Here is a 126523-nt window from a genome sequence, read left to right as displayed (position 1 = left end):
ACTATATTATCTCATTTTTATCTCATTTGGTTAAGGGATCTTCCTCACTAGGAATGAAATCACAAGTTGAGTGGGAAAAAAAAAGAAAATCACCTATTATAGTAAGGAGGGCTCAACAAAGAAAATTCTCAACTTTTCACTGGGAGATAGGATGATAACAATCACAAGATTTAGAATTGGAAAGAACCTTAGAAATCATCTACTCCAACCCTCTGGTTTTACAGAAGTGGGCGGCCTTACAATACCCTAATCTTTCCACACCTTGGCCTCTCAGGCCATCTCCCCTGCAATTATCTGTTCTCTTTTCTCCCCATCTTGACCCCTTGGTGAACCAGTTCAACTCTACATTGTCCTGTCTTGAATCCCTAGGACTCTTATATTGCCAACCATGTCCAGTCAAACTTCAGTCTTGGCTCGCTCCCACCATCTGTCACTTTTGTGCCTACACACATGCTCCTGAACGAAGATGGAGAAAAGCACGCAATCATTTTGACTGGCTTCGCCACAGATTTGTAATACAATACCAACTAGGTTCTTGCTGCTGTTAGGCAATACCTGCCTTAGCAATTCAACATCCCACTTCTCCAAACCTTTTCATCCCTCCTCAAACTTCCTGTGACTCCCTTATCCCCCCACTATCAGCTGAGAACCTTATCTGATATATTACCCAAAAAAATGGAGGCCTTTCACTTTAAGCTGCCCCTTCTCTTCCTCATCTGTCACTCAGATGCCATCTGCCGCCATCACTTCTTTCATCCCTGACTCACACGGTGAAATAGCCTTACTCTTTTCCAGCGCTAACACTCTTCTTGTTCTAGTGATCCCATTCCATCCACTCTCTTCCAACAGGTTGCCTCCCCTGTCATCCCCACTCTGTCACTTATTTTCAATCTCTCTCTGCCTACTGGCACATTCCCCACCCCCTGGAAACATGCCCATGTCTCCCCCATCCTGAAGAAATCTCACTTGATCCTCCATTACTACTAACAATATCCCTTTGTAGCGAAACTCCTTGAAAAGGCCATCTACAATAGGTGCCTTCACTTTCCTCTCAGTCTCTTAATCCCTTACAATCCATCTTCCAATCTTATCACTGCACCTGAACTGCTCTCCATAGTTACTAATGATCTCTTAGTAGACAAATGGCCTTTTCTCAGTCCTGTATAGCCCTTTTGTAGCCCTCACTGTAGCTTCTGACACTGATAGCTCTCTCTTCCTTGTTACTTACTCCCTTCTCTCTAGGTTTTTGAGAGACCACTCTTCTCCTGGTTTTTGTCCTACCTACCTGACCTCTCCTCTCTCCTTTGCTGGATCCTCCTTTAGATCATGCCTGCTAACTGTAGATATCCCACAAGGTTCTGTCCTGGGCCCTCTTCATCCTCTATACTGTTGTTGTTTGTCCTTTGTTCCCAGAGAGGACCAGGGACATCAGGAAGGCTGTATCTTGACTTGCAAGGGAATTGGATTTAAGTGAGACAGGGCTGTGCAAAGTCATCAGCCTCAGTCTCTCCTCCAGAGTCATCAGAATCCAAGACAGGTCAGGATGATTGGTGATGGCCCCGAATACAGTGGGAAACCTTGACCTTTTTAAGCTAAGGTTTTTCCCAGGTCTCAGTTTGTCTGAGGCAACACCCATTCATTGATTAAAAGGCTAGGTAAAAAATGAGGCAAAAGATGGCCTAGTTTTCCTTCACAAAAGAATCCTCCTCTATACTGCTTCACTTGGTGATCTCTTCAGCTCCAATGGATTTAATTACCATTTCTATGCTCACACATTCTCTGTTGATCTCCAACCTCACATGTCTTAACTGCCTTTCAGATATCTCAATCTGGATGTCCAGTAGACCTCTTAACTCAACATATCCCAAATTGGACTCGTCTTTCCCCCTAAACCCTCCTCCTCTCCTACCTTCCCTATTACTGTAGAGGGCAACACTATTCTCCCAGCCCCTCAGGTTCACAACGTAGGAGTCATCCTGGATTCCTCACTATCCCTCAACACCACCCCCACCCCATATCCAAGCTGTTGCCAATACCCATGGATTTCACTTTCGCAATATCTCCCAAATACACTCCCTTCTCTCCTTTGTCACTGCCCCCACACTGGTGCAGGCCCTCATCATCTCATGCCTGGACTACTGCTGGTGGGTCTGCCAACATCAAGTCTCTCCCCACTCCAAACCATCCTCCATTTGACCATTAAAGTGATTGTCCTCAAGTGCTGGTCCAGTCATGTCACCCTTTACTCAAGAAACTCATGTGGCTTCCCATCACCTCCAGAATCAAATACAAAATGTTCTGTTTGACATTCAAAGCCCTTTACAGACCAGCCCCTGGTCTACCTTTCCAGTCTTTCTATTCCCTTGATGTGTACTCTCTGATCCAGTAACACTGACCTCCTGACTATTCCACAAAAAGGGCACTCCATTTCTTTGATCCATGCATTTTCTCTGGCTCTCTTCCATGCCTGGAATGCCTTCCCCCCCTCCTCCAACTACCAACCTCCTTAGCTTCCTTGAAGTCTCAACTAAAATCCCTTCTTTTACTGGAAGTCTTCCCCAACCCCTCTTAATTCTGATGCCTTCCCCCTGTTAATTACCTCCTACTTATTCTGTACATAACTTTCTCTGCATATATTTATTTGCATGTTGTCTCCCCCATGAGACTGTGAGCTTCTTGACATTAGGAACTTTTTGCCTTTTTTTGAATCCCCAGCACTTAGCACAATGTAGGTGCTTAATAAATATTTATCGATTATTTGATTGGATTACTCATAGTACTGGTGCCTACCAAGTCTGGGAACAGTTTTGTAATTCTCATTGAATAACGAGAATTACTTTCCCAAATTTCCCATTTTACTTTCCCAAAAGATTGGACCATTTCACTTCCATTAGTAATATAACAGATAATTGTTTCAGCACAACCATGTAAATACTGGAATTTTCATTTTTATTTATCATTGCCAATTTAATGGGTATCAGGTAAAATGTCAGAATTGTTTTAATTTTCATTTAATTCACTATTAGTAGTTTTTAATGTTTTCATGACTTTTATGACATCCATTCTGAGGGCTTCATGTTCATATACTGCTACCACTTATTGGAGAATAGTTCTTACTCATACATTTACTATTTCCTTTTACAATTTGTAAGCAAATTTTCTATGTTAGCTTTTCATTAGAAATATACGATGCAAAAAAATTTTTTTTGTTTGTTTCTTCTGAGGCACAGTGGATAGAGCACTTAGCCTGGAGTCAGGAAGAGTTAAGGTCAAATCCTGACTCAGATGCTAGCTCAGTGACCTTGAGCAAGTCACTGAATCTCTGCCTCATTTTTTAACTATAAAATGGGGATAACAGCACCTCTAAGTAGCACCTCCTAAAGTCCTTGTTGAGTATCAAACGAGATAAAGCTCTCTGCATGATGCCTGATACATAGTACATGCTACATAAATTCTGGATATTTATTATTATTCTTACCTCCTTTTTCTGGTATCTTAAAAAAAAACAGCTTCATTGTATAGTATTCACTTTTGAGATTTTTTTTTTTCACATTTGTACTTTCACTTCTGTTCTACCTTATCAACTCACTATTCCACTCTCCACAGTAGCTCTTCCTAACCTTTTCATCTCTTCTCAAACCTCCCATGGTTCCCTTTCTTCCCACCCTCAGACCCATATTTTAGAGAGAAAAGGCCATTTGCCCTGAGCTCCCTCTTCTCCCCTTTCTCATATGACTCAGATGTCTTCTGCCACTATCTCCACCTTTACCTTGGTCTGACATGAAGAGGTGGCCCAACTCCTCGCCTAAGCAAATCCCCCTACCTACAAAAGGAATACCATTCCATCCTGTTTCTTTCAATAAACTGCCCTGTCATTCTTATTCGCTCACATCTTCAGGCTCTCCCTGTCCGTGACTCCTCTACTGCTTACAAACGTGCCCATGACTCCCCCCCCCCCCCGCCAAAAAATAAACACCCCTCCCCGGATCTTTCCATCCATTTTATCACCCTAGATAACTTCTGCCCTTTTTGGCCCGATTCTCTGAGAAGGCTATCTACAATGGGTGCCTTCACTTCCTCCCATTCTCTTAACTCCCTACAATCCAACTTCCAACCTCATCATTCCATTGAAACTGATCTCTCCAAAGTTACCCTTTTATCTCGTAATTGCCAAATTCAGTGGCTTTTTTTCCATTCTTGTTCTTGAACTCTCTGCGGTTTTTTCAAAGACACTGTTGATAGTTTGACATTTTTGCTTTGACACTCTTGCTTTTCTCTCCAGGATTCTAAGCCACCACTCTCCACTGGTTCTCTTCATACCCATTTCTCATCCAGGTCATACCCACTAACAAAACTCACTGTAAGTGCCCCACAGGGATCTGTCCTCTTCTATTCTCCCTCAATATACTTTATCTGGTGATCTTATCAGCTCTCTTGGATTTAATTACCATCTCTGTAAGCTGATGATTCTCCAATCTACCTATCTAGTCCAAATGTCTCTCCCCAGATTCTCCAACTCCCTTTCAGACATCTTTAACTGGATGTCCAGTAGACATCTTAAACACAAGTCCAAAAACTGAACTCATTCTTTCTCCTTATGCCCTCCCCACTTCCAAACTACCCCAAGCTTACAGGTCAACATCTCTCACTCCCCTCATCCAACGTTGCCAAAACCTACTGACTTACCTTTTCAACACCCCTCACATACAGCTCCTTTTCTCTGTTACTGTCACCACTGTGATGCAGGTCCTTATCACCTCCTGGTTAGACTACTGGACTAGCCTGCTGGCAGCTCCAAGACAAATTCCTACCCCATCCAGCAGGTTGTTGTTTTCATTGAAAAGCAATTTTCCCCGGAGGCGCTACAAAGTTTATGGGGAAAAAAATTTAAATATAAGTGATTCATTCTGAAGGCATTTTCTTTAGGGGGCACAAGTCACACTGAGCTCAGCAGCTGTTACAGTATGACAGGAGAAAAAGGCATCATTTAAAAAAAAGGTTTTTATTGATATATTCTGTTTCACATATCAACACGGGCATCCCAGTTATACCTTCCCATTTGAGTGCTGTCCTATATGACAAATAGTATCTTTTTAGATAGAAAAAAAGTCCCAGCACAACTGGTTGATACTGAAAAGATCTGAAAGATATGATCAATGTGTAACACGTGTGGCCCTCCCCCTCCAGAATGGGTAGGTTGGGGATGTCTTCTCATCTCTCTTCATTCAAGTCTTGCTTGATACTTAATCGCTGTGTATATTGTTTTCATGGCTCTGCTTACTTCATTCTGTATCAGTTCACACAGATCATTCTATGTTCATCACACATCATTTCTTACAGCAAATAACATTCCGTTACAATCATGTACCACAGAACAAATAGAGGGAAAATAAATGGAAGTAGTGTCAGATTTTATACTCTTAGACTCAAAGATCACTGCAGACAGCGACTACAGGCATGAAATTAAAAGGCGCTTGCTCCTTAGGAGGAAAGCTATGGCAAATCTAAACAGCATACTAAAAAGCAGAGACATCACCTTGATGACAAAGATCCATACGGTCAAAGCTAAGGTTTTTCCAGTAGCAAAGTATGGCTGTGAGAGTTGGACTATAAGGAAAGCCAAGTGCCACAGAATCAATGCTTTCAAATTGTGATGCTGGAGAAGACTTTTGACAGCAAGATCAAATCAATAATCAATACTTAAGAGAAATTAATTCAGGCTATTCACCGGAAGGTCAAATACTAAAGCTAAAGTTTTGGTCGCATGAGAAAATAAGACTCATTGGAAAAGATTCTGATGCTGGGAAAAACTGAAGACAAAAGAAGAGGACAGCAGAGTACGAGACAGATAGAACAGCATCATGAAAACAATCAACATTAACTTGGACAGATAGTGGAGGATGTAAGGGCTTGGCATGCTGTGGTCCATGAGGTCATGAAGAGCCAGACACAACTGAATGACTAAACAACAAACCACCATCTGTTTAGCCATTGTACAACTGATGGCCCATCAATTGATTTTGTTTCCAAATCTTAGCCGTCCCACAAAATGCTGCTATAAATATATTGGAGTTTATTTTTCCTTACTGATGGCTTCCTCGGGAGTATAACTCAGCAACACTCTCTAGTTCAAAGTGAATGGATATTTTAGTCACTTTATTTGCCTAATTCCAAAAATTATTATACTATTCCACAGCTCCACCACCAATTTATTAGCGGGCTGATTATTCCACAATCCACTGTTGCATTTTTTTTTTGGTCATTTCTGACAATTTGTAGAGTGTGAGGTGAAACCTCGAGATTGTTTTGATTTGCATTTCTCTTATTACTTCCTTAAATGAACTGTACTTTCCTAACAACTAGTAGCACCCCAGCAAGGGTCAACTTCCCCACTGTTGTTGGACATTTATTGAGAACCACTATTCTACTACTCCCTTCATCTTATACATAACTGAGGTCCTGAAATGGCTGGACACAACAGCGTATAACAATGCTATTTCTCTTCATGTATTCCATGATTTAGCCAAACTGGCCTTCATGATCTAACACCTTACTAAGTTACTAGCCATCTCTCAAATATGAAAGACATTTCCTCCTACCTTTTGGAATCTCCACTTTCCTTCAAGGTACAAACACCACCTCCCTCAGGTGGCTTTGTCTCCCCACCTGCAAACAAACTTTTATTTATCTTCTATCCACTTCTATGTGTACCTATTGTTCCCCACCCCCAATAGGATGGAAATTCATTGAACACAGCTATCTCATTTCTATTTTTGTATCTGCAGCACCTGTCAGACTTATAATAGGTACTTAATAAATTCTTGATTTACAGGTGCTTTGCACAAGTAGTAAGTACTTGAGTTAGGATCCCCCTTCTTCTACTTTTGGTTCCAATCTCTTCCACAACGCGACTTCTTTTGTACAGGTTCTTCAGATACTATGGCTCCAGAAAAAAAAAATCAAGTAAGTTCTAGTTTAATAAGTTTATTAAGAGGCAATGATTTTGGTCCATTGTCATAACAAGTTCAAACATATACAACATAAAGTCTCAAGACATTTCAGAGTTCCTATTACAGTAGTGTAAATACTTATTAGTTATCATTTCCTGATCAGTGCCAGATCAATGAGTTATACATAGTGTCTTTTCTATGAACTTACAGAGTATAAGCAGAGAAGTATATACAATACCATTAGCTTATGCTGCTGTTTCTTTTGGATATTAGTATTTTGTGAACCTTACTTTTATAACGGCTTGATAGCAAACATAACCTGTGGAAATGTAGTAGTTAATCACAGTAAAATAAATCCGATTTAACTGGGAGTAATTCTTCAACAATAAAAGCTAAAACAATGAATATTTTACAATAATCAGAAATGTTTTGTGAGGCTGAATCACATCTAATCTCACAGTGTTTTACGAAAACTTCTTCACAAACAACAATCTCAGGTAGGCTATGGTAAGGAAGATGATGGTCATGCAGGCTAAGGCAACATGGTTCTGCCATAAGCCCCAAGGAGACAGGTCAATGCCTTGGTTTCTCAGATAGTCTTCTCCAGAGCACCTGAAACCCAAAATCAACAGGAAAAGGCTTTAAGTCACTCTGGCAGCAATACCTTTGGCTTCATTACTGCTTAACATGCAGAACGAGGTCAGTGAAGTCAATATCCAATTCAAATAAAACCTGAGGAAATGCCTGTTGTCACCCAAATAATAAAACTCCAATGATTGTGTGTTTATAACCTAGTCTTCAACCAGGAAACTGAAGAACACAATGTTTTATTTGCGATAAATTAAGATTTTTTAAAAATCAAGTTCCCCTTGATCTAGTGGAATTATACACTAAGAAAGTTAAAAAACTTAACCGAGGATGAAAATTAGCCCATTTTTTTTTCAAGACCAGGTCTCCCTATATTACCTAAGCTGTTTGAACAGTAGCCACTCATAGGCCTGAAATCACAGTGGATAGGCACAGAATACCGGACCTACTCCAGCGTTGGCTGGTTCCCCATCCATCCACCCCATTTTCAGGGGCTCATCATATTGAAGCTAAACGTAGTGAGAAGACCTGATTGGCTCCACCCATTATAGCTCAGAATACCTGAGTTCAAGAGATCCAATAGCTTTAGCCCCTCCAGTAACATGGATCACAGGCATGTGTCACCATGCCTGATCAATGCAAACATTTTCAAAGATAATTACAAATATAGTCTTTTCTCCCCATACTTCCCTTAGTTTCTCTTCCATTATTAAATTTTTACAAATGTCTTAAAGATCGTACTTTCTAGAAAGCTGGCCACATCAATATGTCCACATTAGAAGGGTTAATCTCTAATGCCCCTTCTAGCTCTAAATATTTTTCCCTTCACATTTCATTGACCTTTTAAAATGTTTTTATTTTGATATTTTATCGGTATATTTGGATTTTACATCCCGTTCATTTGCAGATATATAATATTGCTCTTCTCTACACAGCAAGCTATCCCTGTAATAAAGAAACTCAAGTCACAACGTACACATAAAGACTTACAAGGGTTCATGTTCAATATGTGATGATAATTTAAAATAAAACCTCATACTAACACAGTGGTTTGTCATTGGTAAAATTTTACACCTATTTCCTTATTTAATCCTTACAATTAACCTTGAAGGATTATCTGAATCTTATGGACAAGGAAACAAGACTCAGAAATCCATAAGTGAACAGCATCCCAATCCCACAGCACATTTCAAACCTACATCTTCGGCATCAACTACATTATCATCTCCTGTAGTAAGTCTTCTCAGATTCCCCCTAGCTGCTCTTGGACCCCAACCAATCACTTTATCTTTATCGTGTACATACTTATATGTATGCGCATAGGCAGCTAGATGGCACAGTGTATAGAGCACTGGGAAGCACACAGGAGCACACAGGAAGACCTGAGTTACACACTTACTAGCTGTGGGACCCTTGCCAAGTCAATCAACCTCCGTCTGCCTCAGTTTCCTCACTGGAAAAATGGAAATAACGACAGCCCCTACCTTGCAGGGTTTGGTGAGAGGATCAAATAAGGTAATAATTGTAAAGCACTTAGTAAAGTGGAAGGCACATAGTAAGTACTATTGAAATATTAGCTATTATTATATCATCTCCATGCTCTTAGGGACTCTTTCTCTTTTGTTTAGCAAAAGTAGGTGCTTAAAAAAATGCATCCTGAAAGATCAACCAGTTCATCTAACAGTACACTAGGTTAGCAGCATCAGCAAGCAATTTTTCACTCAACATCCCGTTGTGGCTATGGCCCTCTCTTCTGATCAGTGAATTAACTGCTAGAAAGGGAGTATCTTGGATATGCCTATGTGTCCTTTACATAACTAAAATGCTACAGGTAATCAATAAACATCACGTGTTGCAAGTTATTTAATCAAATACAAAGTCCTTAAAAAGTTAAACCTCACTAAAAAAAGGAAATTTTTTTTTACTAAGAAAACTCAGATGAGATTTAGACTTTGGAAAAGGGAGCTATAATGGCAATTTGCACACAAACTTACACTGCATATTCACAAGTACTGTTCGAAACGGTTGTGTTCAGGTTAGGACAAAAGTTTAGGCCGAGAAATTCATTATGTTGCAGAGCCTATGACATTAGAAAAAGAAATGGTTAAAACAGTCTTAAGATTCAATATTTTCAAATTATTATCTTCATATTTTCCATATTTTTAACCATGAGTATTAATTTTTTTCTTTTAACGCTCATTTAAAAATTGTTATATATTTTTGTTATACTTTAAGTTCCAAGCTGTTTCCCTCCCTTCTCCCAACCTTACACTAGAGAAGGCCACTATTTCTCTATCTCGCACGCGCCCACACACACACACATGCATATACACATATATAAAACCATACTATGCATACTTCCGTTCTATCTCTAGGAGTGGATAGCATCTTCCTTTATAGGCCTTTTGTAGCTAATTTGAATATTTATAATACTGAGACTAGCTTGGTTGTTCAGCTATTCTTCAAACAATATTGTTGTTACTGTGTCTAATGTTCTATTGGATCTGCTCATCTCACTCATATTATTTCACACAAGTTATTCCATGTTTTTTCTAAAATCAACTACAGCACAGTAGTATTCCATCACGATCATATACCATAGTTTGTTTAGTCATTCCCTAATTGATTTGTATCCCCTCAATTTCCAGTTTTTTGCCACCACAAAGTGAGCTGCTATAAATATCTTAGGACACGTAATTCTTTTTCTTTTCCCTTGAACATACTGGGAAACAGACCTAACAGTGGCGTGGTTGGGTCAAAGGGTTATAAAGTTTTATAACTCTTTTGGGAATAATTCCAGATTGCTCTGCAAAATATCAGGACAGTGCACAGTTCCACCAACCACGTATTAGTGTTCCAATCTTTCCACATCCCCTCCAATATTTGTCATTTTCCCCTTTCATTATTTTAGCCAAGCTGAGAGATGTGAGATGATATCTCAAGGTTGTTTTAATTTACATCTCTCTAATCAATAGTGATCTAGAACACGTTTTCATGACTACATATAACCTTGATTACTTCATCCAAAAACTGCCTGTTCATATCTTTTGATCAATTATTGATTGGGGAATGACCTATATTCTTGTAAATTTGACAAAGTTCTCTATATATTTGAGACATAAGACCTTTATCTGAGAAACCAACTAAAAATTCCCAATTTTCTGCTTTCCTTCTAATTTTGGCTCTTTTGGTTTTATTTATACAAAATCTTTTTGATTTAATATAATCAAAATTATCCATTTATATCTCACAATTCTATCTCCTATTTATTCATAAATTCTTCTCCTATCCATGAGCCTGATCAGTAATATGTTCCATGTTCTAATTTATTTGTAACAACTCCCTTTATACTTAAGCCATGTATTCATTTTGACATTATCTTGGTAAATGGTCTAAGATATTGGTCTATTCCCAGTTTCTGTCATAATGCTTTTTAGTTTTCCCAACAATATTTTTTTTTTACCAAATAGTAAATTTGTATCCCCAAAACTTAAATCTTTGTATCTGTCAAACACAAGATTAATCGTTTTGCACTGTGTATTGTACATTACTCTGTACCACTGATCCATGTTTCTATTTTTCAGCCAGTGCCAGATAGTTTTGATAATTACTACCTTATAATAGTTTAAGATATAGTACAGCTAGACTTCTTTCCTTTACATTTTTTTCATCAATTCCTTTGACACTCTTGACCTTTTGTTCTTCCAAATGAATTTTATTATTTTTCCCTAGCTCAGTAAAATTTTTTTTTTTGGTAATTTAAATGGGATGGCATTGAACAAGTAGATTAATTTAGGTGGAATTGTCATTTTTATTATATTAGTTCTGCCCATCTATGAACAATTAATATTTCTCCAATTATTTAAATCTGATTTTATTTGTATGAATAGTATTTTATAATTATGTTCATGTAGTTCCTGGGTTTGTCTTGGCAGGTATATTCCAGATAGTTCATGTTCTCCATAATTATTTTAATTTTGAAATCTTACTATCTCTTCTTGCAGATTTTGTTGGTGATATATAGAAATGATGATGATTTTTGTGGGTTTTATATCCCCCTACTCTGCTAAAATTATTTGCCTCTAATAGGCTTTTTAGAATTTCTAGGATTTTCCAAATAGACCATCTCTTCTGCAAAAAGGCAGTTTTATTACCTCACTGACCATTCTGATTCTTTCCATTTTTTTTATTTTACTGCTATTGCTAGCATTTCTAATACAATATTGAACATTATTGGTGATAATGGGCATCCTCATTTCATTCTTAATCTTATTAGGCAGGCTTTTATTTTATCTCCATTACAAACAATGCTTGCTGATGGTTTAAGGTAGATGCTTCTTATCATTTTAAGGAAAAAAAATCCACTTATACCTATGCTTTCAAGGGTTTTTAATAGGAATGAGTGTTGTATTTTGTCAAAAGCTTTTTTTTTTTGCATCTACTGATATAATCATACAATTTTTGTTACTTTTGTTCCTGATATAATCAATTATCTTAATAGTTTTCCTCACATTAAATCGTCCTTGCATGCCTGGTATAAATCCCACTTGGTCCCAATGTATAATTTTTGCGATATATTATTGTATTTATCCTAGCTAGTATTTTATTTAGGCTCTTTGCATTCATATTCATTAATGAAATTGGTCTATAATTTTCTTTGTTTAGTACCATATTTGTTTCATAAAAGAAGTTGGTAGGATCCCTTCTTTGCCTATTATTTCAAATAATTTATTTAATGTTGGAATTAGTTGATCTTTAAATGTTTGGTAGAATTCATTTGTAAATCCATCTCGGCCTTATACTTTTTTCTTAGGAAGGTCATTCATGGCCTGTTCAATTTCTTTTTCTAAAAAAAGGTTCATCTATATATCCTATTTCCTCTACTGTTAATCTGGGCAGTTTATATTTTTAAGTATTCTTCCATTTGACTTAAATTTACCCAATTTTTCTGCTGCCACTCTTATCTGCAAGTAATATTGCTCCTCAGGGCCCCTACTTCCTTGTGACTTTGCCCATAAAATGTGCCTTGGACGTGACTATAGGCAATGGAGTTGCCAAAAATCATCCAGTCCTGCATCCAATACTAGCACAGGGTAAAAATGGAAATTCAAAGAATCCACCAATCACCTCCTGAAAGAGATCCCACAACGAAAGCTCCCAGGAATATTATAGTCAATTCCAGAGCTCCCAGGTCAAGGAGAAAATAGTATACGCAGCCAGAAAGAAACAGTTCAAATATCATGGTGCCACAGTCAGGAAGACACAAGATTTTGCAGCTTCTACATTAAAGATCAGAGGGCTTGGAATATGATATTCTGGAAGGCAAAGGAGCTAGGATTACGATCAAGAATCACCTATCCAGGAAAATTGAGTATAATTACTCAGGGGATAAATTATATTTAATTAAATAAATGAATTTCAAGCATTCCTGATGAAAAGACCAGAGCAAAATAGAAATTTTGACATTCAAATATAAGTTTTGATAGAAGCACAAAAAGTTAAACATGAAAGAGAAATTAAAAAAAGACTTAATAAGGCTAAACTGTTTACATTCCTATATAGAAAGGTGATACATATAATTCTTAAGAACCTTACCATTTTTAGGGCAGTTAGAAGGAGCCTACATAGACAAAAGGGCACAGAAGTGACTCAATTATGTTGGGATGATTTAAAAAAAATGAAGCGAGAAAGAGGGATGTACTAGGGGAAGGTGGAAGGAGGGAAAAAATGGGGAAAATTACACAAAAGAGGAGCACAGAGAAGATCTTTTATGGTGGAGGGGAAAATGTGGGGGGTGGGAGAAGGTGGACATTTGAACCTTGCTCTCCTCTAAATTAGTTCAATAATGGAAAAATATATGTACATACTCAATTGGGTATAGAAATCTATCTTTCCCAACAGAGAAGAGGAGGGGAAGGTGATAAGAGAAAGGAGGGGTAATAAAAGGAAGGGTAGATAAAGGACGGCAGTGGTCAGAAGCAACATAAACTTTAGAGGAGGGACAGGACAAAAAGAAAGACAGAAGGATACAATGAAGAAAATAGGATGCAGGGAAATGCAGAGTTAGCAATCACAACTGTGAATGGATTAAATTCACTCATAAAACAGAAGCAGATAGCAGAAGGGATCAGAAACCAGAATCCAATAATATGTTTTTTCCAAGAAACACACTTGAAATAGAAAGATACACATAGACCTAAAATAAAGGGCTGGAGCAGAATCTGTTATGCTTTAGCTGAAATAAGAAAGGCAGAGGTAGGGATCATGATTTCAGACAAAGCAAAAGGAAAAATAGTTCTAATCAAAAGATATGAGCAAGGAAACTACACCTTGCTAAAAGGCACCAGAGACAATGAGGCAGTAACAATATTAAACATATATATGCCAAACAGTGTAACATTCAAATTCTTAAAGGAAAAGTTAAATTAATTCCAGGAGGAAAAATACAGTAAAACTGTACTAGTGGAGGACTTCAACTTGCCCCTCTCAGAGCTAGATAAATCTAATAACCATAAAATAAACAAGAACTATGCTAAAGAGATGAACAGAATTTTAGAAAAGTAAGAAATGATAGACTTCTGGAGAAAACTGAATGAGAATAAAAAGGAGTATACCTTTTTACTCAGCTGTACACAGCACCTTCACAAAAATTGACCATTAAAATATAAATGCTTCACAAACACAGAAAAGCAGAAATATTAAGTGAACCCCTTTAAGACCACAATGCAATAAAATTACATTCAATAAAGTATACTTTTGCATTGTATTTTTCTCTTTGTGTGTTTTCTTTTATAGCATGGCTAATATGGAAATGTTTTACATGACTTCTTATCTATAATTGACATCTTATTGCCTGTCTTCTCAATGAGTGGGGGAAGGTTGGAAGGGAAGGAGAAAATTTGGAATTCAAATTTTAAAAATCTAATGCTAAAAATATTTTTAAATGTATTAGGGAAACATTTAATGAAAGAAATTAAAAAACAGATTTTATAAAATGTTCTCCTGGTTCTACTCGTTTCACTTTGCATCAGTTCCTCTAAGTCTCCCAAGGTTTTTCTGAAACCATTCTCCTCATCATTTCTCATGGCACAGTAGTATTCTATCACAATCACATATCACAACTTGTTCAGCCATTCCCAAATTGATGGGCATCCCCTCAATTTCCAATTCTTTACCACCACAAAAAAGTTGCTATAAATATTTTTGTAATATAGGTCTTTTTCCTTTTTCTTTGATCCATGAATACTGATTTTAAAATACACTGGGCTTCCCAGTCTTTGTAGGTTTGAAAAGCAACAAGTCAACCTTTTCCACCCTGACAATCTGCAGGATCAAGGTCCATCAGGCAAAGCACCATTGACTATGGGACTCTTTTGTGTTAAACTCCTCACTTTCTTAACACAAATCTCATAAAAATGTAAATAAAGAGTCTGATTCCATAGAGAACAGAAGGTGATTTTTATCTGTTGTCAACATGACTTCCTAGTTTCAGATTTCCTATAATCGGGTCAGGATCTCAGTTATAACACAGAACAAAGGAAATACTTACTGTATAACCGTATCGAGGAATGCTGAAGTACTTGAGCCATGAAAGCCAGGACACAACGGTTGGGAGATTTACTAACAACCCTGCAAATATCTACAAAAAGAATAGTCGCAGCTTTTAGGCAAATGTCACAGGCAACAGATTTCAGAAACTTAGCTGTCTTTTTCTAGGGAACGGGTCCCATCTCCTCTTTATCAGGTCATGTCCTAATATTTGCAGTTAAAGACTAATGATGGGGCAGCCAGGTGGCACAGCGGCTAGAACACCAGCTGTAGAGTCAGGAGGACCTAGTCCTAATTCGACCTCAGATACTTACTAGCTGTGAGACTCTGGGCAAGCCACTTAACCCTGATTGGTTCAAAAAAAGAGGAAGACAAATAATACTTGTTCCCAGCTATTCTAATCAATCCATTATGCATCTTAGTATTTCCACGCAATTGAACTGCTCAGATAAACCCTGCCTGCATGAAATAAGCTGAATTTCTGTCCTTTTAAAGGTCATTTGTAAAGGCACTGGAAGGCACTTGGAATATCTTGGAATCTAGGCAACATTTTTCAAGCCCTGCATCCTGGTGTCAGAGGCAACTCTCTAAGGCAGAACACCATTGATTATATCTATTCTTTACAGTAAAAAGTCGGAGATGGGAGGAGTGAAGGGAATGGCCTACTCTAAAATCGGCCCTGAAGGAGCCAATCTTCCCCTTCTCTCTATGCTACTGTTCAAGAATCAGGTTCTGGGGCAGCTCGGTGGCGCAGTGAGTGGAGCACCGGCCCTGGAGTTAGGAGAACCTGAGTTCAAATCTTGCTCAGACACTTGACACACTTACTAGCTGTGTGACTTTGGGCAAGTCACTTAACCCCAATTGCCCTGCCTTACCCACTCCAAAAAAAAAAAAAAAAGAAAAAAGAAGAATCAGCTTTTATGTAACTGAAGAAACAACAGAAAAAAAAACAGTCATGAAATAAAGGTTCTCACTCACCATCATGAAAACAAATGCGATGGTTGTGATGATATTGGCCACAGAAACCACACTCTGCCCTGCAGCAAGTGCCAGAACCATAGAACTGGCGGTATAGGCCACCATCAACAGAGTGAACATCATGATGAAGAAGGCCCCCACTTCCGGTTTCAGTCCTTAGCATGGGAAAAAATAAAACAAGATGACAATCCAGTATTTGCAACATTGTGTTTTTGAGACAGGATATTATAAAATATTAAGCTAAAATACGATAAAATATAATAACATGATATTATATGTTATGTTATGTTATGTTATATTACATTATATTAAAAAGAGACTCCTATCCTTGTCTTCATTCTCAGATAAGAACTTTATAATTGACACATTTACCAGCTAAGTGACTAAAGGTACATCATTTAATCAATCTAAGCCTCACTTTTCTTATCTGTAAAATAGGAACAATGATCTCTATAGTATCTCATCTCACAAGAATGTTATAAGGATCAAAAAGTTACATAAATGCCCATTTTTACTGTTATGGAAGATCATTTAATAGGATCCCCTTACTTTACAGCTGAAGACACTGAGGGCCCATGGGTTTCACTAATTTGTCCAGATTATATATGATTTAGTAAAAAAAAAAAAAGCCAGAGATGGAAATCACATCTCATAGTTCTAATCCATCAACAAGCATTTATTAAGTGCCTACTTGGGCCATCTCCAGTCATCCTGATCTATATCTTGCCACTGGACCCAGATGGCTCTGGAGGAGGAAAGTGAGGCTGGTGACTTTGCACAGCCCTCCCTCACCTAAATCCAATTCACTTGCAGGTCACGGCATCAATTTCCTGATGTCATGGTCCTCTTCCAGAATGAAGGCCAAACAATAACAACCCTACCTACTCTGTGCAAAGGCCAGGGATAGAAAGCAGAAATCTATTTTTCTTCTGGCTTTTGCCTCTTCTTTCAGAGAACTTACATTCCATATCATTTGTGCCTTGGCATATTTGTCAATTGCTGACTTTTTATCAAATACAACATGCTATCTTGGTAATATATCTTTTCGTGTTTATCTTCTCTTACTCATATCAAGTACATGTATAAGCACCAGAAAGTTGTCTTTCTTTATATCTTCCCACATGCTCTACCAAAAAATTCAAGGACTGACTAACAAAACGTTCCTCTAGTAAACTATTCCCATCCCTGAAAGTGAGTTGCCAGAGATCAAAGTCTTACCGGCAAAATAAAAACTCCTAGGATGAACATGGAATTGGGAAAGTGATTATGAAGCATCTCCCAACTGTTTCCCTAAATACCTCGTGACTTTTTTTTGCTCCACCCACAGCAAGGTTTAGTCCCAATTTCCTAGTACCCCGGGAACTGGGAAAGGCCTAGAATGCAGGCCTGGGATATCCAAAAAGTCTAAATGTGGCCATCCAAACTATTAAGGGCTAAAACCACTACGTGGTAACCAATTTTAAAACACAATATCCTTATCAATCAGCAAGTATTTATTAAATGCCTTTGTTCAGTCATTTTTAGTTGTGTTCAATTCTTTGTGACCCCATTTGGGGTTTTCTTGGCAAAGATACTGTAGTGGGGTTTGCCATTTCCTTCTCCAGCTCACTTTACAGATGAGGAAACTGAGGTAAACAGGGTTAAGGGCCTTGCCCAGGATCAAACAACTTCACAAGTGTCAGAGGCCAGATTTGAACTCAGGAAAATTAGTCTTCCTGACTCCAGATCCATCCAGTGTGCGCCACAAAGCGGATGACTAGGTACAATGAAAGGCCTAGAATTTGGCTGGTTTATAGATTTTGGGAGAGTAGATAATGATGATTAAGATGCTTTATCACCCATACCTAGGAAAATGTCTTGCATATAGTATATACTTAATATATGCTTGCTTTTATTTGTTCTGTTTAACTGAAAAAGAACATAAACTGACGTGTTCTTCATTAAATGACTATTAATTATGTTTTTAACATCTACTAGACTATGATAACTCAAGTCTCTAAGAGCGAAAACCTAGTAATAAGGTCACATTAATTCACATTAATTATCTGATAGACAACTAATCTAAACAAGTAGGACTTTAATGGTTTCCTTAAAAATCAAATATAAAAATTTAATCTTTCTCATTTTATCAGTTCAATATGCTAAGCATTAGCTCAGACAGTCTCATAAATAAGCTCTCGTTATTAGAGGAAAAAAAATTGTCCAAACATTAAGAAGAGTATCTTGGCCCTTGCTGAGAGATGCCAAATGGCAAAGTAGGTCTGCTTAAAAAGTGACTTTCTATCTTGAGGATCCAAGTTTAATACTGATAGTATATAAATATAATTTCAATCAATCAACAAGTAATAGCCTACTACTATAGGCTAAGCACCGTGCTAATTAGGGGAGAAGTAACAGGGAGAGATCAGCTGTTTCTTCTAAAACTCAATTGCTTAGATAAGCCTTGTTTTCAGGTTACTTACCTAACATAAAATAAGTTATACAAGTGAATATGACGCTCGGCAACATTCTCATGGGGAGTAAATCAGCTAACAACTTTGAAAAGAAATATGAAGAAACTCTATAGTATCCACTGACGTACTCATGTCTAAAAAAACCCAAAAACAAAATAAAACAAATATTACAGATATATACTACAATGGAGAGCTTAACAATTTAGAGTTTTAAGAGCTCAATCAAATAACTTGTCAGACTTTAAATAACAAATTAGAAGACTTAATATTCAAAATGACAAACTATTTTATTGTTTCCATCCAAGAAGAAATTTTAGAAAGGAGAGCCAAAAGAACAATATATACAATGGCAATTGTGCAAACGATGACAACGCCAGAAGGCAAAAAAAAAGTAACAATGTTGGTATCAAATTATTCATGTCAAAGCACAGATCCTTCCTTTCTGCTAATAAATAAATCCAAGAAGTAGGATCCCTCTATCTGGTGTTTTTGCTTAATTATTTTGGAGTAAGCACTTGCAGAGGCAAGTGTGAGTGTTGCTGGAATATCCAGGTTGTGTCAAAACAAAATGTATCAATTAAAAAAGGAAAAAAAAATATCCTTATGTACTAAAGAAAAAAGAGTCAGATAGCCTAGGGGCATTGTGACAGTGATAAAAAGAGCAAAGGATCTGGATTCAAGAGACGAGGATTCATCTCCTGGTTCCATTACTTATCTACTGTGTGACTGTGAACAATTACCTTAAATTATGGCCCACTATTTGCTCAAATATGGGGATTGGTTCAGATGACTAATTGCTTTCAAACTCTAAATCCACAGAATGAAAAATAACTCATTTTGAGTTTACCCCTTAGGGGTAAAAAATAACTTTCTAAATAGGAAAAAAAAATTTTCTAAACTACTAAGGGCTAAAACCATTGCATAGTTACTAATTTTAAAACACAATATTAATTAGCAAGTACTTATTAAATGCCTACTATGTGCCAGGTACTGGGCTAGGTATTAGGGATAAAAAGATAAATGAACAAAATAATTCCTACTCACAGGAAGTTTATATTCTAATGAAGGAGACAAATGCATAGACAAGTGTACACAGTAGAAACATAAAGTGAATAAATACAAAGATAAAGAAAGTATTAAAAACAAAAGTAGTTTGGAAAGAGAGGACCAGAAAGGTTTCACAAAGAAAATGGTGGCCCAGTCGTGTCTTAAAGAAAGAGAACTATAGTGGAGGGAAGGAATTTTATGAAGTGGAAAAAAGTAGGTGTCTATAGTTTTCTGAATGGCTCAATAAGTGATGAATGTAATGGGAGAGAAATGTGTCATAAGACACGATGATGATGAAGAATTTAAAGACTCAAATGAATTCAGGCTGAGTGAAGTAAGAAGAATCAGGAGGACATCATGCACAACCCACTACCCCAGTGTAAACTGAAAGAATAATGATGTGAAATTGAACTCTAGGGAATGATAAGGACCAAACAGAGCCCAAAAACAGAGGTCAGAAAAGTGGCTCATGCCCTTCACTGCAGAGATGGGGGAGGAGGTGACTAAAACTCTGGGTCTGGGGTTTTGTGGTGGCTGGTTTTGCTGAACTTGCTTCTTTTTCTTCCTCTTTCAATCTGTTATAAGGAGTGTCTTGAAAGGGAAGACACATATTCAGAAATTAATATAACATAAACACAAAAGGCATCAAGAAAAATATGATTTAGGAATAATTATGGTTGCTATACATTCCTTATTTTTTATGCTGCCCATCAGATATATTGAAGAAAGTTTAATTTAATAATAATTTGTCTGGAATTAGGATTTTATAAGATAAACGGATAAGACAAACCAGCAATAAAACCAAAACTTTTAAAGAAAAATGGCAGATGATGGCTGCTGATAGCTAAAGGGAGTTGGTCACTGAAACCTGCTGCTTTGTAGGAAATGATGATGATGCCTTCCCTCAGGGCCATGCTGCATCCAGCAGGAGATGGGAAGCACAAGGCCCATGGTCAGAGGAACATGGCTTCTCTTCCCAATGAGCCATCAGGGACTGTCCCATTTTTCTTTTTGTACCCCCAACACTAATCACAATAATAAGGACTTATTTTTTTTAAAAATATAAGCTTTTTCATTTATCCATTATGGAAAATAATAGCAAATAACCATAATAATAACAGCAAATCACTAAATAACAGAATATGCATTTGGGAAATCATCGCTGATTATTATTCAGAAAGTGCTTACTCACATAAATAGCTTTTTTTCCACAACCAAAAGTTCGACTACAGCGACGCTGCCGAAACACTGATTGTTGGTCAGGAAAAAGAGCACCCCGGCTCTGTGAAAGAAGAAATTGTTCAAAATTCACCTGTGGCCAACCACATGCCCTACATTAAAATGGTATGATTCTGTATGTAAATAACAAAAACAATATATTATTTCTAGCAATTAATAATCACCTCCTTCTTCAATTTATTTGTGCAGCATCAAAAAGTCTTATTACACAGTATGTTATATTATGTTAATAATCAAAGCTTTAGTGAGAGCCTAACGTCACTGGGGCTATTTATGCTGTAGAAGCCAGACTGTCCCTCTCCTATGGTGTTTTTATTCTCAGTGGAATTATAACACCCAGCAGCCCCAATCTTGAACTGACTGAAGCGGGCATTGATCATGGTTAACATTTCATTTATATGGTATCTGGGAGATACTTCATAAGATCAGATTTTCCAGATAATAAAACATACCCATTTGTATGACAAGTTATTTTTTATTTTCAAACATTCTGAATGGAAATCTTGCTAAAATGTACTACACATTTCCCCAACCTTTGTAAACAGAGTATGCTCTTCTTTCTTGATTGCTCCAACACAATTATCCTCCCATGTGGTTTCCAAAATGACCAGGGTGAAAAATTAAGAACCATCAAAGCTTTGCTAACACCAAAAGGGAAAACAGATGTCTGTGCACCACTTGGAAAAAAAAGGTGGCAATAAGAAGTGCTAGTGCCAGAAAATAATGTTTTATTTGTGTCATATGGCAAAAAAAAGCTTAAAAAGGGTAGTGGCTACAATTCTTCAACAGTTCCAATTCGGAGAAGAAACACTCAACATTGTTTTGAGTAATATGTGTAGAATACTGTACTACTCGCTTTTTTACAACATAAAACTTAAAATGCAATTTTGCATTTTTACATTAGCCCTAAATAGACTGGCTAAGAACCCAATAATAGTAGTTATCATCCAATATAACAACCAGAAAAGGTGAGAAAAAGAAAAATCCATTCATACAAGAGTAATCAACAAAAGAAGAAGAAAAGATGAAAACTGACAACCAGTTCTAATGATAATTCTGTTTATTGGCTCAGCTTCCTCTTCAACTCAGGGATGGCATTTAGCCCTTTATACTCCTGAAAATCATTACTGTCCCTTCACAGAGATTCTGGGGCTGGGTTACTTACCTGTTCTGAATTCCAGTGGAATCATCTTTGAGCCCAAAGAAAATGGCACCTACAACCAATCCAAGCAAAGTCGTGATAATTACCTTTGTAAGGAAAGAGGGGTGGGAAAGAAAGAGGAAAGAATTGTTGTAATTAGAAAGTAAAAACAAAAACCTGATATATTTAAGAGTTGAAGTTTAAAAAATTACAGAAACATTTTGTTACTAACTTGCAATAAAATCATTATAAAACAAGAGAAAAATGTTAGGTCCTCTCCAAACGGATGCACATGGCATACTTAGAATCTGAGAGTGAACTGTTTTACCTTTTGAATTCAAAAGGTGGGACGTATTCTAACAAGAAGCTTAGTAACAGGAAGCCTACCTCAGAGGTAGGAAGACTTGTGTCTAAGCCCTGTTTCTGACACATACAGACTGAGTGGAATGCTGAAATAGTGAAGGCCCCCTCAGTATGGTATTGAATAGAATACTGAAATAGTGAAGCCCCCCCTCAGCATGGGAAAAGACCTTACCTCTCCTACCATTCAACCCCCCCCCACCCTGCACCCCTCCTATTTTTAGAAACTGCTCTGCTGAGAAAGTAGAGATAAGAAATTACATCAGTAGACAGACACCTGCAAGGTCCTGTTTATCTAACTTTTACTCCCTTTTCCATAGTCTCACGCCTGTTCTCTGTTCTCTTTTGCTGGGAAAAGATTCCGAGTTTAGAATGTGAGCTCCAAATCCAGTCAATGGGAAGAGGAGCCAGTAGGGGTGGGGAAATGCTTCGTTAGTGTCTATATAACTTGCTTTGAGCTGTATGCCGCCACCACCCCCCCCCCCACACACAAGTGCTGGCATCATCTTGGGCCACACTGAGGTGTGTCCCTTCTCATGAGAAAGCAATAAATTCCTCTTTGCCCTTTCTCAAGAACTGTCTATTTTTAATGTGAGTAGTGGTCTCTGACCCACACACTGGCTATGTGGGCATGCTGGCTAAGTTTTCTGCCCAGATACATCCCAGCATCACGGGCAGTTTTCTCAGGCTATAAATTGCACTGGTGGAGGTAGCATCCTCACCAAGGGTTTGCTGCACCAATAATATTAGAGGTCTAGACACCCTCAAAATCGATTCTAAAATATTTTTAAATGTTGTTTAATGTCTACAAAAAGGAGAAAGTAGATGTTTCTATTAAAAAAAACTAGTTCCTGTCAATCAACCACCAAGCACTTATTAAGAACTGATTATATGCCAGGCATTGAGCCAGAGGAAAACAAATACGAAATTGAGACATTTGAAGAGGCTACATTCTATTGGGAGATGATATATAAATATGCTAGTATACACAGAAGAAATATAGTGTTAGTTGAATACAGGAGAGGAAGGCAATAGTATTTAAAATGCCTGACACCCTAGCGAAATATAAGCCAAGACAAATTCAGTTAGAAGCTTCACGAAATAAAGCCAAAAAACAAAGTTTTCATTAAAACAAAAACGGACACCAAACATAGCACCCCAGTAAGATTTTTAAAGGTGTGAACCATTCCTCATTTTTGAAGTATAGACCAAACAACACTCATAAGGGACATATATATGTGTATGTGCATATGTATGTATATATGTATGTATATACATATATACATATACACAATGTATATGCACACATGTATGTATATATACATATATAAACATTAAATAAAACCCTATTGATGGGTTCTTTTGGATTGGGTCTGCAGTTTCACTGGTATAGGGGATTCTCAATAACGAAAAGCCCTGTATCTGTACAAATCATCACTTGCTCTGCAACTTAGAACTTGAGAGAGCTTTCTGGGACACAGAGAGATTAAATTCCATTCCCAAGGTCACAGAGCTTTTGTGGCAGAATCTGAACTCAAGGTTTGATTTTTTTTAAACTCCAAGACAGGCTATTCTACTGTGCCATGCTGTCTTAGAACCAGAGGATAATACAGGGTGGCCCAACTTTAAAGTGCACTAAGACTTTTGGTACATCTTGGGTGGGGGGGAGGGGGAGTGGTGAGAAGGGTAAAGAGAATGGGAGGCACTTGAGTGATTTTGAATAATGAAAAGAGAAAAAGGTTATGTGACTAGTAGTTTCTCTTTGTATTTTGAAACTGGTGGTTGAGGCTAATTAGAAGGTGACCTTACTTATGATACCCGTGTAAAAACAGGATTTCCTCACTATTCTTAGCATGTAAAATAAGAAAGTGCCCCTAAAAATGTTTACAAGGGATTCTGTACCACAAGGACACCGGTATTAGCTGGAGACCTGCCTGTGCCACCCAGGGGGGGTCGGTGCCTTGCCCTACACTGTCCCTGCCATGACATCACTCAACCAGCCTTCCCCTACAGGTCAGGAAGGCTCCATGCTACCATCTCTGTCTCTCTGTAGATTCCTTCCTGGCAATCTGCATTGGCAGAAGATGGTCAGACTTGGGCTCTTTCCCAGTACCTCCCCCATCCATCTCTTTCAAGCTCTCTGTTTCTCTGCAGACAAATACAAGCCCTTATAAAGTATTCTGTCAGATAAAACAATGTGCTTGGAAAGGGTACTTTTATGAAAAATGGTCTCAGGGACATAAAAACAGCTTCAGTTCATCATAGGTGATACAGGAAAGCAGCACAGCGTGGAGAAACAGCAGTAACTCTGGGTCAGACCACAGTTCAAGCTCCAGCCTTACCACTTACTAGACGACTATGGACAAGTCACGCCTAACTTTTCTAAATCCAGTTTCCTCAATTGAAAAATGGGAATGAGAATCGTGTTGACTACCAACTCATGAGCAAAGTACTTTGTCAAATGTAAAACATTATGTAAATTTAAGTGACACTGATGAATGACAGAATAAATGGGAGAAAATTCTGCTTTTTGTAGCTTTGTATAGCTTTCTGTAATGCTTTTCTACAATCCAGGAACCCTAAGAACAATGATAGAAATTTCAGTATAGTATATTAATATAAAGTGAAGGATCTGAAAACAAATCTTACTGCTCAATGCTCCCAAAAAATCCTTTCCTTGGAGTATAATCATGATATGCCGACTTCTTTAAGGTACAAAATCCATAAATACTACTGAAGGCTGTGGTAAAGGCTATATCATGATGGGGATGTGGGGAAGGGTCATGCTGAAATCACTCTGGGAAGCAAATGACTACGCAGTGAAAGAAGGAACTTTAATAAGAAACTCAGAAAAACGCTACGTCCTAACTTTTGCTAATGAGGGAATATGAGGCTGGAGGATCGCTTGACTTGGGAGCTCTGAGATGCAAAACAGCTAAAGCTGACTTAGCATCCTTACTGAGTCTGGCATCAACGTGGGGAGCCCAGGGGAGCATGGGAAGGAGCAGGGGGGTAAACCAACAGGCTGTCTATGAAGGAATAAAGTAAGCTAGGCTGTAAATGGAGGTCAGAGCTTCTGCACCGATCAGCAGCAGGATTAGGCCCACAAGTGTTCTATTTGGCCTGGGCAAGACAAGGAGACCCAGTTTCAAGAAAAGAAAAAAGCTAACTGCTACGTCCATTAATCTGGCAAGTTGTAGAACCTTCCAGAGTGAAAGCTGTCACAATTAATCAACAAGCATTTAATCACCTATGTGTTAATCAATCCACAAGCATCTAATCACCTATTATGTGCTGATCAATCAACAAGCACTTGATCACCTACTATGTGCTAATCAATCAACAAGCATTTAATCACCTATGTGTTAATCAATCCACAAGCATCTAATCACCTATTATGTGCTAATCAATCAACAAGCACTTGATCACCTACTATGTGCCCTATGCTAGATTCTATGGAGAAAAAAAAATCTTTTCACTTCAAGGCACTTACATGTCACAAAGCCAAGCTCTCCTAAAACAGTTACAAGACGTAAGTAATAAGAGCAAGCATATACAAATGGTTTGTTTCTCTCTGGACTCAACATTTTCCTCCAACATCTTCAGAAATGAAAACCAATATATTTCTAGAGGGAGCTATGAAGCAGGAAAAAATAATGAATTTTGAGGTAAAATTATTCCTCTTGTCTTTGTTTCATGAGAAGGCAGGGAGAGGTGAAGAAATGTAGGCCAAGTCTAGAACTCTGATTTCAATGGCATAGAGAATTCTCATTGATCATATTCCTTCTCTGCAGTACTTCTGAATGGATGGCTGAGCTAGCTCTCTGTTGATATCTTGGGATACTGAGCATTGTGTTGACAGGCTGGGGACCTATAGGCTTTTAGTGTTCCTAAAGTAGTCCAGTCTCCCCAGTCTTGGGTTTGGGCCTGAGCAAGAGTCGACTGCTACTAGACTGCCCCCATCAGCCAGTAAGAAAGCTCTGTTGGCTCAGAGCAGCATAGGTGACATTTCGGTCTGGAATTTCCACCCTAAATCATTCCTCTACAGGGTTGGTTACATGTTGAAAGTGAGACTCTATTTTGTGCCTGAGGTCTGAGCCATACTGCTGCTGCTATTGCTGGCTCTTGGACTTCCTCCTTTCTCCATACATCACCCAGGGTCTTCTTACTTGGGACTGGCACTATGGTGGGCAGGTCCTCTTTTCACTCTACCCCGGATCTGTGACCCCGATCTGGATAGTGGGGGGCAAAACTACCAGTCTGAACCTGTCTACATTACAATGGCCCAGTATAGGCCTGGAGGTGCCCTGGTTTGGGTCTGGGACCTTCTTTCCCCCTTAGGTACTATCTCTTCCTTGGGCACTGGAATGCTCCATACGCACCCTACCTGACCTTTCTCTAGTGTCACAGATATCCCTGTGTTAGTCTTCCTAAGCCAACACGGGCTGAACAAATAATTCACTGTTTTCTCTTAAAGACCTTTTTATGGATTTCTCCATGAGGATTCAGTTTGGTGCATTCTCTAGATCTGTTTGGAGAAGTTTGTTTGAAAAGATGCAGCAACTTTACCTGAGCTATGGAAGCTTGAGGGCTGCGCAGCAAATTTTTGAACGACCGTTTGGACACCCATCTGACTTGATGACAGAAGGAGGTAACATAAGCTGTTTTCCTGAAAGGAGTCACCTTGATCTTTTGAATCCCTGCAGAGAATGTATCTAGTTCTGCTTTAGTGTCCTTGAAGCAGGTGGAGTTAATATAATTCTCTGCCAATTGATCTATGATAGGCCTATGATGCTGTGCGTGTTCTGCATTATTCTGAGCTTTGGATTAAAGAGAAAAACCAGAGTTGAATTATTAAAAGGACAACTGACCAAAATAATTTCTATCCTGATTTTTAAAAACGTTGTTAATTTATTATTTATTTTATAATTTAAAATTATTTATAATTTATTAATTCACAAAAAATAATTTAACTGGACTTTCTCCCAAATATATTTATGAGTTTAGGCAATCACACATTTGAAAAAAAGTTAGCAACATTACTTTGATAGCTACAGTTATTATATTATAACTCCAAAACTGAAGTTTTGTGACTATATTTTAGATGTTTTAACAAATCATTTGTTTATTCTCTTTTGGTGATGGATTCAAATCCTCATTTTAATATTTGATCCTTGATATTAATTGTGTGGAAACTCATAAAATCCTTACACTCAGGTTAAACAACATCAATAAAGCTGTCACCAAAACTAATGTTCCATGGGCACAATGTACGCAGTAAACATCTTATTTATCAGCCAGCTGGAATGCTGATCATTGAAATTTAGACAACAAAATTAAATGTTCACTGCTTAGTTCATACTCTCATATCAAAGCTTTATATCCACAACTCTATGTTGTCAGTTTCTTAATTTTAGCCAATTAGTATGGATATGAAACTATGAATCCAATTAATTCACAAATAGTTTTCCATTTATTTACCTTCACCACGGCCTTCCTCTCTGTTTAACAGCACAGCAGAAGAGTCTCCATTAATGACATCCAGGAAGAAATCTGCCGGGTTATTATAGGGCTCACAATGGTAGCCTACAAAGAGAATCCAAACATGGCCACTCAGTAACTAGTAGTGATCCACAGAGATGAAGAAAGCACTCAGTCAAGAGTCATAAAGAGTCCAAAACTCTTACCTTTCTCTTTTTACTTATTTTTCCTTCCTTCCACCCTGATAATCCCATTTTAATCAATATTGGCCAAGCAATTATATGCCATGCTTTCCTATACACTGAAGGAGAATTATGACTACGCTGGGGCCTAGGTATTTCTTCCCTCTTATTCCCATTAAATGAGAATGGAAACACCCAGTGAAGTGGGTGTCCTATACCTGCTTCATTTATTCCTGACACCTCCACTCAAATCTGGCAAGACTCACCTCTGGGAGTAAAAGGAAGAAACAGGAAAAAAAGTAAGGAAATAGATCATGAAGAAACTACTGATGGAATAGAAATAGTAAGCAGAACCACCCTACACCCTGCTCTGCCCTGAGCAGACCTACCAAGTCATAGATTGTTGTTGCAGACATCAGTGTATACAATGTACATACATACATACATACATATATACATACACATGCATACAGATACATAAATATCCACTTACATAGAATCAGCACTTAACCCTTGTGATGTTCTTTCCTGCAACTTAGACAAAGACACAGATTGCCCTTTTTCCATTCTACGTAATCCATCTCAATGTAAACCCTGATTTTCTTCTCCTTCAATGCTGCCCACTACATGGGAAAAACCAACTTGAAATTAACATCAGTGGGGAAGAAAAGTAACAGAAAAGCACAAAGTATGGGGGTCTACATCTTTCTAGGGGTAGCCTTATTTGTCAAGGTCTTTTTGTTGTTCTTATTCAGTTGTGTCCAACTCTTTGTGACCCCATTTGGGGTTTTCTTGGCAAAGATACGGGAGTGGTTTGCCATTCCCTTCTCGAGATCATTTTCCAGAGGAGAAAACCGAGGCAAACAAGATAACATGACTTGCCCATGGTCACACAACTAGTAAGTGTCTGAGGCCAGATTTGAACTCAGGTCTTCCTGATTCCAGGCCCAGTGTTCTATCCACTGCTCCACCTTGCTGCCCTTTGTCAAGGTCTGCTTCAAGACAATTCGTTAATTCAAACATCTATGAAGGGCCTATCATGAGAAGTTGGGAATGCAAAGACAAGAACTGGGGTCTCAAGGGGATTCCCCCCCGCCAAGGTGATACCACACACACTAAGATAATAATCATACAAAGTAGGGAATTAATGAGGAAAAGGAGAAAAAAATGCTCTTAGAACATCTAGGAAAGGAGAAAATACTACTGGGGAGAGAATTAAGAGAAGGCAGGATCTCTTTCGGTTTTGCCATTTTGGGGGAAAATAGGTGCTGAATAAATGCTTGTTGATTAACTGATTCGCAGTTAATATAACACGAGGTGAGCCTTAAAGGAAGAAAAGGAAGCTGAAAGGTAGAGATCTAGAGGTCATTCCAGGTGGGAGGACAATTTACATGAAAATCTCCTGGGAGGATGTGTGTGCAACAGCCAGGAACACAGTTTAGCTGAACTGCTGATCTAAAAACAAAGTAACATAAAGAAAGATTTTAGAACCAGACTGTGGAGAACCTTCATCCAGGTTGAAGAGCTTGAACTTTATCTTGGAGGCAATAGAGAGTCACTAAAGATTCTTGGACAGGGAAATTATTATATCAATCAATCAACTTCTCCCAGAAGAGAGGGAAGAGGAGGGGTCAGAATGGGAGGTGGAAGGTGTTGTTGGGAGGGGTTGATACAAAGAAGGTAATAAAGCTGAGGAACTTAGTCTGGTACAAAGTTCCTTCAGTAGCCTGGTAATAATTATGGCTTTGCAGAGGTCCCCTCCTTTATGGTTATCTCCAAGTTAATTCATTCAGTATTCAACTGAATCAATGGCAATCTGTTAACTGCTACTAAGGGATATATATATTTAACTCCTACAAATTCAGCTATTGGGGGAGGAGAGGAAGAGAGAAAGAAGAAAGAGAGAGGAGGAGAAGGGGAGAGGGAGGGAGGGAGAGGGGGAGAGAGAGAGCGCACAATTTAAATAGTACCAACAATTCCACCTGCCATTTCTACTCTATCTCTACTCATACACTGGAGTGAGCATAAAATTGGCACGAGATGGGGGGCCAGAGCTAAGATGGCTGCGTGCAAACAGTGTCTTACCAGAGCTCTCTCACAAGTTCTGTCCAATACCTCTAAAAAAGTGAATCTGAGCAGATCTGAGAGAGTCAGAAGCCACTAGTAGACTGAGTGGGGCAAACTTCCAAGCCAGTAAAGTCCAACGGGTTGATGGGATGGATCTGTAGGCTGGGAGAGTGCCTGGTGTGTGGAGTGGCATCAGACAGCACCAAAGTGGAAGCAGCTGTGGAAACCAACCAGCGATCCAGGCTGGGAGAAAGCTGGGCACATGAAACCAGTGGAGAACCTCATGCCTCCCAACACAGGATGGGAGGCTGCAGCAGCACAGCACCTGTGGCCATGAGACATCTCCTGACGCTTGCAGCCCAAAGGTTTGAAACCTGCCTTCTTGAGCTTCCAGGAGACAAAATGGCCAGGTAAAACAGCTCTCATCCATCCCTCCCTCACTGACCCAGAGAATTCCTCGGGGAAAAAATGCTGGAATAGAGGAGACAGAAGTGGGGCTTCAATAGCTAAATACTGGGAACTTCTGAGTACCAGACGGGCAGAGCCAGTAAGGGTCAACACCAGGAACCCAGACATGCCTTTGCACAGCCAGAGAAGTGGCAGACACCAGCACGGACAACTGCTGAGACCACTGGTGCTGGAAAACACCCCTATGGGAAGAGTAGACTTCTGGTAGCCATATGACCCCTCCCCCACACCTCAGGAAATGGAAGGCCATAATACACAAAGCCAGTAACTAGGCTCACAATTCCCAGAACAAGAAACCTGGGACAGAGATCCCTGAATCCCAAAAGCAGAAACCCATTGTAAAGCCAGGAAAAAGCTAACCAACGTGAAGAAGAACATGAAAAAACCAAGGATCACAGATTCTTTTTATGGAGACAGGGAAGATCAAAACACCAATTCAGAAGAGGACAGCATTGACACTATACCCACATCTGATACCTCAAAAGTGGATGTGAACTGGTCTCAAGCCCAAAAAGCATTACTGGAAGAGCTAAAGGAGGATTTTAAAAACCAAATTAGGGAGATAAAAGAAAAAATGGAAAAAAAAAATCACGGATGAGATCAAATCTTTAAGAAGTAAAATTGGTGAAATGGCTAAGGAGTATCAGAATCTAAATAGAGAAAATGACATCCTGAAAGGTAAAATCACCCAACTGGAAAAGTAGACTCAAAAGCAAAATGAAGACAGCAACTCATTAAAAATTAGAACTGAGGAAGTAGAAGCTAATGACTCTATGAGGCATCAAGAAGTAGTCAAACAAAATGTCAAGAATGAAAAAATAGAAGAAAATGTGGAATATCTGATTGGAAAAACAACTGACCTGGAAAACAGCTCCAGGAGAGACAGTTTAAGAATTATTGGTCTACCGGAAAGCCACAATAAAAAAAAAAAAAGAGCCTGGACAGTATCTTCAAAGAAATTATCAAACATAACTGCCCAGAGGTCCCAGAACCAGAGGGGAAAATAATGATTGAAAGAATCCACCGATCATGCTCTGAAAGAGATCCCAAGCTGAAAACTCCAAGAAATATTATAGCCAAATTTCAGAATTACAAAGTCAAGAAGAAAATACTGCAAGCAGCCAAAAAGAAACAATTCAAATATCATGGAACTACAGTCAGGATCATGCAGGATCTTTCAGCTTCTACATTAAATGACAGGAGAAACTGGAACATGATATTCTGAAGGGCAAAGGAGCTGGGACTACAACCAAAGATCAACTACCCAGAAAAATTGAGCATAATTTTTCAGGCAAGGAAATGGACATTCAATGAAATAAGGGAATTCCAGACCTTCCTGATGAAAAGGCCAGAACTCAATGGAAAATTTGATCTTCAAATACAAAACTCAAGAGAGACATAAAAAGGTAAACAGGGGAAAAAAACCCCACAAACTTTGTTAACCAATAAGGGCAAACTGTTTACATCCTTATATAGGATTATATTGTTTTATATATGTTACATATATGTATGTGTGTATGTACATATACATATATATGCGCCAATCTTGAGAACACTACAGTTATTATGACAATTGAAAGGGATACACATAGACTGTGGGTATCAGTATAAAATAACTGATATAAGGATAAAAAACATAATTAAGAGATGTAAAGGGAGAGTTCTGGGAGAAGTGGTAAGGAGGTAGTAGAAAATGGTAAATTACATCAAATGAAGATGCACAAAAACACATTATAGTAGAGGGAAAGACGGGAGGGAGAAGAGTAGTATATGAGCTTTACTCTCATCAGATTTGGTTCAAGAAGAAAAAAAAAATATACTCTGAAAAGTATAGAAATCAAACTTGTCCTACAGGCAGTAGGCGGAGAAAGGCAAGGGCGGGGGGGGGTGGTCAGAAGGGAGGGAAGAAGTAGCAAGGGGAAAAGAGTAAGATAAAGGAGGGAAATCAAGAGGGAGGGTAAATTGAGGAAGGTGGTAGTCAAAAGCAAAACTCTTGAGGAGCGGAAGAGGGGAGGGAGAAATAAAAGCATAAATGGGAGAGTAAACAGGATAGAGAAAAAGGCACAGCTTGTAATCATAACTGTGAATGTGAATGGGATAAACTCTCCCATAAAACGGAGGTAGAGAGCAGAAAGGATTAAAAACCATAATCCTACAATATATTGTTTACAAGAAACACATCTGAAAAAGGGGGATACAGGCAGAGTAAAAGTAAAATGATGGAATAGAATATATTGTGCTTTAGCTAAAGTGAAAAAAGCAGGAGGTGCAATCCTAATCTCAGACAAAGCAAAAACTAAGACAGATCTAAGTAAAAGAGATAAGGAAGGACACTATATCCTGCTAAAAGGCACCAACCACAGACAATGAAGTAATATCATTATTTAACATATATGCACCAAGTGGTATAGCATGCAGATTCTTAAGAGGAGAAGTTAAGGGAATTACAGGAAGAAATAGACAATAAAACTATACTAGTGGGGGCCCTCAACCTTCCCCTCTCTGAACGTGATAAATCTAACCTCAAAATAAACAGGAAAGAAGAAGGTGAATAGAACTTTAGAAGAGGCAGATATGATACACCTCTGGAGAAAACTGAATGGGGATAAAAAGGAATATATTTTTTTCTCAGCAGTACATGACACATACTCAAAAATTAACTGAAAAATTAATTACTAGGGCATAAAAACCTCACAATCCAGTGTAGAAAGGCTGAAATATTCAATGCATCCTTCTCAGATCATGACACAATAAAATTTTTTTGTAATAAAGGACTCTGGAAAGATAAACTAAAAATTAATTGGAAACTAAATAATTTAATTCTAAAGAATGAGTGGGACAAAGAACAAATCATAGAAACAACTAATTGCTTCATTCAAGAGAATGACAATAATGAGACAACATATCAAAACTTATGGGATGCAGCAAAAGCAGTTCTTAGGGGAAGTTTTATATCTCTAAATGCTTACATGAATAAAATAGATAAAAAGGAGATCAATGAAATGGGCATGCAACTGAAAAAACTAGAACAAGAACAAACTGAAAATTCCCAATTAGATACCAAATTAGAAATACTGAAAAATCAAAGGAGAGATTAATAAAACTGAAATCAAGAAAACTATTGAATAAATAAAACTAAGAGCTGGTTTTATGAAAAAAACCAATAAAATTGATAAACCCTTAGTAAATTTGATTAAAAAAAACAAAACCAAATTACCAGTATCCAAAATGAAAAGGGTGACTTCACCTCAAATGAAGAGGAAATTAAAACAATAATTAGGAATTATTTTGCCCAATTGTATGCCCGTAAATTTGATAACCTTAGGGAAATGGATGAATATTTACAAAAATACAAATTGCCCAGGTTAAGAGAAGAGGAAGTAAATTACCTAAATAACCCCATCTCAGAAAAAGAAATGGAGCAAGCCATCAATTAACTCCCTTGGAAAAAATCTCCATGGCCAGATGGTTTTACATGTGAATTCTAGTCAACATTTAAAGAACAATTAATTACCATACTTGATAGATTATTTGGGAAAACAGGCGAAGGAGTCCTACCAAATTCTTTTTATGAAACAAATATGGTACTAATACCTAAACCAGGAAGAGTTAAAACAGAGAAAGAAAATCATAGACCAATTTCCCTAAAGAATATTGATGCAAACATTTTAAATAAAATATTAGCAAAAAGACTGCAGCAACTTATTAGGAGAATAATATACTACGATCAGGTAGGATTAATTCCAGGAATGGAAAGCTGGTTCAATATTAGGAAAACTATCAGCATAATTGACCATATCAATAACAAAACTAGTAGAAACCATATGATTATCAGCATAATTGATCATATCTATAACAAAACTAGCAGAAACAATATGATTATCTCAATAGATGCAGAAAGCTTTTGACAAAATGCAACACCCATTCCTATTAAAAACACTATAAAGTATAGGAATAAATGCAGCCTTCCTTAAAATTATAAGTAGCATCTACCTAAAACCATCAGCAAGCATTATATGTAATGGGGATAAGCTAGATGCATTCCCAATAAGATCCAGGGTGAAACAAAGATGTCATTATCACCCCTATTATCCAATTTGGTACTAGAAATGTTAGCTGTAGCAATAAGAGAAGAAAAAGAAATTGACAGAATTAGAATAGGCAAAGAAGAAACTAAATTATCACTTTTTATAGATGATATGATGATTTACTTAGAGAATCCTAGAGATTCAAGTAAAAAAGTGCTTGAAATAATAAACAACTTTAGCAAAGTTGTAGGATATAAAATAAACCCACATAAATCCTCGGCATTCCTACATATTACTAACAAAGCCCAAGAGCAAGAGATAGAAAGACAAATTCCATTTAAAGTTACTGTAGACACTATTAAATATTTTGGAGTCTACCTGCCAAGCCAAACACAGGGCCTATATGAACATGATTACGAAACACTTCTCACACAAATAAAGTCAGATATGATTAAATGGAATAACATCAGTTGCTTGTGGTTAGGCCGAGCTAATATAATAAAAATGACAATTTAACCTAAATTAATTTATTCAGTGCCATACCAAACTACCAAAAACTTATTTTACAGAGCTGGTTAAAATAACAACAAAATTCATCTGGAAAAACAAAAAGTCCAGAATATCAAGGGAATTAATGAAAAGAAATGCTAGGGAAGGTGACCTAGCCATACCTGATATCAAACTGTACTATAAAGCAGCAGTCCTCAAAACTACCTGGTACCAGCTAAGAAACAGAGTAGTGGTTCAGTGGAATAGGTTAGGTACACAAGACGCAGTAGTTAATGACTATAGCAATCTACTCTTTGATAAACCCAAAGAGTCCAGTTTCTGGGCTAAGAATTCACTATTTCATAAAAACTGCTGGGATAAGTGGAAAATAGTATGGCAGAAACTGGGCATAGACCCATATCTCACATCATATACCAAAATAAAATCAAAATGGGTACATGATTTAGGAATAAAGGCTGATACTGTAAGCAATTTGGGAGAGCAAGGAATAGTCTACCTGTCAGATTTATGGGAAATGGAAGAATTCATGATCCAACAAGAGATAAACAGTATTATAAAATGCAAAATGGATAATTCTGATTATGCCAAACTGAAAAGTTTTCGTATAAACAAAGCCAACGCAACAAAGATTAGGAGGGAAGCAGAAAATGGGAGAAAATCTTTACAACCAATGTCTCTGATAAAGGCCTCATCTCTAAAATATACAGGGAACCGAGCCAAATTTATAGGAATACAAGTCATTCCCCAACTGAGAAATGGTCAAAGGATATGAACAGGCAGTTTTCAGAGGAAGAAATTAAAGATATCTATAAACATATGAAAAAATGCTCGAAATCACTATTGATTAGTGAGATGCAAACCAAAACAACTCTTAAGTACCACATCTCTCCTGTCAGATTGACTAACATGACAAAACAGGAAAATGATAAATGCTAGAGAGGATGTGGGAAACTGTAATATTAATACATTGTTGGTGGAGTTGTGAACAGATCCAGCCATTTTGGAGAACAATTTGGAACTATGCCCAAAGGGCTATAAAAATGCGCATACCCTTTGAGCCAGCAATACCACTTCTAGGGCTGTATCCCAAAGAGATCACACAAGTGGGAAAGGGACCTGTATGTACAAAAATATTTATAAGTGCTCTTTTTGTAGTGGCGAAGAATTGGAAATCAAAGGGATGCCCATCAATTGGGGAATGGCTGAACAAGTTGTGGTATATCAACATAATGGAATACTATCGTGCTATAAGAAATAGGGAAGATACGGATGTCATAATAACCTGGAAAAACCTACATGATCTGATGCTAAGTGAGAGAAGCAGAACCAGGAGAACATTGTACACAACCACAGACATATTGATTCTGTGATGACTAACTTTGATAGACTTGCCTCTCCTCAGCAATACAAGCCTCAAAGACAGCTCCAATGGACTCATGATGGAAAAAGCAAGCTACATCCAGAGAAAGAACTATGGAGTCTGAATGCAGATTGTGGCAAACTGTTTGTTCTCTTTTTCTTTTTTGGTTTTGTTTCTTCTCTCTTATGACTCATTTCATTGTTCATAAATCTTCTTTGCAACTTGACTATTGTGTAAATAAGTTTAATGCGAAGGTTTATGCAGAATCTATATCGGACTGCATGCTGTCTTGGGGGGAGGGGGGAGAAGGGAAGAAAATTTGAAACTCAAGAACATGTAAAACTAAATGTTGTAAACTAAAAATAAAAAATGTAATTTAAAAAAACTGGCATGAGATGGAAAATGGGAATCTGCTGCTCCCTCAGCCAGTCTCAGTTCCTGCAAACTTCTCACTGTGTAAGCTTCTCAGCAGTATGAATCTCGAGTTTCCTCTTCATCCTAGCCACAGTATATGTAGTCATTCCGCTTAGTTCAGTAGAGTCAAAGAGAGGGATACTCTTTGTTGCCTTTTCTAGCATTCCAGTTTAGTTAAAAAGTCCCTACTATGTTACCTTTGACTTCTTTGGGTCCCTTTTTTTTGTGGCCAAGGAAGAACAAATAGTTCTGTGATAGTGTGATCACCCTCTAATATAATCACACTTATGTGTGAAACCCTTTCAAGAATATTTTTCACTTTATCAGTTTTTCTGACAAGTCTTTGTTTCTATTTTCTTTGATCTGAGTAGAAGTATTAGCTCGCTTCTCTCATCAATAACTTAATTGGGTACAGTGAAAAATAAAATTGATGTTCAATTAAACATGTTTAGCTATTGCCGTAGCAATAGTTATGTAGCCTTCCTTCTTTTAAACAGAACCGAACACCCCTGAAATTGTAAGTTTAAAGATACCATACTGTACTTTATCAATGATTTAGGGGACTTTATAATTTCTTGAAATATGATGTCTAGAGTTTTATTTTTTATCATGACTTTCAGGTAGTCCACAATTCTTAAATAATCTCTCCTCGATCTATCCTCCAAATCAGTTCTTTTTCCAATGAGATATTTCACATTTTCTTCTATCTTTTTCATTCTGTTTTGTTTCTTGATGTTTCAGGGGATCATTAGCTTCTACTTGGATAATTCTAATTTTTAAGGTATTATTTTCTTCAGTGAGCTTTTCTTCTTCCTTTTGGCTAATTCTGCTTCTTAAGGAGTTATTTTCATCAGCGAAGTTTTGTAACTTTTATCATTCGGCCAATTCTGTTCTTTAAAGTATTGTTTTCTTCAGAATTTTTTAAATCTCTTTTAATAAGCTATTGTCTTTTCATAGTTGTCTTTAATCACTTTCATTTCTTTTCCCAATTTTTCCTCTACCACTCTTAATTGATTTTTAAATAGTTTTCTTTTAGCTCTTGTAGGAATTCTTGTTGGATTTATGTCCAATTTGTATTTTTTTTCCTAGAGGCTTTGCTTGTAGCTGTTTTGATATTGTTACTTCCTACTGAGTTTGGGTATCAATCTTTCCTGTCACTATAGTAGCCTTTTTATGGTTAGGTTTGTTATTATTGTTGTTTCTCACTTTTCCAGCCTATTCTTGACTTTGGACCTTCATGTTAAAGTTGGTCTCTGTTCCTGATATGGGAGGGGGAAGAGGCACTGTCCCAAGCTTCAGGCTTTTTTGTACTGCTGTTTTCAAAGCTAGTTCTGGGGGCTGGAGGTTTTTGGTATCTCTAAGGTGGTGTGATCTGTGTACAAGTGTGGTCACTGATCTCCTGGTCTGTATTCTGCTCCTTATCCATGAAAAGCCCCTGATCCTTTATAACAGCAAGCACTACTGCTCCTCAGGGATCCTGCTCCTTTGTGACCTAAAACATTCCTCTTCCCCTTGGAATGCAACTCAGAAGTGAGTGTGATCCATGGAGATGATAAACAGCTCCAGGTACCACACCCAGTGCTAACACTGGAATCTCCTTCTGACCTATCCTCTGAATATCTCTGGACTGAGAGCTCCAGAAACTGTGGCTGCTGCTGTCGCAGCCACCTCCAAAGCCTACAGCTGGTGTTGCTGCCACATGCACCATGGGCCAGCCCCCACCCCAGTATCACAGACTTCTTCCAACTTCCTAAGTTGTCTCAGGCCGGAAAAATATCTCGCCATGAGGTCTGTTTGCTGTGCTGCTCCTGGATTCAACTTGAGGTGTTATTTTAAAGTTGTTTAAAGGGGAATGTGAAGACAGCTTGGCTGTGGTGCTTCTGCCACCTTGGCTCTGATTTAAGAGACTCCCAAGGGTTAATTCTGACTCTGTGATTATTGTCTTATGCAGTAACTATGGAATACAGAACACGATTCTACCGTATATTCATAGAAAGCGCTGGTATGACTGGAAGGGAAGGTACAATAATGATTTTATCTCCTTCATTACTCCTATACAGGATGAATCTGGGTTAATTATAGTAACTAAAGAACAAAGAATAGTGGATAAAGAAGACAGAAATTTAATAGTAGTAATATTCTACCTAGATAAATGGGTTTCAAACAAACCCATAGTGATTATGTATCACAGATGGATGATAATCTGGGCTTTTTTGTTTGCTTTGGTTACTACTCACTACTCAGTTTTTTCTTTTAGGATCCTGAGGATTTGAACCATATCATATGAGACTTATAGCTGGAAGTCACCTTAATCCTCTAGAGCCTAATTCTTTTCATGAGTGCATGAAAAAAGTCTACTGTACCAAAAGAAGCAAAGTACTCCAAGGCTTCCTGAGCAGGACCATGGTAAATCAATCTTCCAGAAGCCAGTAAGGTCAGACTATCAAACAACTTGAAGATGGAATAGCGAGGCTGATGTATAGAGAAGATGATTGTTCTTCCCTGCTTAGACATCCTAAATTGAAGATAGAAAATGGAATCAGTGAACCCATGGAGAATGCGCTCCCTCCCGCAAAGGGGACACTGCTCTGAGTTTCTCCTCTGGTTCATTGGAGTTTTATCTCTTTCACACCATTTCTGCTCTTCATTTTGAAGCATATCTAATTAAGAAATAACACAATAAAGTGGTGTCCACCTGCTTGTTTCCAATTTTTTTTAATACCTAGATCAAGTAGCAAAATCAGTCATTAGAATGCCGTATGCCCACAATCTTTAATGACTGAAGTTTACTTTTGAAGTTTACAGGATATATTTTATTTATATCTATATATGTGTGTGTGTGTATGTGTGCGCGCGCGCGTATATATATATACACATACACACACACACACACACACATATAGATATAAATATAGGGACAGCTTCTGAATCCTGGAATGTACTTATTTTTTACTTTCTTATCATTACTAGAGAAAAAAATTCTGCTCAACTTCCTCCTAGGCAAAAGGATCAAAGGAAAGGCTAAATCAGTGTACAAGAAATTTATATTAAATTTCTGTACCATCAAGGAAGGCTAAAACCAATTATTTCAAGCCCAGACACAAAATTCATCTAGTATTTTGTAGCATTTTACTATTTTATGACTAGTTATTTAAAATAATGCCAATCACATCCCTAGAATAAACCCTATATACAACCAGTTCTCACTTAAAGTAAGTGGATCATTCTGCAGATTTCTTCCCTTCCCTCAGGGAGCTCCACACAGCCCCACCCCCTCCATGGCTCTGGAGCAGCACCTACCGAGGGAGTTTAATTTGCATAATGCAATTTATGTAAAGCAAGAACTGCTGGTAATAGAAAAATTTTGATAGTATCTCTACCTAAACTATTTTATTCAATTAGATTAACATAACAAGTATTTATTAATGTGCCAAGCAATGTGCAAAGGGGTTTTAACAACAAAAACAAAACTCTGCCTACAAGGACCTGATGTTCAACATGGGGGGAATATCATGTACACATATAAATACACAATTTGAGGGAGAGAGTGACAACAACTGTGGGAATTAGCAAAGGCTTCTTGGAGCAGCAGTACGTTAGTGGACCTAGTGGATCCTTACCTCTTCAGCAGTAAGAGAACAGCATTTGCCGTGCTGGCATCTAAGCCAGTTGTGGGCTCATCCAGAAACAAGATAGATGGATCACAAATAAGTTCCATTCCAATACTGGTCCTTTTTCTTTCTCCTCCAGAAACACCACGAACAAACGGAGTTCCCACCTAGAGCAGTAAATTCCACAAAAAGGTAAGTTTTGTACTAAATCATTAATTATCGGCAACAAATTTAAACACTGAAGACATGGTCTAGATTTGATAAAATTCCCATCTCAAAGAAAGATAAAGATATGAGAAAGAGAAAAGGAAAACCCCTACTGCTTACCATATTCATAAGAAGTACCTTGAGGAGGAAGCTAAAAAAAGCATAACCTTAACAGATCAGAAAAGATTGGTCTACCACACTTATTCTTACCTTTTTTTAAATCATCTCAGATGGCCACCACCTTCTCTAGAAAGCCTTCCTGGCTTCAATTAGCATTTTCAATCTCTGTTTCAACCTTTCTCCTCAACACATTTCATCCTAAGATATTTCAGTTAATCATGTTCATGTGACTGGTCTAGATTAGAGGTCTCCAGAGGTATGTGATCAAGCAAATGGAAAATGGGTTAGGATCCCACCCTCCCCATGAGAGCCAATCATGGGGCCTGTCCACTGTGTAGACTTCCAATCTCTTCTTACCTGCGGGGGGGAGGGCAGGGAGAAAAAAGGGAGTTGGCTCCTCAGGGCAGCTAATTGCTTAACTAGGCATGCACAGCTGCTACAGGTACCATTAGGAAAATTCTCCCCCATCCCCTGCCCCTCAGATAACCCCATGGCTGCAAATACCCCTTTAGTAGATGGGTTCTGTACTTAAGGCTATAACTGATGACCAAGAACTCTGCCCTTGCCTCTTTTCATTTTGGGTGGGATAGAGTTTCTCAGGATGAGTAGACACGAATGCATTATGATCTATAACCAAAGATCTCATTCTTCCTGACAAACTCATCTTCTCTATCTTCTAGCCACCCAGGCTCACAACCTGACCATCATCCCCCTACGGCTCACTCTTCCTTACCCCATATCCAGTTGGCTGTCAAATCTTGTCATTTCTACTCCTGCAATCACTTCCATCAGTCTCCTCTCTCTCTTCACACAGCCTGATATTTCAGGCCCTCATCACTTCTGGTCTCCTTGATTCAATTCTCCCCCCTTATCAACTCTTCTTCCACACAGCTGCCAAAGTGATTTCCCTAAAGTTCAGAACTGAACAAGTCATGTTCTTATTCAATAAAATTCAATGGTTCTCTCCTGACTCTAGGTTCAAACACTACTTTTTATCTCATCCTTTTAAAATGTCTATTTTTATTTAAGTTTATAAAGTACATGACTATTAGTATAATAGTATTGTATAAAGTACAAGACTATTAGTAGTAGATATCCATAACCTATAAATAAATGTTCATTCATTTTTCAGTTATGCCCAACTTTTTGTGACCCCCATTTGGGGCTTTCTTGGCAAAAATACTAGAATGGTTTGCCATTTCCTTCTCCAGCTCATTTTACAGATGAGGAAACTGAGGCAGAGTGAAGTGAGTTACCCAGAGTCACATGGCTAGTGTCTGAGGCCAGATTTGAACTCAGGAAGACTCATCTCCCTGACTCCAGGCCCAATACTCTATCCACTGCACCGTAAGTATACACCATGTTGGCATGTGTTCTCAAAAATTTTCTACAGATAGGAGTAGGAAACCAAAACTTTTAGAGACCACTAGCCTAGACCAAGACACTGTAAATTTCTTAAGGAGATGGATTATGCCTCCGTATGCTTTACTCTGTACCAACCACATACCTCTAAGCATGAGATACTTTTTGAGTGACTTACAGAGAGGAATGCAAGAATGTATATAAGATGTAGATGTATATACTACAATGTAGATAAGAAAGGGAGAAAGGAATTGAGATAGTGAGACTGACCTGAAACAAAGGGAAGTTCACAGGAAAAAAAAAACAAAAGTAATAGTCACAAAGACATTCTTAGACATAAGTTTAAGACATCTGATGTAAAAGACAACAGAGTCAGGAAGCCACCCACGAAGTAGTATCTCAATAAAAATAAATAAAAATCTATTCTTCACTAACTTTGACTATGGTGATATCATGGATACTTGAGATACACAAAAATCTCATTTTTACCTATCATTTTAATCTCTTCAAAAAAAAAACCTTTCTTACTACTAACTGTAATTGACCTGTTACATGGAGATTTTGCAAGAGTGATGTATATTCACATGAATCATCTACTAAGAAGTAATCAGAGTCAAAAGGAGAAGGCATTGGCAACAGCCAACAACCACTACAACAAATAATTGTAATGATGACAGCTTATATTGCATATGGCTTTACGGTTTACAAAGTGTAGTGCCTGGATAATATACAAATTACATAGGAAAGGGCTGACTGGATTTAATCTTTTGAATGTCAGGAGATATTCCACCAGAGACCAAATAAAGACAATATGATAGCTTTCTTGTCCATTCATCTATCCCCTAGGGCAGTGGTTCAGGATCACCCCCAATGCAGTTTAGCAATCTTTTCCATTTATCATATCACATAAGAGGCCTTCAGGAAGAAGACGACATTAATAACAGGGAGTAAGAAAAATTGACTGGATGATGAGAAAAACAACGTATTTTTTAAATGATGTGGGATCTGTGAACTTCAGTTCCATGACAAAAGGGAGGCCTCTAGACCTTGGTCCACCCTTCCCTCCACAAAAGAAATAAATATACAGTAAGAATAAATACTTTAGCTATTGCCCCTCTCATACCTTCAATGTTGAATACTTATTGATAAAAAAAAAACAAAAACAATGCAGTGTAATGGGAAGAACACTTTTTTTTCAGTAAGGGGGACTGGCAAATCCTAGTCTTAGACACATCAAGCTATGAGGCCCTTGGCAAGTCCCTTGACCTCTGCCTCAGTTTCCTCTCAGGGCTGTTGTGAGGATCAAATGAGATATTTGTGAAACACTTAGCACTGTGGCTAGCACACTGTAAGTGCTATATAAATGTTAGCTATAATTATCATTATTTAGCCTTTCTGTATTCTAGTTTTCTTATTTGAAAAATCGGGATACATTTGTTCTACCTACATGACAAGGCGGATATGAGGAAAAGACTTTGTGAACCTTAAAGTATTATGTAAATGTGACTTATATTGACTTATTATTATGGCAATGCAGGTTAATGAAAATTCAAATATTTAATATTATATAATATTATACTATATATCATTATTTAATATTATGTATTATGTAATTTAATATTGTATAATATCTAGCCAAAACTAGATCAAAAGAATGTAACTCTATAGATCACGTAACATTCGGTATTGATTGGTCTCAAACCATCAGCTTTTAAGCATTACCTTGGACTCAGCTACTTTCTCCAAACCTAGTTCCTTGAGAACCCTGTTAACTCGTTCATTCTTTTCTTTATTCCTCACGCTCATAGGCAGTCGAAGCGCCGCTGAGAACTGTAAATTTTCTCTTACTGTGAGAGTGCCCATCACGACATCATCCTTATGAGAAAAAGTGGTATTTAAAATCAGTATCAGAGTTTTACTTCCCTCAACTCAAACTTTACCACACCCCAAAATATGTTTAACATGTATATTAGAAACTATAAACACCTACAGTACAATACTGCTAAACAAGACACTGTACCCTGTACTTGTGGTCAGTGTAGCTCATGTAGTATAGAATATACTCCAGTACCACCACTTTTTATTAAGCCTTTTAACTTACTCCCAAAATAAGTAATTTATCTAAGAGAAAAAAGCAAACATGGTATTCCTTATCTGACTGTTCAGTAGATTGGTGATTATGATGCAGGTCCAAGGAAGACAAAAATATAACCAAGTCCTCCTGTTTAGACCCTCTTTCCTTTTCCCTTTATTCCATTTCACTTGGTGATCCTTCTCATCAGCTCCTCTGGATTCAACTGTCATCCCTAAGCAGAAGACTTTCAAATCTACACATCCAGACATATCCTCTCCCAAATTCCCAACTGCCTATTAGACATCTTAGAATCGATGTCCTGTTCACAGCTTATGCTAACCATGTCCAAAACTGAAATAATTTTCCCCCAAAGCCCTTCCCTCTTCCTATCCTGATCTATTTGGCCAGCAATATGCCCTCCCAACCTCCAGACTCATATCTCCAACTGCCTATCAGACACCTCAAACTAGATGTACTGCTGACATTTTAAACACCATATGTCTAAAACTGAAATCTTTCTTCCAAACTCTCCCCTCTTATTTATTGTTGAGGGTACCACTCCCACCTTCCCAATCACCCAGGCTCACAAGATGGGCCTCATCCTCAACTTTTCACTATTTCTCACCCCACATACCCAAGCAGTTATCAAGTCCTGCCATTTTAACTTTAGTAACTTCTGTCATATACACCCCCTTATCTCCTGACACTGCAAAAACCCTGGTATAGGCCTTCCTCACCTCTCCATTGGTCTACTACCTGCTGGCTGGCCTCTTTGCCTCAATCCTCTCCCCACAACTGTCCATCCTCTACTCAGCTACTGAATTGATCTTCCTAAAACATAGGTCTAACCATATCAACCCTTATCTCAATAAATTCCAGTGGTCCCATATTACCTCTAGGATCACATCTGGCTTTTAAGGGTCCCTTCCTAGTCTTCCTCCCACTTCCTCCCCTCCACCTACTCTGCAGTCCAGGGACAGGAGCTTCCTTGGTATATTTAAGAAGTCTTTCCGAGGCATCCTCATCTTAGGACCTTGTCTCAAAGATTATTTCAATTTTACCCTTATCTACCTTGCCTGTTTTTCCCCCCATTAAACTATGAGCTATTTGAGGACAGGAACTCTTTTTTGTCTGTCTTTGGGTCCCCATCACAGGACCTAGCACAAAGTAGGGGCCTCCACCCATTCTGAATCCAGCTGCTCCTCACACCTGACACTCCCTCTCCCAACTGTTCAGTGACTTTTTTTTGGCCTACAGTGCTTGGTCACACAAGAAAAGTTCAAGATTGGTCATGTTTTGCTCTCCTTACGTAACCAGTTCATCCTTTTTGTGAGTCAAATACTGCTCTGACAATATCCTTCACATCACTTCTCTTGTGTGAGTCCTCATTTGTAAATACATTAGACCCCACTCATGCTCCCAAACTCTCAACTGCCTTTTGACTGATCCTTACCACTTATTCCTCCAAAATTGTGGTTATCTCATGAATTATCACTATATGACAGTGCCACAAGAATACAGGCAACAAAAAGCTGGGCCATTGCTTAAGGAAGAACCTTTTAGTCACTAAAAAAAAAGTACAATTCTCTAAATTCAATGTAACAAGTACTTATTAAGCATCTACCAAGTGTTACCAACCATGCCAGGTACTAAAATTACAAAGATAAAAATTAAATCATCCCTGCCTTTAAGGAGCTTACAGTCTAGTGGGGATAAAAAGAACCAACAGATAAGTATATACAAAATCTATACACAATAAATACAGAGAAATTAGGGTTCAAGGAACAGAGTACTAACAACTAGATTAACCAATCGATAACCAATCAGTAAATCATCATCAGTTGTTTACTATACGCTAGGCACTGTTCTAGCCTCTGGGAATAGAAGTACAAAGAGTGAAACAATCCATACTCTTACGTAGAGGAGACAACAAGCATATGTACGTATGTACATACATACACACACACACACGTATACACCTATCAATATCTGGTTGTTTTAGTTGTGTATGACTCTTCATGACCCCATTTGGGGTTTTCTTGGAAAAGATACTGGAGTGGTTTGCAATATCCTTTTCCAGCTCGTTTTACAAATGAGGAAAATGAGGTAAACAGGGTTAGGTGACTTGCCCAGGGTCATACAGCTAGTAAGTGTCTGAGGCCACATTTGAACTCAGGAGAATGAGTCTTCAAGACTCCAAGCCCTGGGCGGAGCCAAGATGGCAGCTGGAAAGCAGTGAGCTCCCTGCCAAGTCCTTCCAAAAACCTATAAAAAATGGCTCTGAACCAATTCTAGAATGGCAGAACCCACAAAACAGCAGAGGGAAGCAGGGCTCCAGCCCAGGACAGCCTGGATGGTCTCTGGGTGAGGTCTATCCCACATGGAGCTGGGAGCGGGGCAGAGCCCAGCGTGAGCTGCTCGGACCAACCAGACCAGGAGCCGGACGGCAGGGGGGGGCCCTAGCGCCCTGAATCAGTGAGCTGCGGCAGTTACGAGACTTCTCAACCCACAAACACCAAAGATGTCTGAGAAGGTTAGTGGGAAAAGCTGCTGGAGGGGAAGGAGTTCGAGTTCGGCTTCCAGCCCCCGGGGCAGCAGAGGTGGGGCAGCTACAGCTACTGTTGCTTCCGGTCCCAGGCCCACCTGGTGGGAGGAATTAAGTGGCGGATCAGAGCAGGAGTGCACAGCCTGCTGAAGATCTAAGCCCAGTCCGGGTTGGGGGTTCTTGGGGAAGGAGCAGTGCTGGTGTGGCAGAGCTGGCGCATCCCCCCCCCCCCCCCAAATGTGGAACATAGAACTCTTTAGTCTACAAGCAGTCATACCCCACTGAAAAACTCGAAGGGTCAAGTTAGTTGGTTGGGAATATGGCCAGGCAGCAAAAACACACCCAGATTCAGTCTCAGACTTTGGATTCTTTCTTTGGAGACAAAGAAGACCAAATCATACAGCCTAAAGAAGTCAACAAAGTGCAAGAGCCTACACCAAAAGCCTCCAAGAAAGACATGAACTGGTCCCAGGTTATGGAAGAGCCCAAAAAGGATTTGGAAAAGCAAGTTAGAGAAGTAGAGGAAAAACTGGGAAGAGAAATGAGAAGGATGCGAGAAAACCATGAAAAACAAGTCAATGACTTGCTAAAGGAGACCCAAAAAAATACTGAAAAATACACTGAAGAAAACAACACCTTAAAAAATAGACTGACTCAAACGGCAAAAGAGCTCCAAAAAGCCAATGAGGAAAAGAATGCCTAGAAAGGCAGAATTAGCCAAATGGAAAAGGAGGTCCAACGGACCACTGAAGAAAATACTACCTTAAAAATGAGACTGGAGCAAGTGGAAGCTAGTGACTTTATGAGAAATCAAGATATTATAAAACAGAACCAAAGGAATGAAAAAATGGAAGACAATGTGAAATATCTCCTTGGAAAAACCACTGACCTGGAAAATAGATCCAGGAGAGAGAATTGAAAAATTATTGGACTACCTGAAAGCCATGATCAAAAAAAGAGCCTAGATATCATCTTTCAAGAAATTATCAAGGAAAACTGCCCTGATATTCTAGAGCCACAGGGCAAAATAGAAATTGAAAGAATCCATCGATGGTCTCCTCAAATAGATCCCAAAAAGAAATCTCCTAGGAATATTGTCGCCAAATTCCAGAGCTCCCAGATCAAGGAGAAAATACTGCAAGCAGCCAGAAAGAAACAATTTGAATATTGGGGAAACATAATCAAGATAACCCAAGATCTGGCAGCTTCTACATTAAGAGATCAAAGGGCTTGGAATACAATATTCTGGAGGTCAATGGAGCTAGGATTAAAACCAAGAATCACCTACCCAGCAAAACTGAGTATCATGCTCCAAGGCAAAATATGGATTTTCAATAAAATAGAGGACTTTCAAGCTTTCTCAGTGAAAAGACCAGAGCTGAATAGAAAATTTGACTTTCAAACACAAGAATCAAGAGAAGCATGAAAAGGTAAACAAGAAAGAGAATCATAAGGGACTTACTAAATTTGAACTGTTTTGTTTACATTCCTACATAGAAAGATGATGTGTATAATTCATGAGACCTCAATATCATAGTAGCTGAAAGGAATATGCATATATATGTTTATGTGTGTGTATATATATATATATATATATATATATATATAAGTGAATGTGCATGTATGTATATATGTATGTGTATATATATATAAAGAGAGAGAGAGAGCAGACACAGGGTGAGTTGAAGATGAAGGGAAGATATCTAAAAGAAATAAAATCAAATTAAGGGATGAGAGAGGAATATATTGAGGGAGGGAGATAGGGAGAGATAGAATGGGGTGGATTATCTCGCATAAAGGTGGCAAGAGGAAGCAGTTCTGTGGGAGGAGGGGAGAAGGCAAGTGAGGGGGGAATGAGTGAATCTTGCTCTCATCAAATTTGGCCTGAGGAGGGAATACCATACATACTCAATTGGGTATCTTACCCCACAGGAAAGAAGAGGGAAGATAAAAAAAAAAGGGTGGATGATGGAGGGGAGGGCTGATGGGGGTGGAGGTAGTAAAAAACAAATACTTTCAAAAGGGGACAGGGTCAAGGGAGAAAATTCAATAAAGGGGGATGGGTTGGGAAGGAGCAAAATATAGTTAGTCTTGCACAACAGTATTGTGGAAGGATTATACATAACGATACACATGTGGCCTATGTTGAATTACTTGACTTCTTAGGGAGGGTGGGTGGGAAGGGAAGAGGGGAGAGAATTTGGAACTCAAAGTTTTAAAAACAGATGTTCAAAAACAAACACAAAAAAAGTTTTTGCATGCAACTAGAAAATAAGATACACAGGCAATGGGGCGTAGAAATTTATCTTGCCCTACAAGAAAGGAAGGGAAAAGGGGATGGGAGGGGAGTGGTGTGACAGAAGGGAGGGTTGAATGGAGAACAGGGCAACCAGAATATACGTCATCTTGGAGTGGGAGGGGGAGGGTAGAAATGGGGAGAAAATTTGTAATTCAAACTCTTGTGAAAATCAATGCTGGAAACTAAATATGTTAAATAAACAAATTAAAAAAAAAAAGACTCCAGGCCCAGCACTCTATCCACTGCACCACCTAGGTACCTCCACCTCCACCTCTACGTACATACACACATACATACACACATATACACACATATACATATATATATCATGAATATTACATTAATAAAAACATACAGAAAAGTCAAATATAAGGCAGTTCTAGAGGAAGGGCACTATCACTGCGGGGTAGGAAGGAGGGAGAGAAATCAGGAGAGGCTTAATGCAGAAAATGGTGCTGGAGCTGCAGAGATGAGACAGAGATAAACGGGGAGCCCATTCTACATAGGAGAAAGCCAGCTCAAAGGCACATGGATGAAAGATGTATGATCACAGAAGGCTACCTAAAGAATATAGCGTCCAAACTCTACTATGAAGGAAGCAGAGGTTTGATGAAGGGAAAGCATTCCAGAAGTGGGGACAGCCCATACAAAGAAAGACATAGAGCCAGAAGATGTAATGTCATTGAGAGCGAACAGTGAGTAGGGCAGATTGACTGGAATGGAGAGTATATGAGGGAAAGGAATGAGTAATCAGTCTAGACAGAAGGAAAGAAGATTTTGAATGCCCCAAAGAAAAGTTTGTTGCTCACAGTTGATACATTCCCTCAAATACCCCATTTGCACGGTCTCTTATTTAAACAAGGCCTTTCCTCTCCCAGCCTCTCATGACCAATGATAACCATTAGATCCTGTCCATCCTAATGACATGACAACATCTCTCACATACACCTCTTCTCAAACAAACAAGAATGTGTCTGCTGTATACAAGAACTGTCCTAGGCCCGGAGGATAGCAATACAAAGGTAGAAACAATTCCTGTTCTCTGCTACTGCACGTTTACAAGCCCTCCTTGTCAGACCCACACTTCTACATTAGCCTGTTAAGTTCTTCCCATCTCTATTCCTCGCCCTTCCAGAACTCCTTTATGTGTTCCCTCAGTCTAACCTTCCTTATGAAAAGATCTGGTGAAGTCATTCTTCTGCTCAAAATCCTTTGTCTCTCTCATGCCTATTAAATAAAGTTCAAACTCTGCCCTACATTCAAAGTCCTTTGCAATTTGAGACTACTATGTAATTCCATATTAATCTCAAACCACTTCCTTTCACATTCTCCATTCTCTCCCAAATTGGACATCTTTCTCTCTCCTGAACACATCACTCTATTTTCCCCTTTCCATGTACTCACTCTATTCTTTGCCTAATAATAAATACCTGTCCACTCTTAAAAGCCCAATCTTGCCCCCCTACTTCAAAAAGCCTTCTTCGCCAATCTCATCATGAAAGACCTTTATCTCCCTGACCACTACCACTACACACTCCCTTCCAAAAATCCAACTCACAAAGCATTTGGTTTGCATCCTTCTAATTTTCAGTAAGGTATAGCTTGGATTAGTTGGTCTCCAAGGCCCTTCCTAATTTTGATTCTGCAATATACTTGCTATGCATAATTTCATAATATCTGTGTAACAATAACATCCATATACCAGATTATAAATTCCATGAAGGCAGATCTTTTAGCATGACTTTGCACAGCACTCTAAATGCAAAAGGTGCATATATAAATAGTATTTTGAATTTAACTGAGTCAATATATCACAAAGTGATGGGAATGTGTTCACGCCCAAGGAAAAAGTGGTGCACTTTTTCACATACAATCCTCTTTTTCTACACATTTTTGTTTGTAGAAATGGACATATTTTGTTAATGTTTGACAAATTGATAATTATATAAAGGAAACACAATTAAAAGAAAAAGTGGAAGCAGGAGTAGGAAAAAATGAGAACATGAGGAAAAATCAGTCCAAAAAGTGGTCAAATGTAGTTTACCTCCTGGTATTGATCGTTTGATCAGTATATTCTGAACATCAGTCCTATGCCATATTTCTTCCCACAATCAGCCAACGCCATGGAGGATTCAGGGAATGCAACAGAAGTCACGTAGAGATAGGTCCAGCTTGACCAAGGATAAAAAGTACCAAAAATCCAAAGCATTACCCTTACCGTTACTTACCTGTACAACGTAGCCCGAGTTCCATTTGAAGTTGGCTGGCTGAGGAGCCCCGTTTATTAAAACGTGTCCAGATAATCCTTTTGGGTCTTTCCTGGCTGCTAAGACATCTAACAATCTGCAAGGAAAAAAAAATGTTGTGCTAAATCCTTACTAAAGGAAAACCTTTTTTACTTTGCGAGCCATAAGCATAAATCTAACATTCTGTATCAATTAAGAAAAACCGGTGGATCAAAGCTAAACACTACTGGGAACTAACAAAGAATATGGAAATGTCTATTTTGTTTGAATCCTCAACTTTTCTCTATTTAAATTAATGCAACTCTGCAGCACCTCCTAAGCCTCCGTCACTATGATAAGCAATTTCTTCCTGATTCCCTGATCATGTTTGTGTGGAAATGATAACTCAGAGAGTGAGGAGCCCCTGTGAAGTGATTATAGACCATCAACATATACTTCAGAAGCACAAAAACAGAGGCAGAGGGGAATGATTCCAACGCTTCATTTCTGGAGAAATCTAGAACCATGTATACAGGCTAGAAAAACAGACAGTAGAACCCTGTAGGGGTATGCTTGTGTTTTAACAACTGGCTCTTTTTTTGGGGTGTGTGTGTGTGTATGTGTGTAGGGGGGAGTAATCATGCCATACTTTAAAGTTTAATTTGCATTAACATTTTGTCCATTGAGAGGCAGGAACAAGGTGGCAGAGTAGAGGCAGTAAATTCTCCCAACATTCCACTACAAACAACTTTAAAATTATACCTCAAACCAAACTTTGGAGTGGCAGAGCCAACAAAAGGTCAGAATGAGACATTTTTCCAAACTAAGACAACTTAGGAGGTCAGAGGGAGAGGTCAGTCACACTGGAAAGGGCCTTGGAGGCAGCCACAACAGCAGCAGAAGCAGCTTCAGGGGCTCTCAGGCCAAGAATGGTAAAAGAGTCAGACAAGTGGTCAGAAAGAGACAACACGGGACCTTTTGCTGGCCCCGGGTGTAGCTGGCAATGACTGGCAACTCTACTGCTCTTAAGTAGATACGGGTCATAGTTCCAGGGCCAAAAGGAGCGCTTGTGACCAGTCACAAGGGAGCAGGGGTCCTGTCTACAATTCCTGGGCCAAGAGGAACTCTAGCACTTTTAGCTACAGCATAGAGTGCACACCAGGGGAGCAGTGACCAAACCTCTCTCCACATTGTATCACCTTGGAAACACCGAACATATGCAGACCCCCAGAACTAGATCTGGAAATAGTAGTATGAAAAAGGTTGAAGCTTGGGACAGTGTCTCTCACCGACCTCACCCCCAAAATGAGCAGAGCCCATCTTTAACATAAGGTTCAAAGTCAAGAACAGGCTGGAAAAAGGAGCAAACAAACAAAAAAATAACTTGGCCATACAAAGCTACAATGGTGGCAAGGAAGAACAAGACGTAACCTCAAAAGAAGACAACAATGTGAAAATGGCTACAAGCAAAGCCTCACAGGAAAAAAAATGCTAACTGGAGAAAAGAATTCCTGGAGGAGGTAAAGAGATAAGATGGATAGAGAGATATTGGAGAAAGAAATGAGAGCGATGCAAGAATATTATGAAATGAAAAATAACAACTTGGTAAAATGCTAAAAAAAAAAAAAGTAATTTAAAAATGGAGCTAGCCAAATGATAAAAGAAACATGACAAAAATCACCGAAGAAAAGAACTACTTAAGAAGCTGAACTGGTCAAATGGAAAAAAAAAAGGTACAAAAGCTCACTAAAGAAAATAATTCCTTAAAAATTATAATTGGGTAACTTGAAGCTAATGTTTCCATGAGACTTCAGAAATAATTAAACAAAGTCAAAAGGGTGAAAAAACTAAATAAAATGTGAAATATTTCATCAGAAAAACAAGTGACCTGGAAAATGGATTGAGGATGGGGGCAGCCAGGCGGCACAGTGGATAAAACACTGGCCCTAGAGTCAGGAGGACCTGAGTTCAAAGCTGAACTAAGACACTTGACACTTACTAGCTGTGTGACGCTGGGCAAATCACTTAACCCCAACTACCTCCAAAAAAGAAAAAGAAAAGAAAACAGATTGAGGAAAGATCATCTAAGAATTATTGTATTACCTGAAAAAGAACCTAAACACATTTCAAGAAATTATAAAGGAAAATTTCCCTGTTGCCCTAGAACCAGAGGGTAAATTAGAAATCAAAAGAATCTACCAATCACTATCTGAAAGAGATCCGAAAATGAAAGCTCCCAGGAATATTAGAGGCAAATTCCAAGGAGAAAATAGTACAAGCAGTCAAAAAGAAAGCATTTGAATATCATGGAGTCACAGTTAAGAGCACATAAGATTTAGCAGCTTCTACATTAAAGAAGCAGAGAGCTTTAGTATGACATTCCAGAAGGCAATGGAACGAGAAATACAACCAAAAATAACCCATCCGCAAAACCGAGTATAATCTCCAAGCAGAAAAAATAGATATTTAATGAAAAAGAGGACTTCCAAGTATTCCTGATAAAGGGATCAGAGCTGCATAGAAAATATGACATTCAAACACAAAGCTCCAAGGAAGCATTAAAAATTAAATATGAAAGAGAAATCATAAGAGACTCAATAATGTTCAATTGTTTACATTCCCATATGGGAAAATGATACATATAATTCCTAAGAACTTTACCATTATTAAGGCAGTTAGAAGAGTCTACATAGACTAGGGGCAGAGGTGTGAATGAATTATGTCAGGATGATCTCAAAAAAAAAAAGTGAAGGTGTGAGAAAAAGGAATGTATTGGGAGACCAGCAAAGGGAGAGGTAAAATGGGGAAAGTTATCTCACACAAAAGAGGAATACAAGGAAAAGCTTTTATAGTAGAGAGGAAATTGTGGCATAGGGGTAGTGAGCAATGGTTGAACTTCACTTTCACTGGAATTGGTTCAAAGAGGGGAGAATAGATATGTACGTACGTACACACACACACACGCGCGCGCGCACACACACGCGCGCGCGCGCACACACACACGCAGAGCTGAGTACAGAAATGCATCTCATCCAATAGAGAGTTAGGAAGGGAAGGGTTAAGAATGTACAGAATGGCAAAAGGGAGGCAGTGGTCAGAAGCAAAACATACTTTTGAGGAAGGACAGAATAAAAAAGAGAGAGAAGGATAAACAGAAGAAAATAAGATGGAGAGAAATACACAGTAGTCATAATTGAATGTGAACGGAATGAACTCACCCATAAAGGAAGCAGATAGCAGAATGGATTAGAAATCAGAATTCAACAATATGTTCTTTACAAGGAACCCACTTGAAACAGAAAGACACACACACACAAAGTTAAAATAAGGGGCTGGAGGTAGCAATCATGATCGAAGTCAGAGTAAAAGCAAAAACAGACAACTAAAAGAGGTAATCAGGGAAAACTACAGTTTGATAAAAGGCACCACAGGGAATATAAAAAATTTTATAGTAAGTTTCTCTGATAAAGGCCTCTTTTCTTAAATATATAGAGAGCAGAGTCAAATTTATAAAAATAAGATGTATCAAATTAAAATGCTTCTGTACAAATAAACCAATGCAACCAATATTAGAAGGAAAGCAGAAAGCTGGGAAACAAATTTTATAGCCAGTGTTTCTGATAAAGCCTTCATTTCTCAAACATATAGAGAACTAAGTCTATTTTATAAGAATATAAGTCTTTCCCCAACTGATAAATGCTCAAAGGATACAAACAGGCAGTTTTCAGAAGAAGAAATCAACACTATCTATAGTTATCTGAAAAAATGCTCTAAATCACTATTGATTAGAGACATTCAAAATTAAAACACTCTGAAGTACCACCTCATATCTATAAAAAATGAGAAATGCTGCGGGGCATGAGGTTAAATAGGTACACTAATAAGTTGTTGATAGAGTTGTAGATTAGTCCAATTATTCTAGAGAACAATTTGGAACTATGCCCAAATACCCTTTGAGCCAGCAATATGATACTAGGTACAAAAAGACCAAAGAAAAAGTGAAAGGACCTATATGTACAAAAATATTTATAGAAGCTCTTTTTGTGGTAGCAAAGAATTAGAAATGAGGGGATTCTCATAAATTGAATAATGCCTGAACAAGTTGTGGCTTATGATTGTGAATGGAATATTGTGCTATAAGAAATTATAAGGGGTGGGGTTCAGAAAAAATAAGCCAAGACCTATAGAAACTGATGAAAAATGAAGTGAGAAGAACTAGGAGATCACTGTGCAAAATAACAGCAAGGTTGTAACTATGACCAACAATAAAAGACTTGGCTACTCTGCTCAACACAATGATCCAAGATAATTCCAAAGGACTGACTCATGATAAAAAAATGCTACCCACCTCCAAAGAGAAAACTGATGGAACTGTAAGAGCAAATGAAAGTATAATTTTTAACCTTATTTTTCTTTTTGTGATATGGCTAATATGGAAATATTTTTGTATGATCTCATATGTATAAGTTATATCATTTGCTTGCCTTCTCAGTGTGTGGGAGAGGCGTAGGATGGAATGAAAGAATTTGGAAGTCAATTTAAAAAAAAAGGAATATTTAAAATAAATAATGGTTTTTTTAAAAAGGGGAAAATGTCTCTGTTATTTTCTTAAGTCTACAGTGACAATCAACAAAGCAATAAATAAAGCCCTGATTTTTAGCATCTTCTAAATTCCAAGATAGAAAGATCTGGCATGACCCTACCCTTAGGAAAGATTCATAGGAAGCCCCTTTTCCAGTACACAAAAGAAAACTCCCATTGGTGAGAGGGATAAGTTAAAAGGTTCAAAAAACATCACAAAATATCTGCAGGTGACCATACCAGATTTTCTTAACCTGGAGTCCATAGAACTCCAAGGGTTCCTGGGTAGATTCTAGGGAGGTCTATAAATCTGGATGGGAAAACAATTTTACACAATTATTTTCACTAACCTCTCTAACTAAAATTTAGCATTTCCCCTAACTATGAAACATTCTGAAAAGGGGTCCATGGGCTTCATTAGACCAACAGAAGGATTTATGATACAAAAAAGGTTAAGAAACCTTGCTCTCTATCATAAGTAAAAATCCTCAACCAGAATTCAGATCTAATTATTCATCAGAGAACCTGTGAATAATAGCTCACATTTATATGTGTTTTTATATATGTGTGTGTGTGTGTACATATATATATATATATATATATATATGTAAAAGAGAGAGAGCAGACACGGTGAGTTGAAGATGAAGGGAAGATATCTAAAAGAAATAAAATGAAATTAAGGAATGAGAGAGCAACATACTGAGAGAGGGAGATAGGGAGAGATAGAATGGGGTGGATTATCTCGCATAAAAGGTGGCAAGAGAAAGCAGTTCTGTGGGAGGAGAGGAGAGGGCAGGTGAAGGGGGAATGAGTGAACCTTGCTCCCATCAGATCTGGCCTGAGGGGGAATACCATACATACTCAGTTGGGTATCTTACCCCACAGGAAAGAAGAGGGAAGAAGATAAAAGAAAATAAAAGGGGGGGGGTATGATGGAGAGGAGGGCAGATGGGGGTGGAGGTAATCAAAACAAACACTTTGGAAAGGGGACAGGGTCAAGGGAGAAAATTCAATAAAGCGGGATGGGTTGGGAAGGAGCAAAATGTAGTTAGCCTTTCACAACATGAGTATTGTGGAAGGGTTATACATAATGATACATGCGTGGCCTAGGTTGAATTGCTCGACTTCTTAGGGAGGGTGGGTGGGAAGGGAAGAGGGGAGAGAATTTGGAACTCAAAGTTTTAAAATCAGATGTTCAAAAACAAAAAAAGTTTTTGCATGCAACTAAAAAATAAGATACACAGGCAATGGGGTGCAGAAATTTATCTTGCCCTACAAGAAAGGAAGGGAAAAGGGGATGAGAGGGGAAGGGGGTGATAGAGGGGAGGGCTGACTGGGGAACAGGGCAACCAGAATATAAGCCATCTTGGAGTGGGGGGGAGGGTAGAAATGGGGAGAAAATTTGTAATTCAAACTATTGTGAAAATCAATGCTGAAAACCAAATATGTTAAATAAATAAATTTAAATTTAAAAATAAAATAAAATAAAATAAAATTTACAAAGGACTTTCCCCTCAATCACTCATGAGAAAGGTAATACCAGTATTAACATCTCAATTTTACTGCTGGGGAAACAGATTCAAAAAAACTCAAATATGTGATGAAGATTACAAGGCCAATGAGTACCAATCAGAAGCAGTTCCTCAGACTCCAACTCCAGCACTCTCTCCACCATATTATACAACCTCAAACAAGACCTACTGTCATCCTGAACATGGCCAAGTTTTGAGTACAGCTCAACTCTCATTGCACATTAGCAATTTTATGCCACTGAGTACTCCTAGTTATGCGATACATGAAATGCATCCATCTTTCAGGATCTTCCCTTATTATACATTTAACAAACACTTATTTTAAATGCTATTTGCAGAACACTATGCTTAGTACTGGGGTAAATACAAGCCCTCATGGTCTTTCCCGTGAAGAAACTGCCCCTTCCATTACTCCCCTACCCCTAACAAAATACAATCAACCACTGTTCCATTTCTTCCCTGCAAAGCCTGTAGAGGCTGAACCCTAGAGCTGATCACCATTCTTTTTCTCCCCCCACATCCCTCCAGCATTTATTTTCCTTTTGTATCATGTTAGCCAATCTGATACGTGTGAGGTGGTACCTCAGTGTTTTTCTTTTATGTAATAGTTCATTTTTTACCAATTACATGTAAAAAACAATTTTAACATTCTTTTCTTCAAATTCTGAGTGCCAAATTCTCTCCCCCATCTTTGAGAAAGCAAGAAATCTGAAATAGATTATACATGTGTAGTCATGCAAAACACATTTCTGTTTGTCTTGCTGTGAAAGAAAACATAGAACCCCCCCCCAAAAAAAGGAAAATTAAAGAAATAAAGAAAAAGGATCTTCGATCTGCATTAAGACTCCAGTTCTTTCTCTGGAGATGTATAGCACCCTTCACCCTATGTCCTTCAGAACTATCTTGGATCATTGTATTGCTGAGAATAGCTAAGTTATTCACAGCAGAGCATTATACAATGCTATTACTGTGTACAATGTTCTCTTGGTTCTGCTCATTTCACTTTGCATCAATTCATGTAAGACCAAACTCCAATCTTAAAAAAAAAAGGTAGGAAGTTTATTAGATGAGAAATCAGTATACTTCCAAATCAAGGTTTTCTACTTCCCGGCATCTCTAGGATCTGACATTAGTGACTAATCCATAAACCAGACTAGACCTCCAGCTATGGGACTGTCTACACTCTACCATTCATCACCACCCCTGCACTGACAAATGCCCTATAACCTAGAATTGTTTTTAAATGACCTTACCTGATGCTTAGCTATCACTCGGCTTCTTTTCTTTCTTTCGTTTCTAAGCTTCTCAAATGAGAAGTCAACAACAGTTGCTACTGCTTGAAACACATCAGTTTTCACTACTCTACCTAGATTGTGGACTATTCAATATTTCCAAGAATATTAACACAGTACTAAACACAGTGTAGATATTAAATTAATACTTAAGGATTGGGGAAATCAATTTGAGTATGTTTTTATATTAAAAAATATTAATCTCATAGAAAAACTCTGTTCTCTGTCAGTTCAATACTCACGAAGATTTGCCACCACCTGTGGGTCCCAAAATTGCATTGAGGCCTGGCTTCATGATCCCACTATAAAAAAGAACAGAACACTGGTTCACTACTTCATTATAAAAATGATTCCATTAACTGTTTAAGAGTTTAAAACATTATTGAAAAATTATTAAAAATCCTGAAAAATTATCTTAAATTTTTTGGGTATCTATTCTTAGTACAGAAAACACATCAAAGATTCCCTTGAGGTTACTACATTCTAAAGAAACAAAATGAATAAGCCCAACTAAAAAGGTTTTCCATAGAGTTTGCAGATAGGAAAAAAGTCAACACCATTATATACAGGGCTCCACTTTGCTTTCTGCTGGGGCTCTGTCTTGACCATGAAGAAGGAATGGAGCCTCTCCCAGATATGGAGCATCAAAGAGGTTCAACAATAACAAAAAAAAAACCTGAAACATTTCAATGAGTATTTGAGCACCTTCTATATTCCCAGTATAATTTTAAAGGTCTTTATTTAAATTCTACATAGGGATAGCATTCATTTTATCAAGAATTTTTTTTTGTTCTTTTTTTTCAGTAAACCTAATTTCCGAAAGAGAATGAGAGATGAGAGCAAGAGAGAGAGAGGGAGAGAGATTACAACATATATCCAAAGGAACAAGTGTCCCTAGAGGCTTCTTTTTGGGTAAAGGAGCATATGCTGATAGAGAGAAAAGACTGAAAAGATATTTATAGCTAAGCCCATATCCCTTCACTGTCCATTATTGCATGAGTGGAAAACAGAAGACTTGGATTACCGATGCTTGTAGCAAGTGGCCATTGGACAAAGCCAAGGGAAACAGTGGAGGATGTGAAGCTAGAGGGGGCATTTGGACATCTTCTAGTCCCAACCATCTGTATTACCAATGAGAAACCAGAGTTTTCATTCACAGAAGTCATAGCTAGTAAAGAGCCGGGCCAGGCTTCAATCACAACTCCAAATCCAATATTCTTTTCATAAAATTTATATATTGTATATATATACTCATATATACACTCAAAAAATATATACACATGTGTGTATATATACACACATACTATATATTCCATTTTTATATTATATATGGATATATAATATTTTATATTATATATGGATATAATTATTCTTTCCAATCAGCAAAAATTTGTCTTCTTGCCTGCTTACTCACCCAACCTCCTCATTTGAGCACTTAAGAAAAAACAAACACGACTGCAAATATGTATTGCTTATCAAAAATTTCTACATTAGTCACAACCAAAGTAAATCTATTTGTCTCATTTGGCATTCTAGGTACTTTACCTCTCTATCAGGAGGCTGGTAGCATGTTTCATCATTAGTCCTCTAGAATCATGGTTAGATATTACACTGGCAAGAGTCCCTTTTTTGTTTCAAAGTCACTTGTCTTTACCATATATGAAATTTCATCACTGTATAAACTGTCTAGGTTCTGTTCACTGTATCAGTTTATACAAGTCTTCCGAGGTTTCTCTGAAACCATCCTTTTCATCATTTCTTACGACACAGCAGTATTACATCACATCTTCATCCTTTCCCCAAATATATGGCTAACCTCTCAGATTCCCTTTCTTTGCCTACAGAACTAATCTCACCCTTAACCTCCTTCTAACTCCCCTCCCCTCCCTCCTCCTCCTCTTCCTTTCTATTTTTCTGTTGAAAGAAATGTATATACCTGATTGTGTGTGTATTCTTCTTTAATCAGTTCACATGAAAGTGAGGGTGAGATTGAAATGTTAACTAGTCCTCCTTAACCTTGTTTGTATAGGTGTCTGCTTGTGCACTCTAATTATGTGAAACGATTTTCCCTAATATTCTTCTGTCCCCCCACAAGTGTTTTCTCTTTCCTTCTTTCCCTTCTTCTCAAGACACAACAGAACCATGCCTAGTTGGATTCCCTCTGTGACTCCTGGTAATGATAGGGCACAGAGGGGACCCACACGTATCATCTCCCTGAGGTAAGCAGTTTATTCTTGTTTATTAATTAATCTTTATTTACTCATGTTTACCATTTTTTGTTTATCTTCATTCTAGCATTTGAACTTCTACAGCTCTGGTCTTTCCATTAGGAATGCTTGGAAGAAGGCAAGATGGCGGAGTAAAGGCAGGGACTCAGCCTGCTCTCCCAAATTCCCCTCCAATCATTTAAAAAATGCCTCAAAACAAATTTTGGAGTGGTAGAACCAACAAAAGGATGAAACAGGGTGAACCAATTTTCCAGCCCAAGACAACTTAGGAAGTCATCAGGAAAGGCCTATCTCACCAGGATGGTAGCCACCTCAGAGTGCAGCTCATGCCACGCTCCAGGCAAGCCAGTGGCAGGCCTTAGAGGCAGCGCCATCAGTGGTGGCAGCACCTTCAGACACTCTCAGCCTAGAGATGACAGTGGGGTCAGAAGGAGGTTATAGGGGACCCTTTGCTGGCCCTGAGTGCAGGACTCTATTGCATTGCATATACACAGTTCTAGGTCGCAGTCTCAGGGTGAAGAGAAGATCACAAGGGAGCAAGTCTCAGGTACAAGGCAGAAATAAGCACTAAGATTTGTGGCCAAAGAGGAGCAGGTACCCAAGTCACATTTCCAGGGACATAAGCAGCACCTGCAGCCACAGGGGAGCAGAGCACCTGGTCACAGTTCCAGCATGGAGAAGATGCTTATGGCAGCTCTTTTTGTGGTGGCACAGAATTGGAAATCAAGAGGATGCCCATCAATTGGGGAATGGTTAAACAAGTTGTGGTGTATGAAGGTAATGGAATACTATGGTGCTATAAGAAGTGAGGAGCAGGCAGGTTTCAGAAAAACCTTGAAAGACTTACATGAACTGTGTGCTGAGTGAAGTGAGCAGAACTAGGAGAAGACTGAACACAGTAACAGCCACAATGTATGATGACCAACTTTGACAGACTTAGCTCTTCTCAGCAATACAATGATCCAAGACAATTCCAAAAGACATGATGGAAAATGGTATCCATATCCAGAGAAAGAACTATGGAGTCTGAATGCAGCTCTAACCATACTATTTTCACTTTCTTAGGTTTTTTTGTGTTTTTTTTCCTTCTGTTCTGCTTCTTTCACAATATGACTAATGTGGAAATATGTTTTACATGATTGCACATATATAACCTATATCAAATTGCTTACTGCTTTAGGAAGTGGGGAAGGTGGGGAGGCATAGAAATTTGGAACTTAAAATCTGGTAAAAATGAAAGATAAAAATTGTCTTGACGTCTAATTTGGAAAAAATAAAATACTATTTTTAAAAAGCTTTTTTTTTTTAAAAAAAAAGGGGGGGGGGCAGCTGGGTGGCGCAGTGAGTAGAGCACCAGCCCTGGAGTCAGGAGTACCTGAGTTCAAATCCAGCCTCAGACACTTGACATACTTTACTAGTTGTGTGACCTTGGGCAAGTCACTTAACCCCAATTGCCCTGCCTTCCCCCCCCCCAAAAAGGAATGAACATGAAAGGAAGAGAAGTCTCTGAGTGATGACAGGAAAAGGAGAAACCAAATCAGCCAACTCCATGTTGCTAAGTGTGTCAATGCATATCAAATTAAGTAAAATCAGAAATGAGGACTGTAGCTAGGGACACAGCGCCTTCTGAAGATATCCAGGTTTCTGTGAGCATCAAAAGATAGCAAGAGTGAAAAACAAGAAATCAAGGATGAGGGAAGTTTTGTGAATGATCAAGTAGAGATTTCAGAAAGAAGAATGGGAAGCAGGGAAGAGACACCAGTATGCCTCTCCTAGAATACTGGAGGAATGTGCTGGACAGCTCTATTCTACTCACAAGACAATTATACATTTTCAGTGTGAGCTCTATTCTACTTATACATTTTCAGTGTGAGCAGTTACACTTCGGAAATTGGCAATCATTACAAATCAGGGTTTGTTTGTATTGTTGATCTGTCTAGACCAGGATTCAGCAAATGATGGCCCAAGTGCCAAATCTAGCCTGCTTCCTGTTTTTGTCCAACCTGTGAGCTAAGAATGGTTTTTATATCTCTAAGCATAATAAAGCTTTATTTTAAAGAACATAAAAGAACACTTTCAGCTTGTAGGCCATACAAAACAGGCAGAAGACTAAATCGGGCTCACTAGTCATATTTTGCTGATTGAGACTTAAGAAAGTGCTAATAATTCAAATTTACCCCATCTAGACTTAAAAAATTTTAATAATGCAAGTGTGTGTACATTGTATTTTTTCCCAGAGAGCTTGGTTATTGAGTGCTTACCAGGACATCCTTCCCCTCCATTTTATAAATATTTGTTGAGATCAGCAAGAAGGCAGAAGGCAGCTCAGGAAATGAAATCATTATTAAGACTTGCATTGTTCTATATTCATTATCTCAGCTGAGCTTCATAATACTTCCACCGGGATGGAATGAGTTGTCAAATCTGATCAACTCTACCACTGCCAAACCTCTCTCATCTGTCATCTTAACTCTGCTTCTGTATTCAGGCCCTCATTCCCCCTCACCTGGACTATTGAAGATTAGTCATTTCTACCAACCCTCCAGCTCTTTCTGGAGCTCTATGAAAAGCTCTTCACCACATGTTTAAGAGAGAATATTGTCTTCTCCTGAACATAATTACATGATGCCAATGACAAAGCAGGTATGAGCAAGCCTAGCGTCTGTCCTCAATCACTGGTGGGGAATGAACCAAATTCTTTTATTTTTCCAGTCCTATTATGTCAGGACTATGCAAACCAAACCCACTCTCCATTGGCCATTTCTGTGTATCTATAAAACATATTAAAAATTTTCTCAGTGAGGAAAATACCACAGACGCTTGGCTCCTCTGTCCAGTTTCTTTAGTTTCTCATTTCTCATCTCACCTCAGACTGGCCCTACAAAGCGACCTCTCCCTTCTGCCCCTGTGGTGCTCTGGTTCCTTCCAGACTCAGCTCAAATCCCACCTTCTGAAGGAGAGTTTTTTTAATCTTCCCAGCTGCTAACGCCTTCTCCTCAGAAATTACCACTGATTATTTACATCTTAGAACATAAAACCCCATGCCATACCAGATCTTAAACTGTATTATAAACCAGCAATCATCAAAGCTACTTGATATTGGCTAAGCAATAAGGGTGACGGATCAGTGGAACAGGTTAGGTACACAAGACACAATAGTCAATGACTATAGTAATCTACTGTTAGATAAACCCAAAGACTCTAGTTTCTGGGATAAGAACTCACTATGTGACAAAAACTGCTGAGAAAACTGGAAAACAGTATGGCAGAAATGAGGCAGAGACCAATATCTTATACTATATACCAAAATAAAGTTAAAACAGGTTCATGATTTAGACATAAAGGCTGATACTATAAGCAAACAGGGAGAGCAAGGAACAGAATATAAACCCCTTGAGAAAAGAGACTTTATATTTTTTTTTATCCCTAGTGCTTAGCACAGTGCCAGTGTGTCTGGCACATAATAAGCGCTTAATAAATATTATTAGTCATTTACAAAGGCGGTTACAAATGAAAACCAGTTAGTAATTATTAAGTTCCTACTATATGCCAGACACTGTGCTAAATGCTCAAGATAGAAGGAAGAAGTAGAAAACAGTATCTACCCCAAGGAGCTTACAGTCTATGGGACAGACAACATACAAACAACTATGTACACACACACACACACACACACACACACACACATACACACATGTATATATACATATATGCGTATGTGTGTATATACAGGGAGACAGAGAGAGATGGTGTGTATTATATATTATGTGTATAAATATATTCATGTATGTATATATACACATACATGTGTGCATGTCTAGATGTCTGTATATGTATATGGATGTGTATGCATGTGTATACATACATACACACATGCACACATATTTACATATATATATGGATGAGAAAGATTGGAAATAACCTAAGAAAGAAGGTACTAGATTTAAGGACCATGAAATGGTTCTTGCTTAAGGTAGGAATTTACCTGAGATTTGAATGCAACTAGAGAGGCCAGAAGACAGAGATCTGGAAGTATAGAGTTATAGATAGGGGGATCAATTACAGAAAGTGCCCAAATTCAGGAGTTGGCATGTAATGGTCAGGGAACAGCCAGGAGGAACTAAGCGTCTTGTGACCTCCCCTCCCCCAACAAGATTCATGGTCTTACTCGACATTCTTGAGTATTTCTTTCGTAATGATCTTCCGACAACCTATGAAGCCAGTCTTCACTTTCACTTGATAGCAGATGTTATGAAAACTCAACACAGTTGCCTCTGGTTGCCTCTTTGTTCCTGTGAACTTCCCTAAGGTACTCTCATCTGGGCCACTGATGTTTGTTTGTGACATTGGGACTATGACTTGCGTCTTGGCTGCTGACATTTTGCAGTCTTTGTCTCTCTCTCTCTAATGAAAAGAAAAGAGAAAATTATTCCATCAATAAGATCATGATCTCATCAAAACCCAGCAATTAAAAAATACCAAAAATAAGACAAAATAAAATTTCACTTCAGTGAAGGAGGCCTATTGTCAATGAACCAACTTACTGTACCTCTTCAAAAACATGTGACCATATAATAAAGGACTGCAATTTAGGCAATTAAAAGCAAATAATTATAAGAAGTTCTAGGATTTTATCTAATAGGAAATAATAGATAATAGTAATTGGCCTTGCATCAGACTAGAAGAAGTGGCTGCAATTAATCAATCTTCTGTTCTGAAGAAATAGGAAGGTTTGGGGGACTGACAGGGCTTTCAATGACAAACACCTTTTTACTGTCTTCCTGTATGGGGGGGGAGGAGGAATAGATTAGTTAATACTAACATTCTATTCTACAATACTTTGAGAGACGGAGTGGCTTAATGGGAAAAAAAAGAACAATGACTTTGGAGTCAGAGGCCCTAGGTTCAATTCACAGCTTTGCCAATTATTAACCAGGTGACCCTGAACAATTCATTAAATTCTCTAAATTAGTTTCTTCGCATGTAAAAGGAAAGGGCCAGCCTCTAACTTCCTCTCCAGCTCTCTATCACCATCTGACCTTCCTACCTCAATCCCTATCTCAACACAATAAAAATAGAACTCAGCTGGGATCAAGAGGCTTCTACAAACTACCTAACCTCTTAGAGTAGCCATTTCTTTTTCTGCATGGAGAAAACAATCCTGACCTTAAAGGATTATTTAGAGGAAAAATAGTGTGAAAACTCTTGAGTACTATGTAAGTATGAGTCATCATGAGAGTCCACCTGCAAGAAAGGAGATGCATGCTGCCTTTCGGAGCGTGTGTCTAAAATGGGGCAGGCTCCCCATGCAATGTCAAATTTGAAATACGCGACCGACTTGTCTGTTGATCGCATGTGGTTAAGAACTGGAATACAAAACCAAAAGTGAATCAATCCCCATATTTACATTCCATCCAGAGACATCATGTACACACAGAAGTATGTCAATATTTATAAGGAATTAACGAATTTTCAAAGTAATTCTAAAGGGTGGAAATGAAAATGGAACATTGTAAGTATAGGAGGCAAATGTCTTAGAAATGGAGTAGTGTGCATAAGAGGATGGAAAGGGGCCAGTCAAAGGAGCCAAGTCAAAAAGGGCTTTAAATGCCAAAAAGAGGAGCTTCTATCTGATCCTAGAGGCAATAGGGAGTCACTGTAACTTCTTGGCAAGGCCAAACCTGAGCTTTTGGATTATCAGACTGTCAGACATACGGAATGGAAGGCAGATTATAGAGACCTGAGTCAAAGAGAACAATCTGAATGCTATTTCAGTAATCCAGGAAAGGGTGATAAGAGCCAGAACTAGGGTGGTGGCTGTGTAAGTGGAGAGAAAGGAACAAAGGGGAGAGGTGTCCTGGGGAAGAACTGGCAAGAGTGATACAAAAAAAAAACTGAATTAGTTCTATGTGTTATGAAATCCTGAAAAATTTAGGGGCAAAGAAGGTATTTTCATAATTACTTACAGCCAAAACATAAGCCCTCAATGGCTGGGGAAGTTGCGGGAAAAAAACAAAAACCAACAAAAACATGGTAAATGAAGATGTGCAATTTCAAGATTTAAATTTTACAATTTAAATGAAGAACCACAGAAATACTGAATATGATAAGTTTATGAAAACATGGCCATGCGAGTGAGAAATGGTGCAGAACGAATAAAGCAGAACCAAACAAATACCCATAATTATGGCAATGCCATATGTGGATAACAAGGTGAAAGGCAAAATACAGAGGATCATATGGCACCACATCATTAAGCAAACAGAGCCCAGGGACAGAGGAGGGTGTCAGCTTCAGAACCTTGAGAAGAGGGTTCACCAGGGCAGGAAGCCCAGACCAAAGGGAAGCCAGAACTTCTGTGGCTCTGAACCAGAACTGCTCCTTGGCTGGCTGATACAGAGTCCGGCAACGTCTACTCTTGTTCTGACCAAAACCTAGGTCAGGAACTTGCAGAGCTCCAAAGAGAGGGGACACAATCAGATTTTGTCCTAGATCAGACCACTATGGGAGCCGTGAAAACTTTCAGGTTTCCCCAGCCTGACCTTGAGATGCTGGGTTAACACAACCCTTAACACCCCCAAGAAAGCAGCAAGAGGATCAGCCTAGACTTCCTTGTCAAGTGTGGTACAGCCCAGCCTTATTATCAAGTTCAAAATTGGTTAGTTAATAAGCACTTATTAAGTGCCTACTATGTGCCAGGCACTATGCTAAGTGTTGGGGATACAAAAAGAAGCAAAAGACAGTACCTGCCCTCAAGAAATTCTAACTCAGAAAGTAGAGTGGAAAAATACACAAACAAGAACAAAAAATCCTGCCATAATGAACTACAATACTAGCAGGGATGTCCAAAACATAAATGAAGAAAAGAATTACTCCAAACCATCTATAAACATAGCCTTAAAGAAAAACAGAGCGTGGGAACAAACTCAACTAGAATTACTTGAAGAAATAAAGCAAGATTATTTTTTAAGAGTTTAAAAACATTTTTATAAATTAAATGAGAAGTCCCGAGGGAGAATTAGAAAGGAATTAGAAAGGAAATTAATAGCTTCATACAAAAGGTACAAAACCTTGCCCAGCAACACGTTTCCTGAAAAATCAGAATGAACCAAATTAGAGCCAATGACTATATGAGAAAAGAAATATTAAAACAAAGTCAAAAGGTTGAAAAAAAAACAGAAAAAACATAAGGTATTTCATAACAAAACTAACCTGGCAAACAGACTGAGGAGGAAAAATTTAAGAATTTTAGTAATTTAAATTTAAAATTAAAATGAAAGAATCATTAGGGTATCTGAAAGCCATGACCAAAATAGAGGCTAGACATCCTACTTCAAGATAGCTTAAAAAAAAAAAAAGGCCAGATTTCTTAGAACTAGAGGGAAAAGTAGAAATAAAAAGACTCTACTATTCACCAACTTGAAACACCAAAGTGAAAATTACCAGGAACATCATTATCAAAATCCAAAACTTCCAAGTCAAAGAAAAAATACTGAAAGCAACCAGAAAGAATTCAAGTACCAAGAAGGTGCAATCAGAATGGCACAGAATTCATCAGCTACTCCTATACAGAAACAGAGAACTTGGAATATAATATTCTAGAAGGCTTACAACTAAAAACAACAACCAGAAAAACTAAGTAAAATGCTACAGGGGGAAAAATGGACCTTCCATGAAATAGAGGACTTCTAAATGTTCCTGATGAAAAGACCGGAGTCGTGTGGAAACTCTGAAGTTCAAATATAAGAGTTAATAAAATGGCAAACATGAATGAACAAAGATAAAAGAATAAACAAGGATAAATAATAAAATAAATCAGGATTACATTCTAATGTGGGGAGATGATGATACCTGTACCAGATCATCATCTGGGGTCACAGAAGGAATCTACTTAGACAAAGCCCTGATGTGGCTGTTACCTCTTAAGAAGAAAAGAAGAAAAGAGGGAAAGAGGCACGTGTGAGGGTGGGGAAGCAGGAGGGGGAAGCAGAGGCAGAAGAATATTAGGGGAAATTATCTCACATAATTAGGATTTACATCTACATAAACATGGAGATGGGGAGGGGAGTTAGGGGAAATAGCTGACATTGCTCTCATTCCAATGAATGTTTAAATCTGGGCAACAGAAACGCTTTATCAACTTGATCTTTCCAGAGTGGGACAGGTCAAACTCCTCTGAATGATAACAGACCTCTTCCAAGAGCTGCTGCAATCAACATAATGTCATCTGCATAGGGGTATCTCGTGACCCTATTCAGACCTGGATTCTTAGTTGGATCTCCATCATAGCAGTCAATTACCTTTGGTGAGCATGCCTCTCCCTGTTCTATGCCTTGCCTTATGGTTGTTATCTGAGGGTCACTGAACTTTCTCACTCATAGTTAAAGAAGCACTTTTATCCTGAAAAGACTAATTAAATATGTTTATGATTTCAAAAATATCCCCTAGGTAGCATATGACTGACAAGTGACTGGACATTATAAGAAGGATCAGCAGATTTAGAACACTTGTTTCATTAAAGAAAATGAATAATTATATATAATATGTAATAACATGTAACGTAATAGTTATTATATAATTATATATAATCTTTAAGTTTGACAATTCTTTTAAGTACTACACTACAAGATAACCAGTAAACTTCTATGTGATACAAAACATTTACATGGTTACTCACTATTTCATCGTGAGAAACTCTAAAGATTTTACAATTCAAAAGTCTTGTTTTAATAAAATTAACAACATCGGTGACATTCTGTTTCAAGTTGCACACTTCTGTCTTATTGGCTTGCCTTTGAATGATGCAATGAATGAATTTCATGGTGGTGCTATCTTTGTAAGCTTACCCAGGAAACTTTAAAAAAAAATTTTTTTTAATCAAAGCAGATGCTCCATTAGTGGTTATGTTGAGGTTTTAGGGGCGCTGGGACCTCGATATGGTGACACGCAGGTCCTGCCTGAATGAATTCAACCCAAGCCTTCTTTCAACCAAAGAAAAAACAAAGTTTATTAAAAATCTACCATATGAGCCAGACTCTCAAGGAATCTCAGCATTGGCTAGACTCTTGAGGGATCTAGGGTTGGCCAAGTAGTCTGGGGTGATTAGAGGAAGGGTCTAAAGAGGATCTTGATGGGAGTGGCCTGCAGGCTGGGGTGACTAGAGGTCCCACAGCAGGAACCAAGAGAATGGGGTTTTGAAAGGATCAAAGGTGGGAAGTAGCCAGAGGTAACAAACAATGAAGGCCTGGGCTAGGTTAAGGGTAACAGAGACTTGGGCTTAGCTATAATGAAAGGCTAGTTGAGGGGATTATAGCCTCAGGCAAATGCCAGATCAAGTGGGAAGATTCAAGGTGAGTTCAAGGGGGTTTCCAGAGCCTGTATCCTGTCATTTACAGAGATGATTTTATCCTTTAAACACACTTTTTTTAAAAATTCATTTACCATTTAGACGGTTATCTTCTTCAGTACATCTACTCGCTCCTAAGTTTTCTTCCTATCTTAGCATTCTTTCTCAGTTTCTTTTGCAGGAACATTACCCATGTCCAGTCCCTCAGTGGAGGTGTTCCCCCACAGCACCTCTTCTGTCACTATAAACTCTTTTTTTAAAAATGTATTTTATGTTGTTTAATTTATGGAATAAAACAAGAGACACGGAGTGATGCAGCCGAGGTCATACGAGTAGTAAATAGCAGTGTAAGATTTGAACTCACATACTTCATTTTTCCCACTAGACCATTCCCATGGTTTGGTGATCATTTCTACAGATGATTTCCAAATACAGCTCTAATCTTTCTCTAGAACTTCAGCCCCTCAGATGCCCACTGTTTCTACCTGCATTTCCTGTTTTGGATACATGAAAAGAATTTAATTTTATCTTTCATTTTAAGCTCACTACCCCTTCAAGCTTCTTGACTTCTGTTGAGGACACCACTTTCCTGGACCCAAATGTGCAATCTCATGCTTGACTTTTCTTCCCTTTCCTTCACCCTTACACCTAATTAGTGGCCAACCTTATCCTCTGCCTCCACAAGTGACGTCTTACATCAGTCCCCTCTCAAAGAGCCACTCCCCTAATTCAGGTCTTCATCATCTCTTACCTGTACTTTTTAAATTGAAACTGTTAATATTTAACATAAAATGCTCCAAATGCATTGTAAACAGCTTAAAACAGAAACAGAACTACAGCCAAGTCATAAATTCCCTAAAAGTCATTGAAAAAAACTTAAGTGATATATATAGTTAAGGAGGAGGAGAAGATTGAAGTTAACTGAGGCAATGCTGTCTATAAAGCGAAATTTATTGAGTTTACCAAATTGGCTCCCTGACCTTCCCCTAGTGGACTTTGGTTGTTCTTGGGTTCAAACGCCAAGCGGACTACAGAAGGAGCCATTAACTAGAAGAAGATATGATTACAGCTGCAAGAAGCATGAGATAAACTTCCTCTAATATAAACAAAGTGGCCATCCATTCATTTATTTTATTTTTATTTTGAATTCAAGCCCCCCCACAAATGAGCACTTGCATATACATGAACATAACAGAAAAGAGGAATATACATGAAATTACAAATCTCTATTTCATCTAACTTTCAAAGCTATCCAGCTTGTCTATGATTCCTTCAGATCTTCCTTCTGTTCATTTCTATGTATTTTAGAAAGTACTTCAATGAGCCTCTCTTCTTTTTTTTTGTGGGGGGGGGGAGAGGGGCAAACAACCACTAGTCCCCTTTGCCTTTCTGTCCCTCCCAATTGAAAATAAAACAAAACAAAAAAAGAGAGAAACAAAATCCATAGGTTTAAGTCATTAATTCCCAGATCTATAGTTAATCCTTGTTTCTTCCTGGAAACATCTTCAGTTTGTCTACTGAAAACTTTTAATTGGATATCCTGTAGACATCTCAAATTTGGCATATCCAAAACAGAATTCATTATCATTCCCTTCCAAAACCACTCCTTTTTAAAACTACCTTGCTATTGTCAAGGTCAACACCTTCCTTCCAAACAGAGTTGTTATGCTGGTTGGTTTTGCTGTTACAAGAGTCCAGCTAGGGGTATATCCAGAAATGAAGGTGATGTATTAAAAAGGCATCAATAAAACTATGATGAAACAAACAAATATATCACAGCTGAAAATATTTCTAGAACAAAGCTAAAAATATATCGTCCTTAACCAGGGACAGCGTTCACCTAAAGTGTTAGTTCTTATAAAATTATCTTTGTCTGAAATTTTACAAATCTAATCAAGACAACTTTAACCTGAAGAGAAGAAAATTCTTTCAATATATACACACACACATATGTATGTATATGTGTACGCATATGTAAATGTGTGTACCAGTGTAATATAGGAAAACTGTATGTGTATGTAAAATATATATACAAATTATACGTGTGTGTATACATATATAGGTGTATATATATATGTGTGTGTGTATATATATATACACATACACACACACACACCCCAGTATAATATAGGAAGAGCAAATAAGATGCCATAAAAGATAAAATCCAATAAAAAGGCCAGTAATAAAAACCATGACTAATATATTCATTATGAGTAATAATAACAAAAGATATGAACTAAAGAGACTAAGTTCAACATTGTAAGTTTTACTGAGATGATGGGATGTAATTCATGACTTAAAGCTCTAGTGGTTATATAAGGCATCCTGTTCAAAAAGAACAGAATAGATAAATAGACTAGAGGGGGAAGGGAGATAGAAACAGAAATGATTGTCACTGGAGCACACTACAATCCACCTGGACAGAAGGAAGACATAGACACACAGTTTATGAAATGTGCCTCAAGCTTTGCAAGGAGGTTCGATTTTCCAGTAATCTATGGAGCTCCCTCTTTGCTAACAGCAGAACAGTGAAAAGATTACTGGGTTGCCTTGATAATTTCTTCTTTCAAAAAGGCAGGGACCACAACTAAGTGAATAGTTAGCTATTTCTAGATCTGATTCTGACTAAAAGGAAGTGGTTGCTGAAACAGAAATAATGGTAATTTGGGGAGAAGTGACCATGCCATAATATAATTTGTAATACAGAAAGAGAAGAAAACAGTTTGATATGCACCGTAGATTCTGCGAGAGCAGCTTTCAAAAAGTTCAAACAGATCTGTACTCAATGGACTAAAAGTTCTGCCGGGAAAAGTCATGTTGGGAAAAATCCTGGGGAGCTCTTGAAAATGAAATCCAAAAGAAGAAAATAAGGACAGTAAGTATGGGTGTGGAGCCAAAATGATGGAGTAAAAGCAAGGTCTTGCTTCAGGTCTCCCCCAAACACCTCCAAATACCTGTGAAAAATGACTCTAAACAAATTCTAGTGCAGCAGAACCCACAAAATGACGGAGTAAAACAAATTTCCAGCACAAAACAAGAAGCAGGATGCCTAAGGAGATGGAGAAGGGTGACTGGAACTTTAAAATACATGTAGGAAGCAGGGCCAATCATGGAAAAATGATTAAAAAAACACCAGAAGATAATTTTAGAGGAATAGTGCTAATAGTCCTAAAGCTCAGAATAAACAGAGGATGTTGGAGGAAAGAGGATTGAAAATGATAGGACTTCCCTACAATGATTTAGAGCATTTTTTCATATGACTATAGCCTCCTCCAGAGAAAGAAACTGATATTGTCTAAATACAGATTAAAGCATAGTTTCTTTCTTTCTTCCTCTCTTTCTCATTCTTTTGTTGCTGTTGTTCACCAAATCCTCTTGTATAAAATGACTAATATGAACATGTACAACCTATATGCTCACTGTCTTGGCGGGGTGAGGAAGGCAGGAAGGATAGAATCTGGAACTCAAAACTTTAAAAACGTTAAAAATTGTTTTAACAACGTAATTGGGGGGAAATGATATATTAAAAAAATTTAAAAGTAGATGTGATGATAAATAAAAAAGAAAATGGACAGGCCTGATGCTTAGAATGGATGAGATGCTGACAACAGATCACTGAGAGTCTAATTGTAAAGCTAGTCAATTCTTTTGTTTCTTTTTCCTCTGTCAAGGGAAATCTTTGGAATAAAAATATCCGTGGATCCACACAGTTTTACCAAACTGCTAAGGGGGTCCATGACCTTCCTAAATAACCTTAATAAATAAATAACCTCAATAAAAGGTTAAGAATCTCCATTGTAAAGAAAGAACTTTGAATTTATTTAGGATTAATTAAGACTATGTGTTCAATAAAAACAAACTACAGTAGGCCCATTTCCCTACTTTCCTACTATTCCGGGGCACAGTGGATAGAGTCTGGAATACTCATCTCCCTGGGTTCAAATCTGACCTCAGACACTCACTAGCTAAGTTACCCTGGGCAAGTCACTTAACCCTGATTGCCTCAGTTTCCTCATCTGTAAAACATGTTGAAGGAAATGGCAAGCCACTCCAGTGTCTTTGCCAAGAAAACCTCAAATGGCATTATAAAGAATCACACAGAACTGAAACCAATGAAGAACAACTGCTTTCCTACAAAAGCAACTAACAAGTGTTCACTAAAAGATAACCCGATCCATCACCTAAGAGCTAGCAGATTCTGAAGAGCCAGTTCAACTTACCATAAAAAAAAATTAAGTACAAATCTTATCTTAATGGATTTCATATTTGCCTAATAAATTTCATACCACTGTTTCACCAATCAGATTAGTCAAACCATCGAAAATCAAAGCAAGGAGCAACATCATCTTCCTCTAAGCACAAAGCTTCCTTGAAAAGGAAAGAGAGATTACCTGTGCCTGTCCTACTCCAATTAGATAGAATGTAGCTACCTTCCTCAAGTATCATAAAACTGGACTGTGCACTTGCCAAGGTCACATCAGGATACCACACCTCTGTTGTACTCTGTTCCTCATTATCAACTAATGCAGCAAGTATTCCCTGAATGCCTACTGGTGGGGGCGGGGCACACTGTTCCCTAGGAGATAAGAATGAAAAGCTAGGACTTGTTCAATGGACCTGAGTTCAAACTCAAGTTTTGCTACTTACTAGCTGTGTGACCTTGGACAAGTGACTTAACCCTTCTGGATCTAAGCTGTTGGAGTAAGTGGCTTTTAAGCTTCTTATCAGCTCCAAGTCTGTGAGCCTATATTTGTAAAGTACTTTAAAAATTAAGCCCTTTCTAGAACCCTCCCTTAAGAAAGTGAGGTTCAGAAGAATATCTAGTTCAGGGGTTCTACAACAAGTATTTTTTTAATTTTACTTTTAGATTATGGAATAAAACAAGCATTTCTATAATACAGTGCAATAAAAAGATGATTGTACATGAAACTGAAAATCTACTATATACAACCTGCTATTCTTTTCAAATATATAACAAAATTATCGTGTAAATTTCTTTTTTTTATTCCTTCCCCACCATCCTCACCCTAGAGATGGCTACCATTAGACACAAATAGATACCTATGTAAAATTATTCTCTACATACTTCTGTTGACGATTTCTAAACACTATGTGCCAGCTACTGTGCTAAGCACCAAGATTATAAATATTAGCAAAAAGAGACAATCTCTGCCCTCATGGAGCTTATATTCTAATGGGGGAAGATAATGAAGAAATGAACAAGAACAAGACTGCCATTCTGCCTTTCTTTGCATCCCTATTGCTTAGAACAGTGTCTGACACTTTCTAGGAGCTTCAGAGATGCTTCTAAATGGAACCAAACAAATCAAAGAAAGCAGCTGTAGAGGTGCCATGATCTTTCAGAATAAAAAGGCCTAAGGGTGAGAAGGAAAAGTTCCAGGATGAGGAAGCAGCTATGACATGATGGAGAAAGAAATCCAGGTTGTTAAAAGCAGAGCTGGGAAAAGAACGAAGGCTTCTTAACCTTCAGTCTGTGAACTTGCTGTAGACTGTTTCTTAATTATTTTGATAACTGAATTTCAATATGAATGGCTTTCTTGGTAATTCCATATATTTTATTTTATGCATTAAAAAAAATCCAGACCGCTAACAGGTTCGATTACACAAAAAGGTAAAGAACTCCTATGTCTAAGCAAAGGCTTTGCACAACGCGTGCATCTCTCCAATTTGTGTACGTGTGTGTGTATATGTATATACCTATATATATGCACATGCATGTAGATGATAATAAAGTATGTAAGGCATTAATTAAGCACTTACTATGTGCTAGGCACTGTGCAAGAAGTACAGTAGAAAAAAGCCAAACACAACAAGGGTAGAGAAGATGAAAAGTCCAAAGAGATTTATGGAGGATTTACACAAGATAAGAAGGTATAGATTAGTTAGAGCTACACTGTATAATGCACACAGGCTAGCAAAAGAAGAACCCTGCCATAAAAAGTTATTTATGGTGGGAGGGAAGCTCAAGACACAAATGCAGAAGAAAATTATTCTAAAACATCTATAAGCAAATCCTCCGAGAAAAACATAGTTTGGGCACAAATTCAAAGAAAATTATTGAAAGAGATGAAACAAGTAGAGGACTTCCAACTATTCCTCATGAGAAGATAGTAGATGAGTAGAAACTCCGAAGTTCAAACACTAAAGTTCAGAGAAATGTAAAAAAGTAAACATGAATGAACGATAAGGGCCTACACCAGGATAAATTGCTTACATTCAAATGTGGGGAGATGATACATGTCCATTCCGAATCCTGTCATCATCATCATGAGTCAAAATGGGTTCATAATGAGACAATGTTTGGGAGTGGTTCTATTATACCCCAATAATTTTAAGAATGGAAAAGGGAAAAGGATTACACTGGGGAGTTGGGGGCGGGGGAGGGAAAGAGAAAAGAAGGTTAGGGAAAATTATCTCACCTCATCAGGGTGCCCAAGTAAACATCTATACAAACAAGTAGGAGGGCATGGGAAGAGCAACTGACACTTCAAACTCACTCTCATCTGAACTGGTCAAAGGAGGAAAGACTAGGGTTCCTCTAGAGATACATTCCATTCAAAAGAAAAACAGGCATAAAAGGTGGTAAGGGAGGAGGGCAATTAAAAGTGATGGTAGATTAAGGGAAGAATTAGTTCTAAATAAAATTTAAGGATGTACAAAAATTTAACTCTCCTTGAGGTAGCAAAGAATGGGAATCTGAGGTACTGCCCATAAATTGGGGAATGGATGAACAAATTATGGTACATAAATGTGGTGTAATACTATTGTGCTGTAAGAAATAAGAAGGTAATAAAAATAAAAACCACGCACACTCTTTGACACAGCAATACCACTGCTAGGTCTGTAGCCCAAAGAGATCTAAGAAAAGGGAAAAGGACCCACATGTACAACAATATTTATAGCAGCTCTGTTTGTGGTGGCAAAGAATTGGAAACTGAGGACATGCCCAGCAGTTGGGGAATGGCTGACCTGGCTGTAGTGTACGATTGTGATGGAATACTATTGTACTGTGGGAAATGGCGAGGAGGGTGGTTTCAGGAAAAAACCTGGGAAGACCTCTACGAACTGATACAGTTAACTGTGAAGAACCAGGAGATCTTTGTGCACAGTTGTTGTAATGTTGATCAACTGTGAAAGCCTCATCTGCTCTGATCAAGACAATGGTCCGTGACAATTCCAAGGGACTCCTGATGGAAAGCATTCTCTATCTGCAGAGAGATCTGATGGCGTCTGAGTGCAAAGTGAAGTCGAATTTTCTCACTTTGCTTTTTTGCTCTTTTTTTGCAATATGGCTAATATGGAAATATAGTTTGCATGACTTCACATGTTAAAAGAAAAGAAAGAATGAAAGTGATGGTTTCTGAGAAACCTGGGAAGACTTGCATGAACTGATGCAGAGTGAAATGAACAGAACCAGAACAATTTATACAATGACAACAATATGGTAGTGAAAGAATCAGGAATTCTTATCAGCATAATGACCAACCATGATTTCCAGAGGACTAATGATGCTACCTACCTCCTGACAGAAAGAAGACTGACCCAGAGTATAAAATGAAACAAATGAGACCCAGCTTTATCCACTGCACATACCTAACGAGATGTTGAAGGCATTCCAGGCACAGACAACAGGTTGGGCAAAGGTACTGAAGTGGAGTCAGCAAATGAAGTGTCCTGTGTGAGGACAGTAAGTAAGCCAATGTACCTGGATTATAAACAACCACAAAAAAAAAAAGTTAAGACATCTTGACTCTATCCACTACAAATTAATACTAATTTCAACAAAGACCTTCACAACTCCATGGTAACCCTCTATGAACCATTATGATTCTCATCCTTAAAATCAGAGGCTGTTTCATTTTTGTCTTTGTATGCACGGATTTAATATATGCTTGCAAATCAGTTGATTGTTCCCCACCAGCAACTATTCTGAACTTTTTCATTCTACTAATTTTGAATAGATTAGCTGACTTAATGAAAAAACCAAAACAAAATGAGCTTCCCTCAACTATAAAGCTGACAAATTCAATAGATTTTTTTCAACCTCTTTGACTTCTCTATACAAGCTGGCACTGCAGACCACCCCTTCTTTTCTGAAGCTTTCCCCCTTCCTTGCTTTCAATGACACTTAAGTCTACTGGTTCTCTCCCTACTTGTCTAATTGATTTTCTTTGCTAGTTCTTCCATCTGAAATATAGGTTTCTCCCAATGCTTTGTTCCCATCTTTCTCTCTCTCTCTATACTGCCTTCCTTGACAATTTCATCTACTTCCACGAAATTCAATTATCATTTCTAAGTAGATGACACCCAAGTCTATGTCTGAAGCCTGATCCCTGAGTTTCAGTACCAAATTTCCAATTTCCTCCTAGACATCTAGGGTCACACATCTGTGTGACTGAGTTAATTGCTCAACCCCTCAATTAGCTTCAGTCATCTGGGTAATAACTGTACTTTCATAGTATGGAGGTAGCTTTGGGTTCTTGAAACCCATAGAACAAAAGCCTTAGTGGGTTCAACCATGTCAATACATACATACACATACATACGCACAAAAACGTATTTGGAACTGACTTGTGATTTCATCTATAATCAAGTCTTAGAGAGTTGCTTTGGGCACTGAGAAGGTTAAGTAAGTGTCTTACCATGGTCATAAGTCAATATATGTCAAAGTCTAGACTTAAAACCCAGGTGGCCTGTCTCCCCAAGGCTAGGACTCTAACTCTATATACTATAGAGGGAGCACCTTCTAAGCATTAAGGAGTCTATGCAAAGACACAGAAAGGAGATAGAATGCAATATACAAGAAATAGTATGGCCAGGAGCATAAGAGGCAGTCGTGTATAACTAGATTGTTAAGAAAATCTGAAGCCCCACTGGAAGGGTTCTAGATACCAAAACAAAATCTGCATTTTATCCTGGAGGCAAGAGGAAGCCACTGAAACTTCAGGATCAGGAGGTAACCAATCACACCTGAACTTTAAGAACATCAATTTGATAGAGGATGCTATCAATGGCTATTTGAAAACTCTCCAATACAATGGAGAGGGAAGAGGTTGGATTTAGGAAGCCAACCTAATTAAAAGACTATCCTAGCAGTCCAAGTAAGGTAATTTAGAGTAGTTGCAGTATGAGCAAAGAGAAAGAAATCAGTATGAGAGATACTGTGGAGGTAGAATTGATTGGATAAGGCAACTGACTGGTAAGGCAGGAGTAGTTAAGTCAGAGTCAAAAATGATTCCTAGGAATATGATCTGGGTGCCTGGGGATGTGAGGGCTGGATATGTAGGTTTATAAGTCATCAAGAGACGACAGCTGGGGAGTTCATCCAGAGGGTGGAGAGGGAAAGAGAGAGAAGGCTCAAGACAGAACCCAGGTATATGCCCACACATAGGGAATGGAACATGGATTATGGTCCTGCAGAAGAGACTGAGAAGAGTCAGACAAGGAGGAGGAGAATTAGAAGATGCCATCACAAAAATGGAGGAAAAAGTGTTCAGCAGGAGGAGGTGGCCAACACTTTCAGACACTGCAGAGTGGTCGATAATAATGAATGGGATGGATAATTGTGAAGACTTCACAGGGTATGTCTAATGGAGAGGTTTGGGGATTTGATTTGGCTTTGTGATTTTGGAAGGTCAGGGCCTGGAACTGTGGTCGAGCCCTTCCCCGCCCCCCAGATGTTAGAAGATAATGAATTTCCTGTGAGCTATTTGTTCTCTGCTCTAGGAAAGTCTCTCTCCCCCCCCCCCACCCCATTTCTTCTCCTAGACTTTCAGACGCCACCCTGGCAGTTGAGTTCTGATAGGGAAAAACCTGAATGGACTGGATCAACCTTGGTCCTCTGTGTAGTTTTCGTGCCTAGACTGTAAGCCCACCTCCCAGCCTATGGTGAGAAGGGATAGAGGTGGGTGGGAATCTTTTCATTAAGACTATAAATTAAGGCAGGTTCCCTTTTATCTCACCTCCTCCATTATGGAGGTGTGCCCAAATCTTGCAAGGTTTGTAGAATAACTTTGTTTCTCTTAAAGATGTCTCTCTTATTATTTAAAAATCCTGTCCCATACAATAATAAGAATGGAAAAAAAAAGGGTCACTGGCTTTAGCAATAAAGAGATCATTGGTGACAGCTAGGAGAACAATTCTGGATAAGTGTTAAGACTGGGAGCCATGGAGGCTGAAGCGAATGCTAGGTGAGGAAGTGTAGACAATCAATTCTACCTCCACACTATCTCATATAGCCATTGACAGCTATCAGCGATCTTTTAAAAAATTTTTATTTAATTGTCAATTTATGGAATAAAACAAGCATTTCCATAATACATTATAATAATTTAAAAAATGATCATCTATCCTAAAGTTCACCCTCCTGATCCTGAAGCTTCAATGGCTTCCTTCTGCCGCCAAGATAAAATACAGATTATGTTTTGGCATCAAAAAACCTTCCCCCAGGGGCTTTCCTAGTTCATTACCTCTTTGAGGTTCCCTCAGGAATCTTTAGCTTCCTTCAAGACTCAGACAATTCGACAACTCAAAAAATCAACAGGGAAGTAAGTTCCTTAAATATTAAGCTCAAATCATTTTGTGCTTGACAGGACTGGCTGGTTGGTGGTTGTCCTTCATTCTTGCAGAGAACCAAAATGACATCACTATGCTAGTGTAGAGTTCCATGTGTCTGACTGTGGCACTCTCAGACCAACAGGAGCCTGGAATGTTCCACCCCAGGCCAGGCACAAATAGTCCATGTGAACATGATACAAAGACAGAAAAGAAACAGTCCTTGCCTTCAAGGAGCTTATATTCTATGAGGAAGAAAAGCACATACATACATACATGCACATATATACACATGAAAGTATACACATACATACATGTGCAAAACAAATATAAAGCAGTTTTAGGAGAGGGTACAGTATATAGTCACTAGCAGCTGAGGGAATCAGCAAAGACCTTCTATAGAAAGTCAATCAGTAAACACTTAAGCATCGACAATGTACCAGGGACTATGCTAAGCACTAGGGGAAGCAAATAAAAGAAAAACAGTTCTTGTCTTCATAGAGCTTACTAACTAACCAGAAGGAGGAGATGACACAATAGTAGACCTGTTTTCAGCTTGGGAGGGTGGGGAAAGAGAGAAGCTGGGGAAGAAGGTACTCAGCACAGGTGTCCAGGCCGAGGAACGCAGCTGTTGCCAATGAAGACTGGATGGGAGTTCTCTTTAAATGGAAGCTTTGTTTTTCCCTCTAGCCTCTCAATCAAAGGGGCGGAGGGTACCCATGGGGTGTGAGGACTGAAATTGGTGCACTCTCAAAGGATGAGTTTTCCCATGATGAGGTTTCCTGGGGGCATTATCATGGAATTGAGTTTTGAAAGAAATTAGGATTTCTGTATACAGGATTAGGATTTCTGTATACAGGAAGCACATACTGGGGGACAGGTGCTGTCTGAAAAATAGCAGACATTCTGGCTGGTTTGTAAAGTATGTGGAAGACAATGACATGTAATAACACTAGAAATATAAGGGAAGGGAAGGAGCATTCATAGAGTGCCTACTACATGCTATGCTTACAAATATTATCTCATTTAATCTTTACAAATCTTATCTTGTTTAAGATAAATTGAAGCCAGACTGTGAAGGCTTTAACTACCAAGAGATGACTGTCTATTTCAATCTAAAGTCAATAGAGTTTTAGTCATTGAGTAAGAGGGTGCCACGACTGTAGGAATATCACCATGACGGCCGTGTGAAGGATGAACTGGAAAGAGCAAAGACCTACGGGAGACAAAGCAGAATATTCTAGGCAAGAGATGATTGGGTCCTGAAGTAGAATGATGACTATTCAGAAAGATAATGAAAGAAAAGTTAATGGAGTTATAAATCAGCAAAATTTGGCAACTTGCTGGTGAATAAAAATAAAGGAAGCCTTTCTTGATCCCTCTAATTATTAGGGTTCTTTCCTTAGTTTATCTTATTTTACTCTTTATAAGTTATATTGCTAAGGAAAATGTAAACTCCTTGGCCATACAGATTATTTTTCAACTTTCTCTGTCTTTCCCGCGGCTAGTACAAGGCCTTATAAACAGGAAAGCTTAATAAATGTTGATTTAACTTAATCCGAGTCTTAATTTTCTTATGGAGATAATATTTGCAATACCTACTTCACTGGGGAAATATTGTATAAAAATCTTAAAACCCCATATAAAGGAGCTCTAGCTTTATATAACCTTCTAAACTTGCCTCTTTTTCCAACTTAACCATCTTGGTTAATGGTATCACTATTCTGTTACAAGGACATAAAACTTCAGTTTTCTCTGACTTAACCTTTCACATCTCATCCTTAACCTTTCACATCTAATCAGTTACTGTATCTTAATATTTTATTAAGTCAAAATGTTCCTATCAGTCCCTTCCTGTCCATTCCCACTACCCTAAAGCCATCAGCCATCTGTCACCTGGTCTCCTCACCTCCAATCTTTTTTCACACTTAGCTGCACTAGTCATTTTCCCAAGTACCGCTACAATGACCCTATCAGAAACATTTAATTGTTTTCTAATGTGTAAAACCTAGCCGGGAACTGAAAAATAATCTAGAGCAGAGAGCATTAAATAAGTAATAAGAGGGAAGGTTGGGATCAAGTCTTCTGCACTCTTCAATCAGGCTTGACACATGTCCATCACTAAGGTTTAGACAGACATGTGGCCCAGAAGCTTGGCTCTGCAGAAGAGTTGATAAAGGCCAGCTGTCTCCTTTCTTCCTTTGCAGAGGTGATAAGTACAGCTTCGGAGTGCTGCCTATGCTAGCCTACCTAGTTGATGTGTTAGTTGATTCTGCTGAACCCTTTTTCCCTTCTCTTTTTAAAAATTCTTAGTTTTGAAAGCTAAAAGCAAATTTTTAAAAATAAAATTAAAATTCTTAGTTTCAAGACATGACTCAGAATATTGAAAATGGTCTTTACATGTAATCAGAAAAAATAAAATACTATTTACATTTTCAAAAAGAGAGAGAAAGGGAAGGATAAATTTGAAAATCAAAGTGATGTAAACATTTTACAAAACTTATTTGGAGTATATCTAAGACAGTAAATTCCTTATGGGCAGGAGATTATTCACTGGTATTCTTCTAGTGTCCAGCACAAAGCTCAGAACATGGCAGGTGCTTAATAAATGTTTGTTGATTACTTTATCTGATTCTCACAATAACCCATGAGATAAATATTGCAAATATTATTATCACCATTTGACAGAGCAAGAAATTGAAGTTCAGTGTTTTGCTGGAGTGTTTTGCACAAATACTAAGACATTCAACCCTGGTCTCCTAATTCCAAGATCTGAGCTCTTTCCACTGTACCACATACAGTGCAAGGAAAAAACTCCTTAGCCTAGAATTCAAGGCTCTAGCTACAATCTGGCTCTAGGCAGCCTTCCCAGACCTCATCTCACATCCTACATTCCAGTCAAACTAGACTAGGCACTGCTTCTTCGGTTTCATCCTGGTCTCTCCCACTTCCTACTCCCTTGTGGGTGACTTTAAACTTTGTTTTTTTATCTATATTTGTGTTATGTGTCTGCACCTGCAGTTTCATAGGAACTCTGATAAGAAAACTTCCTCTAATAAGAAAACTTCCTAGAAAAAGGAACATCAGCAATCATTTTGCAATTTATATTCCTAAACTGGGGTGGGGAACCTGCGGCCCTGAGGCCACATGTGACCCTCTAGGTCCTCAAGTGCAGCCCTCTGACTGAACCCAAACTTCACATGTGACCATCTAGGTCCTCAAGTGCAGCCCTCTGACTGAACCCAAACTTCACATGTGACTCTCTAGGTCCTCAATTGCAGCCCTCTGACTGAACTCAAACTTCACATGTAACCCTCTAAGTCCTGAATTTGGATTCAGTCAAAGGGCCACACTTGAGGATCTAGAAGATTACACATGGCCTCAAGGCTGAAGATTGCCCACTCCTGTCCTAAACAGTTGCCTGGGAGAACTAAAATGCTGACTTGTCCAATGTCACACAACCAGCGTGCATCAGGGTTGGATTTGTACCTAATCCGTCCTGGCTCTGAGACTGGCTTCTTATCAATTAGACAACACTGACTTTCAATGCCTCAAAAATATTAACTTTTAATGATAAAAGTACAAAAAAATGAAAAAAAAACCATTCTAACTTAAAAGACAGAAAATTTCTTCTAGCAGATTTGGATCATCTTTCTCCAAAACAGATGTCAACTTAATAGACTTCCCTTGAATAGATCAGTTCCAAGGGCACCTCCAGTACTCCAAGACTTCCAATTCTACCCATGTGAGCAAGTGCTCTTCTTCCTAACACACACCACAATCATAAACTGCTGTGAAAAAAAAATGGTGACCAATCTTCTGTCTGTTAACAAGTTTCTGGGCAACAAGCTAGACTGGTACTCAGAAAGCCTTCCTGGCTTATCAGGGCCCTTCAACCTCTAAGAATACATGAATCAACATACCTTCCCCAGGGCTTCCCTCTTTTTATCTCTAAGATGAAGGCTGTGGACTAGACTATCTTTAGGAATCCCTTCACTTCTTATACCCTACACTGACCTATGATAAATTCCCTATAATGACCTATAATCTGTAATAGTTAAACTATACCTGTTTCAGCAAAACTGCACATTTCCTAACATACACAGTTCAAAGTCCGGTTTCGAATACAATGCAATATCCCTGCTCAGGGCATAGTTCAGATATATTTAACCACGTTGCTTCACTACCTTACTAATCTTACTTGCCTTTGCGTCATACACAAATTAAGGAAATATTTCTGATGGAGTTTACTCAGATTTTAGCAAAGACTCCCACACTACAATCTGTAGAAAAGATGAGGTGATATGAGTTAGTTACAGCTGAGCAGATTCAGGACTGGTGAAGCAAGAGTAGTCATGAACAGACTGATATTAACTTGGGGAAGGTCACTAATGGAAAGTTCAGAGATAAGCGATTAGCAATATACTGTTTAACGTTTTTATTAACGATTGGGATATAGGCATAGAAAGCATGCTTATCAAATATGCAAATGACATGAACTGTGAGTGATCACTCTCACAATATGACAGTCCGTCAGGATTCAAAAATATCTTTACAGGCTAGAATCCAGACAGAAACAATAACAGAAAGTCAAAAGAATGAGATAAAAATTAGAAGAAAATTTGAAATATCTCATCGGAAAAATAACTGACCTGGAAAATAGATCCAGGAGAGATAATTTTTAAAATTATTGGACTACCTGAAAGCCATGATCAAAAAAAGAGCCTAGACATGACCTTTCAAGAAATTATCAAGGAAACCTGACCTGATATTGTAGAACCCAAGGGTAAAATAAAAGAGTCCACTGATCACCACCTGAAAGAAATCCCAAAATGAAAACTCCCAGGAATATCACAGCCAAATTCCATAGCTCCCAGGTCAAGGAGAAAATAGTACAAGCAGCCAGAAAGAAATAGTTCAAGTATCGTGGAGCCACAGACAGGATAACACAGCTACCACACCAAAGGAGCTGGGGGCTTAGAATATAATATTCTGGAAGGCAAAAGAGCTGAGATTACTACCAAGCAAAATGAACATTTAATGAAATTAAGCATTTCTGATGAAAAGACCAGAGCTGAACAGACTTTCAAATACAAGACTCAAAAGAAGCATAAAAAGGTAAACATGAAAGAAATTATAAGGGACTCAGGCTTGTGCCTTTCTATACAGGAAAATGATATACATATCTTTTAGGAACTTTATCATTATTAGGGCAGTTACAAGGATTCTACATAAAAAAGGATGTGGGAGTCAAGTTGGGATGATGCCAAAAAAATGAACAGATAAGAGAAAGGGATGTCTAAGGAGAGGAATGGGGAAAATTATCTTGTGCAGAAAAGGCTGGAAGGTCCAGGTAGACCTAAAAGAATACATATGGACCTAAAAAACAATTTATTACAATTATCTTCAAGATGCTGTTTCTAAGGACACACTATATTCACATTAATTTTCCCTAGAAGGCTCCATCTCCAGAGCCATCACCAAAAATACCACCAGAAACATGAAACCTAATCACAGCTCACCTTCGGGGGGCACTGAGGTTTATGATGTTATGATCCTGCCAACTGGTGTGGTGCGGACCTCACTCAAGGCAATGTCCCAGTATTTTGGGTCCAATACTGGAACAAAATGGAACTTTTGGATCATTCAGCAGTTATTACAATTTATTTAGCCATAGCTGGAGAAGGGTATTCAACACAGATGAGCATTGAGGAACCATCAAGTTGAATCAGCTGCCCATAATTTTTCACCAACCAAACATTCGAAAGAGTACCTGGAGCTTATACTCAGTCAACAAACAAGTGACGGGAGGGCCTTTAGTTCTGGAGAATGGACTCGAATACCTTTTACAGAAAAACTAGTGTAACCAGTATAAAGGAAGGGATTAGGGTACTGGTCCCACCACAACATGGAAGACATGATAGTTACATTCAAGGACCTGTTCATCTTGGCCCCAGATGGGAGAACTAGAAACAATAGGTTAAAAACCACAAAGAAGTCAACTTAAGTTTAAAGCTACATTAGTATAAAAACCAGGTCCCAATCAGGGCAAATAACGAATAAAGTGGTTACATTATTTGAATTTACACTATACACTGCCATTGTGTACACAACGGTGTTATTTCAAATAATTATAACTTCAAATAGTCCCAATTCAAACATACATCAGGGGATTCATTATTCACACTAGTCCGGACCTACCTGTAATCACAATTAAAGCTATCCAGAAGGGGAGAACAGGTGATTTGGGGCAGGAATAGGTTTTCTCTCACTAAGCTGGGTGACTAGCAGTTGGCCACAGAGAGTATTCTTGCTCATATGTGAACTGGACAGGATCCCTTCTGACTCTCAAGTTCTGTGATTCTTTAAATAGACTTGCTTTGACAAATGTACACATGCCAAGGACAGGACAAGGAGAGAATGAATCTGACAACCGAATCCCACCTTTTAATCTAGAGCCAGTTACTCATGCTTGTTGGCTAGCTGCTCCCCTCCCCCTAAAAAATCTTATCTTTTCTCACTTTGAGGTCAGCTTAATACAAAGAAAAGGATGAGTTAACAAAATGTTTGTTTCCCCTCCATACCCATAATCAGATTATATTCAAATTGATTTTTTTCCCTCACTTTTGTCCTAATCATACTTTTCTGCTCCCAAAATGACTGTCTTCATTAAAAAGATGGTTTTAGAGGGAGGAAGGAGTTGAGATGATAAAAATGCTTTCTTCGCTCTATTTCCTTCCTTCTTGTAGGGGACAGCAAGGAAAAGAGTAGCCTGTCTTTTAAAGAGTTGGGATGATGCCAAAAATTATCTTGTGCAGAAAAGGCTGGAAGGTCCAGGTAGACCTAAAAGAATACAGATGGACCTAAAAAACAAAGATGGCACAATTGCCCAAGGCGTCATAAAGGCAAATGTAGGAACTCATGTCTCTCCTGGTGAATAAGATTGTTTTTTTTTTTAATATTTCTGAATTTTTTTGAATGAGTTCTTTTTGAATCTTCTTCTAGCTTTGTTACTAAGGCCATGTTGTAATGAGGAGTAAATAAGCCAGGAAGACCTGTACCTGCAAAGGTACAATGACCAAGGAGGCAAGTAAGAGTCCCAAGAGAGCCCTGGAACTCAGGTATTGTAACTAACCATGCCTTACTTCTCCCATTCTTGAAGCAAAGATCTAGATATCAGAGTTCTTATAACACATAAATGCTTGTATGTAAGGAAGATTTTGTGATCTTTTTAGAGTTTAATTTCTCAGCATCCGTGGCCACGGCAATGTCTAGTTTCCAGGTGTTAGAATAGCCCCAAGGATCCCAGATAGTAATTCCTGGACTCATGGTGATAGGCAGTCCCACTGAGGCTGTGCCATGAGATATGAGGTGACAGACTATGGTATTTACTACACCAGCATAGAATGATGATATTGCTGAAGTTAACCTGTGAGCTTATTGCTGGCAAAATGCCTTCTTTGTCTGTTGCCCCATAAAGCAAGTGGGCACTGGTCAGTGAGTGGTGAAACCAAGGGGAAATATGAGAGTATAATGTTGTGTGTGCCTCAACCTGCCCCCATGGAGCCTTCAGGGGACTTAGGGGAGTGCACAAGCTGTGCCTGTCTTCATTGACCCCACAGAGACACAGGAGTAGCTGCCCCGCCCTTCTTGCTGGCCCTTCCTAGGAGTTAGTGCTCCCATCATCAGCAACTCCCTCTAGAAAAGACTAGACCAGAATAAAATTAGAATAGAATTAACCCCTCTGAAGCTGTCTTCCAGTTCAAGAGTAAACCTGTTAGAGGCTGGAGTCCAAAAATTCCAGGGCCACCTGTGTGTTATCTGTGAAACAATGTTGAATAGAATAAACTGTCTTAATTGCAAACCACACACACATTCCCTATGCCTTAGCCATTATCAAGATTCTAATTAATGTCAATATGTAAGGTACCAAGAGCTGTATTTTGCTAAATAATCTTAGGTATTGCCTGATTTTCTTCTCTCCGGCCATTCCCCATGCCCTACTCTCATATCCATACCCCATACTCCACACTCCCCATTCCCATATTCTCATTAAATTACTATATTTACAATTATATATTGTTACATATTAAATTATATCATATATACTTATGTATTAGTTATATATTACATACATAATTGTATGACATATAGTGATATGTAACAGTTTTGTTATGGTTTCACTTCAATTTTTAAAAATAGATCAACATTTACACTCTCAATCAGTACTTAACTGGAACGCAATAATTTTTAAAACATTAATCTTAAACTTGGTTCTGGATGATTTCGAAAGGGAGATGTAGCTAACCAATAAACAAGTATTCATTAAGCGCCTGCTGGGTGCGGGAGATCCAAAGCAAAAATGAAGTGGCCTCTGCCTTCAAGGTACTTAGGTTCCACAGGTAAATGATAGGAACAGAGACTAGTAGAATTGCCTTGTGTGGGTTACATAGTAGGAGCTGGGCTTCTAAGAAGCAAAAAGGACATGCATTCCAGGGAGTCTGATTTTCACGTAAATAAAGTTAACTTAAAGGGGAAAAAAAGGTCAGTATTTTGGAAAATTTTTTTTCTATCGACGTCCAACCCCGCCATATTTGGGGAAACGTCCTATCTGAAACTAAACTTTTCGTATTTTCATTTTGTATTTAGGGTTTGAGGACAAGTAAAACCACTTAAGTTAACAAAAACAGAACATCCCACGAAAGTTTCTCCGTTTCCCAGAGATGTGAAAACTAATTACAAAACCGAAATAAAGCTTATAAAAACAGTCACCTCGTTTTAGAATACATAAAACACATGACAAAAAAAATCAATGGGGATCCAAATGGGAAGCAGGTGAATCATTTCACCAACTGCGTGCAAGAGTTAAATTGTGGCCGAGGTACAAAGTTTAACCCAAGCTAAACAATTTCACCCTGGGACTGGAAGGGAAATTGAACGACCACGAACACAGCTCTGCAAATTAACACGAATTTGTTACAATCTCCAGAAGACTTTTTAAATAGTAGCTTTCACAACAAACAGCTAAGGAAGCAACAAGCACGCCTGAGCCTGCCTGCCTGCCTCCTCTTTGCCCCGGGTCCCTGCAGTGTCTAAAGTCAGATACAAGGTTCTTCCAGTTGGCGGTTTTAATTAAATTTACTTTGCATAACCCACGTGCGCCTGCCTGGGTTGCGAGACTGGGGAGCAGCGGCTTGCGCTTCCCCGCTCCCCAACCCCAGCTGCGCGCTCCCAGACGCCCCCTACTCCCGCTTCCAGGAGCCGCTGCCTAGTTGTCTTTTTTCTTTTGCAAAGATGTCCCCCAAGCCTAGCCTCGCACTTCCCGGAAGGGTGAGAGGGGGAAAGGAGAGTCAAGAGGAACTGCCCCAAGCCACGAACCCCAGGACGAAGTATCCCTCCTTACTCACCGTTATCCGGTCTCGATAGAGGAGCTGAAGTCAGGAGAGGAGCAGGAGTTGGGGAGGAGGGGCAAGGGAGGAGGAGGAGCTGGAGGAGGAAGCGGCGCCGGGGCCGCACGGGGCGGGGAGGTCCCCGCCTCAAAGCTGCAAGTCCTGATAAGGGTGGAGGACCCAGCGGAAAGCAGGGGAGGGGGCGTCCCAAGCTGCAGGAGGGCCCAGTTGTGCACGAGCCTTGGCGGGGCCTCACCCCGAGGTCGGCGGGGCAGGGCTCCAGCTTCCTCGGGCTGCGTCGTGATGGGAGGCGGCTTTGCAGTGGCCAAGGAAGAGACCACGGAAAGCTGGGGGTGGGTCTGAGAGGGATAGGCAGGACATAACCGTTTTTGTTGTTAAGTCGTGTCCGACTCCTCGTGACCCCGCGGACCACACGGTCGGTGGGCTCTTCTTAGCAAAGATACCACAGAGGTTTGCCATTTCCTTCTCTAGCGGATTAAGGCAAATAGATGTTAAGTGACTTGCACAGGGTCGCGTAGGCTGCATTAGCTCCGAGCTGCTTCCAACTTACCGTTTGGCGCTTCGCAGAGTCCTTCCAGTCAGGTCAAATCAACAAGCATTTATCTGGGACCCTTCGTGTGCTCTGGGGAGACAAAGAAAGGCATGAAACAGTCTTTGCCTTCTATTAAGAGAATTAAATAGGGGGGAAAGGGGGAGGAGAGACAACATGCAAACAACTTTGTACCGGAAAAAAAAAAAGACAAGATTCAATTGGAGCTAAACAAAGGGCAGACACGAGTTTTGAGATGGGATCTGGAAAGGCTTCTTGCCGAAGGGTGGTATTTGAGCAGAGATTTGGAGATAGTCAACAGGTAGGGATGAAGGAGGACGATTGCTGACTTGGACAGTGGGTGAAAAGTCTTGGAATCCTAGACATGCAACACTGTGTTAAGAAGCCAGAAGGCCGTTGTTAACTGGGCGTCAGGGGAGTAAGGTAGGAAGGACTTCAAAAAACAAAAGATTTTTTAAATTTGATTCTAGAGGTAATAGAGAACCACTGAAGCTTATTAAGTAAAGGGGTGAGTCAAAATTGGGTTTTAGAAGCTCAGTCTAATGATTGAGCAGCGGTTGGATTGTAATGAGAAGAGATGAGGCAGGCGGGACCATCTGGAACGCTTTTGCAGTAGTCCAGGCATAGAAAAAAAAGGGGGCATATATGAGAGATGTAAGAATGAGGGATGGCAGTAGCCCCGACAGTAATTGGAGTCAAAGGGGAGGGGATGAGTTCAGTTTAGGGCATGTTGATTTTAAGGTTTCTACTATCCAGTTCGAGATGTTCACTAAGCCGCTGGAGATGGGGTGGGGAGAGGGGTTAGCGCCGGCTGAGTTACCTGCATAGAAATGATCCGTAAATCCATGGGAGCCGAGCCAATGCCCCCCAAATATTTGTATCAGCCAAGAAAGAGCAGTGTAAAAAAAAATCTAGAAAGAAGAAAATATCCAAGGTTTTTCACCTGTGTTAGAGATCAAGAAGGATGAAGCCTGAGAAAAAGCCATTAGAGTTGGCAGTTCAACAATTAGTAACTTTTGGAAGGAGAAGTGAGTTGGATGATGAGTTCAGAAGCCAGATCTTAACCCATTGAGAGGAGAAATGGCTACACCAATTCCAGACCGCCTTTTCAAAGAGTTCAACTATTAAAAAAAGAGAGAGATAAAGAACAATAGCTAATGAGGTGCTCAGATCAAGGGAGGGTTTTTTTTTGAAGATGGAGGCGACTTCGGTGTTTTGCATTAGCCTGTGATAGGAGACATTTGTAGGCAGAAGGGAAGCAGCCAGGGCACAGGGAGACACTGAAGGTTAGTGAGAAAGTAGGGATATTCTAGAGAGAGGTAGGTGGTCTGCTGGAGGAGATGGGATGGAATGGCATCAGCTGTGCGTATGGCAAGGAGAAGGGCCACTTCTTCATAGGAGACAGTGGGGGAAGGCATCCTATCCTGGCCCCCTCCTACCTTGCTACTCTTATTACACCCGCTCCTGACAGCCCCCATACTCATTCTAGTTCTTCTAATGCAACACTATCAGACTCCCATTTTGATTGGGTAATTCTCCCTTGCCTGGAAATCTTTCCCTCCTCATCCCTACCTTTTGGCTTCCTTCAAATCTCAGCTGAAGTCTTACCTTCTACAAGAAGCTTTCCCAGTCCTAAGTCTTAATCTTACCTCTGGAGATTATCCACTTTACTCTATGTATCTTCTTTATGTACATAGTTTGCATATTGTTCCCTCCTATTAGACTGTGAGCTTTTTGAGAGCAGAGACTAGTCCCCCCCCCTTTTTTGTATCCTCACCACTTAGCACAGTGCCTAGCACACAGAAGGCACTTAATAAGTTTGTTGACTGACTAATGAGAGATGAGGTGAAAGAGGGGAGAAGAGAGACCTCTGGGGAAATGGCCTCGGTTTTTTCTCTCAAATAGGGGACAAGGGTACGAATGGAAAATGTTTGTTGAAAAGTTAAATTAATGCCCAACAAATATTTTCATCAAGCATTTATTAAGCACCTGCTGTGTGCCAGTAGGTCAGCTGAGAGGGTAGAGGGGGAGGAGTCATGGGACATCCGAAGAGAGGTGAAAAGCTTTGGGAAAGTCTCTGGTGAATGGGCTAGTGTGTGCACCAGTGAGGGCACAGCTAAGCTGCTTGTGTGTATATTGCACAATACTGTTTATTTTAATTGTCTGTAGTTGCCTTTTCCATGTACTTAGGGGAGACAACTTGTGGCTCCTCCCCCTCCCCCATCTCGGTCTGCTCAGCAGGATGATGGGGATCAAATCTGTGATTTCACTGATATACGAAAGTCCCTCTACCAATGTCAGTGCCAGCGTTCCCCAGAGAGAAGTCTTAAGTTAAAGTCTTAGTCTTAAGAAAGTTCCCTGAAGAGCTGTTTATAGGATCCTAGATTTGGATCTGGAAGAGATCTGAGAGGCTAGTGAATCCACATACGCCTTCCCAGCTGCCAGCCCATGGTCACATCCAATAAGGGTCAGAGGCAGGAGTTACCTTGACTTCTCTCTCTAATCCTTCAAGATACTTTTCTGTTATACACAGTGCTATGAAAAATGTTTGCTGAAAGGTTAAATTAATGCCCAAAAAATATTTTCATCAAGCATTTATTAAGCACCTACTATGTGGCAGTCACAAGACCTACAAGGACAAAAATAGTTCTACATTTAAAAGAGAGTTTGGAGGCTTTCTTATCCAACTCCCTCATTTTACAAAGGCCCATAGAAGTTAAGCCCCTTGTCCAAGATCAAGAGGGGCAGCTGGAACAGCCCCTCTCTTCAAGCAGCTTAGCCCATCCCAGAAAACAACACATACACACATAAGTGTATAACAAAAGAAATTCAAGGTAATTTGGTGGTGGGAAAGCGCTAGCAATCACAGAGTTGTGGGAAAACTTGTAGGAGAGACCATCTAAATTGATCTTTGAACTGGATATCCTCCAAGGAGGAGGAAGGCATGTACAGGCATTCCAGGCACGGGGGACAGGACTAATAGAATGGTGTTTTTGACGACATGAAACAGGATGGTTTGTACAGCGTTCTTTTACTATATATGGTCAACATATTTTAACTCGGACTTTAAGAGTCAGAAGGGACTCTAGAGATGTTATCCAACTTCCTCCTCAATGCAACATCCATGTAAAGCACTTTTGACATTCACACCACCTTTTCCAAACTCCATGCTGGAGGTAGACACTGCAAGTCTTAGTACAAGGGTACAAATGAGGAAACTGGACCTGGCTGGAGAAATAGCTTGTTCTAGGTCACATAGCTATAGGGGGTATGGGTGGTGGAATGGGAGTGGTTGAGGAAAAACAAGAACTGTTTGACAAGAACTGGTGAGGAAATGAAAACAGGCAGAATTTAGGGTTAGAATCTATTAGAATCTAAATCCTTAACAAAAGGATGAATATAAATTTGGATTCAGTCAAAAAGCCACACTTGAGGACCTGATGGTCCACATATGGCCTAGAGGCCAAAGGTTCCCCACCCCTGGGTTAGATCAATCGCCATTCTGTAAAGCAATTTGGAATTTTACTACGAAAATGACAAAAAAACCATACTCTTGGTTACATATCTAGACCCCCAGGCATATAGATAGATAGATGTGGTAGATGGATGAATAGATAGATGTATATGATGTATAAGACATATAAGTAAATGACATATACACCAAGATATAATTGCTTTTTATATAACAAAGAATTGGAAACACAGTAGATGCCCAACAGTTGGGAATGGCTGAACATATTTTGCAGTACCTGAACGTCATAGAGTCTTAATAATAATAATCCTTAACAAAAGGATTTGTTCTATAAAACTTGGACTCAGTTAAAAGGCCATGCTCAAGGACCTAGAAGGCCACATGTGACTTCGAGGCCAAAGGTTCCAAGCCCCTGGCTTAAACACATGCAGTAAACACCTGGGAGTAATAATGAGTATTGTGGGTGGCATTGGCTGTAGGGCCAGTGCTTGAGCCTTCTTGAGCTTAAAGCAAGATCTGGAATCTGCAGCCTGGGCAGTCTGTGAAGATGAGTAAGATCTAGACACATTGATCACGCAGAAGCTCCAACTACAGTCACTTCCCAGTTAATACAGTGAGTTTATTCCTTATAAAGTGGAATTCAAAATTGTCCAACCTGCAATAAAAGAAACTGAGGCAGAGCTCTGAGCCAACAGCACTTTATTAAAAGGTCCATGAAGGAATGAAATGGACCTCAGCATTACCTCATGATCTGACATGCCCCTGGTCCCTAAGACCTTATTTTTTATTGGGTTTGATACCCAAATATGCAAAAGAGGCATGGTAAAATACAAAATCTCATTGCTTGATAGACCTTGCTCTTGAGGGCCCAAAATTAAGATGGGCAAGGCAAGAGTCATTTCCAGTGACCAAGTAGTCATCTGCTCATGTTGAGCAAGAGCAGGTGGTCAGGAGGTACGAGAATAAATTGGAGGACTTACCAAAGAATCAAGGCATGCTACTCATGCTGGGTTTGGGCATGGAATTTGAGCAAAACAGGATAGAAATATCTTTGTCAGCATTCTTGTGGTTGCTCAAGTGAGCTTCATAACTGGTAAAGAAGTGGTGAACATTACATTAAAGTTTGAGGACTACTATAAAGGCCCAGTACAAGAACCTATTTTATCTAATTATCCCTGCATGATTCATGTAAAATATAATACTAATTGGAATAGAGTAGGGGTCCTAATGAACATATCTCACAGTTATTAGACTCTTAGTTCAAGTCCCATTTATGTCCTTATCTGGTTTTACAAGAAAATACATTTTAGTGAATTTTTTCATACTAAGTTTGCAACAAACTAACCTCACTAGGTGGGCTTTTTTATATCTGATATTAAGGTAGGAGTCCCCAAACAGATTCACATACACTTAAAAAAATAAATTAGAAATATTGCATTTACTCAATTCTAGTGAATTTGATTTTTTTAAGTTTAATTCTAAAAATTACATTTATCTCTTTAATTGTGTTGATACTGACCTAATTTAACCTTTTGAAATCTTTAATTTTGTCACACAAATGTAATAACTTTACTTCTGCCTTTTTGCAAATTCTATGGGAATGTCTTCCAAGTCTTTATCCAAGATTGCCCTGTGCTGAAGGAAATAATTGAAGAATTCTCCTCCAGGATAGTCTAGTATCTCACATGAGGGGGAGGGTATGATTTCTAATTGACATCCAGGTTCTCAGTCCCTGTGGGGAGAGCCTCATACAATCTGGGAGCCCATTTGGGACTAGAGTTTCTCTGAAAAGGAAAGCTCTGTTTTTCTGTTACTCTGTTTTTCGCATTATTAGGGTTGTGTTTTATTACAATATTCAATATAGTGCTAATATTGACTGACTGCCTTTGCTCATTGTATGTGGTTTGTTTTCAGCATATTTTAGCTTAGGCCACTAATGTACCATCCTGGTCACTTGAGTACAAAAATACCATGAGGAGTTACGTACTACTAATTCAGTACAAATTCCTTTTACGGCACAAACATGGTGCTGATACGTAAACCAAAGAAAAGAAAAACAAAATGAAAACCATAGACCAGTTTGCCTAATGAATATTGATGCAAAAATTTTAAATACAATACTAGCAAGGAGATTACAGCAATATGCCACAAAGATCATATACTGTGACCAGGTGGGATTCATACCAGGAATGCAGGACTGATTCAGTATTAGGAAAACTATCAGCATAACAAAACAACAAAAATCGTATGATTATCTCAATAAATGCAGAAAAAGCTTTTAACAAGATAAAATATTCCTTCCTATTAAAAACACTAGAAAGCATAGGAATAAGTGGAGCTTTCCTTAAAATGATAAGTAATATTTATCTAAAACTATCAGCAAGCATTGATGCAAATTAAAACAACTCTGAGGTTCTACTCACACATGTAAGTTTAGCTAATGTGATGGAAAAGGAAAACAAATGTTGGAGAGGTTGTAGGAAAATCGAGACACTAGTGCATTGTTGGTGGAATTGCAAACTGATCTAACCATTCTGAAGAGCAATTTGGAACTATGGCCAAAGGGCTATCAAACTCTGCATACTCTTTAACTCAGCAATGCCACTAGGTCTGTATGCCAAAGGGGGAAAAAATGAAAAGGGCCTATATATACACAAATATTTATAATTTCTCTTTTTGTGGTGGCAAAGAATTGGAAATTGAAGAAATACCCATCAATTCATGAATGGTTGAACAAGTTGTGGCATATAATGGTGATGGAATACTATTGTGCTATTAGAAATGACAAGCAAAATGCTTTCAGAAAACATGAAAAAACTTGCATGAACTGATGTAAAGTGAAGTGAGCAGAACCAGGAGAACACCGTGCATAGTAACAGCAATATTGTACGAAGTGAATGACTTAGCAATGACGATTCTCAGCCATGCAGCGATCTAAGATAATTCCAAAGGACTTATGAAAAATAAGAGACAGGACTGATGGAGGCTGAATTTAGATTGAAGCATACTATTTTTTTACTTTTTTTCCTGTGGTTTTTTGATCTGTTTTCTTTCACAACATGACTAATATGGAAATATGTTTTGCATGACTGCACATGTATAACCTGTATCATATTGTTTGCTGTCTCAGGGAGGGGAGAGAAGAGAGAGGGAGGAAGAGAATTGGAAACTGAAATTTTTAAAAAAGAATGTTTAAAATTGTTTTTACAAACAAATGTTTAAAATTCTTTTTACATGAAATTCAAAAACTATAAACCATATAAAACAAAAATTAAATACAACTAATACAATATTACAATGTTTTTCTACATTTGAGATAGCACTACACAGGTACCACACTTTTGATGCGTTTTGTATAATAGAATTTTTTAATTTCCATAATTTTGATTTTTTGATTGTGATCACCAGGGCCATGAGAGGTGGTAGAGTCTTCCCTAAAGAATTTTTTTTTGGTTGGGGCGGGGGGGGGGGCGTGGAGAGGGGCAGGACTTGTAGTAGGCCAGACTATACCAGATTGATCTGGTAGATTAGGTTCAATACTGGAATGAAGTGAGAGACGCACAGAACTTCTAAAGTCCCAAAGCTCATTGGCTCCTAGCTTCCAGTTTCAAGAGAGAAGATGGAAGAGGCTAACCTCACTGCAGAGTGCTGAAGCAAAAGATTGGAAAGACAGGAGTGGAGCAGGCAGTCTCCATCATGTCTCTACCCCTCAGCTTGCCATACTTCAGGCTGCTAGACGTTTTCCCCAGAGGTGAGATCCAGAAGACTCCCCAAAGAACAGGGCATTCATCACCACCATTAAAGCTAGTCCCATACTAATGGGCTTTTGGACGGGGTTTACATAACATTTAGCAAAAGGAATGTACTTAGCCATAGCAGGGGAAAGACATTCAGAGCAGATGTAGAAGAAATAAATTAACATGAATACTGTGAGTTTAGGGAATCTGCTTCTCTCTTCCTTAAAGCTTTCCACAGTCAACTTTAGGTCAAAGAAATGGAGCCCACAGGGTTGTGCTGTTTCTATCTCAAAGAAAGGCTGCTATTATCTTAAGACTCATCTCACCAAGATGGTATGATGTAATGGATCTGCCAGTCCAAAGACTCAGGGCCAGCCAGAACTCTGATAAAGTCCTTAGCTTCCATTTGCTCCATTCTAATTTTTAAGGAGTTATTTTCTTCAGTGAGCTTTTGGACCTCCCTTTCCATTTGGCCAATTCTGCTTTTTAAGGCATTCTTCTCCTCATTGGCTTTTTGGTTCTTTTTGCCATTTGGGTTAGTCTATTTTTTAAGGTGTTATTTTCTTCAGTATTTCTTTGGGTCTCCTTTAACAAGCTGTTGACTTGTTTTTCATGATTTTCTTGCATCACTCTCATTTCTCTTCCCAATTTTTCCTCTACTTCTCTTACTTGATTTTCAAAATCCTTTTTGAGCTCTTCCATGGTCTGTGACCAATTCATATTTTTCTCGGAGGTTCGGGATGTGGGAGCTTTGTCTTTGTTGTCATCTGTTTGTATGTTTTGATCTTCCTTGTCACCAAAGTAAGATTCTATAGTCTGACTTTTTTCCCTGCTGTTTGCTCATTTTCCCAGCCAATTACTTGACTTTTTATCTCTTTGTTAAGGTAGGACTCTGCTTCCAGTGTGGAGGGTGCTCTGTCCCAGGCTTCAGGGGTTTTGTGCAGCTGTTTTCAGAGATATTTCTAGGAAACTGTAATTTTTCTTTTCTTTCAAGGTTGTATAATCAAAGGAGAGGTGCTTACTCATCTCATGGCCTGTGCTCTAGATTGCGAGTGACCACAAGCACTCTTTTCTGGCCTTGGAACTGTGAGGAGGATTCCCTCTCCACAGCCACCACAAGCTCTGCCATGCCAGCTCTCCTCCTCTCCCCAGGACTGTGACCCAGATCCAAGCATGGGCAAAGCAAGAGAATCCTGCCTTAGTGCCAGCAAAGAGATCCCTGCAGTCCCCCTCTGATCAGTCTCTGGATCCCCCCACCATTTGTGGGCCAAGAGCTGCAGAAAGCAGCTGCAGCTGTGCCCACCATCACCCCTGCTGCTTCCACTGCCCCGGGGCTGGGGCTAGACCACACTCTCTCTTTTCCAGGTCCTGGCAGACCTTTGCTATTGATCTTCTAAGTTGTCTTTGGCATTTGCGGGCTGAGAAGTTTGGAAACTGCCACAACTGCCAGTGATCCAGCCCCTGAGGCCTTGTTCCAGCCCTTTCTGTGCTGGCGTGGCCTACGCTGGTTGGTGGGCCCCTAGATTGGTGCAACAGACCTTTCCTGTTGACCTTCCAGGTTGTCTTTGGCTGGAAATGTTTCAACCCATTTTTTTGTGAGTTCTGTTGTTCTAGAATTTGTTTAGAGTTATTTTTTACAGGTATTTGGAGGGGTTTGGGGGAGAGCTTAAACAAGTCCCTGCTTTTGCTCTGCCATCTTGACTCTGCCCCCAGCCAGAACTCTCAAGTGACCAGGAAGGTACAGTACTATCCTAAGCTAAGATACACTGAGAGTGAACCACATACATTGAACAAAGGCAGTCAATCAATAATCATTTATTGAGCACCTACAGATGCCAGGTGCAACGCTGAGTGCTGGGGGGCACTCACAATCTAAGGGAGACAACAAGCAAACAAAAATGTACAAACACTATACATAGGATAAATAATGTGGAGAGGTTGGATAAAACCTCTGTGCTGAGAACCTCACCTTATATTTTACAGAAAAAAATTGAGGACACTACCCTTGGGTTCCCCCTTCTCTCTTCTTCCTCATCTCCTATCACTCAGGTACCATCTTCTTCTATCCTGCTCCTTCCCCCCTGTCTCACATGACGAAGTGACCTTACTCCTTACCAAGGCTTATGCCTCTGCTCGTTAAAGTGATTCCATTGCATCCAGGCACTTCCAACAGATTGACCTCTCTGTCATCCTCATTCTCAGTTATTTTCATTCTTTTCCTCTCTACTGGCTCAGTTCTCTTACTATCTACAAACATTCTATTGTCTACAAACATTCCTATTGTCTACAAACGTCTCCCCATTCTGGAAAAATGCTCACTTGATCCTTCCATCCCTGCTAACTATTGACCTATATCTCTTCTTCCCTTTGTAGCTAAACTCCTCAAGATGGTGGTCTACAATAGATGCTTTCACTTTTTCTCTTCCGACTAATCTAACTTCCAACCTGATCATTAGACTGAAACCATGCTCTCTGAAATGACTAATGAGCTCTTAGTTGCCAAATCCGGTGGATTTTTCTCTATTCTCATTCTCCTTGACCTCTCTGCGACCTCTGACACTATTGATCGATCTCTCTCCCTCTCTCTCTCTCTCTCTCTCTCTCTCTCTCTCTCTCTCTCTCTCTTTCTTTCTCTCTCCTTTTTGATACTCCCTTCTTTCTAGGTTTTGGGGACACTACTCTCTCCTGGTTCCCCTCCTACCTATCTGACTCCTGGGTCTTTGCCCAGATCATGCCCTCTAATGGTAGGTCTCTGTGGGATTTTGTCTTTGGCTCTCCTATACTACTTTTGATCACTTCCCATGAGTTTAATTACTCTCTCTGTGCTGATGACTTTCAAATCTATCTCTCTTGCCCCAAACTCTCCACTGACCTCCAGTCTCAAATCTCCTACTGCCTTTCTTTCAGACATCTTGAACTGGATGTCCAATAGACATCTTAAACTCAATATCCTGAAAATGTAACTCATTTTTTTCCCCTAAGACACGTCCACCCCTTTCCCTTCCCTGTTGCTATAGAGCGTGACACCTTCCTCTCAGTCTGGGCCATTTTCTCCAGCTATCTCCTATTCCTGGAATACCTTCCTTCTTTTGTTCCAACCACCCACCTCCCTGACTTCCTTTAAGTCTCAACTAAAATCTCATCTTTTACTGGAAACCTTCCCCATTCCTTCTTAATTCTAGTGCCTTCACTCTGTTAATTATTTCCTATTCATACTGTATGTAGCATGCTTTATATATATATATATATTTGTTCACCCGCTGTCCACCCACTCCCATTAAATTGTGAGCTCCTCAAGGGTAGGAACTGTTTCTTTTTCTTATTTGTATTCCCAGAACTTAGCACAGTGTCTGGCACATAGTAGGTGCATAATAAATGTTTATTGACTGAGGGACCATGTTTTTGCCTTTCTTATGTTTCCAGCTGCTTACCACAATACCTGGAACATAGTAATTGGTTAATAAATACTTATTGACTGACTATTTGAAAGAATCTGTTACCTTTGATTAAACAGAGAAATCTGTTGAGTCAGAGGCATACAAACCAAATGGGAGAAAAAGGAGTTGCTTGGGAGCCATGAATTATATTCAAGGAATATAGTGAAGTTAGGAGAACAATTTATACAGTGACAACAATATTGTAAAGGATAACAATTTTGAAAGACTAGAATCAACAAAATGGTAGATTCGAAGTTTGATTTTTTTTTCTGTTCTTTTATATATATATATATATGAATCTTTATGTCTCTCGATGAATGCCAAGTTCATAATAAAAATGTTTTTAAAAAGAAAGGAACAACACTCATTTAAATGAAGTTCTAGCATGTCTGGTTTTTTTTTTTAAATCAAGCACTACTAGTCACAGCTTTAATTTTAATATGTGCATACTCACTGTGTGGGAAGAAAGTAAGGTGGTTTAAGAAAAAAATAAGCAGGTACAATGTTGGTGCTTGACAACATCTTTGTTAAAGCCTATATAAACTCACATATACACACAAAAAAAACCACAGTGGAGTCGTGTGGCACCTTAAGAGGAGAACAGAGGCCTTTGGTAGGGACAGTCATGAGGGCTTGTGGAAATCATGGCAAAATTTGGTTGCCTAGAGAAATTCATCGATATTGTACCCCAGTTTCACGATGGCATGCTTGCACAGGTTCTGGACAATGGACAACACTCTTAACACTTTCCCATTGACCATTGGAGTGAAGCAGGGCTGTGTGTTTGTTCCCATACTTTTTAGCTTGATGTCTTCAGCAGTGTTGTCAGACATCTTCCACAAGGATGAAAACAGCATCAAGGCTAGCTGCTGCACCAAATGGTAAATTATTTAACTTGAAAAGGCTATAAACCAAGACTCAAGTAGAGTGAGAGTTGATGAAGACTTTTTGTTCAAAGATGACTGTGCACTCAATGCAGCCTCTGAGGCTGAGATGCAGCAGAGTATGGATTGATTATCTGCCACTTGTGCTAATTTTGGCCTGACAGTTAACACCAAGAAAACAGAGGTTCTCCACCAGCTATCCGTACACAGAACCATTGGTTACACCAAATGGAAAAATTTTGAATGCTGTAGATAAGTTTACTTAGCCTTGGCAGTCTACTTGCCAGGGATATACACATAGATGATGAGGTTCACACATGTATTACCAGAGCTAGCTCAGTGTTTGGGAGGCTCTAAAGGAAAGTATGAGAGAGGAGAGGTATTAGGCGGCCTACAAAAATTAATAAGAGCTGTTGTGCTGACCTCATTGTTGTATACCTGTGAAACCTGGACAGTCTGCCAGCTCCATGTCAGGAAATTAAGCTGCTTATTATTGAATTGCCTGAGGAAAATTCTCAAGATCACCTGGCAAGATGAAGTACTGAACACTGAGGTCCGTTCTCAAGCTGAACTGCCAGATACTTAACCTACTGCAGACAGTACAAGCACAATGAGCTGGCCATATGTAGCCAGAATGGACTTTGTTTTCTTTGAATGACTCAGCTCGCCTCGTTGAGCTTCCCTGGACGCTGGGGCTTGCTCTTCCGGGGCAGGACCAGAGCTTCCTGTGTGATGAGTCGTGGCGCTGGCTGAGGGGAGGTGTGTTAACGTGGTCTACGCTGGGGGAGGGGCCAAGTCAAGAACCAATCGGCCCTGGTCGTTCAGGCGGCGCTTGATGATGTCAAAAACTCTATAAGAGGGGAGAGGACAGCTTGAAGCTCCTCCTTTCCTTTTCTGGTTGGAGCCAGAGACACCTACAGCCCAAGCTGAGCTGCCAGTAGCAGAGCTGACTAGAGGCTAGTGGGTAATCTTCTTACCGTAGAGGGGAAGCATGTATACGATTTTGCTTTATACCATCTCGCTTCTCTGTGGCCTTTTGGTTACCCTTATAAGGCGGACTTATTGGGCCTGGAAGCTTTTGATGAAAATATCAAAATGGGGACTCTGGTTTGTGGGCTTGTTATTGTGGAGTGTAAATACATGCTTTAGTTCTACCTTCTGCCTAGAGAATTCCTTGTATCTTGCGGTTCCGGACCTTTTAGGCACATATGAGATTCTCTTTGAAATCATAAATTCTGCCTTCCTAATATACCATATTGTTCAAATGTTAAACATACATTTGCCTGAAAGACTTTTATGGAGAATTGCACTAGGCAAGTGTTCACACAGAGGTAAGAAGAGTGAATACAAAGACACGCTCAGAGTCTCTCTTAGAGAACTTTGGAATCAGTTATGAGACGTTGGGAGACAATGGCACACAGGACTGCCAGCACTGCGTGCCCTCATCAAAGAAGGTACTATGCCCTATGACTAAAGCAGAATTGCAGTAGCTCAAAGGAAACATGAGATGTGCAAATTTAGAGACATCTCCTCTTCAGATGTTCATGTGGACAATTAGTGCCCGATGTGTGGTGGAGCCTTCCAAGCTTGTCTGATCAGCCATAGTCAGACACTGTACATTGGCCCCAACATAGCAGCAGTGTTGTTTTTGTCCTCTACAAGTATGAAGGACAACAAGCATCCAAATCCTTTTAGCTGTTTTAGGCAAGAGAACCCAGCCGTTGAATCTTGCCTTTGGTTTCATTCTCTATGCATTCCATATCATGTTCTTTTACAGTTTTTGTCATATTGTATTTTCTTCCTACTTATAATTTGACAAGGTGATTAATGTACCATTGAATGCCACTGAAGAGAATTCAAGATTTTTCAATGACAAATCAAAATGTCAAAAACTTAACCCTGAAAGATATTAAATATTTCCACTCTCCTGGTTTATAAAATCAACGTTCAGTTTGTCTTTTTCTTTGTTTCAGCAATCTGTCAAATTCATAAACTGGCATTTTCTTACTGAAGAGAGCAACAGGAGCTAATTTTTATTGTTACTTTGAAACATTTTTATTCCAAACTTTGAAAATACCAAAAAATGAACATTCAATGAGCAGATAAATGTATTGGATTGTACAGATGAAACTGTATGTCTTTATTATGTACAGCTTGTTTTCTTTTTAGGTATATAGCGAGTTCAACTTACAGCTTTCAAGCTTTCAGCTAGGTAGCTAAGTGGATAGAACACTGGACCTGGAGTCAGGAAGACTCAAGTTCAAATACTACTTCAGATACTCATTAGCTGTGTGGCCCTGGGTCTTAATCTCTGTTTGCCTTGATTCACTGGAGAAGGAAACGGCAAACATTCAAGTATCTCTGCCAAGAAAACTACATAGTGGGTCACAAAGAGTCAGACATGACTGAACAACAATAGCTTTCAAAGCTGTCCTGCTTGTCTGTGCTTATTTCTGGATTCCTTCTCCTCTACTTAAAAAAAAAAGCCTCAATGAACCCCTTTCATTTAATTACATTTCTTCCTTTTTTAATGCTATTTATAATGGTCAATCCTAATTCAGGCAGGTATCTTATCAGTTCAGGTTTAATGCTGTAGCAAAAAACCAAGGCAATTACAGTTCATTCAACAGTTAACAAAAGATTTACTTACCCATAGCATAGAAAGAATATCCAATAAGGTTACTCCAACACTTAGCTTGGGTGGATCTCCCCATCCCTCTTTCCCCCACCACCTCCACCACAAGGCAAAGTGTGGTGACTCCTTCACTCTTGGACTTCACCAAGTCCAAAGGGCCCTGAATCCCTGTGCATGAGAAACTTTTATGTCCGTGGTTGACCAGGAAGCCAAACCTGATAAGATCAAAAGTTACCAGAAATTTACTTCAAAGAAAAAGCAGCTTGAGGGTTAGCCACCTGAGCCAATCAAGCCCGAGACAGCCTTATCTGTTTCCCTTTCAGGGAAAAAAAATATCCTAACTTAAAAAGGAAGCGTTATTCTAACCTGTACATAGCTCACCTCACCAACCTACCCCATCCCCCTTCCCCCTCCCAAAAAAAAAACAAAGGCTTTGTAACATGGCAAGCATGTTTTAGCTCACTTTCCCAGAACCAGGTGCTACATACAAACTTAACTGAACAAATCCTTTTATTAAGGGGATTTGTTCTGTGGAGTTTGGATTCAGTCAAAGGGCTGCCCTTGAGCACCTAGAGGTCCCCTGTACCCTAGAAAATCCCTATTCTAGGGTGATCCGAGTGGTTTTGGGAGTATCTATTCTCTATTGCCATCAGCTAATCCCCTACTGGCTGTGTTCCTCAGTTCCATTTAACCACTTAACACTGAGTAGCTTCTACAAGGGATATTTCTATCAAAGATACAAGAAGAACAAAGTACAGACATTTCCCCCAATACATCAAAGGTCATACTCTCCCCCAAGCCAACCCAGTCTCTGAAGATAGTAGGGTCAACTTACCTCAGCCTTTATATCTGTCTCAACAAGTTCAAATCTAAAAATCCAATCAATGCCAGGTGAATCCTTGTCTCAGCTACAGCTAGGCTGACATCCTTAAGGTCACTTCCCAAGATAATTCCTTGTTCTACAAGGCATTGGTACTACACTGGCTACGGATCTGAATTCTGGAATGTCAGGATGCCAAGGTGCCCTCTGGACCTTTTGAACTCACAAGATTGTAGGCTCCAATCCCTCTGCCATTTGCCGTGACAAAAGGAGTTCCCAACCTCCCCCAGGAATGTTGAAGTCAAAAGCAAACAATGGCTTACTGCCTCGACAGACAAAGAGCCCCACACGGTTAGCCAGTTACAGATTGTCCACACATGCTCCGCCATCTCCCCAAGGCATTTCCACTCCACATCATCAGACTCTTCTGGAAGCAGGTTCCCCAGCAAGAGGATACTATTACAGGCACCCTGCCCAGGTACTATTTCATATGCACATCAAGCAAAACAAATTCTCATGTTGGCTATATCTGAAAATGCAGGTCTTAGAATGCATCTTGAACCCATCATCTCTGTCAAGATTTGGGTAAATATGTTTTATCACCAATCCTTAGGAATTGTGTTTTATCATTGCATCAATCAGAATTTTTAAATCTTTCAAAGTTGTTTTCCTTTCTAATGATATTATGTAAACCGTTCTGGTTTTGATCATTTCATTCTACATTAGTTCTTACGGGTCTTCCAAATTTTGCTGAAACCATCCATTTCGTCATTTCTTATAGTACAATAGTATTTCATAATCTTCATAATTCACCATATGTGGGTACTCCCTGAGTTTCCAGGTATGTTTGGTTTTTTTTCCACAAAAAATAGCTGCTGTGAGAACGTTTATATGTATAGGTTTTTTCTCCTTACTTTGAGTTCTTTGAAGCATAGACCTAGTAGTAGCTGGGCATGAAGTTTACTGACTTTTAGGAGGCATAGTTCCAAATTGCTTTTTAAAATGGCTGGACCAATTCACAGGTCCACCAATAGTGCATTAATGCTATTTATAGATTTTTCACAACACCATTTAGCAGAATTCAAATTAGGCAAGATTGCAATTCAGAAATCTTTATTTCAAGGATACTCCTTCTTTTGTTAAACATAAAAGAAATGGCTTGAGAGGGAGCACAGTGCACTGGATCAAGACTAGAATTTATAGAGTAGATGCCAATCTACAATCTACAGTGGTTGAGGGGGTTTCTTCACTGGGAGTTCCGTACACCAGTTGTTAGGGGAAGACATAAAGCCAGGACCATGTTAGGTCCTGTTTTATATTGAGATGAAATGAGGCACTCATAAATTGTTGAACAGTTAACATAAAGAGGTTCACTTCTCACTTGCTATTAGAAAGCATAGCGCCTCCTAACAGTATCATCACTTGATCTCTGCCAGGGCCTTTCTGGAAAGGAGTTAGGCCTGAGTCATCTCAGAGAAAAGGAAGCCTGAGGTGGACATAAGCTCCTTTTCCAAGGGTGTACAGAAGTCACAAGGATGTTGAGGCCAAGGCAACTAGAAAAAGTTGTCATAGACAACTTCTAGGAAATTGGATATGTGACCTGGGCGCTTGGGTGCACAAAGCTGTTGATTAGCAGGGTCAGACCTCTTGCCTTGAGATGGGAAAGTGCCATTTTGCCAGTTGGGGATAGGTCAGAAGCCACTTGGGGTGGATAGGTGCTTCATCTGGAACAAGGAGCACTTTTTTCTTTCTTTAGGAGAATCATGGTCGCATACCCACACAACTTAACATCACCAACCCAATGTTCACATTGACACTGGACCAATTCTTCAACCACTTCTATTCTTGTAACATTCCAACCTGGTTGTTTAAAATATGTCTTTGGTGGATACTGTCATGCCTTGCAAACAACTGTATGCAATGGAAGGCATCATTGGTCTTAACCCCCAAAGGGGAGAGTCTTCGATTGTCTAGTATTGTGCTCTCTAACCCAGACCACTTGGCTAGACCCATTGCCAGCCCTCAATGCAGCTAAAGATCGTAATCACTCCATTCCTCAAGTCTTTCTCACATACAAGCCATAAAGCCTGTAGCTCAGCTAGCTTTAATGGCTGCTGAAGCCCAGTCCTGTATTCCAATCCCATAGCAAACAGAATCATTAGTAACCAGGCAAAATGTTATTTCTCAGGAGTCAAGTCCTTATAGGTGGGGGCACATTAGGCCAGCAGAGGAGACAGGGTTCCAAGATCAGGACTGGAAGCCTCAGTCTTCGGGCACTTATTTATAACAGACATTAACACCAAAGGGAGCCAGGAGCATGATTTTGAATTTATCATTTCTATGTAGCAATAGGAATTTCCTGTCACCTACTGATCTTGTTAGAGGGACCATCTTGCATTACCCAACCTATAATAAGCAGCTCTGGACAAAGAGTGGTAGTATGGTGGCTGTGCCATCTCTTCACTAGCAACATAGGCACAGAAACAAGTGAACAAATGGTTTTCAAAAGTGGCTTAGTGAGTGTCCACTTTGAGAATCCTGCAGCTTTAGAAGCCTGACAGTCACTTACTCTGGCCATCATTGCTTGCCAAAAGCTCCACTCATGGGGCAGTGAGCTGGTGCAGTGGATTGAGCACTGGCCCTGGAGTCAGAAGGACCTGAATTCAACTCCAGCCTTAGACACTTGACACTTACTAGCTGTGTGACTCTGGGCAAGTCACTTAACCTTGATTGCCTCACCAAAAAAACAAACAAACGTTCCACTCAGCTTGGTCCTTCTGGCCAGAGATCTCCAGAGATACTGTCCTTGCAAGGTCTCAAGGGCCTAAGTGAAGAGACAGCTGGATAGCCTACTTTAGATCTTTCATGGCTGTGACCTACTGGGGACACCACTTGAAAGCAGTAGACATTTAAGTGGCTTAATAAACTTGAAGAGTCCAGCAAGTCTTTGGGCTTCCTTCATAGATCATGGGGAAGCAAGCGTCAGTAGTTTATTTTGAACTGTGCCCAGAATCCTATGGGTTTTCTCCACCTATTGCATTCCCCAAAATTTGACTTAGCAGCTTAGACTTATTAGAGTTGATTCCCCACCAATTTTCCATCATATGAGCCACCATCTTATCTGGTACTTCTGCTTCCAGGACCACATCTGGTCTGGTCAATGTTGTGTCATCAATGTAATGGTGTATATTAATGCCTTCAGCAAAGGAGGCCTCTTTCAGGTCTCTGCCCACTATAATGTGGCAGTAGGAGAGAGAATAAGTAGCCCTGGGAAAGGATGGTGAAGGTATACTGATTGGACTCCTTAGTGAAAGCAAACTGTTCTTGACTATTCTCAGCTACAGGAATAAGGGGGCAGGGAGTTAAAAACCGTTGGTGAAGTCAGTAACCCCGTGCTACTCACTGTGGGCCTTGGCTACTAGATCTATGACATTGAGAAAGGGATGAACAGCTCTAGTGATAGACAAGATGACTTTATTCACCGGCCTGTCATTCACTGTAAATTGCTGAATACCATTTGCCTTCCTTACAGGCATCATAGGGCCTGTCCAAAGGGAACTGAAACAACTAAATGTTTCAGCTTCTTACATCTGCATCACTAGAGGAGAAACATCTTCTACCTCCTTGGGAGCCTGCTGCTGTTTAGTGCTGATTATATGGGATTGTTTGGGTAACTCTAAGGGTTTTTATTTGACCATGCCTACAGCAACCTGCATAGAGGTTCTTGAAAGGAATTAAAAAGATACTAACTCCCAAGAGTGCATGATACGCCTTCCTTCCATGGCCTCTGTAACCTTCCATGGCCTCTGCAAACTTCCTTTGAATTACCCAAATGAGGTAAGGAATGTAGAAGATTCTTTGGGCTTGGGTTATGTTGAAGAGCCTCTTCCCAGTACGGTTTTACTACTACCCCCATGGGCTAGCCATCAATTACTTTCATGTCAACCCCACGTTTCAGCAGACACACCCAAAACTCCTTTCAGTAGAGAGTGTTAGTGTCCTTTGTCCACCTAGCAAGGTGGCATGTTCTGTGACTCATGCCCCTCCATTCCCAGAGTGCCTAGACATACTGACAGCAGTATTTTCCCAAACCACAACTGTCTCAACCTCATAATCAAATTTCATAAATGGATCAGCCCACACCAATATTGGTATATGGCAGGAAAGGCTCATAGCTAAAGTCTGAAGCTATTCTGGTGGGGTTCCACCAGAGAGGGTAGGATCTAATTGCTCACAGGTAGGTTAGTCACAGGGTTTGGCCCCATTATGGGATGGGGTCCATAAGTCCAATCTATCAAACTCATTTGCTTTGAGAACTTCTCTCTGTCCCTTATAAATCCCTGTGGGGAATTGACTATAATGGGAATTCACCCATCTCAGCCACCTAACAAAGGACATATAACCTTTCCCACCTGGAGGTTCTATTAAATGTAGCCGATACTGTTAAAAGCACATATTCTCAGAGCCTGTGGAAGTCATGGGGAGAGTGAGCATTGTCTCCATTAGACTAAGCCCTCAGGTGCCATTACCCACATTGATACATCAGGTTTCTCTTTGAATTTCTCATACAACTACCTATCTCTAGGTGCTGAATGCACTGGCTCAGCTCATTTTTAGTATTATTCAGTAATATTCAGTATATATTATATATTATATTATTTAGTACATTAAATTCAGAATATTCAGTAATATTCGGTATTATGCTAGTAGATCCAAAGATCAATACGAGTAATTTTCTCACAATTACTGATCTCAAGCAACCCATATGTTGGTCCCACTTACTGTTTCCATGTTCCTTTGCTTGGGTACAGATTCTTTGGGGGAGTGGGACACCTCTTTTTCTGATTTCAGGGAATTGTACCTGTTTGCTCTCCCCCTCTGAATTCGTAATGTCCCTAATCTTTCCTTCAGCTAGAAATAAGATTACCTAATATTGTATCCTGATTAATCATTTCCTTTTAATGAATTAGTCTTATTTAATCAATTGTTTTTTAATGTATAAAAGTCAGTCTCCCCCTGTATTCGGGGTCCATTGCCAAAGCTGAGGAAGGTGATTGGTCTCAGTTTGTTAGGCAATTGGCATGCATTACTTAAATAAATTTAAATGCTTGGAAGCTCAAATTTTTGTTTTCTCAGTTATTTTAGCTTTCATCCACCACAATGTGGGTCAAATTTTTGTAGCCTGCAATGATATTTTACATAGTTTCTACTGTTTCCTTATATAAGCCACATTGATCACCAGATTCAGGTTCCCTAAGGATAAACCTTCTGTAACTTTCTTTTGGCAATGACCAGGCCCTGAATAGCTTTCATAAACCCTTCAGTTTTCACAAATAAGCATGACTCAGGCATTTGTCTGTAGCTTCTTTGTTGACATATCATAGGCTAGGTTCATGTAGATGCCATCCATGTATGTACTTTGGATTCCATTCTTGGATTTCAGCCATGTAATAAGCTCCATTTAGAAATAAAGTCAATGGTGTGTACCTGTTATCAGTTTTTACTGTTGTTCAGTGAAGTGATATCTGTCTATTTGAAAATTATTTCTGTAGGGTTTTTTTAAAAACTTGTTTATCATATATTCTAAAGATCAATGCTGTTCCTTATTTTTTGGTGAGGAAATGCTAACCTTTCTATTAAATATATTAGGGTGATGGGCCTTGTACTTTGTTGAAATTACACAAGGCTTGAACTTTAAAAAATACTACTGAAATCCCTTGTGGTCCATTTAACAGTTACAAAAGTGTATATTAAGACTGGTATTTTATAGGTGTTCATTGTTTTAGGCAAAGTTCTTCCTATTAAGCTTTGATTTCAGGAAACTAAGTCTCAGTGTATTCTGGTCCAGCTATCTCTTTGGACAGCTTTATGCTCAATGTCAATTTTTTTTCTGGGCCTGTAATTTAATCAGTGTGGAGAGTTCCCCAGGGCAGAAACTCCCTCTATCCAAACAGATCAACAGAGATTCTATAATGAATTGTCCAAGGCAATGAGAGATTATGGCCTGTCCAGAGTTGCATAAATTTTATGTATTCCAGGTAGGGATTGAACCCAGGCATCCTAACTTTGAGAGCACCCTTTCACCACCTATACCTCTTGGAAGAAATCTATGTGACATAATATCCCACACGGTAGATTTTCCAAGTCTACATCATTGAAGAATCAGGGCAAAAGAGTGTGACTGACAGTGTAGGCATTTATTATAAGCATGCCTTTTGTATGAAGATGAGCTTTGCCATGTCCACAACTACTCATTACTAGGTTTACTTCAGAGTGATGAAGTTTTGGGTTATAGCAACGTACAAGAACTTTGTGCTATATCATGGGAGGTATTGCTATTTGCATTGGTAGGAAAATTACACCTACAAAATTAAGCCTTGAAGTATTGACATATTCAAATGACAAATATATGCAAATATATGCAAAAGAGCAAAAAAAATAAAATAAGAAAAGCCAGTATGGAAGATAAAGCAAAAAAGCCCAAGAAATTCATTTGTTTGAAATCTTTGGTTGAAAATATTATTTCAAGGTAGTTTCTTGCTGAACTTTTGTCCCTACTGTTCAATATGTTTGACTTCTTTTCCAGTTGGCACTGCAATACTAGTTCCTAATGTACTAACCACCTTCTCTCACTCCTCCTCTCTCTCCTCACCAAGTTGGGATTGGTGTGGATTTGATGTATTTCAATAAAAAATTTTGAAGGCACAGAAAATTTTTGGCCACATGGAGAAATCTAACAGCTATTTCCCTAGGTACTTCTATTGATATTAAGTACACTGTTACTATTACTATTTTTTAAATAAGCATTTATTTATTTTTTTTTATTTTTTGTTTTGTTTTTGCAAGGGGGAAGGCAGGGCAATGGGGGTTAAGTGACTTGCCCAAGGTCACACAGCTAGTAAGTGTGTCAAGCCTGAGGTCAGATTTGAACTCAGGTCCTCCTGACTCCAGGGCCGGTGCTCTACTTACTGCGTCACCTAGCTGCCCCCTAATTGCCATTACTATTAATGGAATGTTCTGAAAATGCCTGTTTTAACTGTCTCTGGAAAGACTATTCAGAGCTTGAAAGAAGCTCAAGAAACTATTTTTGTCATGGATAGAGAGAAACTGAAGAAGACAGAAAGAAAGAGGGTAGAAAGATCTTTTTTCTTGATTGAAATGTTTCAACATACATCTTATGAAGAAGATGAAGAGGACTTGTACTATAAGAGGAAAAGAACTCAGTAGTCTGTGTTTGTTTAACCAATAGCCATCAAAGATGATTTATTATCTTGAAGCACTGCTGCTTAGTGAAAGAAATTCAAATTACAGTTTCCCCTTGTTTGCTGAAAAATCTCTGCTCAAGTCACTTTGATTTAGTTTTTAAAATGAGAGGGTTGGGGAAAGAGGAAGATAATGAATTCGGTTTTGGAAGGTTAAGTTTAAAACATCTACAGGATATCTGTTCAAAAAATTTAACAGGCAGCTAAGGATTCAAGTGTAGACTGGGAGAGAGGTGAAATCTGAATAAGTGGATCTGAGAATCACCAGCATAGAGATGATAATTGAATCCATTGAAGCTGATGAGATCACCAAGGAAAACAGTATAGAGGGAGAAAAGGGCCGAGAACAAATCCTTGGGAGACACCTGCTATAGGACATGATTTGGGTGAAGATCCAACAAAGGAAACTGAGAAGAAACAGACAGGAAGGTGGGAGAAAAACCAGGATAGAGCAGTTATCATGAAAACCTAGCGAGAAAAGAACATCATGATTGTGTCAAAGACTGCAGAAAGAAATTTGAGGATGAGAAAAGGACAAGCAACTAAGAGATCATTGGTAACTTTGGAGAGAGCAGTTGCAGTTTAAATTATAAGGTTAGAAGCCCGACAGTAGAGAGTTAAGAAGACAACGAGCAAAAAGAACATGGAGGCATGATTGTAGATGGCTTATTCAAGTAGTGTAGCCACAAAACTGAAGAGAGATATGATAGCTACAGGGGAAGGATGGATAGATTGCTACAGGGGAGGAAAGATAGATGATAGCTACAGGGGAAGGATGGATCATGGTGGGAAGACATGGGCATATTTGCTGGCAGTAAGGAAGCAGCCAGCAGTTGGGGAGAGATTGAAGAGAGAGTGAGAAAGTTAGGGTGATAGAGGAGGTAGTCTACAAGAGTAGAGAACTTGGGATCACTTGTGCAGAAAGAACAGTTTTTCTTGACAAGAAAGGCCTTTGTGTAACACAACGGTGAAGGAGGAAATAGTGGCAGAAGACATCTTAAGTGATGTGTAATGAGGAGGAAGAGAGAAGGAGCAAATGACTTTTTTTCTGTGAAATATGAGTCCATGTTCTCAGCTGAGAAAACAGGGAGAGAGAATGATGAAAGGTTTGAGAAGGGATGAAAAAGCTTGGAAATTCTGCAATGGTGAATGGGATAATGGGCGAATTAAATAAGTTTAATTAAAGGAATTGCTTTGTCAGAGGGAAGGCCCAGTTGAGATTATGGAACATAAAATTGCAGTGTATCCTATAAACATGGTTTTGTGATTTTCTCTAGCTTTGTTCAACAAGTACCTAAGCAACAGTGAAGGCAGAAGATGGTAGGAGTAATCCACAGCTGAGGCTTGGCAGTGAAATACTGGTGATAGATAAAGGCCGAGGGACTCAAGAGAAAAAGACAGTGAAAAGTTGAACTGATTGGATTTTGGACTCCATTAAAAGAAACAGAGTCAATATTTAGAGTATTTACATATAAAATGAGTAAAATCTGATTTTAGGAAAAACATTGACCACTGCATATCATCCAGGGGAGGTGTAGAGGATGGTGAAGAGAACCAAAACAGAATGGTTTAAGAAATGGGATTGTTTAAACTGGAGAGTAAAAGACAAAGGAGTGGGTGCGTTGATATGTTTAAAAGGAAAGGAGGAGTTTGTAGACAGTGCAGTGGAGGTCATAGCGAAGATGAAGAAAAGAGTTAGGGGTTTCAAGGCAGAGAGACAGGTGAAATGACAACAGATTTTGATCAGATAAGGGAATTCCAGAGTTCATGAACATATAAGTGGTGGATAATGATCTCTTAGTTGCCAAATCTAATGGCCTTTTCTCAGTCTTCATTCTCTTCTGTTTGATGTTTTCTTCTCTCTAAGTTTTCAGGACACCACTGTCTCCTGGTTTTCTTCCTATCTATCTGACCATTCCTTCTCTGCCTCCTCTTTCAGACCACACCCTTCAATTGTAGATGTCTCTTGGAATCCTCCCTCTTAAAAACAGTACTTCACTTGGTGATGTCATCAGCTCCTGTTGATTCAATTACCATCTTTATGCTGATGATTTTTTTTATCACAATATGTATGTATTTATTTATTTATTTTTAGTTTATAACATTCAGTTCCACAAGCTTTTGAGTTTTAAATTTTCTCCTCCTCTCTCTCTTCCCCCCTCTCCAAGAAGGCATGAAGTCTGATATAGGCTGTGCATATACATTCACATTAAACATATTTTCACATTAGTCATCTTGCAAAGAAGAATTATAACCAATGGAATGAACCACGAGAAAGAAGAAACGAAATGAAACAAAAGAGAGAGAGCAAGTAATATGCTTTGATCTTCATTCAGACTCTGTAATTCTTTCTCTGAACGTGGATAGCATTTTCCATCATGAGCCTTTTGGAGTTGTCTTAGAAACTTGTGTTGTTGAGAAGAGCCAAGTCTATCAAAGTTGGTCACCACACAATGTGGCTGTAACTTTGTATAATGTTCTCTTGGTTCTGCTCCCCTCACTCATATGCTGATGATTCTTAAATCTATCTATCCTGTCCCAGTCTCTCAACTGAGCTCCAGTCTTTCAGACTTCTCAAACTGGATATCCAGTATATGTCTTTAAACTCAGTGTATCCAAAACAGATCTCATTGTCTTTCCTCTTAAACCCTCCCTGCTTAAGGTAACAAGGTAAGGTTCCTGAGACTTACAACCTAGGAGTCATCCTGGATTCCTCACTATCTCACCCCACCTCCATATCCAAGAGGTTGCCAAAGTCTGTCAATTGCACCTCTGCAACATCTCCCAAATACTCCCCCTTCTCTCATCTGTCACTGCTACGGCTCTACTGCAGACCCTCATGCTGGTGAGTCAGCTTGCCTTGACTCTCTCCATTCCAGTACATCATCCATTCAACTAGTAAAGTGATTTTCCTAAAATGCTAGGGTGATCATGCCAACTACCCCCACACACATGCACATGCAATAAATGCCAGGGGCTTCCTATTGCCTCTGGGATCACATGCAAAATTCTGTGTTTGGCATTCCCTTCAAAACCTAACCTCCTTCTACCTTTCCGATCTTTTTACCCTTACTCCCTCACACATAACTCTTTGATCCAGAGACACTGGCCTCCTGGCTATTCCACAAACAATACACTCCATCTCTTGGCTCAGGACATTCTCTCTGGCTGTCTCTCATGCCTGGAATGCTCACTTTCCTCCACTCCAACTACTGACCTCCCTGACTTCCTTTAAGTCCCAGCCAAAATTTCATCTCCTACAGGAAGCCTTCCCCATCACCTCTCAATTCCACTGCCTTTCCTCTGTTAATTACTTCCTTTTATCCTGTATATAGCTCATTGTGTATATATTTGTTTGCATGTTGTCTCCCTCATTAAATTGTGAGTTCCTTGAGGGCAGAGACTGTCTTGCTTCTTTTTTATTTTCAGCATTTAGCCCGGTGCCTCGTGCATAGAAAGAGCTTAATAAATGTTTATGGAATTGAATTGTATTTATGGGTTATGACAAGATTACACATCTCCATGTATAGCTGAGGTAGAACGGTCATGGGAAATGAGTAAGTTGTACAACTGGGAAGTTAGAGTGTTTGGGGGAATATCAGTACATATGTTGAAATCCCATAGTCTGAGGTCAGGAGTGGGGTAGGAAAGACTGTAAGCCAGGCACTGAACTCACTGGGGAAAGAAGAATATCTTGGAGGTCAGTAGATAATAGCTACCAGAATTAATTGGATGGTAAACATGGATTTAGTGAACTTTAAAGGAGGAGAGTAAGATCCTAGAGGTAGCAATGAGGAGCAAAGAATATTCTAATCTACTCTAACCAGTGAAATTTTTAATCCCAGGCACCAGGCTTAGTAGAACTAGTTAGTCCTAAAGTTTAATAATTTTTTAGATTCCTCTTTCTGGTCTCATTGTTCAGAGACCTCACCTGAGTTAATGGTGACTATCCAAGGTACTTTTCAGATTTTTATCTCTGAAGGCAAGGCAAAAACTTGGTAATGGTTATTACCTAATAAATGCCAAATAGTTCTGGTGATTCTGTGTCTCCTGTGAGCACCATAGTTATGGGTTTTCATTTAAATATAATTTGATTTTTCAGAATATTTTATTGATACTTTCTGTTACACACACACATATATATCCATCTGTCTGTCTATCTATGTATCTTTCTGTTTCTTATGATATTTCCCTGTCCCAAAGCCCATTGGTTTAAGACTCTCTTTTTTGTTGGTGCAAATGAAGGTCCTGCCCTGTGTGAGGGGCAGGGCCGAGTTGGTGAGAGCAAGAGAGCTCCAGCCTTCTTCAGTCTTCTTGGGACTCTTCAATCTTCAAATCACTTTTGGCCCTTCTGGCTTCTAGCTTCAAGAAGAAAAATGGAAGAGGCCAACCCCACTTCAGCTTGTTGACATTTTTTAATCAACTGTGTAAATAGGGGATCCCAGATTTAAAAGGCAACTAGATAGCACAGTAGATAAGAGTGCCAAGTCTGAAGTCTGGAAGACCCAAGTTCTCAGGGCCTCAGCTCTTACTAGTTGTGTGACCCTAGGCAAGTAACTTAACCCCTATTTGCCTCAATTTCCTCATGTGTAAAATAAGGATAATTACAACGCCTGTCTCCTAGGGTTGTTGTGAGAATCACATGAGATGATAATTGTAAAATACTCAGCACAGTGCCTGACACATGGTAAGCACTATATAAATGTAAGGTATTACATTATTTTTTGTTATTAAGTATGGGATTATAGATTTAGAGCTCAAAGACACCCTAGAGGTAATCTAGTCCAGCTCCCTTATTCACAGATAAAGAAACTATGGCTCAGAGAGATGGGTATATGTAGCTAGGTAATTAATTGTGTGTGTATGTGTATGTACGTATATCTCTATGTAAATATAGATATGGATATATATGTATTCACGTTATATATACATACACATGCATACATGCACACACATATACACATACACACATGTACATCCACACACATATATATATATATATATAAAACCCTAAGACTTTTAGAGAGCCTCAAAATTAAAATTTGTTAACTGCAAACAGGCATAACTTGGCATCCAAAAAAGCAAATCTGATCTTGGGCTCCATTAATCAAAAATAGTTGACATTTAGAGTACTGGAAGTACCTTTTATGAAAGACCTGGACAGCCATGGACTCTCCAAAGAAGGACCATTGGGACAGTAAAGAGAACCATATGGGAATAGGTTGAAGAAATGTAGAAGACAGAGGAGTAGACTGGTAGATGTCTTCAGGTACCATGAGATTGTAGATTGGAAGAGGCGCCAATGTCCATCCAGTTCAATTCCCTCACTTTGCATATGAGGAAACTGAAGCCCAGTTTTCCTTGGTTGACTTGCTCAAGGTCATACTGGTCATACTGGTAGGGATGTGCTGGAGCCAACTCAAAGAGGTTCACAGAAAGCTACTTGCTAAATTTTCAGTGGGAGCATTTATGCCTCAGAAATTGGCAAATAAATGCTTGACTTACTGTTTTGTTAATTGTTTAGACTTTAAAAAGTGAGGAAGAAAATGTTAATAATGAAAATTAAATTTTAAACTGTGTTGTATAGATTTTTTTCCCCCAAAGGACTGGTTCTTAAACATTTGCCAGCAAACCTCTGCATGTGTCAGAACTCGAACACAGCTCTCCTGGCATTAGAACTAGTACTCTTTCCAGTGTGTCATGCTGCAAGTTGTATGAGAAGAAGGACTGATTTTGTTCACTTCGGCAAGACTGAAAGCAATGTTCTAGATCTCAGAAAGTGGGTGTTTCGGAGAGATTAACTTCAGTGTGATAGAAGGGGGAACTTCCAAACAATTAAAACTATCCAGAAGTGAAATGAGTGCATCATTGCTGAAGACTAGAATGCCACTCGTAAAAATGATATGGAGGAGATTCATTTAGGGCATGGGGGTTTCAGATGCCCTCCAAGGTCTTTTTCACCTCTTAGTTCTATCTCACTGGGCAAGTCAAGTAACCTGTTTTCTCATGTGTAAAATGAGAGTGATGGACCGAATATTCTCTAGGGTTCTATAGTTCCGTGGTTCATATTGGTTAAAATTGTATTTTACTACAACAATGAAAACACCAAGATTTAGGGGAAAGTATTCCAGATTATCTTGCTAAACTCAAGATGGAGAGATGAAGAGGGGAGGGAAATTAATAATAATAATAATAATAATAATAACTAACATTTTATAATGCTTACTATGTGCTAGACAACTGTGTTAAATGTTTTACAATTATCTCATGTGAACCTCGTAACAACCCCGTAGGTAGGGGTATTATTATCCCCATTTTACAGATGAGGAAACTGGGGCAAAAGGGGTAGATTCGGTCATCAGAACCTACATTTAGAACTAATAGAGGCATCCTAAGAAGTTACCACTCCAACCTCGTCAATGGAGTGAATGAATGAAAGGTGAGGGAATGGAGACTCGGAAAGATTGAGTTCTGGTGTTTCACCCACATAGTCATCGCCACTGCATAATCATTGCAGCTTTTTTTTTTCAGTCCAAAAATTGGTTTATAAATTTTCATCACGTAACTGTTACAAGGTACAATTCCATTCTTCACATAGCTTAAAAGGTAAACTGAGCAGCAATGCATTCGCCAGTGGCAGATGGGTACGCATTTATCTCTCGTACATTGGAGCTGTGAGCCTAGAATTCTCAGCCCATTCACATTGTCAGTGTATTTCCAAAAGCCAACTTGCAGGGTTTGTTTAGAGAGCTGCAGTACTAACAGTATTGTCACTCAACCCAATGAAGAGCCATGAGAAGTCACGTAATATAGGTACAAGGAAAGTAGGCAGGCAGGAGAAGCTGCAATGAGTAAGTCACGTAATATGGTAAGACCTGCATCTTCCCTCGCTAGTTAAACTGTACAGTTCATCTACTTGAGATACATTAATGTGCAAAGCACTTCTTTCTGATTGTGGGTAAATATAAAAACTATTCTTCGGACTTAAAGCTGAAAGTGATTGCGTTCACTGAACAGCATGGAAGCAGACCTATGGAAAGAGTTTTCAGTGAGTGAAAAGTTGGTGTGAGACTGGTGGAAACTAAAAGACAAATACCACACAATTGTTTTCCAAAAAGCTTCAGTTAATGGTCGCACCCCACTTCTTTGCAAAAATTTTGGCATAAAATTTGTGATGATTGTGCAGTGAAATATAGTATTTATCAAAGGCCCCCCGGGGGCAAGTAGCAGATCCCAGATCCCATGGCTCCACATCCAGATTCTTTCCATTCAGCAGATGTCATCAGCATTGTCATCAGCAAATGTCCCCTGTTTCTTCAAAATGGCCCCATCAGCACCACCTCCTAGGTTTAGTTAAGGAAACTAGATGTTAATTAAATATTTACTGCAGAGGGACAGGAAGGAATATGTATATCAAAGGAAAATCTTTAGTTCAGTGGGTTTAAGGTTGAATTCTGGGTCCTCCATTCTCCAAGAAAAATTTTCAGAGGCGCCTCTTGTGTTTATTAGTTGCAAAAAATCAAACAGATCTGCCAGAACATAAACAGTCAATAGCTTGGAAGCAGAGATTACTGAATATAGTGCCAAAGCAAACATGTTTATTTTGGCAGGATTTAAATTATCCGTAATACTTCCAAGTGATGGCCCAACTTCCTCATTTTACAAGTAGGAAACTGAGGACCCCCCCAAATTGAGTGACTGGCCCAAAGTCATCACTATTGTTACTGCTACTTTCAAGCCTGGCCAGAACAGGAAGCCTTTATTAACAAATGACTGCTATGTACAATGGCCTGCCCAGTCTCTGGGGGAATAAAAATTAAAATGAAACAATTCCTGCCCTAGTAGAATTTATAATATGTTAGCTGGAACAACTTCTTGTACATATTTGAGTACATGTGGAATAAACACGAAGTAATTTCCAAATAATGTTAGCTTCTTAGAATTACTAAAATCTTTGCTCAAAGTTTGGTTTTTGTTTTCCTGAATTAACTGGGGTTAGAGCAAGGTCTTGAACTGAGATCCCGAGGTCCCCTGGTTCTCACTTCAGTACCCTTGCCATTATATCAGGGGTATCTCTCTATACCTTTCTTGTATCATGGACCCCTTTGTCAGTCCTGTGAGGCCAATGGACCCCTTCTCAGAATACTATTTTTAAATGCAAACAAAAGAAAATGCATAACCAATCACAATGAAACACGGTTATCAATTTTTTAAAAAGCTCATAGATCCTGACTTAAAAGCTCCTGCTACTTTGTTCTTCAGTCACCAGAACCTCCCTCACTCAAATCCAGTCCAATTGCAAGTCATGTCATCATCTTCCTGATGTCATGGTTCTCTTCAAGAATGAAGGACAAACCACAATTCAGCATGATGAGAATTAAAGAAAATAACCCAATGCCAGAAAAAAGCCTTTACAAGCTATCTCCTTTTTGTCTCTCCATAGATATAAATATCCACCAAAACATTCCCTCCAGTGGGGCCCGGTATGTCTTCTATTTCGTTATTAATGATCAAGGTGCTTAGGAGTCCTCCTGGTGAAGTAGAAAGAGTCTAGTCTCTGCCTGGAGTTGGGGGCTCTCAGGTCAAATTCTGTGGTTCTGCCATGTACCACCCTATGAAAGTCACTTAACCATTCTGGGCATCATTTTCATGTGTGAAAAGAATGGTCTGCTCTAGATCAGGGCTGCTTCAGCTTTTTCCACTTGAGACCTCTTTTCATTTTTCAGCAGTTTGCTGCATTGTATGGCCAGAGGGCATGTGCAGTGCAAAGTGCGTATGCTTTGTGTTCAGAACCAATACTGCCGTAAAGTTGCCATATAACACTGGCAAGCGCTGCCAGAAACACTTTGGATTCATTAGGTTTGATTTTCAATAGTTTTTGGTCATTGTGCATTCAGCTTTTACTGTTGCCAAATTTTTCTCAACCCACAGTTTAAGTGCTGCTATAGTGACTACCAAAGTTCCTTCCAGATCTGAATCTATCATCTTGTAGTAAAAATTTTGTTTAGGTTCTTTGGGGCCCAAGACTTACTCTTACGCTGTTAGACTAAATGGTTTGAGTGTTCCTTAAATATCTTAAATAAGTCCTTTGGGATAAAAACTCCTTGTAGATAAACCAGGTACATGTCAGAATGTGTGAGAACAAATGTACTTAAGGTCCATATCTGAAATCTAAAAGGAGAGGAAATTCTAAATGCAAATACCATTCTTCATCCACTTGACAAACTAGCTGACTCTTCATCTATATCTTCTAGCTCTTTTGTAAGAAAGGTGGACTTTGTATGCTCAAGTTGATTTCTGAAAGACGCCAAAAAGCCTGATCCAGAGTGGGATCTAAAAATAGCTGATTGCTCAGGAAAAGAGAAAAACAGAAAATACACCTTAATCATCTTTGTGCATCTTGTGTGCATCTTGCACCTCATGAATGGTACAGTACAATAAATATCCGTTGCTGGAAGAAAGGAAAGAAGGAAGGACTGAAGAGATGGAGAGAAGAAGGAAGAGAGGGAGGGAGGAAGGAAAGAAGGAAGGAGGGAAGACGGCAAGTAGGAAGGAATGATAAAAGAAAGGAAGAGAGGAGGAAAGAAAGAAGGAAGGAATGAAGAGATGGGAAGAAGGAAGGAAGGAAATTAGTATAGTTTTAGGCAATCTGAAATACCTGTTTACCAAAAGGATGACCACAATCATTGACACGTACTATGGTTGTTCCAGGGGTTCAAGTTTACATAAAAAATATATCTGTACAATACTTTTAGATGTTGAACGGGGGCTTCATGTTTTGAAATCTCCCCTTTTGGGGGGTAGAGCCAAGATGGCCGCATGAAGGCAGCGTCTTACCGGAGCTCTCTCACGAGGTCTGTCAGATTCCTATAAAAATGTGAATTTGAACAGATTTGAGAGAGTCAGAAACCGAGAGCAGTCTGCGTGGGGCAAATTTCCGAGCCGGGAGAGTCTGAAAGGCTGAAGGCACGAATCTGTAGGCTCGGAGAATGCTCCGTGTGGGGCCTGCGGAGCTGCTCCAGACCAAAGCGGAAGCGGCCGGCAGGGAAATCCACATGGGAGACAGGCTGGGAGAAAGTTGGGTGCCCGAAACCGGCGGAGATCCCCAAGCCTCCCAACACAGGATGGCAGTCTGTGGAAGCGATGAGAGGCAGAGCAGTGCCACTGGCCGGGAAACACCGAGCCCTGAGGCTTGCAGCCTGAAGGAATGAAACGCGGCTTCTTGAATCTCCGGGAGACATAATGGCCAGGTAAACGACTCTAATCCCTCCCCCCCTCACCCAGAGAATTCCTCAGAAAAAAAAAAAGAACGCTGGAACAGAGGAGAAAGAAGTGGGGCTTCAGTGGTCAAATAGTAGAAGTTCATTAGTCCCAGAGGGGCAGAGTCGGCAGGGGTCAACACCAGGAGCCCAGACGTAATCTTGCTCCCCCAGGGGAAGTGCCAAAGATCAGCTCAAACAACAAACAGCTGAGACCATTTCTGAAAAGCAACAGTGCTGGAGAATACCCATAGGGAGTGAGAAGTCAGGGAGCCAGACCCTTCCCCCACACCTCAGGAAACTGAAGGCTATAATTCTAGACTCACAACCCCCAGAATAAGAAAGCTGGGACAGAGAGCCCTGAGCCCCAAAGGCAGAAATTTGTTGTAAAGCCAGGAAAAGGCAAACCAACAAACATGAAGAAGAACACAAAAAAACCGAGGACAATAGATTCTTTTTATGGAGACAGGCAGGATCAAAATAGCAATATGGAAGAGGACAGCAATGACACTGTAGATACATCGGATACCTCAAAAGATAATGTGAACTGGTCTCCAGCCCAAAAAGCATTGCTGGAAGAGCTAAAGGAGGATTTTAAAAACCAAATTAGGGAGGTAAAAGAAAACATGGAAAAAATGGAAAAGTCCCTAAAGAATAAGATTGGCGAAATGGCCATGGAGATTCAGAATCTAAATAGAGAAAATGAAACCTTGAGAGGTAAAATCAACCAATTGGAAAAGGAGACTCAAAAGCAAAATGAAAACACTAACTCATTAAAAATTAGAGTTGAGCAAGTGGAAGCTAATGAATCTATGAGGCACTAAGAAGTAGTAAAGCAAAATGTTAAGAATGAAAAAATAGAAAAAAATGTGAAATATCTGATTGGGAAAACAACTGACCTGGAAAATAGATCCAGGAGAGACAATTTAAGAGTTATTGGTCTACCAGAAATCCACGATGAAAAAAGGAGCCTTGACAGTATCTTTGAAGAAATTATCAAAGACAACTGCCCAGAGGTCCTAGAACCAGAGGGCAAAATAGTCATTGAAAGAATTCACTGATCACCCCCTGAAAGAGATCCCAAACTGAAAACACCAAGAAATATTATAGCCAAATTTCAGAACTATAAACTCAAGGAGAAAATACTGCAAGCAGCCAAAAAGAAGCAATTCACATATCGTGGAACTACAGTCAGGATCACACAGGATCTCTCAGCTTCCACATTAAAAGACAGGAGAAATTGGAATATGATATTCCGAAGGGCAAAGGAGCTGGGACTACAACCAAGGATCAACTACCCAGCAAAACTAAGCATAATTCTTCAGCCAAGGAGATGGACATTAAATGAAATAAGGGAATTCCAGACCTTCCTGATGAAAAAGCCAGAACTCAATGGAAAATTTGATCTCCAAATACAAAACTCAAGAGAGACATAAAAGGTAACCAGGGGGAAAAACCCCACAAACCTTATTAACCAATAAGGGCAGGTTGTTTGCATCTTTATGTGGGATTATATCATATTATGTGTGTTTTATATATATACATATATATGTCAGTCTTGAGAATGGTACAGCTATTATGACAATTGAAAGGGATATACATAGATTGTGAATGCCTGTATAAATTAACTGATGTAAAGATAAAAATATAAGTAAGAGATACAAATGGAGGGCTATGAGAGAAGAGGTAAGGAGGTAGTAGAAAAGGGTAAATTACACCAAATGAAGTGGCACAAAAACATAGTAGAGGGAAAGAAGGGAGGGAGAAGAGCAGTATTCGAGCTTTACTGTCATCTGATCTGGTTCAAGAAGGGAATAACATACCCCAATAAGTTTAGAAATCTAACTTGTCCTACGGGAAGTAGGAGGGGAAGGGGGGAATAAAAGGAGGGGGTTGGTCAGAAGGGAGGGGAGAAGTAGCAAGTGGGAAACGGTAAGATAAGGGTGGGGAATAAAGAGGGAGGGTAAACTGAGGAAGGTGGCGGTCAAAAGCAAAACTTTGTTGAGGAGGAGAAGGGAGAAATAAAAGCATAAACAGGGGGAAATAGGATGGAGAAAAAGACACAGATAGAAATCATAACTCTGAACGTGAAGGGGATGAACCCTCATAAAACAGAAGCGGATAGCAGAACGGATTAAAAACCGTAATCCTACAATATGCTATTTACAAGAAACACATTTGAAACGGAGATACACACAGGGTGAAGGTAAAAGGCTGGAGTAAAAAAATTGTGCCTCAGCTAAAGTAAAAAAAGCAGGTGTAGCAATCCTAATCTCAGACAAAGCAAAAGTAAAGATAGATTTAATTAAAAGAGATAAGGAAGGACATTATATCCTGCTAAAAGGCACCATAAACAATGAAGCAATATCATTGCTTAACATATATGCACCAAGTGGTAAGGCATACAAATTCTTAGAGGATAGGTTAAAGGAGTTACAGGAAGAAATAGACAGCAAAACTATAATATAGGGAAGACCTCAACCTCCCCCTTTCTGAACTTGATAAATCTAACCTCAAAATAAAGAAGAAAAAAGTTAAGGAGGTAAACAGAATTTTAGAAAAGGCAGGTATGATAGACCTCTGGAGAAAACTGAATGGGGATAAAAAGGAATATACTTTCTTCTCAGCGGTACATGGCACATACTCAAAAATTGACCATGTACTAGGGCATAAAAACCTCACAATCCAGTGCAGAAAGGCAGAAGTAGTCACAGCACACTTTTCAGATCATGATGCAATAAGAATTATTTGTAACAGAGAACCATGGAAAAATAAGCTAAAAATTAATTGGAAACTAAATCTAATTCTAAAGAATGAGAGTGGGCCAAAGAACAAATCAGAGAAACAATTAATAACTTCATTCAAGAGAATGACAATAATGAAACAACATACCAAAACTTATGAGATGCAGCAAAAGCAGTTCTTAGGGGAAGTTTTATATCCCTAAATGCTTACATGAATAAAATAGGGAAAAAGGAGATCAATGATCTGGGCATACAGCTGAAAAAGCTAGAAAAAGAGCAAATTGAAAACCCCCAATTAAATACCAAATTAGAAATACTGAAAATCAAAGGAGAGATTAATAAAATTGAAACCAAGAAAACTATTGAATTAATAAATAAAACAAAGAGCTGGTTTTATGAAAAAACCAATAAAATTGATAAACCTTTGGCCAATTTGATTAAAAAAAAAAGAAAGAAGAAAATCAAATTACCAGTATCAAAAATGAAAAGGGTGAGTTCACCT

The 126523-nt window shown here is 39.1% G+C and overlaps 1 protein-coding gene across 2 annotated transcripts; it reads right to left on the bottom strand.

Moving 5' to 3' along the window:
- Positions 1–6968: 6968 nt before the first annotated feature.
- ABCG2 (ATP binding cassette subfamily G member 2 (Junior blood group)) lies at positions 6969–90402 on the bottom strand. Of its 2 annotated transcripts, XM_036763407.1 has the most exons (17): positions 90219–90401; positions 77851–77962; positions 65059–65294; positions 58905–58964; positions 51261–51375; positions 43837–43989; positions 40435–40592; positions 39178–39329; positions 27786–27890; positions 26874–27124; positions 21969–22051; positions 20757–20846; positions 18527–18651; positions 16065–16219; positions 15088–15177; positions 9533–9618; positions 6969–7562 (listed from the first exon to the last, which is right to left on the bottom strand). In XM_036763407.1, the coding sequence occupies exons 3-17, from the start codon at positions 65268–65270 to the stop codon at positions 7415–7417; spliced, it is 1983 nt and encodes a 660-aa protein (XP_036619302.1). In that variant the 5' UTR covers positions 65271–65294; positions 77851–77962; positions 90219–90401; the 3' UTR covers positions 6969–7414. The 2 variants fall into 2 exon arrangements, with proteins under 2 accessions (XP_036619302.1, XP_036619303.1); XM_036763408.1 differs by lacking the exon at positions 77851–77962 and having other exon boundaries at positions 90219–90402.
- Positions 90403–126523: the final 36121 nt, after the last annotated feature.

The sequence above is a fragment of the Trichosurus vulpecula genome, chromosome 6, assembly GCF_011100635.1.
Source record: "Trichosurus vulpecula isolate mTriVul1 chromosome 6, mTriVul1.pri, whole genome shotgun sequence".
Taxonomy (NCBI): domain Eukaryota; kingdom Metazoa; phylum Chordata; class Mammalia; order Diprotodontia; family Phalangeridae; genus Trichosurus; species Trichosurus vulpecula.
The sequence above is the reverse complement of the archived record's forward strand: the minus strand, read 5'-3'. Positions and strand labels throughout refer to the sequence as shown.

Bases quoted from the DNA above. Each gene is read 5' to 3' on its own strand.
- ABCG2 (XM_036763408.1), bottom strand. From the start codon at position 65,270: ATGTCAGCAGCCAAGACGCAAGTCATAGTCCCAATGTCACAAACAAAC. The intron at 27,125-27,785 runs GTAAATAAATGG...TTTAATCCAAAG, and splicing joins AGAGGAAGGCCGTGGTGAAG to CTCAGAATAATGCAGAACAC. The intron at 18,652-20,756 runs GTGAGTAAGCAC...GGGTTTTTTTAG, and splicing joins GTGGAAAAAAAGCTATTTAT to ACATGAGTACGTCAGTGGAT.